At 39.0% G+C, this 144179-nt stretch overlaps 2 protein-coding genes and 1 pseudogene across 5 annotated transcripts; 2 read left to right on the top strand and 1 right to left on the bottom strand.

Moving 5' to 3' along the window:
- Positions 1-27058: 27058 nt before the first annotated feature.
- On the bottom strand, positions 27059-30249 carry LOC113077689 (uncharacterized; annotated as a pseudogene).
- A 12987-nt stretch (positions 30250-43236) lies between these two features.
- Positions 43237-97236, top strand: LOC113077684 (myosin-11-like). 4 transcript variants are annotated; one of them, XM_026250007.1, is made up of 15 exons: positions 43237-43412; positions 43803-43977; positions 44285-44419; positions 48608-48890; positions 54173-54288; positions 54376-54505; positions 60696-60808; positions 61098-61248; positions 73820-73926; positions 77127-77241; positions 79426-79559; positions 89797-89906; positions 90056-90224; positions 94586-94690; positions 94811-97236. In XM_026250007.1, exons 2-15 carry the CDS (start codon positions 43933-43935, stop codon positions 97202-97204), a joined length of 4107 nt encoding a protein of 1368 aa, XP_026105792.1. In that variant the 5' UTR covers positions 43237-43412; positions 43803-43932; the 3' UTR covers positions 97205-97236. The 4 variants fall into 4 exon arrangements, with proteins under 4 accessions (XP_026105792.1, XP_026105793.1, XP_026105794.1 ...); XM_026250008.1 differs by having other exon boundaries at positions 44267-44419; positions 60696-60784; XM_026250006.1 differs by having other exon boundaries at positions 43238-43412; positions 44267-44419.
- Positions 97237-97275: 39 nt separating this feature from the next.
- Positions 97276-122347, top strand: LOC113077685 (golgin subfamily A member 4-like). Its single transcript, XM_026250010.1, has 7 exons — positions 97276-98035; positions 98355-98480; positions 98589-98741; positions 113579-113676; positions 113756-113869; positions 116418-116535; positions 121414-122347. Exons 1-7 carry the CDS (start codon positions 97325-97327, stop codon positions 121573-121575), a joined length of 1482 nt encoding a protein of 493 aa, XP_026105795.1. The 5' UTR covers positions 97276-97324; the 3' UTR covers positions 121576-122347.
- Positions 122348-144179: the final 21832 nt, after the last annotated feature.

The following is a 144179-nucleotide window of genomic DNA, read 5'->3' as shown; positions in this document are numbered from 1 at the left end:
CAGTGTGAGTGGCGCAGTGGGAGCTCGTAGTAGCTGGAACTGTTGGGTGAACTCGGACACCTGCGTCACCAAAGCCTGAACCGCACGACGAGTGTCATTAAAATTCCTCTCCTGGGAGTCCATCTTCCGAACACTGGCGCTGAGAAAATCTTCAAGGGCGGAAGGTTGATTACTCGCTGCCTCCATTGTTGGTCAGATCATTCTGTGACGCTATTAATGGAGGACAGGAGGCAAATGCAAGTAAATGATGTTTATTGAATGGAGTTTGTGATAAATGGATGCTGGAGATTGACGCAGGGACCTCGACGGCAACACAGACAGAGGAGTGGGTGATTTGAGTGCGTTAGTAGAGATGATGGTGGTGGTAGATCCGTGAAAGGTGGTGATATTCCGTGAATGGTGTTGATAATCCAGTATCGACCGAACAGGAAACAGAGCAAGGACAGGAACACTGAAGGACGAACAGACATGAACCACAAGGACCTCAAACAACGATCTGACAAGCAAGAGACGAAAGACAGGGCATTAAGTAGGCTGTTGGAATGAGCTGCACCTGCCTGAAACAACACCTACACGAAACAATTAACATGACGTAACATGAACACAGCAGGAGAGGGTGCATTCATGAACCGTGACAATACCCCTCCTCCTAAGTTTTAATTGGCTAAACCTCTAGGCTCTAAGCCTCTAGTATGCGTCTAAATGTCCCGCCCCTCACATCAGTGGCATGTGGTCTGATTGTATTGTAAACAGCAGCGTTGTTAATATCGCTTATCAGTTTGAGCCCGATCGAGAAGCACAGGATATTATTGAAGTGGATTTTAATGTTAGGCCTATGTTTTTTGTTTGTTGTTGTCTCATACTTTTAGATACGCTGTTACTTGTAAATGCTACTGCTTGATAGCTTTTAATATATGGTTTTATCCTGATTAAAGCTTTAATACAGTATGTCCATGTTTAACACTTCTCATAGCTATGTGAAAATGAGTGTATAATTGTAAATGTTCATTGCTGGAGCTGAGTTGAATGAGATGGAGAGAGAGAGAGAGAGAGAGATGCAGAACGTGTGCAGAGCAGGGAGACGCAAGGAACAGTATTAAGAACTGCTGCTTTAGAAAATTGATTTTGAAACTTGTGAATCCATTAAAATCATTAAAAGACAGAATCGCAATTCACATATGAACAGATTTCTACGTGCACCTCTAGTATTCTACTCCTGTTCTCAAAAGCAGCGCAGCATGGCCCCGCCCCCTTTGTTGCCTTTTCCAGGGTTTGTTACGTCACGAACACACAAAGTAACTTGGTTCACCATTACTGTACTCTTGCTGTAGCTGCTGAAAATACAATGTCAGGGCCAAAGAGCCATTAAAAGCGTTGTGATGCACCAAAAAATATAGGAGTCTCCATAGACCGCTGAGGACACGGTGCTATGGTGGTGACAAGGAAATGTCCCAGAGAAAAACCTGGAAAAGTCCTATACTTTGTGCTAACATTTTACACCATAATCGACTGCTTCACAAACGAGGGTCAGTTCAGCGCTGGAGTTGTGCAAAGATTGCTTCTGAAAAAGGGATGGATACCAAAACTTCTTGCGCAAATGTCCAGACTCCAAACAAATTATGCCTCACGCATCATATTTTGTTTTCCAAAAGAACTTTTTGCCTCTCTGTAAGGCTAATGTTGCTAAAGCTACCATTGTCTCTGCCTGTTTTCACTAATGCTGCCTTCACTGACTACCAGAATGATTGCACATAGGAATCAGCCCAATACCTGACTAATATACCTCACTCTTATGTCATTCCAGATGTGTATGACTATTGAGAAACACCTAGTTGTCTAGAATCTTCCCATTAATTCAGCAGGTGTTCACTAAAAATACGGTTGTGAGTATTAAGAATTTAAAGGGATACTCCACCCGATAATATCTTTTATTGTGTTTTGAAGACAAACAAAGCTTTTGCTGGTTTGGAACGACAAGGGGCAAGTGATTAATTAAAAAAAAAATCATTTTCGGGTGGACTATCCCTTTAAGAGGTATAAAAGTTTAATTATAGATTAATATCTGAAGTGGGTGTGAACACAGTACTAAGTACTCAAATACTGACAACAATGATTTTTTTTTTAATTAATCACTTGCCCCTTGTCGTTCCAAACCAGCAAATTGGAAAGAATTCCAGAAAACCTAAGATTATTTGATCCCTTATGCGTGACTCCTCGCTCCCCTAAAGCTCTTAATAGCACACTGATTCGCTCATATACTGTAATTTCTGAGCTGAACGTAATCTGTAGTGTACTGAATGTAATGCATGGTAGATTTGATTTTAAGATCAACCTTTCAGATTATATTTTCTGTATATTTACAGAACTGAAATTACATTGAAAGTAAATCACAGAAGTACATCCACAAGCCATTCCATTTAAAGAAAACTGAAACCCAGTGTGCCAGATTTGAAACCTTTGCTTTTGCAAGCACATGCAAGATTATTAGTAATTTGATTCAACAACAATTTTTACTGTCACAAAGGAAGACAGCAGAATAGTCCCACAGGATGGAAATGTAATTTCAACTGGAATGACAGGAAGAGGCAGATGCAGTCAAATGGAAACCCTCATATATGCGATTTCACAAAGTATCATACATAATTCTGTCATGCAAGAAAAGACATGATAAGTATCAGTCATGTTTCATGAAGCTAGTATATAGTTTTGCCCAGACATATACCGGTCCAGAAAGACATGCTTATGTACACTTCCTCCACTCGCAGACCTGTAAACTTCTCTCAGAATGGTATTGCAACAAGTATGTGTACTCTGCACATTCTAAAAAACACGAATGGTTCAGTTATTAACCATATTTTTCCATGTCTGATATGCACATTTTATCTAAAAACATAATGTAGTGCACTGTAATACGCTGATGTTGTCCGGTTTTGGGACTGTCAGATTGACAAGCCGAATGTCCAATAAGAGTCTGACTGGGTCACAGCTCGAGTACATGGAAGCAAACACACAGAGACAGCGCTGAGAGAAGCTATTTATCATCAGATCGCGTAAATCAGTGGAAAATAAATAGAAATGATGAATCTGTCTGAAGAAATATTAAGTAAACATCAGTAAATATATCCATATATCTCCGCGGATATAAATCTTTGGTCTTTAAATCCTTATTGACGCTGTTCAGTGAGTCTATGTGAACACAAATAAACCGCTGCAGACGTGACTGAATATGAATGAGTGGTGAATTTCTATTCAAAATGTGGCATTATACGGATTTATTATTTTGCACTCCTGACATAAATTACTAAATAACTGTCACTGCAACAATGTTTTATCAAAATATTGGTCAAATATCGAAGCTAGAGTCTTTAAACTTTCAACTGATGCACAGTGTGTCAAGACCAAGTAAGAGAGTGATGTTTAACGTGCTGTGAAAGTGAAACAATAATAAACTGGGGCCATCGGCAATGCTTGCACGTAAAGGAGTTAATTCAGTGTGTTACTTGGTGTACATTTGTATAATTGTTTTCTGCTCAAATACATGTGTATAATTTAAATGGAAATTTTCAATGGAAATATTAATATATTTTTTTGTGTTTTGTCATGCAAGTGAAATGTGGATGACATTGCCTGGTGTGTGTTCTATTTTGACATTGAAAACAGACATTCGAATTTTCCATTTCATTAAATATATAACTTGAAAATGTTATTTTCAAAAGATGATTAAAGGAGAATTATTCATTTGTGTTGTACTGTATCAGGAGTTCCTTTGTATTGTGCTGAACATGGGCAGAACATAACTGGGTGAGTTATGTTACACTGTGTGCTAAGCGAACAGAACTGCGTGACTGATTCAGCAAAGGTGAGAAAGGCTGGAATGAGCCAGCACACATACAGAACCAGAGGAGCGGAAAAGATGGAAAATCCCTCTCATTTCAGACAAAGAGGAAGAGTAAAAATTAGGGCTGTAGCTATCGAATATTTTAGTAATCGAGTATTCTACCAAAAATTCCATCGATTAATCGAGTAATCGGATAAAATGTGTTTTTGCTTAATTAAAGTGCAATATTAATTATGCAAGAGAAAATAAGACTCCTGGGTCTCTTAAAATGAACAACTAAGTTTCCTTTTTTATAATTTTTTTTTTTTCATTTTAAATGCATAAAATGCAATGCATACATCAAAAATAAACATTTAATTATTACCAATTGTTTCTCTGTCTGTACTTGTACTGTGAACAATGACAATAAAGTTGACAGATGAATTAAGTGCATTTAAGTGCCATTCAGTTGGGGTTTAAAATAAAGCATTTTCTGAGATGCACATTAAACATTAAACACATAAAACATTCATTTAATTTATCTTTTAATTATTAAAAATTAAGCAAACTTAACTTTTTGGTAAACAAAGGGGATTTACTATTAAAAATAAAACATGAAAGAAATGTTGTGTGATTAAACCTTAAAAAACAGACCTTTATTTTGACGGCTTGACTTACCTTTACAGTTCTGTGTGTGATGTGACGCTAGTTTTACTCTCAAATCAAATGGTCAAATGCTCATGAAGTGACTGTCAGAGCAGTTGGCTTATTTAGTGAGACAGCACGCGCGTTTCAGTGTGTGTGATTAAGGAACTCGCGCTTCTGCTCCATTCATTAACAGAGACACGCAGAACATGCAGGATTGATATTTAAATAGACTGTTCCGGCTTAATATTTACAGATATTAGTCCATATCGTGATTTGATGTAACTGCAATGACCTATTTTTGATTAATTCATTCAAAATCTGGCAAATTCCGTGCCATTCCGCGCGTAAACTGTAAAATCCGTTTTTATGACTGGATTCCGCGATTCCCTCCGCGTTTTCTGCATCGCGGTAATCATAGGGCCCTAGTTGTGGAATGTCAGCTCTATCTTGCAATGGACAGTTGGACACACACCACGACATTCTCTTTACGTTTGTCCGTGCCCTCAAATCAAAACACTGCTGACTCCTTGCATTATGCGATTTCAGACTCCGAGCTTGTGTCTCCTTCCGCTTTGTGGGTAACGTAAACTCGCTGTGTCACAAGCATTGCGAAAGAACCTGACGTGAGATTTAAAATAAATTAAAAGAGGCTTCGAGGCAGAGGAATTTGCCTCGATCATTTTTTGTAATCGATTAACTCGAGTTACTCGAGGAATCGTTTCAGCCCTAGTAAAAATAAACAATAACTTCCATCAATGGCATTTCCTTATGAGACCTTACACTCGCCATCACAAAAGGGGGAAAAAATCACATATATCTGTAGGAACTCAATTGTTTCTCCTCGACAGAAATGGAGAGCAGATGAAGACTTGGGTTTAAATCTCCTGCTTTGCATGATTTGCAGATGTTTCTACTAAAAAATATCCTTGTAATCTTATGTCTTCTCTAAAGTTTCAAAAGAGAAATACTTTTAGAAAATGATATGAGCTATGTCCAATTTTACAGCTCTATTCTCTTACTTTATGTCAACAATTTACTGTGTCTATTTGTATTTCTCTCTTAACAGAGACAAAGCTGTTATTTAAATGAGACATCTAAGTTCTCCGTTTGCTGGACAATGAAAGAAACTGTGTTTATCACAGGGTACATCTTTCATTCAGCAAGGATAGGACATAGAATACAGAGATTTTCCGGGCGTGTTGCCACTGGCATGTTCAGTGGGGCTTTCACACAATTAGTGGACCTGGGACAAAAGATCTCAGAGCCTGGGCAGGCAGGGCAGGATCTGTGCTCTGAGGCCAAGAAGAACCAGTCAAGCTCCTAGATCAGGAAAGAATGGCCGGGTGACAGCACATCTGGTGGATTGTAGACTTGGAATTAAATGCATAAACAGTTGTGTATGTTTGACAGCCAACATTATGCTGCTGTGATTTAGGTTAAAAATACAAAAATACTCAGTACAAATCGAACAATCCGTAATAACAAAGTAATAGTGACCGCATAATAACAGTTAGTGTTTAAACAATTTTATCACAATTTTTTGTCATGTTGGTTTTACTATTTGATGTGTTCATTCAGTTATTATACACGAAAGATGAATTAATTATGTGTAAATGCATCGTCTGAAATGCTGCTCTCAGCGCGTTCTTTGAACGAGTGTGCGCAAGCTCCGAAAGTGCGCAAATTGTTTAAAATGCTTGAAATGGCAAGATGGCATAGAAACAAGTGGAAAATATCAACTACGATCCGTTTACCCCTTTCAGTGAACATCACGAATCAAGTTAGGAATGTTACATCACTATTCAAGATAGCCCGTCTGATACATTTTTTTGGAGCCCACCTGGAAAACTCAATAGCCCCGGAACATCTGGCTAGCGATTTTACGAGCCCTGCACCTCAGATCTATCCAGTTTGTGGACCATTGGTTTCCACACTGGTTTTGTTCAACAAAATAAATTATTATTTTAAAAGATTGATTCAAAAGAATCATCTGTTCACGAATAGGATCATAAACTTGTATTACCGAGCCAAAGTTTAGGCTATCTATTATTGAACATTTCGAATGAATAAAGACTTCAAGTTCATCTGTAAAGCACATAAAGCTATCGTTTGAGTTTATAAACTTTTATCTGATGCATGATTTGCATGGATCTGTTAACTGAATGCAAAGTGTGAGTTATAGGAGAATGTTACTAGGTGTCGGGTCTCGGGTCTAATCACCTGCCTTTTTGGTGTGTGTGTTTGTATCACTTGTCAGCTCATCGCGTCTACCTGTTTGAGTTTTCCCCGCCCTCCTTGTTTCTGTGTTGTGAACCTTAATTGCTCGCCACCTGTTTTCTATGTGCTTCTAATTTTTTCCCTTTATCATTCCCTGTGTTTCTCTGTCTATTGTCAGACTGTTGTTACTCGTTTCAATAGCTCGGATCTTCTAGCTGTTCTTGGCACTCACCTTAGTCGTGTCTTGTCCTCAGGCTCCAGTGTGTTTAGCTGATTTCTCTGCCCCCTGTTCTTACAAAGCGCAGAGCTCTTGGAAGCTTCCTGTCCTCATCACTCCGGTCTCAGCGGTCATACGAATTACCGTGGAGCGTTACTCATCGGCTGTGATTCATATGCTTTGACTATTCATCCAGTCACTACGAGTAATCCAGTGAATGTGACTCATCTGCTCTGACTCCTCTGCTTTAAATAAAGCCTTGTGTAAACCCGCATTTGAATCCTGCCCATTTCTCCTGACATAACAGTCTGACCAGATCATGGATTCAGCGGGATCTGATCCACTACGATAGGCTCTCGATCAGTCCCTTACACTTCTTTCGGGTCGTGCCCGCGAATGGGGGATTGCCGTATGGAGATCGCGGGCTTCCTGTTGTGCAACCTTCACGTATTGCAGTCAAGAAATGGCAAAATTATTTGATCGCTCAGTTCAGGGAGACGAGGCGGCGGCCCAGTTATCGCGTCTGACTCAGGGGAGGAGCTCTGTCACTGATTACGCCATCCAGTTCCAGACTTTAGCGGCAGCGTGTGGCTGGAATGAGAGCGCGCTGCGCGCCCGCTTTCTTGAGGGGTTGGATTTCGCCATTTCAGATGAACTCGCAGCCATAGAGCTCCCGCGGGAATTGGATAACCTCATTAGTCTCGCGCTCCGTATTGAGGGCCGTCTCAGCCGCCGCCGCAAAACAACGGCAAACTCCCGCCCCGTGGAGCCACCTAGAGTCCTCTTCAGCCAGTTCAGCCGGCCGACAGCCCTCGGAGAAGGAGCCCATGCAGTTGGGTCGTTTACAGCTTACACCACAACAGAAGCAGGAGTGCCTGTCGTCGGGGGCGTGTCTATACTGCGGCGGGGGAGGTCACTTCGCTCTTCACTGTTCGTTAAAGGGCCAGGGTCCACCAGTGAGGCGGAGCGTCCTGGTGGGCACGGTTCTTAGTTCAAGCTCTCCAGCTGCACGGATTCAGCTGCCGTTCCAACTCTCCGTCCAGAGTCAATCTCATGCTGGACTTGCCCTTGTGGATTCAGGGGCTGAGGGGAACTTCCTCGATGCTGCTTCTGCTCAACGTTGGAGAATACCGCTTATTCCTTTGGTTAGTCCTGTATCAGCATGGTCATTAGCTGGCCGTCCCCTTACCACCATCACTCACATCACCCCCAAGTTAAACCTTCATATTGCTGATAGCCATAGCGAGCTGATTGAGCTGTTTATTATTGATTCCCCTAAGGCCCCTTTAATTCTGGGACACCCATGGCTACAGAAACACAATCCACACATTGACTGGGTCAACAATTCCGTGTTAGCTTGGAGTCAGTCTTGTCACGTGTCATGTTTGGGTGCTGTTTTTCCTCCTGTCTCTGTGTCTTGCCATCTTGTGCCGTGACGATGGACTGGCGACCACCTTGTGCTGTGGCACTGGGCTGACGGCCATCTTGTGCCATTACGCTGGACTGGCGGTCCTTCTGTTACTAGACCCCGGTCTAGAATCGGCCATCCCACTGGGAGAGACAGGAGTGGCTGGGGTATCCCACGGAAGCCGATGTTGTAGGTAGAACACGAAATCCCAGAAATTAAAAGCGTCCAACTGATCCATTTCCATACGAGACACCAGGTCATCCAGACCGGTGTTGAAAATGTCTTTTAGGGCCGCATCATTATATCCCATAGCATCCGCCAGCGTCAAGAACACTTGTGCCATAGCACCCACCTCATTGCCCTCTTGGCGGAGGGTGGTCAATTTGACGTATCTTGCCCTTCATTCCACCATACTGGCTGGGGTATGGGTATGAAGTCCCACACCGCTGGATCTCGAAATTGATGGAGTTCTTCTGTTACGATCGGAACCCAGGGAAACACAGGAGACGAGAGATCCAAATGCAGTGTGGTATTTAATGGGTAATCCAAAACAGAATCCAACAAGCAGGGGTCAAAACCATAAATCCATCCAAACAATAACAAACAGGGAAGGAACAGGAACTGGAACAGGAAACTCGGAAGACGAGGAAACTCGGAAGACGAGCAAACTGGGTGACGGAATGAAAGGACTCCATAAAGACAAACAGAAAAAGACTGGTTAATATAAGCAGGGTAATGACTATAAAGTGAAGACACCTGAGTCTAATTAACAGGAGTGCAATTACTGTAATGAAGAGAGAAGGCTTTGTGGGAATTGTAGTGCCTACGGTGAGGTGCCTATGGGGAAGTGAGACCACTAGTGGAGATTTAGGGAAACAGAGACCAGACAGCGTGACAGTATGTGGCTCTCAGAAAAAGCACAGGTCAGACCAGCACGCAAATGAAATATTTAAAAGCACATGCAAATAATGAGAGTAACTCTACCCCTGAGTTAACACTACTGTGAATGCATGTGGCGTTGTACAGTACAAGACGTAGGCGCCAGAACTGCAGCTGATAGAATTTGCGCTGTAGCACGATACTATGATATTTTTTCAAAAGCATATCTTGGAGAAATTTTAATCATCCACGATCAAGAAATCGACATATCGCACACCCCTACCTACCACTAAGAGTTCTCCTAAATAGCAGTAAAAAAAATTTAGTTAACAGTTTTCTCTTAAAGGGGTCATATGATGTGATTTCAAGTTTTCCTTTCTCTCTGAGATGTTACAAGCTGACTTTGCATAGATAAGATCCCTGAAGTTGCAAAGACTAAATTCTCAAAACCAAAGAGATATTCTTTATCAAAGTTAAGACTCTGCTACTCCCCCCTAAAATGGCTCAGTCCAACCCCAGAAAGTATCGATACTCAAAAAAAGATATAAATACTAAGGTGTTTTTTTACTTAGCAGTGATTTTTTTTATTAAAAAAAAAAAAAACAATGCCTACAATATGCCTTAAATTGGACGAATAACATATGTTAGCAAATAATTGTGTGGAAGGGATTTTCCTGCTCATCTGAATGCACGCAAATGTTGCAAGGCAGAATCAATCAGAGAGCATTCACTCACTTCTGACAGTGCATTTAAATAGAGCTGCGTTTCCCAAGAGTAGCCTATAATAAGAAAGCATTTATGTTTTTGGAAAAGGCAGCCCAGAAAAATGCAGAAAAACATAAGCTATATGTTTTATGTTATTTCACAATAAACCTATGGAAATTGTGTGCATTACATTTATTTAAATTTGAATGTTAAAAGTTCATATTGCTCATGTTCTATTCTGTATTGTTAATATAAATCATACACTCTCCGCATAAAAAGGTTGTATTTTATGCATGCAACAGCCTATTACTGGCAGTCCCTTATGACAATGAACCATGGTAAAGTGAACATACTGTAGTTTAACTATAGTATTTGTAGATTTCCTATTCTCTTATAATGTATTCTAACAGGCATCATCATGCTGTGAATGCTTTTGGACCATCGAGATGTTTTTGTTTGTTTTCTGCAAAGTTGGTGACTCAATATCTTAGCTCTACTATCGTCTCTCAATCTGTCACACATACAGCACAATATAGACGTAATTTAGGGAATTTTATCATTTAATTTGCATGGTAAGTTTTACATAATACACATATTATACAAAAGGGATGTTTAGGTGGCATGGTGGTTTTACCAAGGGAATGCTTTTTGTCATTTCAACCAGGGGGATGCCATCCCCCCGCATCCCCCCTCAGTTCGAGCCCTGAGTGTCACTAATTAAACAAGAAGGCTATATATTCAGCTAATTGTCAGCCACTTACAGGCTATGTATGCTTCTTGTGCTGATAGTGCAGCACGGCAAGGAAATCACTCAATGCTCTTGATTAAAAAGCTTTTGTAACTTTAGTAAAGAATAATCTTTATTTTATACAGTCAAATATGTGATGCGGTTTTACATTTGATTACTTTATTCAGTTTCTGTACCTAAAAACTTACGCTAGACCTCCCTAAAAAAATAAATAAACTGAAACTTACTGTTTATTTTTTGTATCTTTACTCAATTTTATTTATTTGTGCTGTTGCTTGTAGTTGGATAGACTATACTTTTTTCTTAGAAAGTAAAGTTTTTCCATAAACATAGCACATACCGAACTGTACCAAAATCGTGACTCTAAAACCGTGAAAACAAACCGAACTGTGAAAAAGTTGAACCGTGCCACCCCTAATTCACGCACATTACCATTGCTCTACTGACTGTTACTTACTTTAATGGTGGATGTATGTCTACCTTTGAGTGCAGGTGAGGACATGTTGCACCGAATACAACTCAAGCTGGAGGCCATGGAGAAGCAGTTTCTCGACCTGGAGGTGAGGCAGGCCCAGCTGAGAGAGTGGTCAGCCGTGCTGGAAACCTCCCAGGCTGATGCTCACAGATTATCATCTCGATGATCATCACCATCAAATGATCTGTATGAAGAATTTCATGTTCAGAATGTCAGGTTTCAGGCCCCACCTAGGGCTGGGCGATATGGCCTAAATCTTTTTTTTTTTTTTTATTCGATTTCCAATTTTTTTCAGATTTCCCCCCCTACTTAAGGAAAGCAATAAGTACAAACAGCAGACAGCTTAAAGCAAATTTTGCTTTTATTTAATCAAAAGTAGGGCTGCTCCGATCACGATCGGTGATCGTTAATGCGCATTTCGTCAGTAAAGCCGGTTTTCTAATCTGCGGTAAATTCCCTCAGGTGCGTGATTTCACATAGAGCAGCTGTTACCGTTCACATAGAGCCGTTTGTTAATTGAGAAGATGCACAAATAAACGCTGAAAATTAAGTGGATTTGCCCATCTTCTCAGTTAACAATGGCTCCTTGTAGTAACAGCTGCTCGATGTGAAATCACACACCTGGGGGAATTTACCGCTGATTAGAAAACCGGCTTTACTGACGAGATGCGCATAACGATAGGCCGATCGTGATCGGAGCAGCCCTAATCAAAAGCAAGAAAAATGTAACCCCCATTTTCATATTCGGCTGGTGCTGCTGCTTTTGACTGCGATGGGCTTTAGGCAGCGTGGGGTCTCTTGCTCCACGTCTGTCGCAGCAAACCCATACCAGTTCCAAACAACAGATGATTTTATTCCTTTCTTGGGAACAAACTTCCAACTCTCACTGGTAGCCATGTTGTCGCTTGCTGTTTCGTGTGTGCTATGATGTTGTTGTTGTCGCTTGCCATACTGCCATGTTGAAACTAACGCTACAGAAGCTCCGGGGAGCCAAAAATGCGCCATTACACAAAAACTCGATTCACTTATTTTTAAATCACCTGTAACAAAAAATACGAATTAATTCATTCAATCGATTTTTCACCCAGGCCTAGCCCCACCATAGCACAGAAACTGCACTTGTTAAAATTACAAATGACTTGCTTCTTGCGTCAGATCAAGGCTGCATCTCATTGCTAGTTTTACTTGATCTTAGTGCTGTGTTTGACAACATAGATCATGACATACTCATAGATCAATTACAAAACTATACAGGTATTCAAAGACAGGCTTTAAGATAGTTTAGATCCTACCTGTCTCATCGCTACAACTTTGTTTATTTAAATGGGAAGTCATCTCATTTATTACCAGTAAAATATGGATGACCAATAATGTTCTCCTACTAAATTCCGATAAGACAGATATATTAAAAAAACAGTACACAGAATCTCATAGATTACAATTTGCAACCAGACTGATGTACTGTTACTTCATCTACAGTCAAAATTCTGGCTGTTATATTAGACAGCAACTTGTCTTTTAAAAACCATCACACTCCCTAAGGTCACAAAACGCTGGACTTCTGGTAGTACCTAGGATAGAAAAGTCCACTAAAGAAGGTAGAGCTTTTTCGCATTTGGCTCCCAAACTCTGGAATAGCCTTCCTGATATTGTTTGGGGTTCAGGGACATTCTTTCTGTTTAAATCTAGATTAAATACACATCTCTTTTGCCAAGCATTCAAATAATGCATCTTTGGACTGCAGTTATATCTGATAAAATGTGCATTATTATTCTTTAGCTTGAGTTAAACTAATTAATTTTACTTGGTTGGAACAGTAGCTACTCTAATTGTGTCTCTATTTGTTTCTCTGTTTTGCCACACAAGCTTCAGTGTGGATCCAGAACACATGAGAAGAGATGATGCCAAACCCTCAGAGGAACTCAGATGATGCTAACCCTGAAACAACATACAAAACTACCAAATTATAATAATTGCTGTTAATAGTGTTCATCGTCTGTTTGACTATGTATTTAAAAGATTTTTCCGAATATTTCTGTGATATGCACATAAACTGACAATCACCACTGATAAGCTACTACTAAATATTGTAGAAACTTAATTTTCTGTAAAATTGCTTTGCAATGATTTGTATCGTAAAAAACACTATACAAATAAACTTGAATTAATATTAAGTAAAATTAGATTTTAATTAAAACTAGATTTTATTTGTTGCAAACATGCCAAAAGTGTAAATGTTTGCTGTGTTATTTTTTTCCACTTATCATTTAATAAAAACTTAAAAGCTAAAATATTTGAAAGACTTGGTCTGAGTCTGTCCCTATCTCTGTTAAATACAGGATTGATAAAGTGACAAAAGACTGCCAAAGCCAGTTAAACTGGATGTAATGACCACAGTGACAGAGAGGTCTCTGCTCATCTTTATGTGCAGTATGCTGATGGAGTTCGCAGACGCTTTGCTCAGCTGTATGATTATTAAGTGCACCAATATTTACTGCTACAAACAGATGTGCTACATGTTGCATGGTAAAGCACTTGTGTGTTTATTAAAATAAAAACCTGTAATTTCTTCAGTGCAAGACAATCTTAATTAAAAACAAACATCTAGCATATATTCAAGCTTTATAATGAGACCACTAAGTAGCTGAGAGAGTCAAACATCATGCAGTGAAAAGACACACTAAGTGAATTCGCTTTCAAGTGTACAGGCCGGGAAAAATTACACAAGGGCAGTTACAGTAATTTCCACTGCCACTGAAACACACTAGCAGCACTATGTGTGTGTCTTTGTGTATATAGTTTTCCTGTTACATGAATTAACTTAGAGAGGAATTAAAGCCCCAGTTTGCTGATGTTACTGAATACTTATCCAAGGACTCATGGGTCATTAAGCCCTTAATTTCCAAGACTGAGAATTTGGAGTACCTCATCTGAATGAACATGAGCTTGCTGAACTTTAAGCACACTGAATGAAATTTTTTTTCCTGGAGCAAGGGTTTATGTTTTGGATGGTCACAGGGCACTTTGTTGCACATTCAAAACAAACGTCTAAGGTTACGTATGTAACCCTGGTTCCTCGAAGGAATGAGACGCTGCGTCGAGAACGATTGGGGAACACCCCCAGCGTGACGTCTCTGAATCATGTGTGTAATCAGTCCAATGGATGGGCGAGACGTCATAGGCGGGAGACGTCAGAGACCAGGAAGCATAAAAGCCAGAGAAACACAGCCGGCACCAGCCTCAAAGGATGAAGCAAGCGCCGGCCAGAAATGCCGGAAGTGTGGCACTGCGATGCAGCGTCTCGTTCCTTCGAGGAACCAGGGTTACATACGTAACCTTAGACGTTCCTCTTCAGGAACTCGAGCTGCGTTGAGAACGATTGGGGAACGAGAATGCCCACGCAGCCAGACTTACAAATCTCTGCCAGTGTGGGAAACTGCACAACTAGGACGAGAGAACAGAGGGGCCTGGAGCGGCTCGTAAATCTAGACCGTAAAATCTTACAAAGGTCAAGGGCGTGGACCACCCCGCAGCCTCGCAGATATCATGCATAGAGACACCTGCTAGGGAGGCCTTGGAGGCCCCCACACTTCTAGTGGAGTTAGCCTTGACCCCCAGGGGACAGGGGAGGTCAGAGGACTCATATGCAAGAGAAATAGCATCTACTATCCACCGGCTGAGGGTCTGTTTAGTAGCAGGAAGACCTCTCTTAGGGGGACCATAACAAACAAACAACTGGTCCGCCCTTCTCCACAGGGCAGCTCCCTGAAGGGAGGAGGACTGAAGGCCTGGAGTACGACAGGCCGTGGTGTAGAGGAGGGAACCTTAGGGACATACCCCGCACGAGGGTAAAGGAAAGCTTTAGCCAGACCCGGCGCAAAGTCTATAAAAGAAGGGGCCACAGAGAGGGCCTGCAGGTCCCCAACTCTCTTGAGAAGAAATCGCCAACAAGAAGACAGTTTTAATAGAGAGAAGGCGACAGGAGATCTCCTCAATAGGCTCGAAGGGTGGCCTACAGAGAGCTTCTAACACCACGGCCAGGTCCCACGTGGGGACATGAGAACGTACTGGAGGCCTCAGCCTCAGCGCACCGCAGAGGAAAGTGTAACAAGGGGGTGTCTGCCCACTGACTGGCCACCGAGAGGGGCGTGGTAGGCCGCAATGGCCGCCACGTAGACCTTCAGGGTGGAGTGGGTCAACCCTGCAGAGAAACGGGCCTGCAGGAACTCCAGCACTGTACCAATCAGGCAGTTAACTGGGTCGAGCTGGCGGTCTCCGCACCAAGAAGTGAAAAATTTCCACCTCAAGGCATACAGTTACCTCATAGAGGGAGCTCTGGATTGGAGGATGGTCTCAACAACCTCGGTTGAGAGACCGTAAGCTACGAGTTGTGCCCCCTCAGGGGCCACATCCATAACTTCCACAGCTCCTGGCGAGGGTGGACTATGGTGCCCTCCGCCTGTGAGAGGAGATCCCTCCTGACGGGAATCTCCCAGGGAGAGCCGTCTAGGAGGGAAATCAGGTCCGAGAACCATACTCGTCCCGGCCAGAACGGGGCTACTAACAGCAGCCGGACTCCGTCCGCACTCTCTCCAAAACTCCCGGGAGCAGAGCAATTGGGGTCTGTACCATGGCGTCCAGCCCCAGTGGAGCTGGATGAGTCAGAGAGAACCAGAGGGGACAGTGTGATGTCACTCGAGTCGCAAACAGGTCCACCTGAGCCTGGCCAAAAACTCTCCAAATCTCCTTCACCACCTCGGTGTGAAGCCGCCATTACCCGGGCCTCGGCCCCTGCCTCGACAGGATGTCTGCTCCCATATTCATATGCCCAGGAATGTGAACCACTCTGAGCGAGAGGAATTTGTCCTGGGCCCACACAAGGATCTGGTACGCTAGTTTGTTTAGACGGCGTGAGTGCAGACCTCCTTGGTGGTTGATGTAAGAGACCACCGCTGTGTTGTCGGTGCGCACCAACACATGGTGACCTCTCAGGTCTGGGAGGAAATATTTCAATGCTCGATAGACAGCTAGCATCTCTAGGCAATTGATGTGCCATGTCAGATGGGGACCACTCCACAGACCGCGGGCAGGGTGGCCAATCATGACCGCACCCCAGCTGGTGAGGGACGCGTCCGTCGCTAGCATCACGCGGCGACAAGGAGCTCCCAACACCGGGCCCTGAGACAAGAACCAAGGCTTCCTCCACATATCCACGGCACGTAGGCAGTGCCGCGTGACCTTGATCATGTGAAGTGGGTTTCCCCTCGGGGAGAACCGCTTGGTCTTGAGCCACCACTGTAGGGGTCTCATGTACAGCAGGCCAATAGGTATCACGTTGGACGCAGCTGCCATCAGACCCAGCAGTTTTTGAAGCCGCTTGACAGTGAGTGACTGGCCTTCTCTCACTCTCGCAACTGCGGCGAGGATCGACTCGATCTGAGCAGGTGACATGCGTGCCTGCATCGTGGTCGAATCCCACACCACGCCCAGATAAGTGGTTCTCTGTACTGGAGAAAGCACACTTTTCTTGGTGTTCAGTCTTAACCCCAGCTCTCTCATGTGGGCGAGAACGACATCTCGATGCCGAACCGCCATCTGCTCTGATTGAGCTAAGATCAACCAATCGTCGATACAGTTCAGTATGCGGATGCCCTGGAGTCGTAGCGGAGCCAGGGCTGCATCCACACACTCAAAGTGCGGGGTGAGAGTGCAAGGCCAAAGGGAAGTACTCGATATTGGTACGCTTCGCCCCCAAAAGCAAACCTCAGAAACTTCCTGTGTAGGGGAAGGATGGAGATATGGAAATATGCATCTTTTAGATCTATCGTGACAAACCAGTCCTCGGACCTGATCTGAGACACAACCTGTTTGAGTGTGAGCATCCAGAACTTTAGTCGCTTGACTAAGCGGTTCACTAGCCGCAGATCTAAAATGGGACGCAACCCCCCCATCCTTCTTTGGAACAATGAAGTACCGGCTGTAGAACCCTGACTCCCTGTCGTGAGGAGGGACCACCTCGATGGCCTCCTTCCTCAGAAGAGTGTGCACTTCCTGTTCCATAACCAGAGCCTGCTCGGGACCCACCAGCGTGGGTGAAACCCTGTTGAATCGAGGCGGAGGAGAACCAAACTGAATCATGTAGCCTCTTTCTACAGTGTACAGGACCCATTGAGATACATTTGACAGTAGTTTCCACGCTGCTAAATAATCTACTAAGGGAGTCAGTCTCTCGAGACTGACCTCTGGTGTAATCAGAACGGCTAGCTCGGTGCCCTGTAATGGCGGACCAGCAGGATACAACCAAACTAACCGCTCTAGAGACCTCCGCGGAGGCGGCGAGCCACTCAGCACCGCTGCGTTTCTGGGCGGGAGACCGCTGCGCCCTGTAACTCCGGCAGGGTTGGCAGAACGATCTCCTGAGGGCACTGAGGTGAGACGGACACCATGTAATGCGGTGTAACCCGCTGCACCACAGAGAGGACTGCCCTCATAAGCCCCGGGCCAGTGGCGTCAGGGCTTATTGGCCGCAGACTAGGGCTGCACGATTCTGGATAAATTGAGAATCACGATTTTTTGATCTCATATAGAGATCACGATTCTCCTACGATTCTTTATTATTATTATTACTATTAACATTATCATTATCACAAGTATATAAATTAATTATTTTATTTTGCAAGGATTCTTTAAATTGATCAAGTGTGACAAAGACATTTATAACAAAATATTTCTATTACACACAATTATTGTTCTTCTGAACTTTCTATCAAAGAAACCTGAAAAAAATCTACTCATCTGTTTTCAACATAATAATAATAATAATAATAATAATAATAATGTTTTTTTTTTGAACGGCAAAACAGCATATTAGAATGATTTCTGAAGATCATGTGACACTGAAGACTGGAGTAATGATGCTGAAAATACAGCTGCACACCACAGAAATAAATTACATTTTAAAATACATTCAAGTGAAAGCAGTTATTTTAAATGGTAAAAATATTTCAAAACTTTACTGTTTTTGCTGTACTTTGGATCAGATAAATATAGTTTGGTGAGCAGAAGAGACTTTAAAAAAACATTACACATCTTATGGTTCAAAAACTTTTGACTGGTAGTGTATATATAATATATTTAAAACCCCAGTTTTTTAAATATTAGAATGATGAAAAAGTTGTTTAGATCACTGATTCAACGACTCACTCATAAACCTACTACACTTGTTTCATTTCTGGATGAATCAGCGTTTTTGAACGATTCTCTTGAATGAAAAATTTATTCATTGACAAATAAATTAAGACACTTGTCGCCACCAATTGGTGAAACAATGCAATCGACACAAACGTTATTTAAAGCGCAGTACTTTCAAAAGGGGATTTGTAATATTTTGATCGCTGCCATATAGACATCAATGTTTATATTTAAACTATAAACTTTATCCCAGTATTTCTGTGATAATATAAATGACTGTAAGACAGATATAATACTGTGTAGTTGAAAAGACTGTTTGTGAAGATGTTTCTTAACCAAACATGGTAAGAGCTCTCTCTGTGTCAGCGGCAGTGCGCGCACGGATTTGAATGATCCGGTAAGACTTTGTCAAAGGTTTAACAGACTCTGGGAATCATTGTCTTTTAGAAATGAGATCGAGAGGGTGTCTGAATCGAGATTGCGATCTTTTAACGATTAATCGTGCAGCTCTACCGCAGATCTCTTAGCCTTAAGTACAGTCCGCAGATCCGGCTTAGACTTAGAGGCCCCCGACCCAGAGCGTTGTCTGGACCCACGGCTCCGCTTAGCTGGAGGAGCACGTGAGGCGACACTCTGTTTTTGTGCCTACCTGTATGAGAGCGCTTGCTGAAGACAGAAAGGCTGGTGCCGGCTGTGTTTCTCCGGCTTTTATGCTTCCTGGTCTCTGACGTCACCCGCCTATGACGTCTCGCCCATCCATTGGACTGATTACACACATGATTCAGAGACGTCACGCTGGGGGCGTTCCCCAATCGTTCTCGACGCAGCTCGAGTTCCTGAAGAGGAACTGACTATTTCTATTCAAAATGGGCTTTCCTACAGTGTCACCACATTGACCACCACCTGTGTGATCTTTGACCTCTTTTTACCCCTCATCTGTTGCCATTTACTAATCCCTTCATAGCTTGTGGCACAGTGACCCATGCATGAACACATTACTAAGAACTGTATAAATCTGAATGAGTCCACTAGGTTGTACTCGTTCGCAGTGATACTTTGAAATCTGTGTAGGCAGACCACAAAAAAAAAAAAAGTACTTCCGGGCCATAACGACATTGTTCTCTTCTGCTTTGCAGCTGAATTGAATTTGTTTATAATTTATTTATTTATTGAAACTATTATTGAACTCAACTGACTCAAGTTGAAATATCAACACTTTACAGTTATTAAACTTAACTACAAAATTTAACTGACTAAAGCTAAATAATTACGCTATCATCTTGTTACAACTGTTGTACAGAATAATTTAGATTTCTTTCAGTTTTTAAGTTTGTATAATCGATTATAATGAATAAAGAATATACTAATCCTAAATGCCTAGTTTACCTTGCTCAAGGTGCTTGGTTCAGAACTGGACTTTTTGTCTGTTGGATAACAATCTTAGCCCTGCTGGATAAGAGTCTAAAGCTGGGACTCAGTGATGCTATCTTATGTTGGTCTGATGTGTTTCTGATAATATTAGCACAGAGCTCAGGTCTAAACATTGAAAGTCTGTCACTCCAGCAGAAGTTCCTGATACAGCTCCCATTACACCAGCACTATTTTTTACATACCCAAAGACAAACAGCATTTCTGCATTTTATCTCTTCTTAAATACCCACAGTCAGGGCAGGGGAAGAGAAGGGGGTTAGTAATAAAAAAAAAAAAACTTTCACACTATAAGAAACACACCTCATACAACAGTGTTTCTCAATTAGGGGGTCCACAGAATCATAACAAAATGTTTATAATTTTTTTTTTTTTTATTATTACAATCATAAACAAAAACTAACATAATAAACTGACACATAACATACATTTTGTTGTTATAGACACAAAGATAATGATCAAAACCAGTAAATTTAGGATGAGGTTTACTGTAGGTATGTTTTATATTTGCCAACATTTTTAAATATTCACGTGAACAGCTTATAACAGCTCTTTGGAAAAAAGAGCAGCATATGGACAGGTAGACCTGTTGCAAATAATTACTGACTTATCACATGATATATGGACATCATGGCTGTGATAAGTTTTGGTATATTGCCCATTGTAAAAAATGAATTTTAGTCTATCGCGGCCTCTGTCATCTCATTTGCTCTCTGTGTTTGAGGCAGAGGTGAGCTCAGGCAGCTCCACATAAAACAAACATACATCCACAGACACACGGAGAGACAGAGCTGAAAATGACAAGGGACTGAGGATGTGCAATTACCTGTCTTTCTTCGGGTCAAATCATATAATCATGAAAAAAAAAAATCAGTTTGCCATCAGTTGTCAGAAGATGAATTCGATATCTTTGTCAAAGTAGCCTTTCACCGTTTTGAGGGATTGCTATGACTGAAGTCAGCATTGTTCAGTACACTGAATTAATGTCATTGATCTCTATGAACCAACAGTTTCAATTTAACTCTTGGGATACACTGCTCTTCAATTGAGCCTTGTGAAATGGCACACGTTATATTAATTTCAACACATTTTTTCACTCATGAACGAATCAGCATTTTTAAGCATATCCTTTGAAGGAATGTTTTTTAATCAGGACATATTTGTAAAATCAATCCATTGCTGCCACCTGCTGGCGTAGCAATGACTGACAGCCCAGCACTGATACTGCAAAAATATCAGTATAGTAGGGGTGTAATGGTACATTTATCTCTTATTGAATATGTTTGATAAGGGCATTTCGGTTCGGAATGCATGTGTACTAAGCAAATACAGCATTATTTTATCCACTGCTCAAGTGAAACTTCATTGTATTGTTTCTTTCAATAAGAAACAAAGCCTCATCTTTTGAATCATGTCTTTTTTTCAGTAAATTCAAACAATAATTAAACAGTATACAATTAAACAATATATAAACAGCCGTTTTAATGCTCTTTGATGTGGTGTGACAGATTGCTGTATAGTACGACTCAGTTAAAACAGTGATTCCTTCCTTTTTACTATAGTTGTAATCCAAAATAAACATGAATGAACATCTCATGTCTCACTGTCATGTAATCATTCAGTCAGTGTTTCAATTGTGGAAAACGTCAGTAAAACAGCTTGTAAACAAAATATCATGTAGCATTTACCTCAGGCTAGTCCTCAGTGTCCACAGCTCGTTAGTTCGAAATTAAGTGCAGAGAATAGCATTTTATGAAATATTAGACTATATACGCATTTTATTTTACGTCACCTGTTAGTAATATCTTTATTTTCTGTTTATTCAACTATTTCATTTATGTTAAAATGAATCTGTTATGAAACATGTTATGACAGCCATTGTGTAAATGATTATATATGTTTAGATTTTACCCCGACTGCATACGTCATCAGCCCGGAACTGCTTGCATGTACAACAGTGAACACAAGCTACACTAAAGTGATAATTACGTTTTGAGGTTATGTTTTTACAAAAATGCATCGATTCACTACAGGAGGCCTTTGTTCACCTCCTTTAGTGCTAGACAACCAATAAAGACCAACCCCCTTGCGCCTTACCAACCTGCTGTCTCAAGCAAACATTTCATACCCTGAAATTGCTCTTCTAGGTTGTGATAAGTGCTAGTGTGAATCCATATCTGACACAAGGATCTGACAGCATTTAATCTGTCCGATGTGCATGTTCAATTATTAAAAGATCCGAGAACTCTACATAAAAGAGAGAAAGTGGATCTGTCTCCAGTTCTCACTCGTGATTTGGGCTTGAAATGCTGTATACAACAGCTGCTGTCTTTGAAATGGTTCTCTCTATCAAACTTTTACATGTGCACTTTCTCCCTCTCATACACACAGATGTTTGCCCTGACATTATATCCAGCACTCTAACACCTGCTCAACCATAATCACTACCATGCTACCACAACTCAAAGATCTCTCACAGCTCAGATGACCACCAGCTGTCCATCAGTTTTTTCTTGCAAGGCCACATTCTGACCATAGGTGACCTTTGCCATATGAATACTCAGACCTGTACTGACTATCCACTAGGGGTGGGCGATATCTCGATATTTAAAATATATCGATATATTTTTTAAACACTATATGGATTTTGACATATCGTATATATTAATATATTGTTTATATTTAATTCTGATTCCGCCACTTTGCTTGTTTGCCTTCTCTGTGCTGTGCTCGCCCCCCACCTCGCTTTTGTTCCCCCTCCCCTCGCCTGTTTTCTCATTGAACATGGCTGCATCCTCAACCAGCCCGCAAGCTACAGAACTAGTATCAAAAAAGACAACTGGCTCCATTATATGGAGATACTTCGGTTTTAAGGTGTTGGACGAACAGCAGGCAGATGTCTAATGTAGGGCCCTATGATTTCCGTGATGCAGAGATCACGGACAGAATCCAGGAAATCCAGTCATAAAAGAGAGTCACTTCATGAGCATCTGACCATTTGATTTGAGTAAAACTAGCATCATATATCACATCATACTGTAGACTGTAGTATCACATACACAGAACTGTAAAGGTACGGTAAACCCTTCAAAAATAAAAGTCTGGTTTAGTTTAAAGACAATTATTTGCCAGAAATCTATTACTATTGCTCAGCAGAATGTACATAGCCTACTACTACTAAAAATGAAAAGAACATAATTTGTTAAGGAATAATCACACAACATTTCTTCCATGTTTTATTTTTAATAGTAAATCCCCTTTGTTTACCAAAAAATAAAGTTTGCTTAATTTTCAATAATTCAAAGATAAATTAAATGAATGTTTTATGCCTTCATTTAAAAACCAGAAAAAAATTTAAATACACAGAATTTCAGAGGGGGAAAAACATTTCATAAGGCTATTTTAAGATTTTTATTTTTATTTTTACAAATTAAGTTGTTTTTATGCATTTAAATAATGACACATGCTAAAACATAGAATTAGGTAATAATAAAACATATGGTGAAGAAAATATATGACATTTCATAGGGCCCTTAACGTAATTATTTTTTTTTAATTATTTTTTGTAGTGGTTTTTGGGTGGCTATTTTTCCTGTAAAGATATTAAGATATATATCGTATATATCGAGATATAGCAATATATATTGAGATATATTTTTTGCTCCATATCGCCCAGCCCTACTATCCACTATACATAATATTCACACACAAATACAGTGGAGAAAATACATTGGAAAAATTTGCAGGCATTTCCCTTTCAAATTCAAAAATTATGAAAGGAAAGTATTTAAATAATATATGCAATATGACTTACCATGGTTTGCAGTAGTCAATTTACTGGTATTTACATAATTATTTAATGCCTAAAAAGCTCTGTGCTCATCATAGGGACTAAAGCACATAATATTATACCAATATTTACAGGTTATAGTAAAGATTAAATTTAAATGTAAACCAATTAATGCTTTATGCATAAATATGTACAATTGAAATATGTACAGTTGGAGAAGGCCATTCAACTTTTCAATAAACAACTGAAAATACAACAAAGATACTTCTCTCGGACTTACTCTCAGTGGTGAGACTGATCTTATTGCTATTCATTCTAATGCTGACTCTATACACACATATGCACACACAAACAATTTTCCATTGTGATTTCTTGATGTTTTTTATTTGTATGTATTGTTTACACTGTTGTCTTGGGTTTATTGATGGACATTTGTCTTTTGTAATTATTTTTTTTAACTGAGTGTTCCTTTAGAGCCTATAATAATCTGTCCTTCTCAGTCAGAAAAAAAATTGCTAAAAATGAACTTGAACAGAGGTCATCCAATCTCATTTTGTAATTCAAGACAAATAAACATGATTTTGGAAATGAAAGCATTTGTTTTCTGTTGATTTGTTGTAAATTAATCACATAAACAGTGTACTGTTGATATAAATTGCATTAATAGAAAGTTAGTAAATATAAATATTTTTAATATAAAGTATTCCTTAAATTATGATTTAATAGTATTTCTGTGCATTTAATAGTATTTTTGTACATTTATGATGTAGCCATGTGAACTAGAGCATCTCATTCTAGCATTTAATTCTCATCTCATTCTAGCAGGACTCTAGCTTTAAGGCCTATATGGTACGACTGGACTAGGAAAGATGCATTCTCAAGGATGCCGCCTTCTGTTTGAGAAGCACCCAATTTTAAAAGCACAATGTTTCGACTTTTATCTGTGTGCGATTTCAAACATTTATGACATGTTTTATGGCATATTATTCAAAGTGACATGGATTCTGCTTGTCTTTAAAGGGTCTTTAAAAGTCTTATTTCACCTAAAATGAGCCTTTAAAGATGCCTTAAAATAGAGCAGAAAGAAAAGAAAAAAAAAACACTTTAATAGATACTATAACAAATGTATTGTTCATTGTTACAGTAGTTCATGTTAATTAATACATTAATTAGTGTTTACCAATGACACCTTATTGTAAAGTTTTACCTCTTAAATTTACCTTCATGTGACTTCATATGACTTTTTAGGGACACTCTGTTAAAATAGCAGGATTTTCTGCTATATACTGTATACTACTTATTGCAAATAGTGGCAATTATCTGCACATCAGAATTGTGATACATTATAAAACAGTATGCAATAATAACTTATTGAGTGTAAATTATAATTTTTATTCAGATTATTAAATGGATGCCACCTTATTGGGACAATAAAGCCATCCCTCACAACTTTCTGAAAATTTCCTTAATTTTTATTGAAAATACATGCTTTTCTGATGTGATTTGAAATTTGAAAAGATAAAAAAACTTAGTCAAAAGGCAGATTTGAACCCGGGTCGATTGTATAAAATTATGCACAACAAACGGTTTTCCATTTGCACCACAAGAACTGCTGACAGCACTTTATCACTTTATCTGCCTTAACTATCATCTCTGATTAATTAAACAGTGTTTCGCATACATAGTAAAGTTTTCCAAGCTGTGTTGCTGAAATCTAGTAATTCCTCTGAAGAATAAAGACAATATGAAACACAACATAACTACTGAAATGTCATGAGAAATACGGTACATCAAAGTAAAGTTCGTGCCAGGGTGACACAAGGCGCAGTTTGTAGACATGTACTGAAATTAAAACTTTTTACTAAAATGTACATTTTGTCACTGCAATAATGACAACATTGACAGGCCAAAAAACTAATATTCAGAGGTGAATTCATTCAAGTACAAATTTATGAACGTGAAAAGAGTAATGAATTCAGTGTTTTGAAGCCTCTCCATTCATTTCAGTTAAAAAGTGGCTCCCATGGCTCCAAGACAAGACCAGACAAGAGGCACCTGAGACATCTTACAGGTATCATATCGCCCCCCCCCCCCCCAAAAAAAAAATACATGTAAATATGTTGTTGTTGGAGATGTAGTTTTAATGGAAAACTATGAGAATGGCACCTAATCATGTCAACAGCATCTGGACACATATTTGGACATCACCAACATATGCCAAATGGTGTCATCAAACACAGAACATTTACAGATTTAAATTTTAAAGAAATGGGGCATCACATCTAGTGTGCGACCCTGTTTATGCTTTGTTTTGATAATTTTAGAGGCTCCTGGTTGAAGGACAAAATTTATTAGCCAAACGGAATACTGAGTTTTACCTCCTATGGTTGATTTTCACCCACATTTGCCAGGTTTTTTAGGTTTTCATTTCAAACCCTGATTGTATATTAAGAATGATTAATTGATATACAAAACAAAACAATACAACAAACGATAACTAGCTTTAAGTTACTCCTACAATATGATGACCAGTTTACAAACACACACTTCCACACACAAGAGTATATCCTGAGAAACAAGGAGCAGGGTAAACAAAAGCATAACAGGGTCATCTTTCATACAGTAGCAGGGCTTCAGACTTGCTACATTTTGTTGTGACTAAATTTTGTTAGCGGTCACACTGGAGCCTCTATAAGGTTGGTCAACTATATGATTAGACTACGCACTTTCATTCATTTTGCATAGAAAAAAAAAAGTTAAACACTACAAAAAGGTAATTAAAAAGAACTATCCATGTGAGCTGTTCAGTACAGTGTATTTACCTGCTCAGAGCAGGTGCATTTATTCTCAGAGTGATCTTAACTACATGGCATAATTTATAAACAGTGCTGTGGGATCCAGTGAGAGAAGCTTTAATTCATAAATTTAATTCAGAAAATCTAACAAATGTTGTCTTGGTGATTGAAACTAATTGCAAACCAGATGAAACAGCCTCAATATTCTGAACAGCAATGAACATGAGAAAACAGGAGAAATCATTGTGTCATGTGCACACATGTTTTCAATCAACAAATCACTATCCTTGAAAATATTTACCATGGATTTACTGTAGTAAACTGTATTTACCAAGGCATTTTGGCAGTAATGTGGTATAACTATAATGTTATTAATATATAGTGATGTATATTGTGCTAAATATATTAGGAAATTAAATTAAATTAATATTCATTTTTATGATTATATGTCAGTTTATCTTTCTATAACATTTGTTTTTCATAACAAATACAAGTTTTTTTAGAGATCAAATAGTTAGAAAAACAATTACCATTTCACCATGGTAGTGAGGAGCCATGCAAGTTTAACTGTAGTTATCATGGGCTACAACCTGTTAAAAGTATGAATACTGTGGAATAATTATAGTTTAAAATTAGAAAAGAAAAGAAAAAAAAAGAAAAGAAAAGGCCAAACCCAAGGTGCCAAATGTGCATTTAAATAATATGCAATATTATAGGAAACTTTCCTTTGTGTCCTTTAGTATTAGTCTCCCCATCTCCACGAGTGCAAATAAAGTGCTGATGCCACATACTGTAAAACTTGTTGGCACCGCTCTCATATGTAAGTCTGGAGCCCTGCAGTAAACAAAGCCATACATACAAGGAGCTTCATTTAAAGATTGGAGAAGTGGTGATTTTGTGGAAAACACAAAATAAACATCTACCTGGACATTAAGACAGTGTTCCTCAACATCCTCAAAATAAACACAAAAACTACCACACACACACACACCAGGAGCCCAACAAAATCTTTAGTTGGCCACTGTGAAGAATGTTTTTAAACAGAGCTTACAACCACTAGACTGTCTGCAAAATGTTTATTTCTTTAATACAACAGGCTCCATGCTTTATCTACCCCCTGCCTGTTATGGCTACCCCACTCGCTAGAAAGAACAGCAGCTTGCCATAAAACTTCAGTTTCAACACTTGGCTCACTCACTCAGTGCATCAGATGAACTTTTGCATGCTGGCCCAGAATCAGCTCCAGCCAAAGCTGCCTAATAAAGTGGACTAACTGAGACCCCACAAGGCTCTGAAAGACCCTCTAGTGGTTGATTGAAAAGAAGAAATAAGTAAGCTGCAGTTATAATGAGTTTCTAAACATGTAAAATTGTTTGTAACTACCTGGACTGTGAAACAAGAGTATAAAGATTATAATGGAAAGCAGTCTGGCCCGTAACATTCTTACCTTGTTTTTTGTGATTCCACTAACCGGTTTCATGTTCTGCCCAGCCCGGACCATGGACTTACATTCCACACAGGAGCCAATTGTTAACTGCTTGCCATTGTCAATTACCAGGGTCTGACTGACCCTTGGAGCATAGAGGAAAACAGGCAAGCGGTCAACGCGCACTGCCTTCAGTCCAAGAGGTCTCTTCTTCTCTTTCCTGCAGAAGAAGCAGATGAAAGTGTTGCATTTATACTGACGTGCCCAGGGGCTGCTGGAAGGGCCAGATTCTGAGCCCTGAGTCTCATGTTGCGTCCACTGGCCCAGCAGGTCATGATAGCACAGTGCACAGGCAGACACAAGGCCCGTGGCATCAGCAGGGCGGGCACGGGGAGCGGGAGGGTGGACAGTTAGAAAGGGAAAAAAGGGTTCTCTTTCCCCGCAACGCCCTGGAGGGTTAACATGAAGTTGATACTCGGTTCCTCCAGACAGCTCCTCCCCACACAAGTAACAGATGGAGGTGTGGCTTGTGGTTGTTGTGCCAGTCTGAGAAGGGGTCAACAGGGGTCTTCTGTGGGGGGATACCAACACACCTCCCCTTCCCATGGCCAGGTGGTATCTCTCAAGGAACGTGGGGACGGAAGTAATGAGTTCTTCGCTTAGACAGAGGCAGTACTCTGCCCAGATCCCTTCCAAGATGCTGTGACACGCGACACAGCAATGTACCCTTCCATTCCGCATTCTCTGAGCATTTGGAGGGCATGGTAGCAGATTTATGAATGGAAAAATACATTGCACTGTGGGATTTACTTGCACCAACATGGGTGTATGCCATCCTGACCTCTCGACCACAGTCCTCTCCACATAGGTAGCAGGTCTCCCTGCGATTCTGTGGCATGGAGGGGACCGGATGGATTTTTGGGAGTCCATCCCCACATTCATTTATGGCAGGTGGAGAAAGAGGGGTTGCAGCACCTGTGTTGAGGGGCACCACATAGAGTCGCTGGAGAACAGGAACTGCTGCAAACTCGAACCCTTGCCACTGCTGCATGAGGGAGGAGTGGCAAGTGGTACACACCAGAGTGTATCCACCCAGGCTAAGGGGCACTGCATCAGGTGGTGGGGTATGGAGCCACAGAGAAGGGAAAAATGGTTCACTGGATGCTCTCTCCTGCTTTTGTACAAATACCCTGAACCGGCCTCCTTCTTGAAGCCTGCTTCCACAAATATAACAGGCACATTCATCTGAAAGAAAACTAGTGTGACATTTGGCTACTTGGCTCCTCTCTACTTTTAAGTGAGATGATGCTGCGTGCTCTCTCTCGTCATCGCTGGTGATGTTAATATCGCAGCTGTCAGAATCACCGGTGGACGCCTGTATCCACTGCTTATCGCACGAAATGATGCCGTTATCCTGCAGCGGTGTGCGCACTGATGGACTGTCATACTGCTGGAGAGCCTTGGACACGGAAGAATGCGATGTATGGTTGGTGATTTTAGTCGCACGTCGATCTGATTTCGGTACGTCCTGACCTGTGTAAACTCTGGTAGGATATCGCAGTGACTCAGGACTGCTCTTAACACTCACTGTGTTCTTTCTGCTGCTTTCTCTGGATGCTTTATTAGACGCATGGAACCCTGTGGCATTATTGCTATTCATTACACACGCTGAAAAGTCCAATTCCTGTTCGGACAGGTCATTATCAGAGAATGAGGAAATGTCCGAATCATTGGCGTCGTAATTGCTAACGCTCATTCTCCTATCCAGATCGTACGTAATGTTCCGTAAGTCGCACTGGTATGGCCTCTTGAGCCAGTACATGCGCTTCTCGATCGGCGTCCTGTTGCGCTCGAATGAGTTCCACTGTTCGCGCAGGAAGCAGTGGCACACAGCGCATACCAGTGCGTCCCCGTCCGGACCGATCACCGGAGCCCCAGGAGCCGGGTCCTGGCCTTGCAGGAAAGGGAAAAACGGGGCATCCTTTTCTCGTTGGTATTTTACCTGTAGGCTCAGCTCGTTCCCCGGGGTTACCCCGCTCCCACAGACGAAGCAGTGGATGAAGAAGATCCCATTGCGCTCGGGTCTGCACACGCTGACAGACCGAGTGCTCTCCTCCCCGGGTAAAGCCGAAGCCATTCGCTGCTGCACCTTGGAGATCGGCGTAAGCTCCGGATCGTTCATAGTTTCATGCGTAATAGCTTCAGTTCATCACAAACACCGTAATTTCAAACCCAATAACATTCTTTGTGCGTTTTTTCACACATGTAGCGCCACTGATCCCGCGGAAAAACTCGCTCACTCCACAAACTTACTCGCTCCGGGGATTTGAGATTAGTGTGACCGTACGTGTAACAATCACAATCACACTGAGCAAACGTTTGGAGTCACATCCTCATAGGCGGCGGGGTAATCCGTGTGCTGTTAAGAGAGCAGAAAGTCTTACTGAAGTTGCTTGGAGAACTTTCCTCACACTGTGACTGTGAGACCACTGAACACAGAGCCATCTCTCTCTCTCTCTCTCTCTCTCTCTCTCTCTCTCTCTCTCTCTCAAGTATAAGTCAAACCGCCGGACCCTCAAGACACACAACTACACACACACCTGCTCAAGTCTTTATACTTCCACTGTTTTTTATGTCAGGTAAATGATATTTCCTCTCATCCTTACTCCCAAACACAACATGGGCAGAAGCTCTATATATAAATATAAACATGATTTGGTCAATTTATTAAAAATATATGAAAAATATATAATGAATCTAAACACTTGTAATTCACATTTAACTGAATGATTGAAGACACTGAATGGGCCGGAACAGTTGTAACACAACCCTCATTTATTTGTTTTTGTTTTTATTTATTTTTTGCTAAATAAGATATTAGGCCTTCCTTTAAGTGAAAGACTGATATATTTTATTGTTAGGATTCATTCTTTTTTTTTTATTGAATTGTATTATTTTTGTAATTGTTTTATATTATTTTCTAGTTATTTTATTTTATTAATTGTTTTCAGTGCAATAGTCCTGTCGAATTACTTGAAAATGCCTATATCCAGAGTTCCAAGCCCTTCTCCTGGAGATTTACCTACAGTACACCTAGAAAATTCAGTCCCAATCCCGATCAAGCAAACCTCCCTATAATGCTCCACAAGATCTTATTTAGCTGATTTGAGTTGGACTTTGCAGAAAGGTAGATCTCTAGGAATAGGACTGAGAAGCCCTGGCCTGCATGAACACTCTGACAATAATGGCATGTGCATAAAAATTCAATATAATGGGAAATATAATTACACTAAATATTACATGATGCTTTACATGTAAATTAAACTCAAAACAAGAAGACCAAAACTGCATTTTTTTTTTTTTCATTTTATTTTAACTTCACTCAAATACAAATGGAACTAATGTTCCAGTCATCCATATCGGTCTTTTTTTATATTTTCACCTTCCATTGGTTTGAGCACACTCTTCCAAGAGCTGTAGCTTCATTCAAGATGATATAGCTAATTCTGCATTTCTGAAAAATATGATAACACAGACAAATAAATAAATGGATAACTGAAAAATAAAAATAAAAATAACTGGAGATTTAAAGACCTGAAGTTCTGTCAGATAACACTTGATGGCGCTGATATGACTTTAAATATACATGGTGCAAACTGCATTCCCTGTGTATACGTCATTCTTGGGGGGTATTGGACAAAAGCAAGATAAGGGATTAAGCTGGGATCTTCCAGTTATCCTGGCTGAATTTAGCCTTGACTCGGCTGAATGAAGGAAGGTCTACATTAAGTTACTATGGAGATTTACACTTTGCAGCTAGCCTGGTCTGAACAACCAGGTTAAAATTAATCCTAGTGATTTATAGGCTAGTTCCTCCCTAAATCCTACTAGATATTAATGTGTTTTAGTTACTTAGGTCCTGCATTAAAATACTAGATATACTGTCATTCATCTAAGTATGTGTACTGTTATTTTATTTATAATTTAAAACTGCTGTTCATTTCACTGTCACAGTTTTGATGAATATATTCAAGATTTAAAGTGTTTATTGTCATACACCCAGTGAGGAAAGCAGATTTTCCTGAGCAATTATTACTTTGCTGTCCACAATGAATGCCAATACAGTGCAAAAGAACTATACTATACAATATTAGAAATAGAATATAGACTATGTCTATATATCTGTATATGCAAGTATGGAGTAGAAATATACTGTTGAATGTCAGTATGCAGTATATATAGACTAAAGATTTGTGTGTTTCCTATTCACAATGGCTTGCCCTTTGTTGGATGATGTAGTTGATAAGGAAGTTTAGACGAGCATTCAGGCATTAAATGCACAGTTATAGGTAACACTGATGACTCCCCGCAATGTCTCAGCTCCCTGGGTTTAAATAAATGTAAGTATAATTACCTAACAATTTTTTGTTGTTGTTGTAATTTTTATTTATATTTAGATTGTTGCTGCTGACTTGAGCCAACCATTATTTTCTCCTCTCCATGTCAGCGGGGAAGCCATACATTCGCACACCTTTCTCTGACCGAGTGGAGCATCACCATGCAGCACAGCAAACCATGGTGGAGACTATGCAAGGACAACATGAAAGAAAGGACACATACAAAATGCTTGGCATGCTATTAAATTTATTAGAAATGTATTCATGAATTGCTGTAAATAGTTAATTGCATTTATTTCAATAAAAATAAGAGAAATAAAGAAAAAATAATCTCGTAATAATGACATTTAAAATAACTGTTTTCTATTTTAAAATCTAATATACTCATGTGATGCCAAGCTGAATTTTCAGAATCATTACTTTTGAATAGCAGTGTACATGTTTGAAAATGAGTATGCCTGAATATATTGTGTATATGATTAAGTACATAATTATATTACTATATGTAATTGTAAGAATTGTAAACAATAAGCTTCATTTTACATTTACTTAGCATGCTAATTACTGCTGCTAACAGTATAGTGCAGTGCGAGCTGAAAATCAACTGTCACCAGCCTGTGTACTATCTGACATTAGTTAACATGAGATCAGTGAAAAAAAGAACAATATGTAACGTAAAAAGGCAAGGCAAGCCGTGTTTATACAACTAAATGTTAGCCTGAAATAAATTAATAAATTACATGAATCACGTGACGACCAAACATTTCAAACTTCCCTTGTCGCAACTCTCTCTCTCTCTATGGCTCTGCAAGATACTAGAAAAGGTGGTATCCTCACAATTATATTCAATACAGATAAAAAATTGATGATTATCATCACCAATATAAAGTATAACAACCTACACCTAGGTACAGGTTAACACCTGATGGCTTTTCTTCTGGGTGTTTGAATTACAACAAATGTGTTTTAGAAACACATGGTTATAACAGCCAGAGAAAAGACTAAGACAGAAATCAAGGGTCAAGAGCCCAACTAAAGCAAACACTGATCTCTAACATGGTTACTTCAAACAATAAATCAACATCTAAACCTTAGTTCATTCTCAATAAGATCTTCTGTAGACGTCTGACAGAAATAAAGTCAGTCTGGTTATTAATAAGTGGAGCTGGTGATGCTGTTTGTGGGGTTGTTTAATCAGATCTTGAGAGATTTCATGTATTTTATTTCAGTTGATTTAATCTAAGTCTGTGTCTGAAGTCAGTTGTAGTAGTTCTGGTGTTTCTCTTTTCTTCAGTGATTCTGTTTGTTAACAGCAGCTGTTCATCACTAATTCTCAATCAGCACTTAGTTAATCACTTAATTACTTAAATGCAAAGTTTTAAAACTTAAATGGTTTAAATCAAGGCAATCTGTTTACTCAAACGGTTTGAGTAAAGTTTACTTATCGGGTTTTACAGTGCAATTTCTTTTGCCTGTTTTCTTAATTGCAGAATATTTATCATGTGCATCCATTCCTTCATGCTGTCTTTGCTGTAAACTGGTTTAAAGGGACAGAAGTGAGAGACTTATTTACCCTCATCTGATAAAACTGTTTTGAAAAAAAAAAAATTTTACATTTAGAAATTTCTAGAATATCTGTTTCGGTTTTTTTGTTAGAGTAAAAACTTTTCCAAAATAAAAAAGTAAGTGAAATTTTAACTTATTTTTCACAAAATCTTGAAGTGTTCCTGTAGCTCAGTGGTAGAACATTGCATTAGCAAGTGCAAGGTTGTGGGTTCAATTCCCCGGGGCCCGCGCGGGAGCCGAAAATAGTTAAGCTTAACTTCTCTTAACTTTTCCCATTCATTCTCTATGGTAGTGCTTAACACTACGGATGCGATATATTTGTGGCCACACGTAGATTTCCCGGCGCTGTTTCGCCTCTTCCGTGGCGCGGAATTCAAACAGCGGATACTCATCTGTCAATCATTCGCTCTGAAGGAGAGGAGACGCGTTTTACGATCGGAGATTTCTTCACGAAATTGTTTTGTTTGAACAACATACGCTGCAAAACTCCCAACAAGCAGGTAAAGTGAATTCTGTGTTTCTTTTTAAAAAACTAAACTAAAAAAACCCGTATAATTAATTACTTATTATATTATCATATAATCATATTTATGATTAATTATAGCAACTGTTTTGAATTTTATGTGATTTTCAAGACTGGTGCAAAAAAATAAAAATAAATAAATAAATAAATAAATATATATATATATATATATATATATATATATATATATATATTAGTGCTGTCAAAAATAGCGCGTTAACGCATTCGATTAATTTGAAATATTTAACGCGTTAAAAAAAATAACGCAATTAACGCGGTTGCAGTTTTTTTTTTTATTTCCAGTTGTGGCCTATGTGTGTTCAACGTGCAAAGAAATATGGATAAGACCAAGGAAGGACTTTTAGACGGAAAGTTTCAGTATAAAACTCTGCCGGATTACTCTTCAGTCTGCCACAAGAAACATTACTCTTCATTTAGTCTGCCACAAGAAACAGCAACATTAAAATCATGAACTCAAATTTCATTGTTTAAAAAAAAAAACAATGACTGTAACAGTGCGTAAATCAGACCTTTCTGTAACGCTAACGTTAATAAGCTTAAACGAAAATAACGAAATAATTGTGTAGAGGAGTATTTTTTGTACACAGTGCAGCGAACTGTCAATCACTCCTGTACGCGTGCATCACTGTCCTCCTCAGCTGCAGCAACTTGCGCTCTCTCTCTTCATCAAGCTTTAAAACAAAAAGGGGACAAAAAGATAATATTGTCTTTGTGCATAGGCTATAGATTAATTAGATAAATGACTATCTAAATTTGTGCCTTGCCGTCTACGGTATTTTTTTAGAATTTAGAAAAAAGATGCTGCAGCCAATGAACAGCCAGCGGGGGCTGCAGGACGACTCAACCTCCGCAGACAGTTTTTAATGTTTATCAGACAATAAATACTCAAGATTTTGCTTTAGTATAACTCACAACGAGTTTCACACACCTTCTCCGGCCACGTTGAGTTGTTGACACTTACAGTAAGCGACACATGCGCTATTCACTTGTATAACTTAAGGGTGAATGGGTAATGTAGTTTCTGCTCTGGGTGGGATGAATTAGGAAGCTTGCATTGTGAAGGGCGCTCTGAAAATCGGCAGTGCAGGTAAAAGATTAAAACCTCTATTAAAACAGATGTCCAAATGAGCGTACCGGTACGCTACAAGCACGTTTTGGGCGCACGGAGAGGTGGCGCCAGTAAGCTCAAGAGCTATATTTGGAAGTGGCTGTACTGAGTACCTGTGTGTACTGGCCCACTTAAAGCACTGGCAATGACTATACTTTGGAATTTTGGAATTATGAATAATTAATAATTATTATATGATGCAGTCACATGTGTAGCAATATTTGTTAGTCTGTTTGTTGATTCAGGGTTAGCATCATCTGAGGTCCTCTGAGGGTCAGCATCATCTCTTCTCAGGTGTTCTGGATCCAGACTGGAGCTTGTGTAAATCCCCTGGCAAAACATAGAAACAAATAGAGACATCATTAGCATAGCTGCTGATCCATCAAAGTAAAATGAATTACTTTAACCAAAGATAAAGAATAATAATGCACTCACAATTTAAGAGATATATTATTTGAAAGCTTGGCGAAAGAGATGTGTTTTTAATCTAGATTTAAACAGAGACAGTGTGTCTGAACCCCGAACATTATCAGGAAGTCTATATATTTGAATATATACTGTATTTTATATCTCTGATGTGCAGCTGAATGGTCAGCATCATTCCTCCAGTCTTCAGTGTCACATGATCTTCAGAAATCAGAATAATATGATGGTTTACTGCTCAAATCTACTCAAATCTTACTATATTTATGTGTATATATGTATTTTTTTTTTAATTTTCATCATCAACATTTTTCATCTTTATCATCACTTTTAATCAATTTAAATCATCCTTGCTAAAAAAAAAGGCATTAATGTCTGTCATTTCTTTCCACCCAAAAGAATGGTATAATCTATATTGTTAAGAAAGCTTTTTATTTCAAATAAATGCAGATCTTTCTATTTAAAGAATCCCTGGGGGATTGTTTTTCTTGAGCAGTAAATCATATTCTGATTTCTGAAGATTATGTGACACTGAAGACTGGAGTAATGATGTTGAAAATACAGCTGCACATCACAGAAATAAAATACATTTTACTATATATTCAAATAGAAAGCAGTTATTTTAACTAGTAAAAATATTTCAACAATATAATTGCTTTTACTGTATTTTTGGATCAAATAAAGGCAGGCTTGGTGAGAATTAAAAATCTTACTGTTCAAAAACATTTAACTGGTAGTGTTATATTTTTTTTCTGTGTTCTCCACAACTTTAGATTTTATTATTGTTGTTGTTGTTGAATCTATACATTTAAATAGTTTCATGTATTTCAATTTGTTAATTAAAATACCATAAGCATTTGGCCTTGTTTGAACTGTATTGAACTGCGTGTTAAGTTTTTTTTAATTTATTGATTAAAACATGTATACATGTTGTTGATTTTCTTTTTTTATTGATATTACATTTTATTGACTTGCTCAGATATGTAAACACTGAATGTTATAACTGTTACTATTAAACATAAAAAATTATTTAATGTAAAACATATTTTTATTGTTTTTCTGTTCTCCACATCTTTATTTGTATTATATTTGTAGGTGTTGTTTAATAATCTATGATTATTTTATGTATATTTATTATTATATATTTTGGTTAATTTTTATTTTCATTTTTAAGTATATTACTCTATTATAAATAAAATGAAAAACTTACTTTTTGTGAGTTTTTGTTTTATTTTATATATATGGGTTTTCTGTGCACAGTTATACAAATATAAATAGATGTCTCTAAAAATAAAGCCCTGAACCATTATCAAAATGTTATTTTTAATTATTCAAAATTTTCTATATTAAAAATAACTATTCCCTATTATAATGTACATGTTTATTAAGATTGTTGCACATTTTGTACATCGTACAAAAAACAGTTATTACAAGATTTATTTTATCTGTTCACAAAGTTTGTTTATTATATGTTAATCATAATTAAAGTGTATCTAGATGAAAACGAATATGAACTCATTTTATAGTATTTGTGGCCGAGACGGGATTCGAACCTCTAATTCTGTGTATTTTACTCGTCCCGCCTCCCTGCACTTTTCTTCGTTTCTATTGGCTAGTCAGCGCTCTACACCTATCCCGACTGGCCAACACATGATAGGTGAAAATTGTTAGCCTGAATGCACTGTAAGTTGCTTTGGACAAAAGTGTCTGCTAAATAAATTAATTTAATATTATTTAATTAAATTTTACTCAATAAAATGTACTTATTATTATTTTTTATTTTTTTTTTACTTAACTTAGTTAAGTAGATTTACTTAATTTCCAAATGTGTTAAATTTACTTGAAAAATGTTTGTGCAAAAACTTGCCAAATAAAAATTAAGTAAATTTACTTATTACTTTTTTCAGTGTATGGAGTACTTCAAGGCTCAGTACTAGGGCCACTACTCTTCACGCTTTATATGTTACCCTTGGGAGATATCATCAGGCAACATGGTGTTAGCTTTAACTATTATGCTGATGATACTCAGCTCTATATTTCTTCGCGGCCCGGTGAAACACACCAATTTGAAAAACTAATGAAAGGCATAGTCGATATAAAAAACTGGATGACGAGTAATTTCTTACTGCTAAATTCTGAAAAAAAAAAAAACAGAGGTGTTAATTATAGGACTTAAAAACTCTGCTTGTAATAACCTAGAACACTGTCTAAGACTTGATGGTTGCTCTGTCAATTCTTCGTCATCAATTAGGAACCTAGGTGTGCTATTTGATCGCAATCTTTCCTTAGAAAGCCACGTTTCTAGCATTTGTAAAACTGCATTTTTCCATCTCAAAAATATATCTAAATTATGGCCTGCTCTCAATGTCAGATTATTGTAATGCTTTATTAGGTGGTTGTTCTGCACGCTTAGTAAACAAACTACAGCTAGTCCAAAATGCAGCAGCAAGAGTTCTTACTAGAACCAGGGAGTATGACAATATTAGCCCGGTCCTGTCAACACTGCACTGGCTCCCTATCAAACATCGTATAGATTTTAAAGTATTGCTTATTACTTATAAAGCCCTGAATGGTTTAGCACCTCAGTATTTGAGTGAGCTCCTTTTACATTATAATCCTCTACGTCCGCTACGTTCTCAAAACTCAGGCAATTTGATAATACCTAAAATATCAAAATCAACTTCGAGCAGCAGATCCTTTTTCTGTTTGGCGCCTAAACTCTGGAATAACCTACCTAACATTGTTCGGGAGGCAGACAGTTTAAATCTAGATTAAAGACCCATCTCTTTAACCTGGCTTACACATAACATACTAATATGCTTTTAATATCCAAATCCGTTAAAGGAGAACAAGAACGTGGTGGTCTTCTGCTCCACCCTGGGGGACTCTCGCCCTGACTACACGGTTGTGGTGGTCTTCTGCCCCGCCCTGGAGGACTCTGGCCTCGACCACAAGGATGTGGTGGTCTTCTGCTCCGCCCTGGAGGGCTTCATGTTGTTTTTGCTTTTTGTTTTTGTGTTCACTCCTGTCCCTGTTCCTCTCTGTTAGTCTGGCCCTCCGCCCCTCCCCCTGAGCCTCCACCTGTCCGCCTCCCTCCTGGTCTCTGTTTTGTGTCTGTCGTGGAGCGTCTGGGAGCCGCTCCTTAGAGGGGGTGGGGTACTGTCACAGTGTCTGGGTTGTGTTCCCTGGGTTTCCACTAGGTGTCCTCCTTTCCCACGGTGTCTGGCACTTTATTAACTGTATGTTCCTTTATTTGGTCACCTTCTTCCCTGTTTGAGTTAATTGATTATTCCCCACCTGTCTCCAGTTCCCTCATCACCTTCTGTGTATTTATACCCGGTCTGTCTGAGTATGGGTCATGGAGTCCTTGTCTTATATTAATGCTATTCCGTAGTCTTGCTCTCCTAGTGTGTACTTGTCTGTTTTCTTGTTTATTTGGATACTCTGGTTTTGACCCTGCCTGGACTGTTTACCCCTATGGATTTGCCCTTTAATAAAATCTCATACCTGCACTTGGATCTCTCCTCGTTTCCTGTATCACTGAACGTGATAGAAGGACTCTGTCACACACGAGATCCAGCGGTATGTCGATGAATGTTTCCTCCCCAGCCACCGAGCGGTAGAGAAGCAATCGATTTGAGGGATCCCGCCTGGTCGTGTTTCGCGGGACCAGGGGAGGTCGCCGAGGAGGAGGTGGGCGAGAGGAGGCTCAGCATCCCATAGTATGCATACTGGACTCCAGAAGATCAGTGCTGACCCGACACTGCTCATGAAGATTCTTGGTGACTTGTACTTGTACATGAAGATCATTGGTGACTTGTATTTGCTCATGAAGATCAATGGTGACTTGACTTTGTTCATGAAGATCACCAGTGACTTGACTCAGTCCTAGAAGATTACCCGTGACTTGACTCTGTCCTTGAAAATCACCAGTGACTTGACTCAGTCCTTGAAGATCACCAGTGACTTGACTTGACTCTGAAAGGTCAACAGTGACCAGCCTTGTCTCTGGAAAGTCCATGGTACCTAACCCTGGCTCTGGAAGGTCATCAGTGACTAGCCCTGACTCTGGAAGGTCAGCGGTGACTCGGGGCTCATGTGGGAGGGACCAGAGCCGCAGTCTCACCATGGCGGATGGAGAAAGCCAGCGCCACTGCCCATGATGGCTGCAGGTCCAGCGCCACAGCACAAGATGGCCGCCAACCCAGCGCCGCTGCGGTGCATGGCCACCAACCCCGCATCACGAGGCAAGATGGAAGCCAGCCTCACACCACCGTACAAGATTGCCACCAGCTCAGCGCCCCGAGGCAATATGGCTGCCAACCCAGCACCACGAAGCAAGACGGCCGCCAGCCCAGCGCCACAGCACAAGATGGCTGCCAACCCAGCACCACGAGGCAATATGGACGCCAGCACAACGCCACAGCACAAAGTGGTCACCAGTCCAGCACCACGGTGCAAGATGGTTGCCAGCTCAGCGCCAACGCCCAAGATGGCCGCTGACACATTTCTTGTTACTTCGCTATGCTGTAAAAGATCCTAGAGATTCCCAAAACGGTTCACGTCATGGCTGCTGAGCCATCGCCACAGCCCAAGATGGCCGCCAGCCCAGCTCCACAGCACCGGGTGGTCACCAGCCCAGCACCACAGCACAAGATGGTCGCTAACCCAGCGCCAATGCACAAGATGGTTGCCGGCCCAGCACCACAACCCAAGAGGGCCCCCTGTCCAGAGTCATGGCTCAAGATGGCTGCTTGCCCAGCGCCGCTGCACAAGATGACAGTCACAGCTGACCCTCTGGAGTCGAGTCAGGTTCCAGTTGACCCTCCAGAGTCAAGTCAAGTTCCAGTGAACTCTCCAGAGTCGAGTCAGGTTCCAGTTGACCCTCCAGAGTCGAGTCAGGTTCCAGTTGATCCTCCAGAGTCAGGGCTAGTCACCGCTGACCATCCAGAGTCAGGGCTAGTCACCGCTGATCTTCCAGAGTCAGGACTAGTCACCGATGACCTTCCAGAGCCAGGGCTAGTCACTGATGATTTTCCAGAGTCAGGGCTAGTCACCGCTGATCTTCCAGAGTCAGGGCTAGTCACCGCTGACCTTCCAGAGTCAGGGCTAGTCACTGATGACCTTCCAGAGCCAGGGTTAGGTACCATGGACTTTCCAGAGACAAGGCTGGTCACTGTTGACCTTTCAGAGTCAAGTCAAGTCACTGGTGATCTTCAAGGACTGAGTCAAGTCACTGGTGATTTTCAAGGACAGAGTCAAGTCACGGGTAATCTTCTAGGACTGAGTCAAGTCACTGGTGATCTTCATGAACAAAGGCAAGTCACCATTGATCTTCATGAGCAAATACAAGTCACCAATGATCTTCATGTACAAGTACAAATCTTCATGAGCAGTGTCGGGTCAGCACTGATCTTCTGGAGTCCAGTATGCATACTATGGGATTGCCAGATTGTCGTCCTCCCGTTGGTCGGACCACACAGTTGTGGTGGTCTTCCGCTCCGCCCTGGAGGACTCAGGCTTCAACCACAAGAACGTGGTGGTCTTCTGCTCCGCCCTGGGGGACTCTCGCCCTGACTATACGGTTGTGGTGGTTTTCTGCCCCGCCCTGGAGGACTCTGGCCTCGACCACAAGGATGTGGTGGTCTTCTGCTCCGCCCTGGAGGGCTTCATGTTGTTTTTGCTTTTTGTTTTTGTGTCCACTCCTGTCCCTGTTCCCCTCTGTTAGTCTGGCCCTCCGTCCCTCCCCCTGAGCCTCCACCTGTCCGCATCCCTCTGGGGGATTGCAAGACCACAGGAAACAGATGATTCTTCTGCACAATCTGTCTTTGCTGCAGCCTGGAATTGAACTACTGGTTTCGTCTGGTCAGAGGAGAACTGGCCCCCCACCTGAGCCTGGTTTCTCCCAAGGTTTTTTTTCTCCATTCTGTCACCGATGGAGTTTCGGTTCCTTGCCGCTGTCACCTCTGGCTTGCTTAGTTGGGGTCACTTCATCTACAGCGATATTGTTGAACTTGATTGCAAATAAATGCACAGACACTATTTAACTGAACAGAGATGACATCACTGAATTCACTGATGAACTGCCTTTAACTATCATTTTGCATTATTGACACACTGTTTTCCTAATAAATGCTGTTCAGTTGCTTTGACACAATGTATTTTGTTTAAAGCGCTATATAAATAAAGGTGACTTGACTTGACTTTCAGCAAAGGTTCAATGTTGGCCACAGCACTTGAAAGTGAGACTTATTTTTATTTTTTATTTTTTTTTACGTATGAAGTCTATAAAGCTCATCATACAATAGATTTAACAAATTATACTAATGTGAAAACATGGTGCATAATTGCAAAGCAGCAACTCCAGGATCAAAATGGAGGAGTGTCAGCAGAAGATGAATACTAAAAAAATTACTTTATTAACAGCACAAAATACGAAAGATATGTCCAGTATCTTCTATGTAAAATAAAAAATCACATTCAGGGCCTCCACCACCATGTTTTAGAACTCCTTAACTGTGATCAAGAACTTTTTTTTAAAGAAGAACAATGAACAAACTCATCAGCTTGTGCATCTTGTGGAACCTTGTAAAGAAAAATGCAACAAATGGATAGAGTACAGTATGTGGGATGTGGCCAGTGCTGGTCGATATGATTTGTGTAAAACAAGAATGCATTCTACAAACTAAGGTAAAACAGCTGATATACCCAGTCAGGTCTTGAATGATGGTGCATTTAATTGGCATCCAATGATCAGCTAGGCCAGTACTTGCCATTTAACCACACAACATCGCCATAAGAGACATGGCAGGGTGGTAGCCATTAACAGGCTTTTATTAAGACACTTAGACAGATTCAATGAAGTTGGTGGTTATATCCAACCCTTATTATTTATTATTTTGGAATTTAATTTATGTTTTATCTTTGCTGTTTCAATAAACCATATAATTTGAATATTTCAGCAGGGCATCTTGCTTTATTCATTTTTTATTTATTAATTTCTTAAATAACCGAACTTCAACAACATAAGGGCAAATCCCTTTAGCACTGATTACCCTTTGTTGATCAGGATATTCAATAGGATATTAATAGCTGCCTGGAAAAACACTGCATGGGATTGGCAACAAAATTAGGCCTAAATAGGCTATAATTTTGTAGTTGTTGTTGTTATTGTTACCCAAACAATAAAGCCACTTGAATCTTATGTTTACCAGTCCAATATTTTTGAAAAATAACAGTGAAACAAATACAGAGGTGTTTTAAAATATGTAATAAAATAAAACGTCCTCTCCTTGGTTCAACTTGAGCTCATGTCTAACTATATTTTATATTTCACCTGGTTCAAACTGTGTGAAGAACTTTTAAAATAATTTTTTTTAACGAGACCAGAAAAGGCAAAACATGTAATAGGACATAAACGTCATCGTGGCAATATACAGTAGGTGGCAGTAATGCTCTAAAGCAGCAAACGGCCATTTAACAAGAAGAAGAACGTATTAACGAGAGATGTGTTTATCATAATATTGTTAACCGTAATAGACAATACGGTTATAAATTCGCTACCGTTTAATACAACATATATGTATATTTGTTATGTACGAGTGTGAAGCGATATAAGTCAGTGTTGCAGGTAAGATTATGTTAACTGACATTTCATTTTTAAATATTCTTAGTAGCTGCACTGCATGCTTTCAGTTTTAAGGGATTAGGATTAGGTTTCTACCACGGTGTGCGTTCGAATTGTTCCTTCAAGAATGTTTTTTCTTCTTCGTTTTTTGACTGTTGTGATCATTGATGATGGTTTGTTTAGATATTAATTTATAATCATTCTCTGCTGACTGAATACAGAAATCTTCGAATCAGATTATGGTCTATAATTAAATTAAAATACTCATTTTAGATATTATAGATATATTATATTATATTAACATATATTACATTGTATTATAACATTATACATTTGTTTAAAATTTATTTATTTAAAATATAAATATTTACACTTATTGCCATTTTAATACAGGACAGTGGACCTTCAGGACCAGACTTGAAGAACCATCCAGTGGGATGACCGAGTTTGTGTAGTTTTGATTTACTTTATTTAAAACCTCCTGTCTAAGATCTCCAGTCTTAGGCCATAGGTTGTGTAAACAATGTTGAGGTGGTTTTCAGCAGATGAGTCCAGCTCTGCGCATGGAGTAAGTATTACACATGCTTTTTTTTAAATATCTCATAATGAGGATTGTTTTTCTGTGATGCATGATTAGAAGTCAGCCTTATATATGATTAGTGTGGGAATGTCTAGGAGTGAAGAGGGTCTTTTAATTTGAAATAATTGCAAATATGTCAGCATATTTATTTTGTGAGCAACAAGTTACTTGGTTATAGCAAAATAAAACTCTTCAAGATAATACGAGAACCCTCACCCCGTTACGTAGCTCAAATCATAAATGTTTATCAGCATTAATAGATCTTTGCTTTTCTCAGGCTCCTGTCTCCCCGCAGGTGGACATGGGCAGCGAAATGAGAGTTGCTGAGATCACTGAGCAGCTAACACAGATGGAGGAACTTGTGGCCAAACTAAAAGAGTTGATAAGGGAAAAGGATGCAGCACTCAGCAGTAAAGATAACCAAGCTAAGGTATTTTACAGTTTACAAATATGCTCAAATGGTCAATTATGCTTTTTTCTCTCTTTCTTTTTACATTTTGTTTATTATAAAATGCATTAAAATGTTAACATGCATTCAAACATTCTTATTACATCACTATTATATATATCATTATTTATGGCAAACGTTTATTCATGTATTTTCTCTTCCCAAATTCTCAATTACATTTTTATTTTTATACATTCAAATTTTTTGCAAATCAGATATTACTGTTCCTATCCACCTTTTTCTGAACACGGAAGTCTTGCCTGACCGGAACTGTGCTTTATATTTCTGGTGTTTCTAGTCAATTACCATATGCTAAGAGACGATAATATAATGTTGAACTAGGGATGTCAAATTTCGATTATTTCCATGATCGATCGTCGTTTAAATTAACGATCAATTAATCGATTAATCGTTAACCATAATACTGCAAAATGCGTCTATTGCAGGCACGCAGTCAGCGGTATGACAGGATGTGCAAAAGCCACACACACACACAAAACGCTTTCTCACTTGAATTAAAGAGGTTTTAGTCTGAATAAAATGCTAGTAGCAGGATTATAAAATGAATAGATGCGATTATGATCATTTGATAAAATGAAGAGAGCGCGCCATACTTTTGAGGTCATTTTACTTTGTTGACAGTTTCCAATCCCGCACGGAGAACGCTGAACGCGCATCTTTAAATGGTTTTGTGGTGCTCGTTGTTGTATTTTAAAGCACAATTGCAATGTTTTCAACTGACATTCTTGTATAAAATTATCCGAAATGTGGAGCGCGTGTGACTGCGCTGCACATTAAGTGAACTACATCGGCGCTGCTGCACCAAAACACAGTTGCTCACATTAATTTGATCCTGCTGGATTCTTTCCTAGAAAATGTCCGATTTTTAAAAATCCGGCATACAGCGCATTAGATCGTGACAGTGCAGACGAGGATGAGCGAGCGCGGCTTTGGCTAGATTTATTTGGAGGTTATTGCTCATGTCTCATTCGGCACAAATCGAAATGTTTCCATATTCGCAATGTATTTGAATGTTAAACTATTATTTATAATGTAAACTAGGCTTGTACTTAACACGCATTCGCATATAGACGGAAAATATTATCCTCTTCATATGAGCAAAAACGTCCTTGGCATAACAGCAGAGTGGACCGGTATACTACGGTCTATTTAAACTGACCAGTGTAACCTTTTAATGTTTAGTTGACATTTTATTTTGATAATGAACAGACTGCGATGTAAGTTTGAATCGCTAGAATATACGTGTGCAGCAGGCTCTGGCGCGATCAAAACAGCTGAGACATTAAAAAATATATATATTTTCCGCAAAAGTGTTTACTTTCATTTGTGCACACTCACAATAAAAACAGAAGATTTGTGCTCTTGTAAAATAAAGCAAACAAACAGAATGCGTTGTCATCCTTTTTTTTTTTTTTTTGTGAACTTATGGAGCGCCCACACTTCTGTTTTAAATCCGTTAATCTTAATTAGCCTATTTAAATCGGATATATTTCGCATAGCCTATTTAAAAAAAAAAAAAAAAAAAACATGAAAACAAATTGTTATTTTTATGTTGGGCCTATTACTTAGTAGGCTATAAATTTTAGAACTTAAACTTAGAACCTGTGCCCTAGTCAGGTCCATGCAGAAACTTGTGAACGATGCTCGGCGTCACCGTTTAGTGACAGCAGTGAATGCTCCAGGAATGTGTCGGTCACAGCGCCTATTAATCGCTGTTTTGAATCCAGCAATTATTTATTTAGAAATGATAAGATCTGATTATGACAAGTGTGGTATAAAAGCTTTGTTTATTAGAGGAATAATAGGTTAACTGGAAAATGTTAGATCGCGACCATGCTTTTGGACCCCATAGTCTTCATTTACGCGGCTTTGTTCTGGTTTGCCGGTTGGTCACGAATTTCCACAAATTCAGTATATTTAGGCATTGTTTCTTTTCCTAAATCTTCATAGTCTAACCCTCTAATTTTCCAGGTTTATTTTATTATCTTTCGCTTTTAATAACTGTTTTCGCATCTCTTACTGTGGTAATCATGGGAAGGGAAATTAAAGATTTCATGAATTAAGAATTCGTTCGATTTATTAATTTGTTCCCTTATTTCACTTAAATCATGGGTTATTTAGGGAACAAAATTAATGAAACATGGACAATTGGCACATTAATAATTCGTAGGAATGAATTAACAAGTTGTAGGAATACCTGTCCTGTCACTGTGTCCCGCAGCCCTGCAAAGCGCACGATATAAAACAGTTATCTGATGAAATGATTAGTAACTACATTTCTATTGCATTTAATGTTGAAAAACTTTTATGTTGTTTCTATTTTAATGTACTTTAAAGTTTAAATCACATTAAAAGCTTAATTTGTACATTGTGAATGAATTATGATGCTTTTATATATCGTCACCGTCACTCACAGCCGCTCGCACGTGTTGAGTGCGCATGAGCCGCACGCAGCCCAACATTGAATCGGTTAACCGACCATCGATAGCCTTAATCGATTGCATCTCTTATCGACAATTAATCGATCATCGATTAATCGTTGACATCCCTATGTTGAACCTATGAAAATGGTTGTAAAAAGAACATGGCACCATAGTTTCATCACTTTACAGTGTCATTTTACTCTTTTTGAAGTAACTTGTCCGTCATAGTTTAATGAGTGCATAGTAACGTGAAGCGTCCAACGGTTAGCTGTATTGAAAACAGATGAGGGCACATATCATAAATACAGCTTGATTGGGTTGAAGTTTGTGGGATTTTGTCCACAAAATGATAAGAGCACACACAGTAACTTAAGCGCTGCAAGCCATGCAACAGCAGCACAGCTTAACCCTGTGCATATTTTTATATTCAGTTAAATTGAAAAAGTTTCAGTTTAGTCAGTGTTTTTTTACCCCATTTTAACTTGGGTTTCTATGGAGATGAGAAAGTACCCAAGCAGAAGTTGGATGTGGATGTTGAATGTGTGTACACTTTATGGAGATAAATGTTATAGCCTCCCTAATAAAGCCTAGCGACGCCCCTGCTTCTTGTGTACTTTTCGGAGAACCAGGACAAATATTTCTATTGATAGCTCAGGCATTTATGAGGAACTGAAATGAGGCACCGAAATCTGCGTTCTTATTCTGTTTGGTGCATACCGGTTCCATAGGTGCCAGTGCCATATTGGTTCCCGGTTTCAATACCCAACCCTACATGGTACTGCTTATTGGTTACTCAGGAAAAAGTTGGACAGTGTATCCATACATATAGTCTTGTCTTATGTGTTTCTGTCTTTATCTGACCTAGCAATTAAATTGTAAAACTGCACACCATCATAATTTTGTGATTGTGTAGAACATAAAATTAACTTTCCGATATTTTACAACCTTGCTTTGGAATGTGGGGAGAAGACATGAGACTAGAGATAGAGGCTTTGTCCAACCCTCTCAAAGTGCATAGCAGGATATAAAACATTTATCTTTGAAATGCAATTAAACGTGGCTTACTTCCAAACTTTTGTGTAATTTCTATTTCTTTCCATGTTCTTGGAAATGTTCTATTTCTTTCCATGTTCTTATTGCACTTTTACAAGTCTGCCTTATGCATGCTGACAGTATTGCTCATTGTGCTTTGTTTAGGGATCAGATGTCATGTGACACATGATGTGGCACTCCATAAAAATGATGTCCTCTTAACATAAGTAACTTAAATATCAGCCATTTACCCATGCAGTTTTATGCTTGACCACTATTTGCACAGATTGAAAAAGCGTTGTTATTTAAAAGCAAATCATAATCAAAAATTGAATGTAGTTTTGTTTTTGTACTGTCTATTAAAAGCTGTTTAACACAGCATTTTTATGACACTTTTTTAAAATATTTTTTTTACGGGGTGAGAAAATAAAAACAACTTGAACAGAAAGAAACAGGGAAAAAAAGGAGTAATAATGAAAATAACAAAATAAATACTCCTTAATACATGGAATTATAATAAAAAAATCATAACTGAATTCCATTTCCTTGGTTCTTATTATAGTATGTAGCTTCATTTGTGAATGGTGTCTATATGTTTGTGCACACATAAGGGAATAATTACATTATATAGTCAGTCCCTATTGCTTTGAGTTCTCAGAGTTGATTAATAAAGTTGTTTGTGTTTGTTTGGTAGGAGCTGACAGAACAAATGCAGCGCTTGCAGGGTGAGAAAGAAAACTTTCAGGCAAAGCTGGAGGCAGAACGTCACATTACTCGGGCTCGGATCAAGGATCTACTGGAGAAACATGAAGCAGAGTTGCTCAGTGCTGCTAATAAACATGAGACTGAGTTGTCAGAGAAGGAGCAGGCCTTACGCAGACAGCTTGAGACCCTTCAGCGCTCTATATCACAGCCCGCAGATGCATCAGCAAACCAATCTACTTGCATCACAGCTCAGAGAGTCACAGAGCTGCAAGGTAGAAAATCATGTCAATTGTTTAAAGAATTCTGTGTGCAGTTTGACCTTCCTTTCTCAAATTAAATCTGTGTTGTTTAAGCACCTGTTATGGCAACTGAATAAAAAAAAAAAAGGGGACATATGATGTGATATCAAGTTCCTTTCTCTTTGGAGTGTTACAAGCTGTTCATGAATAGATAAGATCCCTAAATGCTAAGACTAAAGTCTCAAACCTAAAGACATATTCTTCAAGAAAGTTAAAACTCATCCACGCCCTCCTAAACCGCCTTGTTCAGACATGTTCCCACATGTCTACGTCACAATGTGGGAAAATTTGCATAACACCGCCCAAATGTTCACACAAAAAAAAAGCTGCCACCGCTGCCCCCATGTTGTGAAGACGCTGTATATTTTATTGCGAAAAAGAAAATACTTTGTTTGGCCTTTCAAAAGAGGACACGCCTAGAAATCAGTGGTTAAGTTGTATGTACAACACTGTTCCAGAACAGTTCAAACCAAATATTCAGATGTGTGCAGCACATTTTATGGAGGACTGTTTCCTGATCCTGGGAGAGTATGTTAGACTACAATGCCGGCTGTTCTGACTCACAGCCTGTAAGTACGTTTACATATTACACATAATAATTTTTCCACTGTTGATTCATACTTGAGTTTTGAGCAGTGTAGAGTAGCACTTGTTGTTTGTCGTTTCTCCAATCACAAATGCAGATATGGTTTTGTTTACGCTGTGAAATGTAATGCAACGAATGAACGGTGTAAGTCATTATAATACGTAATTATGTCGCAACTGGATGCAACAAATGCCTAGTTTATAATGGGTCTTAATGTTTTTGTCTCGTCGAACCTATCATGACATTCTGGTAAGGGGCGTAACATTTCCGTCACACACTAGAGGGATTCAGCTAATCACAACACACTGGATAGCTGGCCAATCAGAGCATATCTCACTTTTCAGATCAATGAGCTTTGTATAAATCAATGTGTTTCAGAAAGGCGGGGCATAGAGAAGAAACAATAATGTACAGTATGTGTTTTTTAACCTTAAACCGCATAAACATACAGTAGGTGGAAAACCTAAATGGACATTACCGCCGCGTGTACCACCGCCGCGGTGTTGCAGCGTTAACTGTATTTCAGTCGCATGTTAAAATCATTCATGAAAATACCGCCAGGTGGTGCAAAGGAATGGATTGCGAAATTAATATTATTGTAAAATGAGATAAAAGGAGGAGGTAAAATAACAATAACATTATGATATAACATTGTAACATCTTTAAAAAATATTAAACCATTTACAGTGAGTTAATTTCAAAACGTAGGATAGTCTTAGGCTACAGGCTACTCATCAAAAATTTAAAGAAGACCTTTACACAAAGGATCATATGCATGCTGTTGTTATTAAACAGTAAATAAATATAAGGGCTACATTTATGTTATGTTTTATATATATATACATACAGTACAGACCAAAAGTCTGGACACACCTTCTCATTCAAAGAGTTTTCTTTATTTTCATGACTATGAAAATTGTAGTCACACTGAAGGCATCAAGGGCTATTTGACCAAGAAGGAGAGTCATGGGGTGCTGTGCCAGATGACCTGGCCTCCACAGTCACTGGACCGGAACCCAACCGAGATGGTTTAGGGGTGAGCTGGACTGCAGACAGAAGGCAAAAGGGCCAACTAGTGCTAAGCATCTCTCGGGGAACTCCTTCAAGACTGTTGGAAGACCATTTCAGGTGACTACCTCTTGAAGCTCATCAAGAGAACGCCAAGAGTGTGCAAAGCAGTAATCAAAGCAAAAGGTGGCTACTTTGAAGTACCTAGAATATGACGTATTTTCAGTTGTTTCACACTTTTTTGTTATATATATATATAATTCCACATGTGTTAATTCATAGTTTTGATGCCTTCAGTGTGAATCTACAATTTTCATTGTGGGTTTTTGGGGGGGTAGTTATGTATGGCTTGTGGGGGTTGAGATAAAGGTGTGAATCTCTTGGTCTTTCATATGGACAGTGTCTTAAACTTGCTGATCAGGTTTATATAGAACGGTTGTTTTGGTTATAGACTAAAAATGTTCTGTCTGTTGACAACTCTCGCGTCTGGTGTAGACACACAGATAGTGTCTGCTCTATTTACAAATAAGTTATACTGTATAAGAAAAAGAAAAAAAAAACTAATCCAGCAGCATAACGTGATGGAAATATAGACTAGAAAATATATTTACTTGCTCTGTCCTCCGTCCATGACACTGACTCACTGCGAAGCTGCAGTTTTAATCTGATCAGCTCTGAACGCAGAGTGGATGGTTAGATGCATGATGGGCTAGTATTAAATAAATAAATAAAAAGAAAGATCTTTCCAGCATTAAGGTAATAACATTACTGTTTTTTTTTACTGCTAAATGAAAGATAAAGAACTATATTAAAACCAGTTGTGTAAAATTTCTATGTCATTTGAATATTGATTAAAAAAAATCAATTTTAAACCATAAATCGAATTTTTTTTCCTGAGAAAAAAAAAAAAAAAAAAAACAGGTTTTTTTTTTTGGCCATATGTTATCACCCAGCCCTAAAAACAAGTAAAGAAGGCTCCCTTTAAAATCACTTAAGTTGTCAATTAATAAAGCTCTTTTTTACATTGTGTGAATTATGTTGATTATAATGAGAGACCTTGAGTTTAATCGTGAGGATGTTTTATTAATCCATCCATTCTTTAGAGTTTCAAAGATTAAACTACATCATGCAAGTTTAATTTATTGTTTCTTGTTTTAGGCTAATTAAGCCTAAATAATAGGAACAAAATTATACAGCGCTTCACGTTTAAACATGCAACAATTTCTTTATCAGTTTACAGACAAATGTCTTTTCCCCAATAAGTTATGTCAAATAAAGGATGCGTAACAAATAAAAAAAATGCATGTTGTTTTATTAAAGGAATTTTAAAATATAAATTAAAATATAGGCATAATATTAGAAAATATTGACATTTTGCATATTAATCCATGTAGTCTAGCTCACTAAAATAGGCTACCACTTTTAGTGCTCCGATGCAAAGTAAACCACAATGTCTTTTGAATGATATAACACATTAATATAATATAAATAATACTGCACACCTTTTAAATGTGTCAAATCTAAAATATGGTTTAATAACATGTAGTTTAGAGAAAATATAAGCTCAAGCACAGGCTTGACATTTATCCTTCTTGAATTTGTTCTAAGAAATGCACATAACTTCATAAATACCAAATTTTCATCTGTGAATATTAAATATTAAATATATTAAACACAGTAATTCCTAAAATAAAAATTGGAAGTCAAATAAACGTCGGGCCTCTTATAGTGGCCGGGGTGTAGTCAACACAGACAAATAAAGGCCGGTCTTAAATAAAGGCCGGGGGAAATTTGTGCAGCAGAGCCAGATAACGAACGTACACGCCCACTGCCGGAGCATTTCTTGTTCTCGAGACAAGAACCCGTTGCATCGGTTTTCGGATCACCAGTACACTGAACCTAGAAGCGTTTCTGTTGGACGCATCTGATTCGAGAACCGAGGAGCTGATGATACTGCGCATGTGTGATTCAGCGTGAAGCAGACTGACACACAGAGCGTCTGAACCAAGCTGATTCTTTTGGTGATTGATTCTGAACTGATTCTGTCCTAATATTATGATCTCTGTCCACTGGAACGCTATCGCTTTTAATTTAAAATGGGTTATTTAAAACAATTACTTATCAAACAGTTGGAATTAAAAATAAAGTCCTGCCTCTAATAAAAGCCTGCTTCAAATAGAAGCCTGTTACCTTCTGCAGTTCAGGTGAATAAAGGCCCCGGCTTTTATTTGAGCAATTACGGTATTTTAACTATAGTGCTTTATTTGAGCAATTACGGTATTTTAACTATATTTGTGCTTTGATACGCTTGTTTGATAACTTGTGGTTAAAGCGCCACTCAGCGGTCAAAAGCTGCAAATGCACTTTACAGACGCAGCGGCGGTGGTACACTAAATTGTGTTGTGGTCTCATAGCCTTGTAGAGCCTAGTGCTTGATGTGAATGAAGTCTTATCTTACCAGTCATAAGGGCCAATTTATTTAAATTAAGATTTACTTGAAAGCTGAATAAACAATTTTTCCATTGATTTATGGTTTGTTATGATAAGACAATATTTGGCCGAGATATAACTCTTTTTGAATATCTGGAATCTGAGGGTGTAAAAAAAAATATTGAGTAAAATCACCTTTAAAGTTGTCCAAATGAAGTCCTTAGCAATGCATATTACTAATCAAAATATTTTTGTATTTACGGTAGGAAATTTACAAAATATCTTCATGGAACATGATCTTTATTTAAAAGGATAGTTCACCCAAAAATGTCTGTTTATCTGCTTACCCCCAGGGCATCCAAGATTAAGGGGTGACTTTGTTTCTTCAGTAGAACACAAACCAAAATTTTTAACTTGAACAGTTGCAGTCTTATAATGTAAGTAGATGGGAATCACCTTTGACACTCTGCCTACAATCAGACAGAATTTATTTTTTTGCTTTTAAAAGACGCTTTTAAAAGCCATAAAGCAAGAAGATGCCTCATGCCTGATGCTGAGAATGCGCATAATAGGACACGCTCAGGAAAACTCTAATAGCTCGTACATTGCATGAATCAGAGGTAAAACTTGGTACTGTTCAGTTTCTTGCACAGACTGTTTTGTGTCTTTACACATCAATGTATCGCCTCGAGCTGCAGGGTTTAATTTAGTTTTGTTTGTTTATTTTTTGTTTTATTGTATGTTTTAACCGTGATTCTTCTCCACTTACATTATGAGACTGATAGACTGCAATGGTTTGAGTTAAAGAATCTTATTTCTTCTACTGAAGAAACAAATTCACCTAAATCTTGGATGGCCTGGGGGTAAGCAGATAAACATAAAATGTTCATTTTGGGGTGAAATTTCTCTTTAATATCCTAATGATTTTTGGCATAAAATATTTATTTTTTTCATCTTTACCCATACAATGTATTTTTGGCTATTGCTACAAATATACCCGTGCTACTTATGACTGGTTTTGTGGTCCAGGGTCACATATGTCATGTTTTACAGATGTAGCAGAAACCTTATAATATGCCTACATGATAGTAAAAGGGTGTTTATTATTTTCAGTTAAAAGATATTCTGTGTCCTGTCATTGCGTTTTTTAACTCTGGGTCCTTCCTTCTCAGTGGCTTTGTTTTATTATTTTTTTATATTGTTAATATCTGTTTTGTTCTGTCCAATTTAGCCCAAGTGAAGCTGAAAGAAGCAGAGGCCAGTAAAGCAGAAGCAAAGTTTTTAAAAATGAAAGCATGGTCCAAATCTAGGATCAGGCAGATCGAGGAGGAACTCAAAAAAGTTAAGGTAAAAAGTATATATTTCTTTGCATTAGATTTGCACAGTTGAATATCCACTTAAATTAATCTAACTGCATTCCATTTTTGACTTCAGTCTGGAGTATTCAGTCTCGACATGTCCCCGAATGTTACGTCCCTACATAGTCGCATTACTGAGTTGCAAGAGGAGAGAGAGGAAATGCTCAGCAAACTGGAGCTGTATGAAGATATGAAGGCAAAAAATGGTATGAAGAATTCGAGCCTGTTAGTTATTTTTTTCTATTCAAGGACTCGACAGATGCAGTAATAGCCCAAATTGATGTCTGGAGATGATATTTCTCAATGTTTGCTTTTAATGAACCTACACAATTAAAATACATTGTAAGAAGTAGGGATGCGTGATATTGGATGTTTGCCTATATCCGATATGCTGATATATTTTTTTTTAGCTAATTTTGGCCTATAGCCGATATATTTCCTTTTGTTTGGGAATGAAACCAAGTCTCACCTGTGTGGCAATTTTGGTTAGTTTTTAACAAGAACTCATTTGTAAGAATTAAACAATAATGAAGTTTTTTTTTGTAATGACAGTATATTGAAGCTTTGAAAATAACTGTAAATAAACTATATATCAATTGCTGCATTTAATGACATCAATCACCGCTATATTTAATCAGAAGCACAGTCTAAATGTTATTTATGTATTTTACTTGATATTGATTTTCTCATCATTTTATTAGAAATAGGCCAACAGCGCCCCCTGCGGAATTAAAACTCCTTACCAAACGGGCATTAAAACCTGGGGTAGGCTGCTGCTGCTGTCACTGCATGTGCTACTGTTTACTCTATCATACACCAAATGCTCATTCTGTGCCTGCTTTCTAAGTTTAAACCTAATCTCTCCGTGAATCTAATCCACCTTTCAGGCAAAACTTTGCTTCAAGAATGAGCAAAACTGTTGACTATCTAATTGCTAGCTCACCATAAGCACATGTGAGTAAGCGTATTCCTCTTATCGGCAAAATAACTGGGATAATATTCCGAGTTATCCCGATATTTGCATTTTAAAGACATTATCAGCCGATTCCGATATCGGTACAATAATATCGTGCATCCCTAGAAGAAAACACTAACTTGGTTAAGGTATTTAACTTTATTATTATTTTTAATTTATTATTAAATAATTTAGGAAAAAAGCGTATAACATTTGAGTTTATTTTACGAATATAATCAGTAATTAATGTATTGTTGGTTGTCCCTTGCTTTCAATTACAGCAGTCTCTTCAGGGCAGTGCTCAATAAGTTATGCACATTACTTTTATTTATTGATTGATTGTATGCCAAAATTTGTCATATTTCATTGCATTACAACAAAAGAAACAATTGAGCACATGCATTACAGGTGCTGGTCATATAATTAGAATATCATCAAAAAGTTGATTTATTTCACTAATTCCATTCAAAAAGTGAAACTTGTATATTATATTAATTCATCACACACATACTGATATATTTCAAATGTTTATTTCTTTTAACTTTGAAGATTATAACTGACAACTAAAGAAAATCCCAAATTCAGTATCCCAATAAAATTTGAATATTGTGAAAAGGTTCAATATTAAAGACATCTGGTGCCACACTCAAAGCACCTGCAAAGGCCTTTAAATGTTCTCTGTCTAGTTCTGTAGGCTACACAATCATGGGGAAGACTGCTGACTTGACAGTTGTCCAAAAGACGACCATTGACACTTTGCACGAGGAGGGCATGACACAAAAGGTCCTTGCAAAAGATGGTGGCTGTTCACAGAGCTCTGTGTCCAAGCACATTAATAGAGAGGCGAAGGGAAGGAAAAGATGTGGTACAAAAAAAGTGTACAAGCAATAGGGATAACCACACCCTGGAGATGATTGTGAAATAAAACCCATTCAAAAATGTGGGGGAGATTCACAAAGAGTGGACTGCAACTGGAGTCAGTTCTTCAAGAACCACTACGCACAGACGTATGCAAGACATGGGTTTCAGCTCTCGCATTTCTTGTGTCAAGCCACTCTTGAACAACAGACAGCGTCAGAAGCGTCTTGCTTCAAAAAGGACTGGAATGCTGAGTGCTCCAAAGTTATGTTCTCTGATGAAAGTAAATGTAGTATTTCCTTTGGAAATCAGGGTCCCACAGTCTGGAGGAAGAGAGGAGAGTCACACAATACACGTTGCTTGAGGTCCAGTGTAAAGTTTCCAGAGTCAGTGATGTTTTGGGGTGCCATGTCATCTGCTGGTGTTGGTCCACTTTGTTTTCTGAGGTCCAAGATCAGTGCAGCCATATACCAGGAAGTTTAAGAACACTTTACGCTTCCTGCTGCTGACCAACTTTATGGAGATGCAGATTGGAGATGCAACTTTGTGGAGATGCAGACACAATGCCAAAGCTACCAGTACCTGGTTTAAGGACCGTGGTATCCCTTTTCTTAATTGGCCAGCAAACTCGCCTGACCTTAAAACCATAGAAAATCTATGGGGTATTATGAAGAGGAAGATGCGATATGCTAGACCCAACAATGCAGAAGAGCTGAAGGCCACTATCAGAGCTGCCTGGGCTCTCATAACACCTGAGCAGTGCCACAGACTGATCGACTCCATGCCATGCCACATTGCTGCAGTAATTCAGGCAAAAGGAGCCCCAACTATGTATTGAGTGCTGTAGATGCTCATACTTTTCATGTTCATACTTTGCAGTTGGCCAAAATGTCTAAAGATCCTTTCTTTGTATTGGTCTTAGGTAATATTCTAGTTTTCCGAGATACTGAATTTTTCCTTAGTTGTCAGTTAATAGCATCAAAATTAAAAGAAATAAACATTTGAAATATATCAGTCTGTGTGTAATGAATGAATATAATATACAAGTTTCCCTTTTTGAATGGAATTAGTGAAATAAATCAACTTTTTGATGATATTCTAAGTATATGACCATCACCTGTAGTTTTATACTCCTTTGGCCATATTTTTGGACACTACTATATTTGATCAGGGGTTTTATAATTGACCAGCAACTGAAAATACCAAGTATAATAGAATACATTTCATCACTTTTTTTTTTTTAAACTGTTGGCCTTATGGACAGTTTTTAAGCATCTCCCATATTCATTCATTATAGATTCTGTTACAAAAAGTAAAAAATCTTAATGACCAACTGAAGGAAATTCTCAGAAAAAAAATGTCTCTCTGTCCTTCTGGCAAATAATTTTCAAAATGTGGCTGGCTTGACCACAGTTGTGTATTATTGTAGCATGGTATGCCAGTTCTACAGTAGTATTGCAATGCCCAAGTCTCAAAACACCAGCAGTGCCACAGTATTTTCCAGGGGTATTACAGTGAAGCACAGTAGCATATTCATACATGCATTACTAATAATAACATTAGATATGGATTTATAGTAGTGGTGGGCATAGATTAATTTTTTAAATCTAGATTAATCTCAGTGTGATCTTGAAATTAATCTAGATTAATCTAGATTAAAATGGCTCATTCGAATTCTGCCGAAGGCATTCAGAATATGTGTGTTACCCAAATAAAATTGACAAACAGTAAGTCTTTGAGAAGGGGTTTATCAAGAAAGGTGGTGCATTAGAAAAGGGGCTCATCTCCTGTTTCCCAAATGCATCACCAAGTGCTTGAAAAAGCTGTAAACTAATTCCACATTGCACAAGGTGTAAACAGCCTTACGCCTGCTTCACACCAATGTTTAAGTTTTTTTAAGTTTGTAGGTGTCATTGTAGGATTAACATTACAGCAGCCAGTAGCTAAATTAGGCGCGGTCACTTTAAGAGACGATGAACGCATCCAATATAATACACATCCTATTTTTCCCCTCAACTGTTTACTTTCACTTAAGAAATAAATGACAGCTTTTTCGAGCATAATTTCCAAGGTGGATATTTTGACATATTTTGTATGTATTTGTCGGCACAAGAGCAAAAATAAGCAAATTTGATGTTCATGTATTTTGAGATGCCTTGCTCGGTTCAGTGTCGCTGTCCGTGATATGCGTCTCTCTCTCTCTCGTGCGCACCGAACACCAGTAACCAGCTACTCCGTTCAGCTTTTCCGCGTCTTGTGTTTGGATGCTTTAATGTTTAAGGCGTAAAAACATGTTAAAAAAATAAGCTTTCGTGACAATGTGCAGCAGTGGCCCGTCAACTGTCCAGAGCATCTTTTTATGCTGGCCTCAGCCGGTCGGTTATATAAATATCAAGGTGAAAGTCATCATAGCTTGCTTAGTATAGACCCAGCTCCCAACCCAACTTTGAGAAAATAGATTAACGGCGATATTTTTTTTATCGCACGATAAGAGTCTTGCGTTAACGCAGCACGTTAACACCGATAACGGCCCACTCTAATTTATAGATAATAAAATGGTGGGAACATAAAAAAATAATAATAATTTGATGGAGTGAAACAAATAAATTTCTAGTTTCAAAATTATTTGTTATTCAGTCTGTTATTTGTCTTTCATTCCTCTTTCAAAGACAAAATGGTTCAGCTACTGTATATGCAGAGTGACATATTTTGACCACTGAAAATTTGTACAATTTAACATTTTATTAATGGAGCCATTCAGAACCCCATACCTCTGATTCTACTATGCAGAGCCTTTAAATAAAAAAAATAAAATAAAATAAAATAAATAATGAAACAACAGTTTATTTAAGAACCAGGGCCCAGTGGCAAGGGATTTCTTTAACAAATGTCTTAACCATCACCTTTCAAAAGACAATTTTGCTAATCGCTATGCTTTCTAGCAAAACACGGCAATGGAGGAGCGGTTGCTATAGTTATGATTTCCACAATAAAAATAATGAACCACTGACCTTTTATACAAGTTTAAAATTAAAAGCACATTTCTATTTAACCTGTTAACTGTCACCCGTCCGCTCTGTGGGACGCCTACATTTACTTCACTATATTACAATTAAATCTAATCTAATCTTGACAAACTATATATCGTTGGAAAGGTCTAAGACTCCCAAATATATATTTTATCAATGTTTTTTGTTAAAAATTATGTAGGAAAAGTAATAGATTAATTTATGACAAGAGTGCACCCTCACAAATCTACATTATAACAGGAATTTTGACCTCTGTTAAAGGGGGGGTGAAATGCTATTTCATGCATACTGAGTTTTTTACACTGTTAAAGAGTTAGATTCCCATGCTAAACATGGACAAAGTTTCAAAAATTAAGTTGTACGTTTGAAGGAGTATTTCTATTCCAAAAATACTCCTTCCGGTTTGTCACAAGTTTCGGAAAGTTTTTTTCGAGTATGGCTCTGTGTGACGTTAGATGGAGCGGAATTTCCTTATATGGGTCCTGAGGGCACGCCTGCCGGAAGAGCGCGCGCTCCCTTATAGCAGAGCACTGAGTGAGAGCACAACAGGCATTCGATGATCAGAGCGAGAGCGTCGCGAAATGTCACAAAAGGAGTGTGTTTTTGGTTGCCAGGGCAAGACAACCCTGCACAGATTACCAAAAGAGAAACAGCATTAAGGGACCAGTGAATGGAGTTTATTTTTTACAGAGCATCAACGGAGTTGTGCAAGTGTTTTTGTTTGTTCCCTGCATTTCTAAAATGCTTGTTTTACAAACAAAGCCCAGTTTGACGACGGATTTGCGTATCATTTATTTCTTAAGGATGTTGCAATCCCAACGAAAAAGGGTCACGATTGTGTGTTGGAACCACAGGCGGTGAGTAAAACTGCTTAAAATATCTCTGCCTCCTTGTTAGTGCGTCCGCCTCCCATCGGAGACCCGGGTCGAGCCCCGCTCGGAGCGAGCCTCCAGGCGCTCGTGTTTTTCCGGGAAAAATCGGTAAAGACTATCTTTCTCTTATGAATATAATATAACTAAATACTTTTTGGAGTTATGAAGGATGCAGTACTACTCTATAGGTACTCAAGATTAACAGGATATTGAGTGAAAACGAGCATTTCACCCCCCCTTTAAAAAAACAAGACGACTTTGTTGCCTTTTTCTCTATCACATTTTAGAAATCATGAGAAATTATATATCAACTGAAAACTTAAAATCTTAAAATTCATCCTTTAAAACTCATTTTAAAATCAGACATTGCATTACCATGTAAATGGTACATCAATATCATGTTACAAAATGTTTTCATTCATGAATAAAACAAATTTAAGTTTGGATCGTGCACTACAAGGTCTATGTTCAAAAATATGAGTGACAGTTAAGGGGTTAAAGTCTAAAATTTGTTTGATTTGACATGAAATGAGCCAAAATTGAAAGTGATGTTTCTGTGTATAGAATTATTAATTCACTTAGAAGTCATGCCATGTGTGGATCAATGATTTGATGATTGATCATTACTTACACTTCCAAGCACGTATGCATATCCCTTAATTGCATGTTGTCTTATGTTAAGATTTTCTTGAGACATCAATAGATGAACTGCAGAAGCAGCTTATGGAATATAAAGAACAGCAGAGGAAGATGCAGGCCGACTTGGAACAGGTGACCAAGAGAGCAGCATCACAGGCAATTATACATTTATTTGTTTAGCATTTTTGATGTAATGCAAAAAGTAATTTACTACACAAGTTTGTGCATTTAAGTGATTACCACAGGGAAGGGGTGTTTATCAGAGTTTAAACTTTGGTTTTAACAAAACGGACAACCATTTGTGTTTTGTTGTTTTTATTTATATAGCAGTAAATAACATTATCTCCTTTTTTAATTTAATCTTCATGTGACTTCAGTGGTCAAATGGCATTTTAAAAGTTTTTATTATTTGTATTAATTAACTAGTTCTGCTGATGTATAACAGGTGAGTGAGACAGGCAGCATGGATGATGTTCAGGTGATGGAGTGGCAAGAAATGATTACCATGGTGACTGAGGCAGAAAGGGTTCGAGATCAGAGTCATGAGAAGAATGTCATGGCCTTCAGATTGAGCCACAACGAGGAGGAGAGAGAGGGTGAGGATGCTTATGCTATACACCTATTCACAAATGTTTAAAATTCATAAATTCTACTGAAAAGTATCAACAGCTGTTTGGTAGACAAACCATGACTATCAGCTGTGACTTAAATAGAAGTGCATGTCTTTACGGATGTGTGTTGCAGGGTATACTGGTGCTAGCTATGTTAATGTTGTGGTACTTAAACCTTAAAGCATCGTCTTAATGTGTTATTTGAGCTGAACACTGCATTAAACGTTGTCTTCACTGGCTTCATGATTCGATTTGGTTTACAGTTCACGTGTTATTTATTCAATTACAATGTGTTTCATAATGATGCGACTTGTCCTTATTTTTTTTTTTTATTTTTTTTTACTAAATACATTCTAGGGGTTAAATATTTGTTTAATATCTTTTTATACAATATAATTAAATTTGAAATGTAAGATTAACTCAATTTTAAGATTTGAATAAAACAAATATTTTAATTCAAGTTTATTTAACCACTCACATGCAGCCATGCACATCTGCATACCATAACCCTGAGTGCTCTTTATAGTGTACGCATACAAAGCATACATGAGCATTTGAAAGCAGCCATCTGTTTGCAATGTTCACAATTACTCCACTCGGTCAGGTTTTAAAAAGATGTGTACAAAGCAGTGGTGGAAAGTAACAAAGTCATTTCACTTTGTTACTGTACTTATGTACATTTTTCATATTTTTATTTTGAGAAACTTTTACTTCACTACATTCCAAAGCATAATATAAAAACACGTCATTCCTTGTTATTTTAAACTGGAGAAATCACCACTGACTCCAAGTCTAGATAGCAGTGTCTGATTTGTGAATGACACGATTCTTTTCGGTGAACCTGTTAAATCAGTTTACAAATACCTAGGGCTGGACCAGAATATTTGATTATTTGAATATTCGTTTGGTGGATTGGCATTCGATTTTCAGTTTTGAGATTCAAGATTCTTTCCTTTTTTTTTTTTTTTTCGAACACCTGGCATCCCAGCAAAATGGTTCTCATTCGCGCTTGAATATAAATTGCCCATGAGTGAACCTCATGATTCAGTTAATCTGGAAGAGAAAAAAGTGCAGAAGACCTCAGCTGTGTGGGAGCACTGTAAATTTAGTGAGCCCTGCACTGACCTCAAATTTAGGCCCTAGCCTGGCCCTTGTCTGACAGCTTATCAAAATAACCGTCCCGACCCACACCCCCCCAAACTGCTTATACTTCACTTCAGCTATTAAAATAATTTAGTTTTGTATGTAATGGCAAAATTGTTTTGTTGTTATTATTATTATTATTATTATTATTATTATTATTATTATTATTATTATTATTATTATTATCAAGTTAATTTAGAAAAAACATTTGGAGTATTTTTTACTCCAAAAAATCCAGTTTAGCCTTATCAAATCACCATGACTTGCCTAAAATAAAATCTAGATATACCTACTAAAAACAGTTCAAGCATATAACAATGTTATAATAAATGTGCACTATATCCAAGTCTGTGCGGAGAGTGAACCTAAAGCTCGCTTTGCATGAAGGCGCAAGCACAATCACTTGTTTTTCAGTTTCAGTTGCTCATTTTTGGTAAGAGTAATGCATCATTCGGAACAGTAAAGGGTCTACTTGTACTTGTGTTCACAATATCAACAAAAGGTTAAAGGGGGGGTGAAATGCTCATTTTCACTCAATATCCTGTTAATCTTGAGTACCTATAGAGTAGTACTGCATCCTTCATAACTCCAAAAGTCTTTAGTTTTATTATATTCATAAGAGAAAGATAGTCTGTACCGATTTTTACCGGAAAAACACGACAGGCTGGAGGCGTGACGTGTGGGCGGAGCTAAAGAATCACGAGCGCGAGTAGGCTTTTGCGTTGAGAGCGTCTGGAAGCTGTGACACAGATCCAGAGGCTGAAATTTAACAAGAGCAGCATCAGCAAACGACGTCTCTATGTGGTATGTACTAAAACTGTATATATTTGCTTAGCAGTTTTGGAAAATGACTAAGTTCCACTTTGTCGTCTTTTTTTTTTTTTTTTTTTTTTAAGCTGTACATGTGGAAAGTGCAGTTTGATGACAACATCGCATGTTGTTTACTAGATGTGCATACGCGCCGATAGCTAAGTGAACAACACAGAGATATTTGAAGCAGTTTTACTCACCACCTGCGGTTCCAACACACGATCGTGACACTTTTTCGTTGGGACTGCATTATCCTTAAGAAATAAATTATGTGCAAATCCAGCGTCAAACTGGGCCTTGTTTGTAAAACAAGCATCTTCGAAATGCAGGGAACAAACAAAAACACTTGCACAACTCCGTTGATGCTCTGTAAAAATAAACTCCATTCCCTGGTCCCTTAATGCTGTTTTTTTTTTTTTTTTGGTAATCTGTGCAGGGTTGTCTTGCCCTGGCAACCAAAAACACACTTCTGTGACATTTCGCAACGCTCTCGCTCTGATCAATGAGTCTGTGCTCAGCCTCTCAGTGCTCTGCTATACGGGAGCGCGCGCTCTTCCGGCAGAAGTGCGTCAGGACCCATATAAGGAAATTCCGCTCCATCTAACGTCACACATAGCCATACTCGAAAAAAAACTTTCCGAAACTTGTGACAAACCGTAAGGAGTATTTTTGGAACAGAAATACTCCTTCAAACGTACAAACTAATTTTTTAAACTTTGTCCATGTTTAGCATGGGAATCCAACTCTTTAACAGTGTAAAAAACTCAGTATTCATGAAATAGCATTTCACCCCCCCCTTTAAGCTTTTATAAAATAAAAAATAAAAAAATGGTGCGCTTTATACTGTCTAATCTTGAGCAGGAGCACTTCACAAAAATGAATCGAAACTCAGGGAATACATGCCTCACAGACATACATAAATCTATAGAAATATTTAAATTACCACTAAACAAAATAAATCAAAAACTAAAACTCTTTCAATGTAACCTTAATCCTTAAAGATGCACTTCACTCTAAAGGCGCGTCTAATGAAGAGATGGTGAGTAAGGATTGTCATCTTCATCTTTGCAACATGGACTCAGAAAACACTAGTTTATTAGTAAATAAATAAATATATCCTTACTATTTCCCCACGTTCATGGTAGGCTAATTGCATTTGCTGGGGTTTTTCTGCAAGCTTAAGCCTATTGCGTGCTTTTGAATGCAAAACTCTTCAGCTGCACTGATGGGCGACACGCTCTTTGCTGCTACTGCTGGCTGGACACTAAACAGAGCCGCTCTTAACAACACAGTCTCGTGTTGTTTCCTCCAGCATAGCAATTTTTTCATCACTAATTGATTGGTCTAAATTAAAAAAATGAGGAGAAGCATAGGTTCCTTTTGCCAGGCTGAAATGCAAGGCATGTGCACATCGCAACAGCACATCAACTTTGAAAAATCACCTGTAAGTAGTACGCCTATAGTATATTGTTGGTATAAAAAAATTACATGCACCAGTTACGTTTGGGATAATTTTATTTTAAACGCCATTATGTCAACTGAAAACATTGCAATTGTGTTTTCAAATACAACAAAGAGCACAACAAAACCATTTCAAGAGGCGGGTTCAGCAGTCTTCATACCGGAAAACAGTTAAAATGATCTCAAACATACAGCGTGCTCTCTTTATTTTATCAAATGATCATAATAACATCTATTAATTTTATAATCCTGCTACTAGCCTTTTATTTAAACTAAACCCCCTGATCAAAATGATCAAAAATTGACATCCCTAGTTACATTTGCCCCATATGTTTTTAAAGTAGTGTAAATTGTAAATTTTATATATAGTAGTGTATATACAAAATTAACATTCATTGATCAGTAGTTTTTAGTTTTAAAATTACTTCAAATCAACTAATTTTGTACCTTTGCTCAAGTAAAATTGAAAAGGAGTACTTGATTTGTGTACTTCATCCAACACTGGTACATAGAACAAGATTTAGAAATGTTGAACATAAAATAGAAGAATACATTTTATCTGGACAGCCCCTTATTGTGTCTTATAAGCGAGCCAAACTTTGTGACCATGATTTCATATACATTTTAATGTTTTCTCTAGTTATCTGTTTTTTGTCACTCTTTTTCAGTTTGGATACGTACAATGCTTATTTATTCGTTATTGTCAGGTTCTGTTATCCTTGTTATGAATTGTAAATGATGTTAATCACTTTTGAAAAAAAAAATGACTGAGATATTTGGGTTTCTTATGCCTGTTTCACACTGGATGTGTAAGCAGAGATGAAGCAGCACAGAAGCTGCATATTTGCAGAGCGGAAGCGATGCGCACTGTCATGCCATTTTAGTGCACATTGTGGATGCTCTAATCTATTCACATGGGTGCTGAAAAAAAGTGCCTCATATGCCTCTAGTGTGAAACGAGCTTTACTTTCAAAATGTTTGGTTTGTTTTTTGATTACATTTTTTTTGTAACACTTCTCTCCCACCTGTTGGCCCTGAGACCCTCCTCCTCTCCATCTCCGCCTCTGCTGCTGCTCTGCATGATGGGTGCAGCCACTGAGAACAGTTTCCCATCAGTTTTGTGCATGCAGGTTTCATCGCCTCCATTGTTTGCTCCCGTCTGTGCTGTCAGTAGTTTTCTGGAACTCTTCATCCTCTCCTAAGGAAATTCTGGCAGCACAGACGAGGCTGGCTCATGGGGTCCTGTCCTTCATCTGTGGCTTTATCCTCCCTTTTCTGCCCTTTTCCTCCCTTTAACAAAATCACTGGCCAAGTCTCTGCTATAAAACAGACCTTTGTCAGCTGTCTACATGGGGATTTAGTTTTTTTTTTTTTTCTTATGTCCAACATTATCACACCTTAGAATTATGAAGTAAAATTCACACCGTAAAATTCTGTATTCAATTACTCATTAATTTTCTCGTTATGAAAAAATTTAACCCTTATTGAACAACAAGGGGGGAACATAAATGATGATAACGTGGAAAATACTTGAAACTTTTTTTGTTGTCTGTACAGTAAAAGTCAGACTCAGTGGTGATCAGTGTGGTTTTCTTTAGGTTTCTTTTGTGTCCTCTTGTTGTCTGTTGGTTTAAAAACCTAAAATCTTTTTACACATAAACTACCAAAAATGACTTATTTTATAATTAAAATATTTTAGGGAAATATATATATATATATATATATATATATATATATATATATATATATTTATTATTATTATTATTAATATTGTTATTAATATTATATTTTTTTCATTCAAGGAAAAAAATAATGCTTAGATTTGAGAGGCCAGTTAAAATTAATATTATGGTTTCATATTTAGAATGATCTTAGAATTTTATAAAAACTTTTTTCTAAGGTAAATTTAGGTGTCTTTCCTAAAAAGATGCTGGGAGACTACAAATGTACATATAATAACCAATGATAGAATGTGGTGATGCCAAAATACCATGAATCCAGCAACCCTCACTTGACTGCCTATAACTATTGTAGGGCTACATTCATAATTACTAAACATAGCAAAATATGCATGAAAAACATAAATCAAACTCAGCAATTATTCAGTCTGATTCTCGTATGTACATAACACCATTAAACATTGTAGACTCCCCCAAAACACACCTCTTTGGCCAGTATCAATAATAAAAAAAACACTCTGCAAAATAATAACAAGACAGCAAAAAAAAAAAAGCACATTTGCTTCTAAAGTCAATTGTTACATCCCTTTTCGTAGAACATAATTTGCCCAGGTTGCTGTTTCAGTGAAAGGGGCAAAATTATAGAATGCTCTGCCAGATTAGCCCCCGACATTAGCCACCTTAAAAAAAAAATCTAATTGTGGTTAATTCAGGAACAATGTTGCTCTCATATTTAGTCTTTTGACTTTGCCCTTTCTGTATACTTTTAGTCCTTTTTTATTATTTTCCATTGTGTTACATTTCTATCCTTTTTTCCCCCCATTCTTTTATTAATGTTGATGTTTATGTTGATGAATATGAGACAAAACTACAGAATGTCACATTTTATTATTAGGTCTTTCGACACCATACATGTTTTACCAAATAAAAAGGACAGCACTTTTAGAGTTCATCCCCATATTTGATGTGGGCATAAGCATTGGAACAGTTGAATTTAAGGCAGATGTAAAAGATTAAAAGCTAATATTTAGTTGCAGATCCCTTGCAGAGTCTGTAACCCATAGTCGTCGTCAGACTCCTGGTCTTATGTTGCTTGTTTGGGGAGTTTCTGTCTTTAGTCACCTCTTCAGATGGTGAAATTTAACGTTCAATCAGATTTAAATCTGGAGATTGATTTGGGCAATAAAGTCCTTGACTGAACTGTCAGGGTGTTTTGGGTCATTTTCCTGATCCATTCTGAAGTGCTTTCTAATTAATTTGGTGGCATTTTTATAAAATATTGGTAGCCAAGATGATTTTGTACCCCCTTCCAAATTCATTCTGCTACTGCCATCATACATTAAGTCATTATTAAAATTAAGAGGTCCTGTTCTAGAGACATCAATGCATCCCCATGCCATGACACCACCTCCACCAATCTTTACAGATGAGGTTGTAACCTTAGGATCATTTGCAGTTCCCTTTTTTCTCCACACTTCTGCTGTCCAATCACTTAGGTAAAGGTTAATCTTTGTCCGTCAACTTCGTTCCAAAACTCAACTGAAGAATCTTGCCTTTCTATTTTTGGTGCTGATCAGAGGTTTGCATTTTGCTGTGTAGATTCTATAATTCTGTGTCATTCTCATGTGGACTGTAGATTGACAGAGCATCACCACAGCTTTCTGGAGGTTGTTGGTGATTTTACAGACATATATTTAAGGGTCATTTTCACAGCTTTTTTGATTTGTCTGTCAACAACTACTGTTATTTTTCTCAGACGATCATGTCGTCATTGGTTGCTGATGTCGCTGGTAGTTTCCGAACTCTTGATTTCTCCATGCCCTTTGTTTTTCTTATAGTTCTAATTGACTTCCTCTTTTCTTTTAGCATCCAAATTGCTTGCTTTTTCTTTTCAGAATCGCTTTCCTCATCTTCATCCTGGTTTGTGTAAGCCATCATTGAATACAAGAATTAGAATGCAGAAGCAATGGATATAACTGATAAGATCCATTTCCTGCTTTTAATATCTGAAGAATTAATGCAACAGAACACAGCTGAACACTTAGAAAGACCTGTGAGGCAACTGTTCCAATACTTTTGCTCACATCAGATTGGGAGATGAAAGTATAAAAGTGCTGATCTTCTTAGCTGGTAAAACATCTTTGTGTTGAATCACCCAATATTAAAACGTGACATTCTGTAGTTTTGTTTCAATTGAATCTTTTAATCATATTTACAGATTTCTTGACTCAACAGCAAACAGAACAATTTTGTCTTTACTGTTCCAATACTTATTGAGGGTACTGTATGTGGTTTATTTGTTTGAATCATTAATAGCAGACTCACATATACTGTACGACTCTTTCGACTCTCCACTGTTTTGAATTGACAGTTTGAATGCATTTTTGTACTGGATTCTTGGACTGATAACTTTTAGCAGCCTGAAATTACCTGATTGCAAACCAGAATGCTAAAACAATCTCTCTTGTGAAAAAGTGAAAGTGACGTGACATTCAGCCAAGTATGGTCACCCATACTCAGAATGTGTGCTCTGCATTTAACCCATCCAAAGTGCACACACACAGCAGTGAACACAAACCCGGAGCAGTGGGCAGCCATTTATGCCCGGGGAGCAGTTCGGGGGTTCAGTGCCTTGCTCAAGGGCACCTCAGTCGTATTGCCGACCCGAGTCTCGAACCTCTAACCACTAGGCCACGACGCCCCCATTGTTCAAATATCACTTTTTGAAGTACTGTTTCCACAATAATTTACTAATCGAAAGTCTTCAGGAGATGAATCTTTAGCTTTTAAGCTCTCAAATGGTATTTAATTTATGAAGATTAATTGAATAATTAATGTTAAAAAAAATCCATTTACAACTGCAATTTAAGTGGCTATACATAGACAACTGACTGTCTCTGCCAGAAAGCTTAAACTAGGCAGTGGTGGTTGTTGGTCTTGCTTGCAGGACAAGCATCAAAAGCAAAATAAACACAAAAATGATTCACAGAATTAACGTTTTGTGGTGCTTATTCCAGTCCCCTGATTTGTTTTCGAATGCACATGCTGGAATTTCACAGAACAGGATGTCTGTAGTCCAGTCTGAAGTAGTCTCATGTTTGCAAAGGGTGGAGGATTGAGCTGGAGTTAGTATTTTCTTAGCCTTGCTGAGATGTCTGACCAGCTGGAAAGGTCTGTGCTGCTGCTGTTGGATTGTCTGGCTGAAATGAGAAGTTAAGCTGTATGTCATCCTTGTAACATATTTTGTTACATAAACCATGTGCCAACCAGTGTTGGGTATAGTTACTTTGGAAAGTAGTTAGTTAGGTTACAACGTTACCATCAATTAAAAGTAATCAGTTATGATACAGCGTTACCTATTCATAAAAGTAACGCGTTAGAGTACTCATGCGTTACCAAAAATTAAAAGCCATTTGCAGCGGCTCACACGACAGACACAGCCCCCGGCCCCTTTAAATGCACCTAAAAGTGGTGACTCCCGACAATGAATAACGTCAGTCATCCGACTAAATTAACACTGCAGGATAACTATAACAGGAAAGACCGTCACCAATCGGCTATTCCACATGGCGTTTTATTTATTTATTATCACAGAACATATTATTAATCAAAATTCGCACCTAACGTTACCCAGCCCGGGTAGCCTAGGCTACTGTATATTATGAGCACCACAAGATAACTCCTGATTTTTCTTTAACTTTAAATAATGCAGTTATCAAAGTACAAGTATGCTTACTTGTAAACACAACCTTAAACAGGCTTGCAGATTTAAATCCATTCAGAAATGATGACCAGCCAACCAGCCAGCCAATGATCTAACAGAAATTAACAGCTGCCTGTCAAACAAAAATGATAACAAACCGAATAAAATCCTTCACTGCCACACAGGCAAATGACAAATCGCTTAATAGCCGAACTAATTATTATTAAAGTGTCACTCACAGTCACAAGCCTAAATTCGCTTTAACACAGTCCTCTTACATTTACTCTTCAAAGTAGTGATTAAAACGTAGCGTTAAATTTGAGGTAGAATTTTTGGCGGTCGACAGAAGCTTTTCACCAAAGCAAAGTGTGCATTTTACCGTTATGTTCTTTTCTTTTTCGTTGACAAATTGAAAATAATGTGCGTACTTCCATAAACCAAACGCTGTCCTCTCTGCTATCTTGCCGGGAGTTTGAAAAAAAAAAAAGCCCCACACACACATAGGGTCAGGCGCAGGGCACAGACGCATCACAGCCATTGACTTTACGATCACAGAGCTTCGGCTCCACTGATACTGTACATCCGCAGGTGGCACAGTAGACCTAGGACTACTGTCTGACAAAAAGCAGGCTGCAGTCGGGATTTTCCTTTCCTTAAAATAACTTACACACGAAACTAACGCGTTAAGTTCCAAATTTCAGGAAAAAAGTAATTAGAGTACTCTAACACGTTACTTTGTAACGCGTTACCCACAACACTGGTGCCAACTGCCTTGAAGTGTGAACAAACCTTTAGGTACCTAGGTGACAATGTCAGCTAACCTCCAAGAAACTGATAAGTCTGCCTGTGAGGAAATTTTCCATTTGGTGCAAAACAAAAAAAAAAGAAGTAAAGCATGGATTCATCCTTTCCTGTATCAATTTGCCTTAAATGGATAGTTTACACCAAAATAAAAATTCTGTCATTAATTACTCTCTTATGTCGTTCCAGACCCATAAGACCTTTGTTAATCTTTGGAACACAAATTAAGAACAAATTAAGAAAGCCAGTACCACAACCCATGCATGTACATTCTTCTTGCAAACAACCGGGATCTCCGTCTGAATGCAGGCTTCTGCATTAGCAACACCACACGCATGCATTGTGGTTAGGGCTGGGATAAACGATTATTTTTTTTGATGCATCGATTAATCTAACGATTAATTTTTTCAGACCGATTCGATTTCGATTATCTCCCCATTAATTGACTACTAACAACTTATACATGTTGATTTACATATCTGAATGAAAAAAAACATGAATTCCTTAACATTGCAATATATGTTTATTGCTCTTAAAATAAAAGACTGACTAAGAATGCATTACTTTGCACTTGTATAGAGATAGCATTCAATAAAACCTTGAAGCCTTGAAAACACATAGCATTCAATAAAACCTTGAAGCCTTGAAAACACATAGCTTATTGAAACAAGCTTACTGAAAACATAGGGCCTAGCTTACTGAAAAAAAGTTATTCTTTCAGATGAAAATAACAACAACTTGATGTCTAGCATTCAATAAAAAAGGTCACTCAAAATACTTGTTTAGAGCAGTTGAAAGAATACAGTAACCAATGTAAACTTGAGGGCTTTAAGCTAATACAGAGAGTGCTTTTCCAAAAAAATAAAAAATAAATTTACAGTGGGAGCCAGCAGCCTGTCATGGAGAAAAGAAAAAAAAAATCCCTGAATGCTCCATGTGAAACTTTGGCGTTCCGCCCTTTCTCTATCGTGTCTAATGATTTTGGTTAATATGCACGAGAGAGGGAGAGAGAGAGAGAGAGACAGACAGAGAGAGAGCGCAAGACAGCGCTTGTGTAGTTTGAAGACTGTGATTGCGCGAGCGCGCGTGAAACTTTGGTGTTTCCCCTTTTTCTATCGTGTTTAATGATTTTGATTAATATGCACAAGGGAGAGAGAGAGCAAGAAGCGCTCGTCTTGTTTGAAGACTGTTAGTGCGTGCGCGCAGCCGGGGCTCTCTCTCGTATGTGCCCTGTCAGGCGCAGGAGTCATTCTATTCTACATCACTCAAAGATCAAATAAGGCTTTGACAGGCGCCAAAAAAAAGATCAATGCAGAAAAACCCCTGGATTGGTCATATAACGTTGGACAGAATGTTGATCCGGCCATCGCGTATATTCAGTGCACATAAGGTAAACGTTTTGCAAATGTTTTTTAGAGAAATAAAAACTGGTCGACGAATCGATGCGCATATTTTGCGTCAACGTATTTTTTGTTGTCCCAGCCCTAATTGTTGTACTTTAGTGAATGTGCATCGAAGTCCGACACAGAAGAGAAGAAATTGTTGAATAAAGTAATTTTTTGTTGTTGTTTTTGTTTTCTTTGCACACAGAAAGTATTCTCGTAGCTTCATAAAATTAAGGTTGAACCACTGATGTCAGATGGACTATTTAAACAATGCCCTTACTACGTTTCTGAGCCTTGAATGTGATAGTTCCGTTTCTGTCCATCCTGGGTCAGATTTTAAAAAAATATATCTTAATTTGTGTTCTGAAGATGAACAGAGGTCTTTGAGGTTGGGAACGACATGAGGGTGAGTAATTAATGACAGAATATAATTTTTTTTGGGTAAGATATCCCTTTAACACTGTCAGTGGGTATTTTCAATTTCTGACCCAAGTATTCTTAGTTTTTGTATACTTTGAACTTCAAACTATACTCCATTTGATGTGTGCGAACGCAGGCAATCTAGAAAGCTTTATCCATATCCAGTGTCTGCTCTTTTTTTTTTTTTTCCCATCAAGTTATGACTGCTAACAAATATTTTTTAACTCTTTTCCAAACCAAAGCAGAGCTGTCTTGCTCATAAAGCTTGTCGGTGTGAGTGTCTGTTGTATTTTGCAGTCTCTGCTGGTTTGGTGTCTTATGTTTCTATGTTTTTCTTCTTTTCTTTTTTGGTACTGTGTAACAATGGCCCAGGATAGTGTTGCCACCTTGTGTAAAAACTGATTATTGCAAAAAAACTTCAGTGCGCATGTGCGAACTGCGTTCACAATGTACAAAGTCCCTTGCATACTCATAACAAGTGAAGTATACTTTGGGCTTAAGAAAAACAGAATGGGGGTCGATTGTGCTAGTAATGATGTTAAAAATGAAATGCATTGTTGCAGTGACTATAATTAAGAGCTCATAATGAAGTCTCACGCTAAATTAAGGATAATGATCAAAATTATCACTTGCCTTACTAACCTTATTGATGTTGTTACATGTACTCACACAATTGTAATGCAGTTGTCTAGACTGATTTCTTACGGAATCATAATTGTAGTCATATACTACTTTGTTCAGGGTGTCCCACTTTCACTTCCATGCTATAGTTGATTGAAAGACTCTTCAGGTGGCATTACCCATTTATTGCTATAACCAAGGTGAATTGTTATAATTTCTGGAAATAATTCTCAAAAAGCTGTTTCTTGCTGTAGTTTGCACTGTAAATATCATTGTGGCTTATATAGGTCTTGCATATTTTAATCTTCTGGTCCACAGTCCACAGAAGCTGAATTTGCAATATGTGCTGCTACCTGATGCTTTCCGGACCTTTTTCACTCTCTAATCTGCACTAGAATTACCTAGCTGTCTCTCCTCAATCCTGATTTTGTATTCGCCCTCCATTGCCCTAAACATATTTGATCCATTGCCTTTGTCTTGTGGCACAAAACTGATTGAGGATGACTGGTTGTTTCCTGGCTGCTCCGATCCAGAATTAGCCAATCGGCAAGAGGAAGTGGAGGAGGAGTTGGCCCAGGCCCGTGGACTCTGCACACAGAAAAGCAGGAAGCCCAAATATTTCACCCCACACAGCCTGCAGGTATGAACTAAAGTCTAAAGTAAATTGCATACAAATGAGTGACAAATTAAAAGAACAATTTCTAAGTAAGGTGTTAGGTCACAGTGTGCTGCCTGATCAGCTTCAGTGCACCTTGGTGTTGATTCTAAAAATTGGATTACTTCTTCCTGGAGCAGTGGAACACCACTCTTCCAAAAGATATGCCCTCATCTAGTGTCTAAATAACGGTGGTGTCTAATGCCTCATTTCCACTGAGTGGTATGGTTTGGTACAGTACGGTAAGCAATTATTTCCGTTTCCAATATCAGAAGTTTTAAATGGTACCAAAAAAGCGAACCCTACCAAACAACTTTCTTGGTACCCTTCTGTTGGGCTCCTAGCACAGCAAAGGCTACCAAAATGGTGGAGCTAAACTCACTGCAGAGCATTGATTGGTTGACTAGAATTGTCACTTTTGTTTGATACAAGGGGATAAAGCGTCCTTCACTTGTTCTGCTTTGCTTTCCATGAATGTTAGGCTTATTCATATCAGAGTGCACAAACACAAAGAATATAACCATGCATTTTATATTTTCATACAGACAAAAGCCATTTCTCAATATTCTTGTCTGTTCTTGTGGACTTGTGAAACATCATTGCCCAAACACCCACAGAATTTTCTAATTAAATATCTATAATTGTGTCATGAAATGTAATTTGAAGAGTTTTTCAGGTGAGAATGTAATTGTTTAAAACTAAAATCTGTGGTTTATTTATAAAGATAGCACCTATTTGAAAATGTGTTATGCTGATTTTGGAGCTCCAGGTGATCACCGGGCGCTCAGTGCTCATGTATCCGCCAAGAGCAACCTAAGCTTGGCTAGTCCTTCTGACATTTGGCTCAGATGTCTCTGTAGTGATTAAACATGAGATTCAATTCTTTTTGGGTTGGCTATATTTAACAGGCATTCATGGTCTCATGAATCTGTTCAAAGTTATGTTTAACTTTATATATTTAATCTTAACTTTACCATGGTAATGTTACAGCGCTGACTTTGTGGTATACGTTTGACTGAACTGTTTGCTTTTGTCTTTATTTCCTCTTATATAAGCCTCTTATACTTTGTACTTTTACTTTTATAATGGCTATTATTGTTCATTAAACTTACATTTAAAGGGTAAGTTCACCCAATAACCAAATTATGTCATTAATAACTTACCTTCATGTCGTTCCAAACCCGTGAGACCTTCTTCAGAACACAGTTTAAGATATTTTAGATTTAGTCCGAGAGCTCTCAGTCCCTCCATTGAAACTGTGTGCACGGTATACTGTCCATGTCCAGAAAGGTAATAAAAACATCTTCAAAGTAGTCCATGTGACATCAGAAGGTCAGTTAGAATTTTTTGAAGAATCGAAAATACATTTTGGTCCAAAAATAGCAAAAACTACAACTTTATTCAGCATTGTCTTCTCTTCTGGGTCTGTTGTGAGATTTCAAAACACAGCAGTTTAGTGATATCCGGTTCGGGAACGAATCATTCGATGTAACCGGATCCTCTTGAACCAGTTCACCAAATCGAACTGAATCGTTTAAAACGGGCCGCGTCTCCTATAAGCATTAATCCACAAAAGACTAAAGCTGTTCACTTTTTTTAATGTGCCTGACACTCCCTCTGAGTTAAAACAAACTAATATCCCAGAGTAATTAATGTACTCAAACAGTACACTGACTGAACTGCTGTGAAGACAGAACTGAAGATGAATGAACCAGATCCAGATAATGAAAAAAAGATTGACTTGTTCTCGAGTCAAGAACCGTTTCTGTCAGACGCGTCCGAATAGAGATTGGAGAAGCTGATGATACTGTGCATGTGTGATTCAGCATGAAGCAGACTGACACACAGAGCGTCTGAACCGAACTGGTTCTTTTGATGACTGATTCTGAACTGGTTCTGTGCTAATGTTATGAGCCCAGGTAAACCGAAGGCTTGAATCAAGGGCAATCATCGCAAATGAAGTCATTACGTTGAGTGCAAAAGAACTGGTGAACCATTTTCCTCAACTGGTTTATTGAATTGAACTGTCCGAAAGAACTACTGGTGATCGAAAACCAATGCAACTGGTTCTTGACTTGAGAACGAGTCAATCTTTTGTTCGTTATCTGGCTCAGCTCTGTGTTAATTTTCAGTTCTCTCTTCACAGCAGTTCAGTCTGTGTTCTGTTAGAGTACATTAATTAATTAATTAATTATTTTAACTCAGAGGGAGTGTCAGCCACATTACAAAAGTTAACAGCTTAAGTCATTTGTGGATTATTGCTTATTGGAGATGCGAACCGTTTCAAACAATTCAGTTCAATTTGGTGAACTTGTTCAAGAAGATCTGGTTACATCGAGTTATTCGCTCGCAAACCGGATATCACTAAACTAATATCATTAAACTGTGTTCCGAAGATGAACGGAGGTCTCACGGGTTTCGAATAGCATGAGGGTAAGTTATTATTGACATAATTTTGATTATTGGGTGAACTAACCCTTTAACAAAAAGAGGCAAAGTTGTGCTTATTGTCGTTGTTCATCATCGATCACTAGTTTCTGACACCATGCCTACCAAGTAAGGGTTTTATTGGCAGTGTAAACGCAAGCCTGATTAAGGATACCCATACTGAATCGTATTGTACTGAACTTTACTGTACCATACCGCTCAGTGGAAACCAGCCATAACATGCAAGTTCAGATTAACATAAAATGAATAAGTCCTATTTATTTATTTTTTGCTCTGTTGCAAAGTTGAATTAAAAGAATTATTTAGTCAGAAATGAGTCAAAATCATTTACTTGCCCTCATATCATTTTATCCTTAAAACACAAAGCAGACCCTTAGCCCTCATTTGCCAGTCTCCAATTACATTAACACAAGCATTAAATTCAAATATGGTGTGTAAAGAAGATGCATTAAAGGCAGTCAGTGTAGTCAATTAGTGTAGTCTATTACTTTTCACATGTTTTGTCACTGATCTTAAATTTGAAGTTTGAAGATGTTGAAAAATGGCAATGCAGGTTTGGAAGGACATGACGGTGAGTAATTTATTATTTATTTATTTATTTGTCCTGATTTGTGGGGTGTTCTTACTAATCATTTGAAGTATTTTTCTTTTCTTTTTTGAGAAGTGTACTGTATTGAAATTGTAGTAATAATGATAATAGTAATAATAATGCATGTTCTTTCTATTTCTTTCTAAAGGAGGACTTGGAATTTCATAGTAGGCAAGACCCAATAAGCCCCACTGATTGCGATGTTCTTGTAAATGGAGAGAACATGGGTGGATGGTGGCCACAGCACAGTGCTGCAGATACAGGTGTGAAGCCCATTAGACTATTTCCATGTTGTAATGATATAACCTTCGTAATCATCGGGAAGAAGGAGGCGGGAACCGGCGCACAATCAAAACACTTTAATAATTCTAAAATAAATACAAAACGGCGCACCAGCCCCTCACGGACGACTGGTGCGCATAAATAAAAAGCAAACACATAAAATAATGTCCCAGGCCTGGTCCTCTCTCGTCCTTCACGGTCGTCGCTCCAGTTTTATATCCTTCCATCTCCTACGTGGGACTCGATACTGGCAGTGGGGCGCAGGTGCAGCTCATCTTCAATCACTACACCTGGCCTCACTCCTTGTTCCCACGCCTCTCGGCCCCACCCCACTCGCCACATACCCCCATCGCCCCTCGCAGGCCGGGGGGTAGTCCCGAGACTGCGCTCTACTCCCTCACAGACGACTGGTGCGCATAAATAAAAAGCAAACACATAAAATAATGTCCCAGGCCTGGTCCTCTCTCGTCCTTCACGGTCGTCGCTCCAGTTTTATATCCTTCCATCTCCTACGTGGGACTCGATACTCAACACAAAGAAGATTTAATTGTTATAATAAAGTAATTGTAATAACAGTACAGCTAATAACAACAACAATTAAATAGTAATAAAATACTAGGGTAAATCCAAGTTTAAAGTGGATAGTAAAATAAAGTGCATAGGATGAAAAGTGCAAGTAACATTATTTTATTACACACAATGTTTGACATTTACACTTGCCAACCCACCAAATGCAGATGGATTTCAGCAATTGTGGGTAATATAGTCAATCCCACTAGCCACTTTGGCAGCTTGAATTTTTTTTAAGCCTGCAGTAACAGAGCTTGATGGGACAAGTGGATTTTTGAAGGTGCAAGTGAAAGAGAATTTTACTTGCCCAACTGATCAACTTGATTCTGATTTTATTAAATTCAGTTTAAATGGCATTTGATAACAGTAAAAACATTGCGCCAGTTGAGGCTCATGTAAATTAAGTGTTTATATTCATAGCATAGCATAGTTAAGCAACATAGTGTTCCGAGAGAGTGTTCACTGAAAACTGTGATACAAAAGTTCAAATGAGAAGTTAATATACATTTTAGTAAAACATTGTTAATGTTGACTGTTTTTGCTCGATTTGGTTAACACAAATATTTCCAAACAAAGATCACGCCCAGAACAGCAGTGCATTTTTGAGCAACACTGGTGTTTTTTTACTGAATGAGTCAATGATTCAGTGATCTATTCATAAGGACAGGCATTTGTTTCATTTTTGAATCAACAAATTGTTTGAATTAAAGCCTGTGACTCAGTGACTTGATGCCACCTACTGGTGGTTTACTATCGTATTTTAAAGTAGCTTATCTTTGCATTTTTCCAACATTTTATATTTGCATATCTAAAAATGCAAATATAATTTTGTAATTTTTTTTTGCTCTTGTAATTTTGCAGTGTAAAAGTATGCATGCTACATTTTAGCTTTATTAAACTCTCTGTGTAAATGCATCTAATGCCCATTCAGCTGCTTCTATTTCTTCTGCAGTGAAAATATTTTTTGTTGGTAACAACAATATTGTCTTGTAATATTAAAGTGAAATTATTAATAAAATAATATGAAATATGCATGCATTTAATACAGTTTAATACAGGAAAAATGGCTTTTCAGAAGGCAAAAAATTTACTGGAAATCGAATAAAATACATTTTAGTATGAAGTACTATGTAATTTCACAACAGCAAAATTTTGGCCGGTGAAAATAATTTTGGAAAACCACTTGCCACAGTGGCTGGTGAGCAAAAACGTTGCCAAGTCTGATTACTTGGCTCTGTGGATTACTCAGTTCTGATTGGTCAGCACATTCAGAGGTATGTTATTCCTTCATAACAACCGGTTAAACAGCTCCTTCGGGTAACTGCAGTTACTGCAGGGCTATTCGCTTACTGGGAACAATTTTGTTATTATTATTATTATTATTTATTTTTTCTTTTTTTTTGTGGAAGCTTTGCATTTGGTTGGCTAATAAAATGTTAAAACTCAAATTTTATATAGTAATATGCTGTTTATTACACATTTAATATTAACACAAAATGACACTAAATAATTGATTGGAGAAAGAGTTGAGAGTTCAAGGAAAATTGATAAATTTAATAAAATAAGATGTATGCCATTTCTTTTCACTTGTTTAGATGGCTTGAGGTCTGTTGTTGTGGAGCTTGAACTCGAGAGAAACCAACTGCAGGAACAGATTTTGGTCCTTGAGAATCAGTGCCAAGATCTAGAGGACCGTCTGCAACTTCAGGCTCGCATTGAATTACTACAGGTACACAGAAACTGTTTGGACTGTACGTATAACAGCGTTATCAATATCAGCTTCTGGAGTTACACTGCTTGCCAACTGACCCTTTGCTAAGCCTGCTCTCTCAATTACTGTAGCTGTCTGTCACTAAATTATTGGATTGGATTGCCCCAGGAATCATTAAATAAAGTGGAAATGCATCAGGCCTAGTCACTTTATTTACCTTCCTATAATCTGCACCGAAGCAATTAATCTCATCCTTTTTTCCCATCAAAAACCATCTATAATCCAACAAATGATTCAATATAAAATTTTTTAAGGGGTGGTTGACCGCGATTTCATTTTTCTGCATTTCTCTCTCTCTCTCTCTCTCTCTCGCTCTCTCTCATCTGATTGTAGGCTCCTATAAACTGTGTTCCAATTATACACTTTAAATGTAAATGTATGACTTACAGTGAACTCAGGATATCAATTTTTACCTATCATGTGTTCCCGGGGAATCAAACCCCCAACTTGCGCTTTGATAATACAGTGGTCTACCAATAGAGCTACAGGAACTAATTATATGTATAGACAGACAGATATTTTTACATAGCTATGGGAAGAATTAAATATGGACTCACATGCAGCTGCCATGGTGTATTAAAGCTTTAATCAGGATAAAACCGTATTTTAAAAGCTAGCAACAACAACAACAAAAAAAAACCCCATGCTGTTAAGAGCCGTATGCTTGCTTGCACAGGTTCTGTGCGATCCTCTTCACTAATATCCTCTGCATCTCTGTCACGCTCCACTTGTAGTCTCACTTCCCCATAGGCACCTCACCGTAGGCACTACAATTCCCACAAAGCCTTGTCCCTTCATCACAGTAATTGCACTCTTGTTAATTGCACTAAGGTGTCTTCACTTGATAGTCATTACCCTTGCCTATCAAGTGAACCGGTCTTTTTCTGTTTGTCTTCATGGAGTCCTTTCATTCAGTCACCCAGTTTCCTCCTCTTCTTCCGAATTTCCTGTTCCAGTTCCTATTCCCGTTCCTGTTCTCTCCCTGTTTGTTTGTTGTTGGGGAGGTGGGTTCTACGTCACATGTGTTCTGGACCCTGGCGGATGGTATGGGATATAATGATGTGGCCCTTAAATACATTTTCAACACCGGTCTGGATGACCCGGTGCCTCGAAGGGAAATGGACCAGTTGGAGGCTTATAATTTCTGGTAGCTTGTGTTCTACCTACAACATCGGTCTCCGTGGAATACCCCAGCCACATTCTCCTGGTGGGATGGCCGATTCTAGACTGGGGTCTACAAACAGGAGGACCGCCAGCCCAGCGCCACTGCACAAGATGGCCGCCAGCCCAGCGCCACAGCACAAGATGGCCGCCAGCACAGCGCCACAGCACAAGGTGGCCGCCAGCCCAGCGTCACAGCGCAAGATGGCCGCCGTCCCAGCGCCACTGCCCAAGATGGCCACCGGTCCAGAGTCATGACACAAGATGGCCGCTTGTCCAGTGCCTCTGCACAAGATGACAGCCACAGTTGACCCTCCAAAGTCGAGTCAGGCTCCTGTTGACCCTCCAGAGTCGAGTCAGGTCAAGTCACTGTTGACACTCCGGAGTCAGGTCAAGTCACCGGTGATCTTCATGGACAAAGGCAAGTCACCATTGATCTTCATGGGCAAGGGCAAGTCACCAATGATCTTCATGGGCAAAGGCAAATCACCATTGATCTTCATGGGCAAAGGCAAGTCACCATTGATCTTCATGAGCAGAGTCAGGTCACCAATGATCTTCATAAGCAGAGTCAAGTCACCAATGATCTTCATTAGCAGAGTCAAGTCATCATTGGTCTTCCTGAATCCAGTCCAAACACCATGGAATCCGCACCTCTGCTGAACTACCAGAGCTTCTCCACGTCTCGGCTGAACTACCAAGGTCTCTCCACGTCTCTGCTGAACTACTAGAGCCTCTCCACATCTCGGCTGAACTACCAGAGCCTCTCCTCGTCTCTGGAGAACTTCCAGAGCCTGGTGGGCTTCTGTCTCGACTGCACGGAAGTGGTGGTCTTCTGTGCCGCCCGGGTGGGCTTCTGTCTCGACCGCACAGAAGTGGGTTCACATTCGAATATTTGAGCTCACAAAAAAACGTATATTTGAATATTTGTTTATTTGAATTAAGTTCAATGAGACAGACGTTATTTTTCAGCAATATTTGTTGTTTCCGTAATTTTGAACAAGCTTACACACAATAAGCTTGAACACATCGTGTTTTGTAGCTGAAAACCTTTAACAATGCGTGCAAACAAACAAAAGTACAGATTAAAAGCAAAAAAAAAGGTGAACAAATATAAAATGTAAAGCAGCCTGCAGCAATAGGCTATTGTAGAACGTAGCCTACACTTTTAAACTTTTAAACTGTCAGCAATCTTTTTTTCTATTGTTTTACATGTTCTTGTTAAGAATTACGGGCATGTAAACATGGTCAGGGGAAAGTCGGCTCTTTAGTCTGTTAACAATAAGGCCGGCCGTGGAGAAAACACGCTCTGACGGCACAGACATTGGCAGGACTTACAAATAATGGTGTGCTAAGCGAATAAGTTTTGTGAAGCGCTTCGTGTTTTTATTTCACCACTGAATGGGATCCTCATCTGGTGGAATACCTGGCACCAGCAAGAACTGTTCCCACTCGTCTCGGCTGGACTCTCTGTAATCATTGCTTAAGAACTGGCTCAACCTTTTCCGACGAGTGGGCATTGCATCCTCTTCATCGTTGGTGACGGCGGCTGCATCCGCACCACTCGCATCAAGGAAAATGTTCTGATCTCAATGTTCAAATTATTTTTTTTACTTCTCATGTTTTCATCGAGAAACCTGAGATGTTTGTGCTGAGGGTCTAGGGCAGATGTGAGAAGAGGAGTTTTCACTGCAAATCAAGTTAACGGTGTTTATTCGTTGCTTGAGAGATGCTGCAACAATGTTCTTGAATTTGATCTCTTTCTGTGATTCTCCACGGCATATTTGAAGGACTGTAGAAGACCACAGTTCTTAGGGGCCATTCAAATATTGCGTCTTTTGGGCGCTCAAGTTCGTTATTTCCAATCTAGGCGCGGTATGCTCGCTCATAATGGAAGCGACGCGGTCACGATTCGCACGATTTGCTGAGTTTAGGTTTGAAGATTATGAAAATTCATATTTACAGTAAAGAAGTAAAAGGAACTGAAATTGTGAATATTAACATTGTTTTCCAGTGTACTATAAAATAATTACAATTTTATTTAATACTCATTTTCTATTTTAAAACATAATGGTATTATATGGTGTTTATTTATTAATATTTATTATTTATCATTTAGTAAAAATAATAATAATAATAATAACTAAATAAAGTGCAACAATGCTATTATTAATTTATTTTTTATAGTAGGTCACACTATGCTCAAGGTGATCGCCAAACCAAATCTTCAGGTGCTCTGATGAGAACCAGACTGAGAAAAATTATTTGCATCTCTGATTATAGCACGATATTGACGTGTACTCCAGTTTTATCAAAGGATTATTGTTGCAGTGCATATATCCCATTTTTATGAGTTTTTGTGAAAGTGCAGAACTGAGTCAGTGAGCTGACACTTTCGGTGGATACAGTTTTCAAAAGTTGAATATGTATTTTTTTTTTTATAGTGCTAAGACAGAGGCACCAAACTCAGTTCCTCTATGGCCACAGCCAAAAGGATTTTAGCTTCTACCTTAATTAAACACACCTGATTCAGCTAAATACGTCTTTCGCAATTTAAAAACCACAGGAATGAGTGTTGGAGCAGGGTCGGAGGTAAACAGCAGCTGGAATAATTCAAGTGAGCATGTCTTTGACTTGAGGTCATGATTTAATTTAGCAATTTCTGTATTGCATTAGTTTTGAATATTTCTCATGGGCATGTAATAATTTTTTACTTTGTGGTGTGTTTTTTACGCATTTTACCTGTAAAAGGAAACCTGCTTAATAATTATGCACACCTGAGTATAAGGCATTTTTCACTTCCAGCCATTGTTAACAATTACACATCACTTTGATTAAATTGGTTATTAAATTTGATGCGGTTTGTAATTGGTAAATTGTACTTGGAAAACAAATATGGCCAGAATATCAACTTGCATAATAATTCCACTGTAGTTGTAATGTTTACAAAAAAATCTGGGTTAGAGTAATACCCTTACAATGGAGGTGAATGGGGTCACATTTTGGAGAATATAAGGTCAGACAAGGTCCAAAATGCAACAGAATATGATAACAAAAAGTTCTAAAAAAATAATTACTTAAAGGGTTACTTCTCCCCAAAATGAACATTTTATCATTAATCACTTACCCCCATGTCATTCCAACACCATAAAAACTTTGATCATCTTCAGAACACAATTTAAAATATTTTGAATGAAAACCGGGATGCTTGTGACTGTCCCATTGACTTCCAAGTAAATGACACTGTCTAGGTCCAGAAAAGTACTGCCAACAGTGGTTCAACCGTAACGTTATGAAGTAACAAAAAGAAAATATTTTTTCAACAATTTGTCTCCTCTGTCTCCCTGCAGCTGTGCTGTGGTAAACATGGAACTTTTCCTTGACATGAAACGGTAAATAATCAAACCAGTGGAAGCAGTGCGTTTATCCTTTATTCATGCAAAATCTATTCAGTCAGTATCGCTTTCTCTGCTGCGGTCGAATTGGGCTCTGCCATCTTCCATGCAAGACACATCAACTTTCAGTAGTGACGCTGTGCCAGACAGTGCAACTCCTGTGACCTGTCCCTGAACCCTCAGACGCGCTAGCGTGCCCACTCGCAAAGCAGACAGCCACTCCTCTACTACCGCGGTTGTTGTTTTTTTACACTTTTTTTTAAATTCAAATATTAATTTTCACCTTCAAAATTCGTTTTTTTTAAACTATTCAAATATATATTTGAATTTAGAATATTCATTGACAGCCCTAATTAGCAGTGTTAGTTTAAGATTTTAACATGAACATCTGCTGTTTATTTCTCTCAATGTGCACACTTTTATGGCATTGTTTAATTTGGTTCAATGGTTGGTGCACAATTTGGTTAAGAGTAAAAAAACTCTTAACTTTTGGGAGGACACTAGCGCACAGAAAGGTTCCTTGTTTACTAGTTCAGAGTTACTGCTAGTTTTAATATAAAAGAATGCAATTACCTTCATAAACTATAACCTAAATAATTAAAAAGGTCTACAACTCAAGTTTCATATGGATCTCAACTTCGTTTTTCATTTACATAAATCCTGGCATAAATAGAAATGAAAATAAATTACTTTCACTGAAAGATTAAAACAAAACAAAAATTAAGCTGGAGACTTTTTGGTTTAAAATTATTAAAATTTCTCGTACATTAAATGTGTAAACAAACAAACCAGTGTGGTGAATTATTAAGGCCTTTTTATAGTCTACTTAGGGTATTTTATAGTCTACTTATTTTAGTTATTTAAATAACATGGGTTATCTTAAAACGTCTTTTATAATATTACACCACCAAAATATGTATTTATTTCCTTGTAGTTCTTGTTGTCATTGCAGGCTGGTTTGTATTCACCATTAAGAAACATGATTAGTATAACCTGCTTAAAAGTAGACCTGAACTAAAAACAAGAAGACAACAAATTGTTGATGAATAAAAATAACCATTTTATAACTTTAGATAATGTTTTTATTTAGCTACATCAAAACAGTAGACGTGCATGGGTAAATTTTACCCGCTGACACTATACAGGTATACAGCGACCTCTGATGGTTTAAGTGTTAACCATAGTCCTAGGCTACCGGACTGTACTGCACGCGATGTAGACAGCATTTGAATAAAGTTTATTATGAACATATGTCACATAAAGTAAATAAAATAAAATAGGCCTACAAGAAAAAATAATTTATCCATCCCACAAACCTGTTAAGTCAATGTATTTTATTGTTATTATTATTGGTAATGTTTTTGTATTCGTTGTTAAGTTTTTTTAATTTATTTTCCCTTCATTTCGATCTCTACTTAACATTCAGGGCTGCACTTCCCAAAAGCATCTTAAGCCTAAATTGATTTTAGAACTATAATCATTTGGTTTACGATGCTTTTGGGAGGTTCAACCCTTAAGAGGTTTGTAAATAATAGCCTATACTGATAATGCCCGACATGCCAATAAAGCTTTGACTATGCTATATGAAAGGAATTTTTACTGGAACTTTAGAGAATGTATGTAACAATAACTCTTTAATACCCTAACCCTAAAATAATAAATATTAATAAATAATTTGCTAGTTTCAGTTGTAAATGGAAACACCACTGATTTATCATCACATACAGGCATAAATGCAATTAAGCCAAAAGTTTAACATTTACAGAATTAGCAAAATAATATACTAGCATCACACAGAACGTTAACTGAATAAGCAATACACCAACTGAAAGGGGAAAGGAGCATAACAATAAATATACAGTCCTAATTAATATAATATTATAATAATATAATAATTATTAGTCTATATAATAATAGCCTATATAACGGTTAGCCTATATAATAATAATAATAATAATAATAATAATAATAATAATAATTAATAATAGCCTAATATAGGCTTACACATATGCAGGTGCTGGTTATATAATTAGAATACCATCAAAAAGCTGATTTATTTCACTAAGTCCATTCAAAAAGCGAAACTTTTATATTATATTCATTCATTACACACAGATTGATATATTTCAAATGTTTATTTCTTTTAATTTTGATCAGTGGTTCTCAACCTTTTTTGCCAGCGGGCCGCACTAAGGTCCAAGTGCTAGTTATATAATTAAATAAATTATAAGCATATAATTTACATATTTACATATTACGTCACCAATACAAACCAACCTGATTTATAATATTATAGCCTAAATATTATGATATTTACATCTATTACATTCATTGAAATAATTGTAATCCCCATAAATAAAACACCTGATGCGGTCGGGAGCTGACCAATTTTGTGAGATTCAGCTCGAAAGGAGTAACAGCACAAAGAAGTTGCGATTGTAAAGTCTGTTATACTTTCCGCATGAGCAATCTGACTTCTTCAATTTATACTTCCGAATGCGCACGCTGATGGTCTGCTCTGCAACAAACATGTTAACAAACAATTACCCAGAATTATTGTACATCTTACTGTCTTTATCAGTAAATCACATCAGTACCCATCAGTAAATCACTGATCACAGATCAGGCATTAATGAATACTGTTACTCTCTGTTTGTGGCAGTGCTGTCAAATCCATATCGTAAAAGTCTGTTTGTAAAGCCTGTCCTGACATTGCAACTGAATTAAATGTTTTCTCCAAATTCTCTGGGCGGGCAAAGCAGAGAAAGGTGATGTAACCTTTCTCCTTATGACGACATATGGGAAAGATTCCAGATCAGTCTGTCTGAGCTCTCGTTTTCTCATTTTCTCAGAGCAGGCTTGGTTTACACCTATCAAAATCTCTAGCCGCTTGGGCACCATTGACAGGCTAGGGGAACTAGTATCAATGTTAAAAAACCTGAGTTGTTCACAGTGTTAAAGAGATGGATTCTCGTGCTAAACATGGCCAAAGTTGTAAAAAATAATTTCTGTGCCTAAAATCTTACTTCTGGGTTGGTACAAGTTTTGGCTGTTTTTTTTTTTTTTTTTCAATCGTGGAACTATAACAATTGCATCAGATCAGGTCTTTTGTTGGAAATCAGCACATAAGTGAATATATGTTAATAGAACAACACGAAACATCAGTATTATAGCTCCGTCCAGAGTACGCCTCCAGGAGCTCAGATTTTTCCGGAGAGAATCAGAAAGCTGTATTTTTCTTTTATAAATATGATAAAACTAAAGACTTTTTGGATATAAGAAGGATGCATTACTAATCTATAGGTACTCAAGATTAACATGATATTAGGTGAAACTGTGTATGTTATGTACCCTTCAAAACAAACGCCGTTATTAATAGACATTTAGTAAACCAAATGAAACAATAGCTACACATTTTAATGCTATAAAAGTGTGCACATTGAGAGAAATAAACAGTAGATGTTCATGTTAACTTGAGCAAATGCTGCTAATACACACAGAAATTTGTTAATAGAGTTAATAAAGCGAAAACTGGTATGTTTTAATGCTAGTGAATAAAAGAAAACTATTCCACTCGCTTGCCTCTGCTCATGACGTTACCTGGATCAGTGAGATGCGTCTCATGTTATGCAGGCATTGTTATACACTCTTCCGTCCTGTAACTCCACCCCCATGTCAAAACAGTTCCAGAAAGTGAGACACACAGAAATGTGAAGCGCAAAGTGAAAAGCGGTATCGCAAGCTCAAACTTTACTGAAACGCAAAATAAAAGCATCATTGCAAATAAATTAGTAGATATGACCATGGAAAATATGTATTGCAAAATCACTGCTTTTGCGCGGTTTCATTTATATTTCACAATTCTTTATTTTTGTTTGCAAAATATATTTACTTCTCGCAATATGTAATTTTCTTTTTCATTAATTTTCAAATTTGCAAAGTACACATTTATTTTTCTGAATACTTTCATTGTCATTTCCAAAACTTTATTCTTTTATATATATATTTCGTATTATATTGGCTCCATATATATATATATATATATATATATATATATATATATATATATATATATATATATATATTTATATATTAGGGCTGTCAAATGATTAAAATTTTTAATAAAATTAATCAGAATTTTCAGTGGATTAATCAGGATTAATCACTATTTGCAATTACACCTGAATCCTAACCATTTTTTTCTGAAATGCATACCAAAAGATAAATAACAGGTCACAGATACATAATTTTCATGTATTGATTCATCAATATGTGGTTCTTTTTTTCTGAATTTCAAAAGTTTAACATTTACTTAGATCAAATTTAGCTGAGCACTATATCAAACCATGCCATTTAACTACAGATAGTGTAAGAGTTTTAGGTGAACCAGTGGTTAAATATAGCCACATATCTATGAAATTACACAGCAAAATCCCCAGTGTTAATTTAACACTCTTGAGTGTGGACTCATATAAACACTAAAGCAGTGTTAAAAGTAACACTGAAGCAGAGTTGAAGTTAATGAGATAATTAAGAAGTTAATTGAGTTATGATTGACCATTATTGAAGACACCTGATGTTAACAAGCAGAATCACCAAACTAGAAAATCACAATTTGTGTATCACCATTATAGTGACGCTATAACAGGAAGAAGCTCCAGCGTATCAACTACCAAAGTCGTCTCTGTTTATCGAGCTTGGCATGAGAGTATTTGAGAGTAACTGGGGTAAAACCTTAAGCTTCTTCGGTGTTTTTGTCGCGGCGCTCGCCGCTGTTTTTTACTATCTTGAGAATTCAGAGATCGACGAGACTTTCCTGGCCTGAATAATTTGTCACACTGCGCATGCGTAAAAAAATGTACGTAATTAACAACAAACATCTAATTAACGTCGTTAACACGCTATTTTTGATAGCCCTAATATATATATATATATATATATATATATATATATATATATATATATATATATATATATATATATATATTTACAATCTAATTATCATAACTGTAATTTGTTGACATGATGCCAGAGCTTGTGCAAACATATACACATTGCTTTGATAAGATGTTTTAGAACTGCTTCTTTCTCACCGCTGCCATTTTTATTGTATTTGTCTTATTGAGAAGAGAGAATACAAATGCGTCCACAAGTTTGAGCCTGAAGAACAAGTTGCTGGCTGAAGTTAATTTAACAGCTGCAGGTACTGTAAAGGTATCGCTAACTCTAAATACAGCCCCTTTAAGTTGACCAAGAGAGGATTTGATTCTATTTTTCAGGGACAGGAACAGTGTGGATGTAAAAAGAACTTGGCCTTTTTTCATTTGGTACAACTCTTGGACCATGTCAAATGTTCTGAGTTTGGTTCTTTTAAAGAGGATTTGAGTGTGAAAACAGCCTTAATGTATGCATAAAATTACAGCAAACTACTTTCCAGCTTGTTTTTGATGTGTATTAAATGGTATTCTTACAGTATTTAAGGGCAATAATCAGCTATTCTGATTTTTGTCATCATAATGCAGCCCTAGGTTAAGTACACACTTATCTATAATCACATGACATGCACTTGGGCCGTGTGGATGGATTTTTGCTATTTTGCTTGAATTGTAGTTATGATCTGTCATCTTCCTATCCATTAGAATGAATCTGAGCGCCTGCAGGCACAGGTCGCCAACCTTCGCAGTCAGCAGATAAAAGACACAGAAAAGCATCAGCTACTCATCGCCAGCTTGAACAAACAACTCAAAGGGTAATTATTTAAAATTAGGTCCTGGGGCCTAATTGCAGCAACATTCCAACTCAGATTCTTGTCTGTTTTGTAGCCATGGTAATCTCATTTATACACTATGCTGTGTTTATAGCAGAAACAAATAATTTTTAACATATTTGTTGAATCAGACTGAGCAGCACACAGGAGTGTCTGGAGTCCTCGCTGATGGAAAAAGAGCATACGCTTGCCAGAACCTCAGAGAAACTGGAGTTTATTGATGGTCTGAGAGAGGCTTTAGAGACGAAAGAAAAACAAAACCAAGAAACAACTGAAAAACTGCTTCAGACTGAACACAATGTGAGTAAATATGAACTGTATTGTAATATTGTGTACATATTTAACAAGATGACACATCTAGATGATTGGGCGTATATTGACTTTTATTTCAGCTGTCTGCCACATGTATTTCAAGTTGAAAATAAATATTTCCAGTAATTGCAATTGTAAACACGTACACATATATATTCCATCCTGATGATCCAATGGTAGCTATTCGCATCTCAACTTGTCTAACAGACATTTCTTGCTGGATGATGCACCATCACCTTCAACTCAACCTTGCCAAGACAGAACAGCTTGTGATTCCCATTGTTTCATCACAATTTCACCATCAAGTTAGGCACATCAACCATAACTCCTTCAAAAAAGGATCATAAAATAATTATTATTAATAATATGAATAATGTTCATATTATTCATCGTCTGGCTGACTACGTCTTGTATTAATTTTTCTAAAAATCCTGTTAACGTGCACAAACTGACAGTCACCACTTATAAGCTACTACTAAATATTGTAGAAACATAATTTTCTGTAAAGTTGCTTTGTAACGATTTGTATTGTAAAAAGCGCTATACAAATAAACTTGAAAAACAGCTATAAACCTTGGAGTTATGATTGATGATCAGCTTACTTTCTCAGACCACATTGCTAAAACTGTCCAATCCTGCATATTTGCTTTATTCAACATCAAGAAGATCAAGCCCTTTCTTTCGGAACATGCTACACAACTCCTTGTTCAAGCTCTTGTTCTGTCCAGGCTGGACTATTGCAATGCCCTCTTGGCAGGTCTTCCATCCAGTTCTATCAAACCTTTACAATTAATCCAGAACGCGGCAGCAAGATTAATTTTTAATGAGCCAAAAAGAATATGTGTCACACCTCTGTTTATCAATTTGCACTGGCTACCAATAGCTGCTCGCATAAAATTCAAGGCATTGATGTTTGCCTACAAAACTACCACTGGCTCTGCACCCATTTACCTAAATTTGTTACTTCAGACTTAAGTGCCCTTTAGAAACTTACATTCTGCAAGTGACCATCGCTTGATTGTGCCATCCCAAAGAAACACAAAGTCACTTTTACGGATTTTTAAATTAAATGTTCCCTCCTGGTGGAATGACCCCCCCAACTCAATCCGAGCAGCTGAGTCCTTAGCCATCTTCAAGAATCGACTTAAAACCCATCTCTTCCATCTTTATTTGACCCTCTAACTTTAACACTCACTATTCTAATTCTGTTCTTAAAAAAAAATCAATTCTTTCTAATCTTTGTATTCTATTTTTTTTCATTTATTATGCAAGTGTGTGTGTGTGTGTGTGTGTGTGTATAGACCTCTAACACTAGCTTGCTCTATTCTTTTTTTATTCTATCTGTTTTCTTTTTATTTATTATATTATTTAAAAGCCCATGCTATGTGTACTGTGTTAACCTAACTGAGACTTGTTATAGCACTTATATATCATTGCTCTTTTTGTTGTTTTTGATTGCTATATATGTAATACGTGTACACACACATGCACGCACACACCCACATGGATGCATACATATATAAAGGGTTTCCGTAGGTACTTAAAAATCTTAAGTTTAGTTTGTATCAAATTTAGGGCCTTAAATAGTCTTAATTCTGCAGAGGTCTAAAATTTGAGGACAGAAAGGCAAGAATTGAGATATGGATTAATGTGAAGAATAAATGTAAAAAGGCTTTGATTTCATTGAATAAATATAATTGTTACACGTTTTAAAGTCGGGTGCATTGCTGCTTTGTGTACTGCTGGTACCGGGCAAACTACTATATTATATATCTGCTTTTATGAAAGAGCCACCTACTGTCAGAGGAATTAGCATTTTCAATAAGCATGACTGCTGTATTTGTGCAGACTAATTAGAAAAAATAACCCTTTTTTTTTTCTTCAAAAATACACTTTGCAGTAGGGTTGTGACGGTGATGATATTTTTCCACCGGTTAATCGATGTGTGACAACACCGGTAGTACCGATGTCACCGTGATGGGGGGGTCATATGAATTTTTTGTTTGTTTTTCCTCTTTCCCTCACTTTCCTTTGCTTAAACAGCTTGTAAAACACCATGCACATTTTACTTTAACTTTTAGCGGCAATTTGGCATCAACTGCTTTAATTCAATTCAAACAACAACAAAATACAACGTAGAACATAGAATTTTTATTAACAAAACAAATAAAATACACCATGCTAGATCCCTAATATAAAAGTACAAATAACTTACACAGTTTAAATAGGTATAGGTACAAAACTAAAAATCAATAAAAAATGAAGAATATTTAATTATGAAACGTAGAACATTAATTATCAAAACGAATAAGAATGTTTGGAGTCACAGACGGCATAAACAATCATGTAAAATAATAAAGAAGAAAAAGTTCAAATAAAATAAAAATCAGCAATAACCGTGGAACCAAATAAATGAGAAACGAATGTTTAAAAAAGTTCCAGGATCACTTAGATTAATGGCATAAGTAAACAGGCTTTTCAAAATCCAAACTATTTTTAAAACAGGCGCTTGTACATTTTCATTTTGAAACTCTTCCACTATAGTCTTATCTGTTTTTTTTTTTTTTTACCTCACTCTTCTGTCAGTCAGCTCGACTCACTCAGCTCACGTGATAAATGAAATCTGATCTGTGATGCGTGACTGTCTTTTGAGTGCTGCACTGAGCAGTTGCATTCAGTTTTAATTGTAGTATCCTCTAACTTAACTAAATGAGTTTCATCATAAAAAAAAAAAAAAAACAATGGTGGGGGACGGAGCCGCGGTGGGCAAGTGACGTCACCAATTTTGCGGTTTAACACCGGTGTCATCACCAACACTGTCTATCGCAGCAAGCCTACTCAACAAGAAGATAATGCATTACAAAAATCTAAACCATTAAGAGAGTAATATATTTTAATATTATATTTTTTTAATGTAATAGTTCAAACTGTTTCTTAACAAAATGGTTTAAAGGCTGAAATGTAAAGATTATCATTCTATAATAATATATACTATATATATGAGCATGTATACAGTGTATGCTTACTTTTTGCTCAGGGCTTTTTGCATATTACGACTTGTCCACAAGCTTCCCCTTTAACTGTGTTTCATGCTGTTGTGTGAAGCTTGTGATTCTTTGTTGTAATTGGTGCATTATTACTTTTCCTGCTTAATTATTGGTTTTTAAAATAAATTAAATGAACAAAACATATAAGGAGAAGTGCCATAACTGAAAAAAAGCACACCCAATGTGGCAGTGCAGCCATGACATGAAACAACTACTGTCGCATCATACTAACAACCGAGCCTCTGATACTAAATACAAAGCATCATTTTAGATCAAGTAATTGCACCATTGCTATGCAGTTAATGTGAATTACTGCGTATGTGCAGCTTTCCTAACCTATTTTATTGATAGTCCGTTGCCCCTTAAATGTCTTGTGTGTGAGAGAGAAGCACTGACCACACTGACCACTTTGGATGTAAAACTAATGTCAAGTGTAATATTAATAATCCATTTCTGGCCCAGTTCTACAGTGGTGAAGGAAAGCAATAGTACCCTGAGGTGAAGCAGTAATAATAGCATAATAGCATAATCTGACAAGCTACAGTATCAAGTCCATATTTGTGTTCTGTGGAGTGAAAAATGTTCCTTAGGCCTTTATATTTACACTGTACTAAAGCAAAAAGCAAATATAAGAAAATATTATCTGAAAATATGTTTCAAAATTTTTCTTACCTAATTACATAAAATTAATTGTTACATTATTTTATATATATATATATATATATATATATATATATATATATATATATATATATATATATATATATATATATATATTAGGGGTGGAGCGATACATGTATTTGTTAGACATAATTGCTAGATTTTTTAGACATGATTAGACGGATAAATTAATAGATTTTATTTAATGTGATAGTTCATACTTATAATTAAGTGCTGTCAATCGATAAAAAAAATGAACCAGTTAATCTCACATTTTTTCTGAAATGAATCACGATTAAACCCACGTAACATTAAAGTTTTTAAATATACATTTATATTGCAATAATTTCACATTCAATTTTCAAATTGTGCCTGTGCCTAAAATTTGTGCCTGTGTTGTAATGTAACACCTCTTCACCACTCAAGCGAATGTAAATAATGTAATAAATATTGTGGTTATGTTATTTTTCATTTTTCAAAAGCATTTTAGAGCTTTTTGCATTTAGTGTCCACTTTAGTTTTTTAAACTGTTTAGTCCAGACCCAGGAATCAAGAACAGTGTCGCACATTTAAGAAAATGGCAGACAGTATATGTGATTTATTCAATCACATATGAGTAATTGATACTACCTTCCCATGCAGCTGGCTGAAGTTATAAAGACATGCAGCACCTTTGAGAAGGAAAACTCAGACATGAAAGCAACCGTTGCAGAACTGACACTTAGACTCAGTGTGCTGAAAGATAAGGTAACATCTTATAGACCTGATTGTTCACTGGCTCCCATGTCACATTTTTTATCCCAATTGCATTTCAACAAAATGTATTATTTATTTAAGATGTCTTTACATTCCATTTTCTTGTTTCAGATGCAGAAGCAAGAGACAACTATAGAATCATTGCAGAATGATCTGGTTCAAACAAATGATGATCTCGATAGACTGAACGCTGCTCATCTAGAAGAAAGAGCACAACTGGTTCATGACTTGCAGAGCTGTGAGCGTGAAATCGATAGACTTCAAGATGTCATCACTGATAAGGACAAAGATATATTGGCACTAACATCCAGTGCAGCAGAATATTCAGAGCAAATTCATGAACTAAAACAGGAAATGAAGATCAAAGAGAATGTGCTGAGTAAAATTGAACAGGATGTTCAAATCTTTAGAGACCCACAGCTTTCTGACCAACAGTTCTTTAATGCCCTAATACCTCAGCTGATTGAACAGTTGAAGAGAACTGAAACTGATCTAAAAGTATCTAAAAAAATTTTTGAATTAAAGACTAATGACATTAAAGACTTAACCAAGCAAACAGAAGAGGACAAGAAAACAATTCAGGATCTCCGCATGGAAATACAGAAGCTGAATATGAATCTCAAAGAACAGCTATTGGATAGAGAACAAGTGCATGAAAAAGACTCTTTCCTGCATGAACATAATAAGTTGCTTGATGAAGTAAGCAAATATAAAAGTGAGCTTTTAATGTTCACTAGAAAACTTGAGGACAAGGTTGAATGTCAAGAACAGCTTAAGAAAGATGTCCAAGATAAGTCAAAGATAATATCTGTATTGGAACATAAGCTGAAGATTGTTCAAGAGGAGACAGTAGCTGAGAGAGATAGACTTAACAAAGAACTTAAGATTCTAAATGAAGCCAAAGAAAACCTTGAGAAAGACTTGTCTGATAAAATTGAGAGTATTCAATCTGTGAATAATAACAATCAGAAACTGAAGGAATCGCTCGTGCAGACTTTGGAAGAGCTTGCAAGACAAAGGCAGCACCTGGATAATGCTAAGGAGCAAATGCAAGCTATGCAAGATCAGAATTGCAACTTGATTTTAAAAGATGAAAGTCTCACTAATGATAATTGTCAATTGAAGAGGGAAATTGAGGCTAGCATCCAGTCCCTGTCTGATGTTTCAGAAGAAAAGAAAAGACTGGCAAGCAAGATATCTGAAGTTGAACAGCAGCTTTCAGAAAGTGTTAAAACAATAGAAAACTTGCAAATAGATAATGAAGAGCTAACACTCAAAGGAAATGAACTGAATAAAGAACTTGAGCAAAACAAACAGTCATTGGCTAATATTATTTTAGAAAAAGATGGCATTGTTAGACTCCATGAGACACTGAGCAGGCAACATCAACAATTACAAGAAATGTTTGAAGAGAAACAAAAAGAAGTGCTTACACTAGCCCAAGTTGTTTCTGAAATGAATAACAAGGTTGCAAAAACATTTAAAGAAAATGAAACACATGCTTCTAAAATTGCTAGTCTTGATGAACAGAATAAGTACCTCCAGAAACAAACAAATGAACAGATGAAGTCACTCACAGAAACAACCAAGGAGAGGGAGATTCTACAAAACAAAATCTTGACTTTTGAAACACAAGTTGTGGAAAACTGTAAAATCATAGAATGCTTGCTTAAACAAAAGGAAGATTTGATTTTGCAAGTAGAGGAGCACAAAAATATAGAAAAGAAACTGCAGTCTGGAGCTGAGACCTTGCTAGAAAAGTCTTTAGAATGTGCAGCCCTCTCTAAATGCCTCAAGGAGTCCAAAGAGGAAGTAGATCATCTTAGGAGAGAACTTGAATCCACCACTTCTCAAGTCCTTCAGTACAAACATATTGTTTTTGAAAAAGAAAAGACCTTAACAGATCAAAGTACTCAAATGGAAGCTTATCAGCACCAACTCAAGCAATTACAAGATAGTCTTTCTATTCTTCGAGAACAAGGTAATAATTATAAATCAGGTCTGACAGAGAAAGACACACTGATGCAGAAAGAATCAAATTCATGTTGTTTGCTACAAAACGAACTTAGTCATGAACAAGAACTTGTTTTTATCCTTCAACAAGAGATGAGTTCTCTGAAAATGGAGTATTCCAGACTGAACCAGACTTCAGAAATGAAAGAAAGTGCTTTAAGAGAGAAAAATCTTGAATGTCAGAATCACTCAGATGAATTGTACAGAAGAAATGAGTCTGTGCTGTCACTAACTAGTCAGCTTGGTATTATGAATGAAAATATTGTGAAGCTTGAATCTGACAATGCACATTTAAAAGGTAATTTGGAGGAGCATTTAGCAGAAAATGTAAGATTAAAAGAGGTGCTCAGACAGAAACAAATAGAGGTTGTGGAATATCAAGATAATGCCCAGGCAATAAATGGACAAAACACTATAATTAAATCTGAATTGAGGAATTCAATGGCAGAAATATTTAGACAACAAGAGATGACCACATCCCTACGAAAGTAATTGGAAAATAAAAGTGTCGAACTGGCATCTTTGGCAGAACAGTTAGAATCCAAACACTCTCAACTTGAAGCTTTACAACTTACTCTGCAAGGGAAAGAGGTAGTTTTCCGGGCACAGGAGATGTCTGTAAATAAGATGCAAGTCAAACTGTTGGAAAGTGAAAGCCAAATCACCCAGAAAATAACAGTGATCTCTGAGCTACATGAAGAAGTTCAGAATTTGCAGACTGCTTTGCAAGAAAAAGATAGGTTACTGTTAAATAAAGATAAAGAGTTTTCTCTGGTTAAAAAGACGTTAATGGCACAATCAGAATCATGTGAAGCAAGACTGAAATTAGAAGTGAATGAAATTGATACATTTCAAGGAGAGTTCAAAAGCTTACAAGAAAACAATAACCATCTCATCAACATCATTAATGAAAAGGATTATTTATTGATGCAGGAGAAAGAAAAGTGTCTGCACTTGCAAGGTAGTGCATCAGAACTTGAAAACACAGTTTCACAATTAACCTGTCAAATAGAGCGATTAACCTCAGAGATCACACAACTCCAGGAAACACAAACTGAGAAGGAACAAGTCATGCTTGCTGCTCGGTCACAAGTGCAGAAACTGGATGAACTATACAAGAAACTTCAAGAGGATTACGATTTGACCAAACAAGAGTTGCTTAAAGTTATCAATGAAAAATCATTAAAGGAAGAAGAGATCTGTAAATTGGTCCTGGAAAAAGAAGAGATCTGCAGAAATTCCAGTTATCAGATTCAGAGAATTCAGGACCAGCTACAACATCACAAGTGGCAATCCAGCAAAGTGGTAGAAAAAAAGACAATGGTGAGAGAGAAATACCATATCCTGGTTAGTGCTAAATACCTACAGTAGATATATACAATTAACTTAAGTGATCCATTGAATATGCAGTTATTATGTGGGTATTACGTCCCAAAACTTGCTTACAATTCTGCTACACATTCAAACGTATGTACTTTTTTCTTTACAAAAAGGGTATATAATTTAGGGCATAGTTTAAGTAGGTGAATGATGATGCAGAAACATTTTCATTTTCAGGGAGATTTTGGGTAATTTGGTCCCTGCACTCAAAAACACTTTTCCTGTTTTACAAAAATATTGTTACATTTATCTGTATCTTCAGGAATTCATGGCTTTACAGGGTAAAGATATGTCTCCAGAACACTGGGTCCAGTTGCATAGCCATCTGCAGGACTGCCAGCGAGAGATTCAGCAACGGGATTTTAGCCTCCAACAAATAAACATCAAGGTATGCATCCAAATGTTCCCTCTGTAAAGCAAAAAAGTAATATTTATTGTTGTGAATTTGTTTTCCTTTATATTTGTTCAAGTATTATTATCCTTGTATATCTACTAGTTGCAACAGGCAATTGAGGAAAAGGAAGGGGTGTCCTCCCAGTTAAGCACTGTTTCCAAGATGCTCAGAGACACACAGCAGACTGTTAGTGAGCTCCAGAATCATTGCTATTGGCAGGAGAGCCAATTTCAAAACCAGTATTCACACACACAGGTGAGTTTGTGTTTCTATAAAAGTTTCGAATCATTACACATTGTCCAGTCAAATTTTGGTGCTTTTATTTGAACTTACATATTTTTTTTTGTCACTGGGTTGTTGGCTAAAAGATAACATGAATGACAGATCCTTATAGTGTTAAGCCTGGCTCACACTACAGGAGTTTTAAAAACATAACCGTTTTTGAAATGTGGTTGCATCACACATAAGGAAAATCTTTGCAGATTATCTTCCCTCATATATTAAACATTCACACACTACAAGCTTTGAACATCGTGGCACTTCACTCACTTATGGGATGAAATTAGACTCAAAATGATTAATAGATGCACGCAAAAATATCAATGTACTACATCAATTGTATACATGTCAAGTCAAGTCACCTTTATTTATATAGCACTTTAAACAAAATACATTGTGTCAAAGCAACTGAATAACATTCATTAGGAAAACAGTGTGTCAATAATGCAAAATGATAGTTAAAGAGCCAGTAAGATGAAAATTCTAAGCTTCCTATCACTGTTTATAAGTCCTGTACAATAGGTTTAAATCCATCCAAGGTTAAAAAACATTGTCATTTTGTCAAAATATCATTTTAAAATTACCTCAATTCTCAGAGATCCCCAAACGGTTCGCGCGAAGCTGTTCAAAAGATTCAGTTTCCTTAAACCCCACCTTTCGGTAGCATACTGTGTTCTGATTGGTCAACTAACATAGTCAGTTTTGATTGGTTGTTCCACACAAAACTTCAATCAATCAATCACCTTTATTTATATAGTGCTTTAAACAAAATACATTGCGTCAAAGCACTGAACAACATTCATTTGGAAAACAGTGTCTCAATAATGCAAAATGATAGTTAAAGGCAGTTCATCATTGAATTCAGTTATGTCATCTCTGTTCAGTTTAAATAGTGTCTGTGCATTTATTTGCAATCAAGTCAATGATATCGCTGTAGATGAAGTGACCCCAACTAAGCAAGCCAGAGGCGACAGCGGCAAGGAACCGAAACTCCATCGGTGACAGAATGGAGAAAAAAAAAAACCTTGGGAGAAACCAGGCTCAGTTGGGGGGCCAGTTCTCCTCTGACCAGACGAAACCAGTAGTTCAATTCCAGGCTGCAGCAAAGTCAGATTGTGCAGAAGCATCATCTGTTTCCTGTGGTCTTGTCCTGGTGCTCCTCTGAGACAAGGTCTTTACAGGGGATCTGTATCTGGGGCTCTAGTTGTCCTGGTCTCCGCTGTCTTTCAGGGCTGTAGAGGTCCTTTCTAGGTGCTGATCCACCATCTGGTCTGGATACGTACTGGATCCGGGTGACTGTAGTGACCCTCTGATCTGGATACAGACTGGATTTGGTGGCCACGGTGACCTCGAACAAGAGAGAAACAGACAAATATTAGCGTAGATGCCATTCTTCTAATGATGTAGAGAGTACGGTGTTATGTGAAGTGTTTCCGGTTCCAGTTTACCTAATTAATGCAGCCTAAAAATCCTTTAACGGATTTGGATATTAAAAGCATATTAGTATGTTATGTGTATGCCAGGTTAAAGAGATGGGTTTTTAATCTAGATTTAAACTGCAAGAGTGTGTCTGCCTCCCGGACAATGTTAGGTAGGTTATTCCAGAGTTTAGGCGCCAAATAGGAAAAGGATCTGCCGCCCGCAGTTGATTTTGATATTCTAGGTATTATCAAATTGCCTGAGTTTTGAGAACGTAGCGAACGTAGAGGAGTATAATGTAAAAGGAGCTCATTCAAATGCTGAGGTGCTAAACCATTGAGGGCTTTATAAGTAATAAGCAATATTTTACAATCTATACGATGTTTGATAGGGAGCCAGTGCGGTGTGGACAGGACCGGGCTAATATGGTCATACTTCCTGGTTCTAGTAAGAACTCTTGCTGCTGCATTTTGGACTAGCTGTAGTTTGTTTACCAAGCGAGCAGAACAACCACCCAATAAAGCATTACAATAGTCTAACCTTGAAGTCATAAATGCATGGATTAACATTTCTGCATTTGACATTGAGAGCATAGGCCGTAACTTAGATATATTTTTGAGATGGAAAAATGCACAAATGCTAGAAACGTGGCTTTCTAAGGAAAGATTGCGATCAAGTAGCACACCTAGGTTCCTAACTGATGACGAAGAATTGACAGAGCAACCATCAAGTCTTAAACAATGTTCTAGGTTATTACAAGCAGAGTTTTTAGGCCCTATGATTAACACCTCTGTTTTTTCTGAATTTAGCAGTAAGAAATTACTCGTCATCCAATTTTTTATATCGACTATGCATTCCATTAGTTTTTCAAATTGGTGTGTTTCACCGGGCGGGATTCCTCAAAACTTCATGGTAAACAATGCGTTAGCATCTTTTTGGGGTGAATTATGTCTTCCTCTCATCGCGAAGCAAACAGTAAAATAAAAAACTTGAAAAACGCTTCTTTTTCTTCTTTGTGGGTGTATTCAAGCCGCGCGCTTCAGTTTGAATCTGAATCGAGCGTTCATCGCAGGGGCGTGGTCACATTAGATATAATGAAGGGAGACGTGAAAGATTGGACATCACATTGTTTTCATATGGATTATTTTATCACAGAATATCTGTTTTCGGCAGCACTTGTTTAGTTTTAAAGTAGACATGTCAAGCTTTCTATAGATATCTCTCTCATGTCTCTTCGTTGAGTATTCACGGAGTTACACTTCATTTTAATGACGTGTTTGTACATGACGATCAGCGCAGATAAAGGCTGCAGACAGCACACATACTGATAAGACGCTCGGGAGAAAACAAACGCATAACTTCATAATCATACTTCGCGCTGTGATTCAGAGATGCTTGTTGGTCCAAATAAAGTTGGTAATGAACCCTCTTTTATGGCCAAACGCTTTGAAAATCCCGCCTTGTAATCACAGAGATTAGAAAAGCAGTCATCAGTGAAATGTTGTGAACACAACAAGGATTTGTTGTACTGCTCTGGTATTGTGGTAAAAATGAATTTTAGCCATTGGTTCTTCTGATCTTCGTTCTTTGGCAGTGAAAATAAAACAAACTTTACAATTAAAAACACACTGTCTCCTCGACATGATGCTATCACACCAACCAGAGCGTCTGTGTGGGGGGTGGGGCAGGTCAGAGTTCCGTTTCTCCCAAGACGGTAGGCGGAGATTATTATGCAAAGTGTTCTAGTGACGTACATAGAGATGGGCAAAAGATTTGAAATCTATAACGACTCGTTTCAGCGATTCAGAGTCGACTCCTTACTTTAGAAGCCAATAACTTTATAAATCGTGTACTTTTTGGTTTAATTACTTTGCACATTGTTTACACTGACGTATAGCTACATCATACACTGTAATACAGGTAATTTTTGATTTCCCATCTGTGTGGCTCTTTAAAGGCAGTTCATCATTGAATTAAGTGATGTCATCTCTGTTCAGTTAAATTGTGTCTGTGCATTTATTTGCAATCAAGTTAACGATATCACTGTAGATGAAGTGACCACAACTAAGCAAGCCAGAGGCGACAGCGGCAAGGAACCGAAACTCCATCGGTGACAGAATGGAGAAAAATACCTTGGGAGAAACCAGGTTCAGTTGGGGGGCCAGTTCTCCTTTGACCAGACGAAACCAGTAGTTTAATTCCAGGCTGCAGCAAAGTCAGATTGTGCAGAAGAATCATCTGTTTCCTGTGGTCTTGTCCTGGTACTCCTCTGAGACAAGGTCTTTACAGGGGATCTGTATCTGGGGCTCTAGTTTTCCTGGTCTCCGCTGTCATTCAGGGCAGTAGAGGTCCTTTCTAGGTGCTGATCCACCATCTGGTCTGGATACGTACTGGATCCGGGTGACTGCAGTGACCCTCTGATCTGGATACAGACTGGATCTGGTGGCTACGGTGACCTCGGAATAAGGGAGAAACAGACAAATATTAGCGTAGATGCCATTCTTCTAATGATGTAGCAAGTATATAGGGTGTTATGGGAAGTGTTTCCGTTTCCGGTTTACCTAATTAATGCAGCCTAAAAATCCTTTAAAGGATTTGGATATTAAAAGCATATTAGTATGTGTAAGCCAGGTAAAAGAGATGGGTCTTTAATCTAGATTTAAACTGCAAGAGTGTGTCTACCTCCCGAACAATGTTAGGTAGGTTATTCCAGAGTTTAGGCGCCAAATAGGAAAAGGATCTGCCGCCCGCTGTTGATTTTGATATTCTAGGTATTATCAAATTGCCTGAGTTTTGAGAACGTAGTGGATGTAGAGGATGTACATGTATCTTACAAACCACAAACAAATGCCTTTCAATTTGATTCAGGATTAAATGATTGTGCAGCGGTGTGGACATGTACGTGTACATTTTGCAAATAAAAATGTTCTGTTCTGCATTAATATATCATAAATTGCTCATGCAAAAAGGAATCCATGCATATGTGGAACGGGAGACATGCATGCATTAATTGACGTCTAGTTTGAGTCAATCTTGTTTGGTTCATTTGGATTTTGAGACTTCATTTTCGCAGTTTTCAGCATTTCACGTCCCACACATACACACACACAACTACTAAAGAACAAGGCCCAGTGCAATTCATTAAAGTACATGATTTGAAAAATTTGCGAATGTGCGTCACTACAGTGAAACAAATGCTTTTCAACCGGTGTCTGCAGAGTTAAGAATTACATTAATGTGCAGCATTTTGTTCAAATAGAGACATATTTGTGAATACAAATGTTGTATAGTTTGTATTTAAAAAAATATCATAATTTGTAGGGATTAAAATGTTCATTTGTGGATCATCGATTCTATTTGATACATTTGAATTTTGAGACTTTCATTCCGCCCTTTAAGCCTTGCCCAATCCACACACACAGCTCACAGTCCACGCGCAGCTGAGCCAAAGAAAAACGTACTCGGTTACGAACGTAACCTCGGTTCCCTGAGATACGGAACGAGTACTGCGTATGGGGAAAAGCTCCTTTTTTCCTCGATACTGAAGCCTTTTTTCAATAACGCAGTGCAACTGCACTGCCATTGGTTTAATCTGTAAACTTTTTTAAACCAATGACAGCGCTGCGTAGCTGCGCGAGCCTGTGGCGATGCAGCGCGCCAAAGCCCGCCAGAATGGGCGGGGCGAATGGCTATATAAGCAGGCAATCGCCAGAGGAAATCAGGTCATACGACTGAAGCGACGACACTGAACCTGCAGCCTCGTGGCACGGCATATAACGCAGTACTCGTTCCGTATCTCAGGGAACCGAGGTTACGTTCGTAACCGAGTACGTTCCCTTTCGATACTTCACTCATACTGCGTATGGGGAACGAATTCAACCGGAAATTCAACCATTGCCACGGTAGGGAACGACAAGTCTTAACTTGAACACCCTGGGGTCCAGAGGATAAGTGAGAGGGCCGGAGCCATCGAACCCTTGACGCTATACTGCTGAGAGGGAGCTAGCTCCCTGGAGGTGGTATGATGACAGAGTCTGCTAGAGGCCGTCGTATCAAACCGAAAGAACCCGAGCATGCAAGGTCGGGATATCCAAGTTATAGAACCTGACAAAAGTGGACGGCGAGGACCAGCCGGCCGCCTCACAGATGTCCTTGATAGAGACACCACTAGACCAGGCCCATGAAGAGGCCATCCCTCTAGTAGAGTGGGCTCTAACTCCTAAGGGGCACTCAAGGCCCATAGAGTAGTAACATAGAGCGATAGCTTCAACTATCCAACGCGAGAGGCGTTGCTTTAAGACCGAAGACCCTTTGGTGCGGTCACCAAAGCAGACAAAAAGCTGGTCAGATTGCCTGAACGGCTGAGACCGCTCAATGTAAATTCTCAAAGCCCTCACTGGGCAGAGTAAATCCAGCTCTCGCTCACCTGACAACGGAGGCAGAGCTGAGAGGGAAATTACCTGTGCTCTGAATGGCGTCGAGAGCACTTTAGGTACGTAGCCATGCCTGGGTTTTAAAATGACCTTAGAGTCATTGGGCCCAAACTCAAGGCATGCAGGGCTCACCGAGAGGGCCTGCAAATCGCCAACACGCTTGACCGATGCTAGAGCAAGTAGCAGAGCGGTTTTGAGCGTTAGGGGCCGAAGGTCAGCTGACCGCAGCGGTTCAAAGGGAGGTCCTTTGAGTGCTCCAAGGACCGTGTGAAGGTCCCAAGTGGGAACGGTAAGAGGGCGTGGGGGCTTCAACCGCCTAGCACCTCTCAGGAAACGCACAATGAGGCTGTGTCGACCCACTGATTGGCCAGCAATAGGAGCATGAAATGCTGCAATGGCTGCTACGTACACTTTGAGTGTGGAAGGGGTGAGACCCTTTTCTAGACGCTCCTGGAGAAATGACAGTATCGGAGATACATCACACTCAACAGGGTCTTTGTTTTGTGCTAAGCACCAGTCAACAAAGACTGACCATTTTTGGGCATAGAGGCGTCTTGTAGACGGGGCTCTTGCCAGAGCAATGGTGTGTAGTACGTCCCCGGGGAGGCTCAGAGGCTCCCATCGAGGGACCATACATGCAGAGCCCAGAGTTCTGGCTGTGGATGCCAGATTGTCCTGTTCGCCTGAGAGAGGAGGTCCCGCCTCAGGGGGATCGGCCATGGGGCTTTCATGGAAAGCCTGAAAAGCTCCGAGGACCAAACTTGGGTCCTCCAGAGTGGGGCCACTAGGAGGACTCTGTGTCTGTCTTCCCTGACTCGTCTGATGACCTGAGGGATCAGAGCGATCGGGGGAAAAGCATAAAGAAGGAGGCTGGGCCAGTTGTGGGCCAGTGCATCTGTTTCCTTTGAAAAATAAGTTGGGCAATGAGAGTTGCTTTCTGAGGCGAAGAGGTCGACCTCTGCCTTCCCGAAAATCTCCCAGATTTTGAGAACTGTCTGGGGATGGAGCATCCACTCGTCCGAGGGGACATTGCTCCGTGAAAGCATGTCTGCTCCCAGGTTCGTCTTGCCAGGTATGTGTGTCGCCTTGAGCGATCGCAACCTGGGTAATGCCCATTCCAAGAGGCGCTTTGCCAGTGCGCAGAGGCGGCTGGACGAAAGGCCGCCTTGGTGATTTATGTAGGACACCACTGTCATGCTGTCCGACTGGACTAGGATGTGGCGCCCTTCCAAGATTGCCTGAAAGGATTGAAGGGCTCGTTCTACTGCCAGCATCTCGAGGCAGTTGATATGAAGATGGCTTTCTTCGTGCGACCACGAGCCGAAGGCTGGTCTGCCCTCGCACAGAGCACCCCAACCCAGGTTGGACGCATCTGTTGAGAGTACCGTCCTTCTGGAAACCGCCTGTAGGGGTACTCCACGACTGAACCAAACAGGGTTCATCCAAGGCTCCAGGGCTGCTAGACAGGCCTGGTTGACCCTGATGCGAAAGCGGCCGTGCCGCCAAGCATGAGGTGGGACCCGGAGTTTCAGCCAGTACTGCAAGGGCCGCATTCGTAGGAGGCCGAGCTGTAAAACTGGGGAGGCGGAAGCCATCAGCCCTAGCATCCTCTGAAAGAACTTCAGAGGGAAACAGGCTTTGTTCTTGACAGAGGCCGCGAGCTGCTGAAGTACAAGAGCGCGCTCTGGTGATATGACCGCCCTCATATTGATGGAGTCGAAAACTGCTCCCAGGAACGTAATACGTTGGCTGGGGAGCAGTGAGCTCTTGGCGAAATTGACCCTGAGTCCTAGGCACTGTAAGTGGCTAAGAGGTGAGCAGCCACGGCCTCATCCAGGGGCGGCAATTGCTCATAGCCCTTCTCCTGAGAGCCATCTACTGAGCTGAGAGCTGCAGAGGAAGTGCGTAGGCGGGCCGAGTAGGGGGCGCGCCACGACTTTGTCAGCTCGTCATGAACCTCAGGGAAGAATGGGGCAGGTCGCTGGCGGGGGGCCTGGCGGCGTCCTGGCAGGTACCACTCGTCCAGCCTGCTGCGTGTCGGCTCTTCAGGGGGGGCCCACTCCAAATGGAGTTCCTCAACGGCCTTGGAGAGGATGCGGAGAAGCTCGGCATCCATCCCAGCTCTGGCGTCGATGGGCTCCAGTGACGGCAGGTGGGCGGGGTCAGAATCGCCGGCCCAGTCCTCCGTTTCAGAAGCCGCGAGTGACATAGAGTCGTCAAGCGGCTCGTCCTCCGATCCGCCAAAAGAGACGAGGTCGCTCGCTTCAGCCGAGGGACGCTGCTCTGGGCATGAGAAGAGGACAGGGGACGGCTCTCTCATTGGAGAGGGTGAGGCACGCGGGCGCTGAGCCGGCGTGAGCTCACCCAAATCCGGGCGCTGGGCCCCTCTTCCCCGCTGTCTTTTCCTGGCCGGCCTGCGGGAGGAAAAAGACGGGAGGGCGCGAGGGGCGGGATTACTTTCATTAAAGAAAGCAATCCGCGAGCGCAGAGAGGCGAGACTCATGCTTTCACAAAAGCAGCATGAAGTCTCAGTGAGTGCAGCCTCAGCATGGGGTTTACCCAGGCAGAAAACACACTCACCATGGCCGTCGTCCTCATGCAGAGGGGCTCTGCATGTGCCACAGCTGTGGCGCGGCATGGCCGTCGCCGTTAAAACGGCGTTAGAAACGCTCTTTTAGAGCGGTGAAAACCGCTGGAAAAAGCTCTTTTAGGATCGCCGGATGGCGGCAGGAGATCGCTGAGAAGCGGCCGGAAGCGGGAAGCGGGCGGCCCGAGATCGGCGCTGAGAGCGGCTGTCTGCGAGTACGCCGGCGCTGCAGGCGGTCGGCGGTCTCAGCTGGTCCGCTGCGGTGCCTCTTCGACGGCGAGAGCTCGTTCCAGGCGAAGGCGTTCAGCAGAGATCCAACGAAGTGAAGTCGTCGCTGAAGGAGTAAGATCTGATTTCCTCTGGCGATTGCCTGCTTATATAGCCATTCGCCCCGCCCATTCTGGCGGGCTTTGGCGCGCTGCATCGCCACAGGCTCGCGCAGCTACGCAGCGCTGTCATTGGTTTAAAAAAGTTTACAGATTAAACCAATGGCAGTGCAGTTGCACTGCGTTATTGAAAAAAGGCTTCAGTATCGAGGAAAAAAGGAGCTTTTCCCCATACGCAGTATGAGTGAAGTATCGAAAGGGAACAACGACCACTAGATGGCACTACAGCCCCACTCACCTGCGCATTCCATTGTGTACAGTTTTATGAATGTTACATTGTGTTTTCTTTGTATCTTTTTGATCTGGCTATTCTCCTCTGCCCATAGAAATACAATAAAACTGTTTACTTGAACTTGTTCTTAATTAAGACACAGAATAACTTATATTAATTTGTCCAAACAAGAACTTCATAACAATAGCCTACCATGTTTTTTTTTTCTTTTCCGTAATTTAACAGCACATTGTCAGTTATTCCTTCCTTGTAGGCTATTATTATTATTACTATTATTATTATTATTATTATTATTATATATAGGCTTACAACATTAAACCAAACATATAGATACACTATAGAGTCTAGATACATTGGTTAACTAAAACAGCCCATAGTACAATCCGTGCCGTTCAGTCTGAGCTGGGGTCAAACATGAAGAGGACAATTTTTTCATGTGAAGAAGACCATGAATTTTTTTTTTTTTTTTTTTTTGAAAACAGGTTAAGTACAAAGCCTGGTTTACATAGGCCTAATAAATAATAATCTGAAGCATTCAAATTCAAGTAGCCAACATTGTGAAATAGTGAATTTGTGGTTCGTAAGATACATGTATAAAATTGATGTAGTAAGAAACGGAAACAGTTTCCTCCACTATCAAACTAAGCCGTATGTCACAGGTCGGAGCGGACCACAGATGTCGTGAGTCTCGCCCCTCCCTAGTTTCCACCTCGAGGAGGTCCCAAGAACACCCCAATGACCAGACACACGAGAGAGAGAGTATAATTAAATCAACTTTATTTAAATTATTTAAAAAGGTGTGAAGGGAAGGGAAAAGGGAATCTAAAATCCACTCTCGGGGCCAGAGAGTATAGGTCCGAGTCGCATCTGACTCTGTCACGGGGACTCTCAGGTAAGCCTGTCCGTAATTTGTGTCCTTTCCTTCACGTGACTCAACAGGGTTTTTCTCAGTAGTGCCTTTGTGTTTCTCCTGCAGGAGAAACGTCGGTGGGGCCCTTTCAGTCCCTGCACGCAGAGCAAAGGAGGTAAGTAATTCTGATGAATTGGGTGGGGTGCGTACCTGACGCCGTTCACCACGAGATTCTGGGTCCGCGGTTGGAAATGCCTGAAAGGTCCACAGGTAAGTATGCAGATGAATATATTGAGGTCTTGGCCTTCGGTGTATAGGCAAGTATGCAAGAAAGATACACGATCATTAACTTCGATTTTCGTCCAGGTAAACCCTACGGATGGAGTTTGCAGGTGACTATGCAAGGGCGATGCACTGGTATTTCACTCGGGGCGTACAGGTAAGTATGCAGAAGGACAACTTTGTCTTTACTTTGGACGTACAGGTGAGTATACAAGGGCAACTAGAGCTTGACTCTGGGCATATAAGTAAGTATACAAGGACAATATGCTGGCTCTTAGCTTTAGACGTACAGAGAGGTATACAGGGGCAACTGGAGCTTGACTTTGGGCATACAGGTAAGTATACAAGGGCAATACGCTGGCTCTTAGCTTTAGGCGTACAGAGGGGTATACAGGGACAACTGGAGCTTTGCTCTGGGCATGCGGGTGGGTATACAGTGACAATACTGAATGGATACAACTCACAGACCCTCGAAGAGGTGGACGTCAGGCTTAAAGGGGGGGTGAAATGCTATTTCATGCATACTGAGTTTTTTACACTGTTAAAGAGTTGGATTCCCATGCTAAACACGGACAAAGTTTCAAAAATTAAGTTGTACATTTGAAGGAGTATTTTTGTTCCCAAAATACTCCTTCCGGTTTGTCACAAGTTTCGGAAAGTTTTTTTCGAGTATGGCTCTGTGTGACGTTAGATGGAGCGGAATTACCTGATATGGGTCCTGACGCACTTCTGCCGGAAGAGCGCGCGCTCCCGTATAGCGAGGCTGAGCACAGACATTTCACTGATCAGAGCGATTCACTGATCAGAGCGAGAGCATCGCGAAAAGTCACAAAAGAAGTGTGTTTTTGGTTGCCAGGGCAAGACAACCCTGCACAGATTACCAAGAAAAAAAAAAAAAAAAACAGCATTAAGGGACCAGTGGATGGAGTTTATTTTTTACAGAGCATCAACGGAGTTGTGCAAGTGTTTTTGTTTGTTCCCTGCATTTCGAAGATGCTTGTTCACAAGGCCCAGTTTGACGACGGATTTGCGTATCGTTTATTTCTTAAGGATGATGCAATCCCAATGAAAAAGGGTCACGATCGTGTGTTGGAACCGCAGGCGGTGAGTAAAACTGCTTCAAATATCTCTGCCTCCTTGTTAGTGCGTCCCCTCCCATGCCAGAGACCCGGGTTCGAGCCCTGCTCGGAGCGAGTCGTTGCTGCTGCTGCTTTCGTTCAGTTTCAGCCTCTGGATCTGATTCTGGATCATAAATAAACGGCTGAATCTGACTGTAAGCCATGGTTTGTTTTGGATGAAGGGTTTTACCTCACGGTAATGTCTAGGCCCGTCGTCAAGGGGGGGCATCGGGGGGCAGTGCCCCCCCAAATGACTTTTTGTGCCCCCCTAAACGTAACGCACAGAACAATTAACCAAACTTGCATTACTGTGTATTCACACCGCCGGGGTCGAGAGCGTCAAAGTGGCATTTTCAATGTAAACCAGCGGGGCGGCACGACTTGGCCTTTGAGAGCGTCGAACAGAGTTGAAATCAAGGCAACTTTATGGTAATGAGCTATGACGCGGTTGGGCAGCAACCAATCGGAACGTAGAAGTCAACCGCTTGAGAGGATTCCAGAGGACGCAGCTCCGATCACATTAGTTCCCAAGTAAAATAGAGGACAGGTTGATTATTGCTGTTTAGCGTTTGCAGTAATCTATGATGTGTCCCTGTTTGCGTAAAAAAATTATTAAAAGTGATACTTGGACCAAGGTGTCTGAGATCGTTCATTTTAAGTAAAGGATCTTAATATTTCGTCCACATCAACATTTAATGAGATTAACTTATAACGTTAACCTCCTTTAGAAATGCATAACACATTACCTTCAGAAATGATTCAGACGATTAATTATTCAAAGCATTATTACACAGAACATAATTTTAAATATAATTATATTCATAAATGTCTGTTAAAACATCCCAAAACAGCACCCAAACCTTGCAAAGACCTAACTCATTAATTATTCAAATACAACAACCAATGGCAAGTCTCCAGCAGCAGACCTTTCAATATGTTATTTTTGTGTTAGTAGTTTTATTAATTCAAATTACAATATGCAGTTTGTGTGTAAGTATATGTATATGTATATATAAATCATGCAATTCATTTAGTTAAGCATACAGTATTGTATTGTTTATACGCAATTCCTTTGCGCAGCTGTGCTGCGCGTTGCATGCGATCTCAGAATAAAATTTTGGCGGTTTTGGAAATGTTAAGAGACAATAAACAGAGACGTTGAGATCAAACGGTGAAGTATTTTATTTGAATAATTGAACAAAACAAGACTATTGTGGTCTATTTTAGCTATAGCCTAATATGGGTTTATGTTATGGTCTGTCTCAGATCATTAAAAAAAGTGTGCCCCCCTATGAAAATTAAATGCCCCCCCATTTGGTTTGTTCTGGCGACGGCCCTGGTAATGTCACAGCTTCCACATGCTCTCAACGCAAAAGCCTATTCGCGCTCGTGATTCTTTAGCTCCGCCCACACGTCACGCCTCCAGTCGGTCGTGTTTTTCCGGCAAAAATCGGTACAGACTATCTTTCTCTTATGAATATAATAAAACTAAAGACTTTTTGGATTTATGAAGGATGCAGTACTACTCTATATGTACTCAAGATTAACAGGATATTGAGTGAAAACGAGCATTTCACCCCCCCCTTTAAGCTCTTTTCTGCTCGGGAGTCTAGAGAAGGTGTATATGTCACGACAACTGTGGTCTTCACCGGGGCAGACTTCCCAGACCAACACTCAACACGGTCAGCTCCAACCGTGGAAACTCTCCCAGGACGACTCAGAGCCTCAAGCTCAGACCTGTAGGACTAGTAACAGACAGACAGAGTTCCTTCACAAATTTACTTAGCTTCAGTGAATATATGGAGAAAGACACACCACCTCTCGAATTTTGAACAAGAGTGGATAGAAGTACAGATTGAAGTTGCTGCACGTTGGGCCTTCCATGGCCTCAGCTGGTGCCACCACGCTGGGTGACTTCAGGTAGGTTTGTGCCACCGGGTATGTACCTCAGGAATGACTCGAACGCTTCCCTCTCCTCTCTTCCAGACAACGGACCAGAGATCTAGACAGGGGCGAACCTCTGAAAGCACTCCACAAACAGGTATTTATACACAAGGGCTACACAACTGGATGTTCATATAGCAGCCAACACTTCTCTCAGTCGTCGTCCCCCACAATATGCACACTGTTCCTTACTTGCTATTGTTGACACGTCACCACTCGGCGGAGTAGGAGTCCAAAGCCACGAGTGGGCATGTATATAAAAAACGGTCGTCTCACAACACCGGTGCACGTTCTTCTCCACAGGGTTTTCTCTCCCAGCCTAGAGGGTGATTACTGACGACATGACACAGCACGACACTGCAGACTTCAAGTGTACACACAGCAAAGAAAAGGACTCACCCACTGCACTCCACACACTCACAGTGAATTAGGGTCAAAACCACATAGGACCGGGGATTAGTTCCTGGACGTTGGGGGCACCGATGCAACAGACGGCCAGAGGAAACGTCACAGCCACGACAAGGCACCAGACTCCTTTTTTGCTGCTCCCGGCTCACCCACCAATCCTATTACGGTGGGGCTGCTCACACTGGCCACAACTCACAAGAGGTATATGGATATTCCACACTTGCAAAGTAACTGTTGACACGACAAATATTTCAGTGTACTCACACTTTCATTAACACTGGATCTTTCCACTTCTCTTCCAGATAACCGACATCCGACACAACTGGCAGCACGATCTCCTTCCTGCAATCCTAGCAGATCTTCAATGGGTGTTAACTTCACATCACACAATGCATCTGAACTCAATGCTCCAATAAAGAAATTCGTATACTCAGCCCTGTGTGTGTATCTCTCTTTGCCCAAGCTCCACAGTACACCATACACTCTCTTTCCCACTCTCTCCTCCGCTCCGTTGCACCCACAATAACTACTGGGAATCACCAACCACTTCCTGTGTATCTGATGCCCTATTTATGTGTCTCCTCTTCACCAAATTGCCCAATCAGTGATCGCCACGCTCAACAAGACACCTGTTCCCAATAACACGCCGATTTGGGTTCGCCGGCGTTCCCGGAAGCGGCGGTGTTTGCGATGTATGGTCCGGGCGGAACTAATCTTCCTCATTTTTGGTTCCGCCCCATCACAGTCACTCCGTGACACGTACATCAGCGGTTTTGTGCATTGGCTGTGAAAGTACTGATATAGCCATCATCATGACAATTTTAATTCTAAATATCAAACATGTTTGACAATAATGTGTGCGAGCAGATCGGGAGGTGCAAGATTTGATCGGTGAACGCCTCACAAATAATAACAAATAATCTGTGCCGAACATCAGGACAGATCAAGGTGCTTGACAAGATGTTAGCTCCGATTCTTAGTGGGGGGAATCGGGGGTAAAGCCAGATGAATCATAATGAAAAGAAATCTAACAGAAAGAACTGGTGCGACGACACCTAGCTCTTGGATCTGAAAAAGTAACTGATATGATGAGGCCTTGAAATGAAATTATTATAAAGTATTGCATATGTTTAAGTCTGTTCATTTTTCAACAGGGTTCAGTCTATGCAGAAGTTCCACCAGGAGCCCCTCAGGAACCAATCAGTGCCGATTTGAACCCAAGTGGATCAGACAGTGGAGATCTCAGGATGAGGTTTGTCAGACAGACAATGTTTGAAGATGACTCGTGTTGTAAGCTTTTAGTGTGATTCTCTCTTAAATGTTTTGTCCAGGCTGGCTGAGGCAGAGTTTCATCTGTCTCAGTTAAACTCCAGATTAGAGGAGGAAAGATCAAGGAGAGAGGCTGCAGAAGAAGCCATGCGGTTGACTGAACAGAAAGTTAAGAGGTATAAGAGAAAAGTTCCTTTGTTAAATCACTTTTTTAAAAGCTCATAATATAAATAACATAACAGTGGTGTGACTAAAGTCCACTGAAGCTGGAGAATGAGCAAATGATATTTGTAAAATGTTAGTGCAATATACTTATGATCTTCTTAGGGAGCACGGCCTTGGAACATCCAACCCAGTCTTGCATGAATCTGCATGAGTGACTTAACATTCTGGAACAGCTCAATAGGGAAGCCTACCTACTCTGTAAACTGGAAATGAAATCGAAGGGATTTTACCAGACACTATCAAATAAAAAGCTAATCACAATGCTTCTCCTAGCATGTTAGATTGGAAAGGATGAAACCCTCTATCGCTTTAGCATTTGGACGTCCTCTTGTACTTTGTAGAGAATCGAATCAAAGCCAGCTTTCCCCTGTAACCCATGCTGTTCTGCAGATTTTGAAAGGATCATAGTATTTCAAGAGCATCCCTTGGCATAGGTCTTCTGAGATCACATAGGTCTTCTGTGCTGCTTGGTAGGACTGTCACACTTCAGGCATATCTTATTCACCCTTTCTGTCACTCTTCTGTGTTTCCTTTTCTCATTTTACCTTCTTTTTTGACTGTTGGGCTGAAAAAAAGTCATCTTCTATCTTAAATAGTCCTCTAGACTTTGGTGTCAGATAAGAAATCATAACCTTTGCACCACTACCCAAACTGGTTATAGTCTGCCAAGTAAGGTAAAGTATGGGCCTAGGTCAAGGCAATCTTTGACAATTAGTTCACCCTCAATATGTGAACAGCATCTTAGCTGAACTTCATCATCAGGGTCCAAAGTCTTTAATATGTTCATGAACACTTAATTGCTGCTGTCTTTGCACTTAATTACTGGGAAGTCTGGTTTTGTTTAAGGCAGTGTGATGGGGCCTAGTCTTGTGTAGCCAGACCTTCATACTTATGGTAGAAGGTCAGGGAACCTTGGCCACTTTGAATGACCAAGGACCGCCCAACAGGCCATATGACTGACAGGAAAAACAACCAATCTCCAATTTAGTGTTGTGCTGTGTCATTTTTAGGGGAATCACAATAACAGACCGGTGTGTAAAACACCTGGACATATTATAGTCTCTGCCACAAACTTTACTTATTTCATATACTTTTGGAAATCCATTGTCACAGTTGTAAACATTATGGCTTTATTATTTCATGAGGGGGTTTGGCATAACATCATCTTTGTTTCCAGGTGGAAAAAGCACGATGCGCATCTCTCAGAAATCCTGTATAATTCAAACAATATGCTGATGACTTCATGACGTCTGAGGCTGAGACTAGGGCTGCCCAAACTTTTCATGTAGTGTGGCCATTTTTTTTTTATAGGTGAAGTATAGGTGACTTCTGCATGTTCTCTTCAGATCTGAATAACATCATAATGATCAAAGATGGTTCATGGCCCAGAAAAGTTCAAGATGATGTAAGGTCCCATGATGTAAGGCATTACCTTTAATGGAGACCTATTATCCCATATTATGCCCCTTTGTACAAGATGTAATATGAGTAGCATGTGTCCCCATAATGTGTTTGTGAAGTTTCATGCATGTCTCTTTAAATGCAAATGAATGTCTGCTCACCACCACCTTTGCCAGAATAGGGTGTCTTTACAGCTCATTCCTCAAATACTCGGTTTGGTTAAATATCATGTCTATCGTGCTAAAACATTATGTGTTTTAAACCATAGTAGTTCATATTAAACTTCTGCACACACACTGAAAACGGCTTTCACACTGCATGTGAGTACTAAACGAAGTTATTTTTCATGTCTTAAAGGGACCTATTATGCTTTTTCAACTTTAGTCTGTAATGTTGCTGTCTGAGCATAAAAAAGATCAGCAAAGTTAAAAAGTTCAAAGTCAAAAGGAGATCAGAAATCACTTTTCTACAAAATAAGACCCCTTTAAAACACATGAGTTACAGAAACAGTTATGTCTGTGAAGGTAAACAGCCGGGAAAGAAATTGCATGTTAATATTAGATCTGTGTGGCAGCAATGTAATGTATAGTAAGTAAATCAAAATTTCCACTGCTTTCTTGTCTCCTCTGAGGCTGTGATACAAAAATAGTGTTCTGTGCTCCTCAGTGCAGCCAAAGACAGAACTGTAACAATTTCTAGAACTTTCGCCATGGATTTTGAACAGGCAGACCACTGACACTTGCAAAACACAATGGTTGGCCATGGTTGGAAAGGGGCGGTAACATTTTCTACTTCAAAGTGGGGGTGAAATCTGATGTGCTAATTTTTTCACAAGATTGTAGAGAAAGAGTTACCAAAAAAATGTACTGGGTTAATCTTTTCATGTTTCCTGGGTTGGTTAAATCAGGGTTGTGATTCTGTTAAACACAGAAGTCGTCAGACTTTCATAATATGTCACATTTAAAAGAAAAATATTACAACACAAATGCATATGTTTTTTTTATTCATTTATTAATAACTGATACACTTTGCTAGTGTTTTGTGCACCATTTGATATTCTGTGTGTGTGTGTGTGTGTGTGTGTGTGTGTCAAACCAGCATGGAGTCAAACCAATTACGGCATTCTCAAAGGGACTTTAGCGTTCAGCTAGAAAGAGACGAGGAACAGTGTGAAGATCTTGTTCTTCGCCCAAGCCGGCACCTGTTCATACACAAGGTACTTCATGTAAAAATGTATGTATAAATGAAGCTTCCAGTCACTCCCCTCAGCTACTGAAACCATTAAAACCCATTCAAAGTACTATCAGCTTGTTAATTCTTAAAATAATTGCAGTTGCAATTTATAAAGAGAGAGAGAAACAAGAGATTGACTAACTTTTGAACCTGATCTGTCAGTTATCATTCTTTATATTTTCATTGAAAGTTTCAGCTGTTTATATGTCCATTAGACAGAACGTATTTGTTTTTAATTTAGATTTTAGATGAAAGTGAGGCTTCATGATGAGTAGGGCTGTTAAGCAATACATTTTTTTTTTTCTAATTAATTACATAATGTCATGAATCAAATTATTTGCAATTGAATCTCTCACTGAATCTCTCATAAAAAATTGCTTTAGAATGAAATATTTTATTTAGTTTAACTCAAAAATTGTTATGCATAAACATTTAGGCTCCAATGGCCATCCCTATTTAAATATATTTATTTTTACGTACAGGCTGCGTACTGCAAAGGATAATTGCAACAGTGCAATGATAATCACATAGATAATGCCATGAGATGAATGGTTTTTAAATGGGTTATAAAGAGTTAGTTCACCCAAGAATGAAAATGTATCCATCTTCTACTCACCATCAAAGCATCCTAGGTGTATGTGACTTTCTTCTTGCTGAATAATCCAATCCGAGTTATATTAAATATTGTCCTTCCTTGCTCTTCCAAGCCTTTCAATGGGGGTACGTTTGTTGTCAATGGATCAGAAGACGTGAAATAAAGTAAAGTAGTATGTTGTCAAAAATAACCATTCCATTAAATTCCTGGGGTCAGAATTGTATGGAAAAATATGTTCATTTGTCTCTGTATGTTGTTTACTTCAAATGTTATGCCACTTTCTATATAATTTTTTGATGTTTTGGGTTCCGGTTGGGTGCAGCAAAGGGTTAAAAAAGAACCCTTTGGGACATTATTTCAGCTTGGTACCTGCCAGATTATGAAAATAGACACTTTAAGGATTTTAAAAAAATCAGGTGGCATAAAAAAGCCGGCGGGTGCGCGTGGACCCCTATTTCCATCTAAACTAAACACAGCACTTCTGTGATGTTCTGATTTGCAATGATCTGTAAAGCCACCATTTCTGCACAGTGATTTTTTCCAATAAGAGAACCCTGATTTCGACATGAATATAGACATTGGGGAATTTGGGAGCGAAAAGTGGCGACAAGGGTAGCAAAAAACAGTCTTTAAAGACAGAATACTCCAGCCACATAAAGAATGAACCTCCTTATTGTTTCCATGGCGACGCGTCATGCTTGTCATGTGACACAATACAGCCAAAATAGTTCTGTATTACACATGGATCGCTTTTATTTAGTTTTTCCTGTTTTATTCAATACATTTGCAAACATACTCACTATATTATGAAATATCTGATTTTCCGATTCTGAAATATGTGCAAGTAAATATATTTGGTAGCTCAAACACTTTTATATCGACCGTGTTAGTTGATCTATACCAGGTGAGGAGCGCGGCCATGTTAGTTCAAGCTGAATCCGAGCTGTGGGATTTACAACATGCACATTCGTCCTCTCCTCCTGAAGCACGTTGAAGTAAGTCTCCTGTGAACTCGAAGAAGGGCAGAGTTAACTTATGTTACCTACACAATCTGTATATGATATCAATAAAAACATGAAGTCAGATTATATTTTTAAGGATCATTATTGCGTTTTCCATAGACATCAGCGTGTATTTTACAAACTGTAAATGTATGTTTTTGCTTGTACTTATGTGTATTTAAATGTCTTAAACCTAAAATAAGCATTATATGTTTGAAAACACTTAATATGTGTGATGTGACCAGTGCTCAGCACGTCTGATCTGGCTCAGCGCCAGTCAAAGCGTGAAAGCGGATTTAAATTCAGCAGTTAATGACGTGACGCACTGAAAGTTCTAATCACACCTGTGTGATCGTATGTGTCAAAGGGTTAACAAGTTTATTGGTTTACTTCGACAGTCCTTCCACAATTTAGTTAACAAACCTAAAATAAGTGAGAGCAGCAGCTAAATATCCTTTCATATTTTAATGACAACCATCAAAAAGATTTGTGACTCACCATGAATTGTCTTCAAGTTGGATAGATAGATGGATTCTTTCTCCCGCCTACTGGCATAACGTCAGAGAATGTTCTGGTATTGCTCAAGCCAAAGCCATTCACAGTCAAAATTTCAAGCAAAGATAATATAAAGCCAAGACCTCTGCTTCTTTTCCCAAGTTGCATCGACACATTACTGCCCCGAGTGCCACCAATTGTTTGGGGGTGGAATTGCATCTGTGCATCATTGTGAAGAATTCTCCGGTTGCTCTTCTCGTCGACGATTGATGGAACGGGGGCCAATCAGGGGCCAATCAGATTTCAGCAGGGGCCATGGCCCTGCCTCTAGAACCAACCCCTGGTCTGAGGGGCGTTTTTTTTTTTTTTTTTTTTTTACAGATGTGCACACTTTATTTCACGTCTTCTGAACTGTTGACAACAAACACCCGCTTTCACCTTTGAAAGGCTTGGAAGAGCAAGGACAATTTTTAATATAACTCTGATTGGATTATTCTGAAAGAAGAAAGTCACGTACACCTAGGATTGCTTCGAGGGAAGATGGACTAATTTTCATTCTCGGGTGAACTTACCCCTCAAAGTGACAGTTCACCCTAAAATTTTTAATTATGCCGTCACTGAAAGAAAGAAAGTCATACAGGTTTTAGATTACATGAGGTTGTGTAAATGAAGCTCTTCAGAGTTTCAACACACACACACACCATGTTGCATGAAATCAGTTAACAGCAGTCTTATGATAATGTACTAATTTCTGGTGTGATATTACTGCTATGATACGAGAATCATATTTTTTGCCACTGTATCTTGGATTTTAGGGCCATACAGTGGGGAAAGTATTTATTCCATCCCCTGCCAATTTTGTAAGTTTGCCCACTTACAAAGAAATGAAGGGTTTGTAATTTTTATGGTAGCTTTATTTTAACGTTTAGAGAACAAATACCTACCAAAATACCCACACTATATAAAGGTTAGAAACTGACATTTCAGTCAGTGAAATAAGTATTTGATCCCCAAGAGAAAAATGACTTGGTACTTGGTCCAGAAACCCTTTTTGGCAAGCACAGAGGTAAGATGATTTTTGTAGTTGGTCACCAGGTTTGCACACATCACAGGAGGGATTTTGGTCCACTCATCTTTAAAGATCCACTCTAAATCCATAAGGTATCTTGGCTGTTGTTTTTCAACTCAAAGTTTCAGCTACCTCCACCGGTTTTCTATAGGATTGAGGTCTGGAGACTGACTAGGCCACTCCATGACCTTAATGTGTTTCTTCTTGAGCCACTTCTTTGTTGCCTTGGCTGTATGTCATTGTCATGCTGGAAGACCCATCCACGACCCATCTTTAGTGTTCTGGCTGAGGGAAAGAGGTTCTGGTGACTTTGGTCCCAACTGCCTTAAGATCATTAACAAGCTCCTCCCATGTAGTTCGGGGCTGATCGTGATTATCCTTAACCCATGAGGCAAGATTTTGCACAGAGCTCTACACCCAGGCGGATTTATGGTTGTTTTGTGTTTCTTCCATTTGTCTCTGACATCTTTTGACAGTTCTTTGGTCTTGACTATTGAGGTTGGAATGGAAGATACAGATTATGTGGACAGGTGTCTTATACACCTAATGAGCTGACATTAGGAGTAAGTTCTTAAAGTGGAAGGATTAATCTGTTTTCCACATGGGTACAAAACCAGTCTGTGGGAGCCAGAATTCTTGCTGGTTGGTAGTGGATCAATACTCATTTTACTCACTGAAATGCAAATATACTACCTACTATAAAAATTACAGAGACTTAATTTCTTTGTAAGTGGGCAAACTTACAAAATCAGCATGGGATCAAATATATATTTTCCCCACTGTATAACTGCATTCTATAGGCTACACATTCTAAACGAGTTGTTTTCCTGCATATTTTTTACCACTCATGAAATGTAAAATGACATACTGTATGTAGGTCTGATGAGGGTATGTTAAATGTGTCAATAATTTTAATGCATCACTTTTTCCATAATTTATTAATTAAATGCGTTAAAGAAACACTCCACTATTTCGGAAAATAGGCTAATTTTCCAACTCCCCTAGAGTTAAACATTTGAGTTTTACTGTTTTCGAATCCATTCAGCCGATCCCCGGGTCTGGCGGTAGTACTTTTAGCTTAGCATAGATCATTGAATCTGATTAGACCATAAGCATCTCACTCTCTGTAGTTACATTGTGTACGAAGACTGATGGAAAATGAAAAGTTGCTGGGGTATATTTTAAGGCGCTGCATAATTAATAATATAATTATAAATAAATATCGGGCCAGAAAATTGCAACTTTATATTTTCATCCTATAACAGAAGAGTCAAGTTTTAAATATTTTCATATCTTCAGAAGTTTTAAAAATATCGAAACTCTTTGTTTATTTTTGAGCGAGATGCTAATGATCTAATCAGATTCAATGATCTATGCTAAGCTAAGCTAAAAGTGCAACCACCAGACCCGAGAAACTCAACAGTTTAACTCTACGGAAGTTGGAATATGAGCCTATTTTCAAAAATAGTGGAGTGTTCTTTTAAATTTACAGCCCTAATTATAAGTAATCATTGCAGAAATCCAGGTAATTACAAAGGGTTCACAAACTTTTTCTTGCAACTGAAATTCCTGAATCTAAAGCTACAGTAACTGTCATGTTTTTGCTTACAAGTGAACTGTAGTAATGCCCAGTATCATTTTTAAAGGTGCCTAATTTTGGTATGGTATTATTTCATTTATGTATTTATTTATTTATTTTAGATGAAGCGTGGGGTTCACTTGTGCCAGCGTTGGCTCAAAGGAAGGAGCGTATACTGCTGTTCCAAACTACTGCCATCCAGGGGGAAGTCTCGCTACATATTCATGGGATACCTTCTTATGCTTCATCTGCTGGTTTTTGTGTGCCTCAGCTGGTCCCTTTAGAAAACAATTGTCACCGAAATAAAATTTGCACCAATAGAAGATCTGCAAAAAAAAAAAAAAAAATGGTGTGGGCAGAGAAATGCTCATAGTCCAGGCGCTTTGATGCATCACATAGTCAGTGTAGGAGCTTCTCTTTAGCTGCTCACTCAAATTTAGAACTTACTTTGTTTCCATATAGACTTCACCACCAGCATTTATGATGCAGAGACCTCATGCGTATTGGAACGTGTACAGATGACCATTAGAGTTTGGGTTATCTTATGTAATTACTATGCACTGAAATCTTAAATTTAGTTAAGCAATTGGTTTTTATTTTTTTATTATTATTTTTTTTACATTCTACCATCAAATAAACCGAAGATGAATGTCTTGTTTTGTCTGCACTGGAAATGAACCTGAGATCAAAACATAATTTTATTGTTGTATGTTTACAGAGAGATTATTGAGTTAATGTGCAAACTTTTAGAAGTTGTTACACTGTAAGCTAGTAAACTAAAACCGTTAGAAGCTTTACTATGTATCTGATTACAATTTAGAAACACTGGAATTAAAATTGTGGTTTTGGAATTTAAACTAAATTATGGTTACTTTGAAGGTTGATTGTTTCTGTGGAATTTATTTATAGCATGAACCTTTCAGATGTTTGCTTGCAGAGCCATACATTTATATTATTGTATAAAGTACTACCTGTTTTGCAACACTAAATATGTGGAGTAGAGTATGATATGAGAAAAAGAGTGAATCTTTGTTGAATTAAACTACTGAGACCTTCCATGTGTCTGCACAATAATTATATATGCACTATATATATATATATATATATATATATATATAATAAGCACAAAGATTTTTGCTATTAAATCATAATATAACTTTGTGATATACATTTAGTGGCCTTCAATTAAATCATGTGTATGGCATTTGATTTCAAAGTCCTATCAATAATGGCATTTTCAAATACTGAAGATGTTATTCATCATTACAGTAATTACAGTGCTAATGCATGTCTGGTGTAAAGCATCCATCAATATCAGGGAATATTGAAGAACAATTCAAGCTCAGATAATTGAATCAGCCCTATTTATTGACTAATTGCAAAAGTGTAAATGTAACTCCTGTCCATTTCCTTGAGATCAGTATAGCACAGATTAATGTGTAACTTTAATCTGTTGTAACTGATATCATACAGAAAAAAAGTGCAGCATGTTCAATCACTGTCATAAAACCATTGGCATAGTGTAGATCAGGAAAGTACACCACTATATTGACAAACACATATTGTTTGTATGTTCACTGGCATACATATATATAATTTAATTAAATTCCGTATTGCATTGCACTGGGGGGAAAATGTCTGCATAAACTTAGCCTCTATGTTTTAAAAAAATTATATATATTACTGATTTTATGCAACCAGCAACTAGCATTTTTCCATCATAGGGCAATATGTCGGCTTGCAGCAGAGTGAAGTCCACTAATGTTCTTTCTTTACTAGATAAAGAACAACTGTCTTCATAAATACTCAGTACACAGAATACAGGGCATAACGGAATTAAAGAAAAAGTAAATTGAGAAACTTACTGAACCACCCCACCCCAAAAATTTTGCATTTCTTCACATTCCCACATTTCCACATAAATTATGAAAAAAATTACCGTGTAGTTTATTACATTTAAAGCATAGGTCAGGGATATTTGGGTTATATTTATTTAATCTTATGGGGTAATATAAGTTCACGTTATACAATTGTATTATAAGAGAATAAGAACATTGGGGGGAGTTGAGCAGAATTCTTTAGGCCTGAAAAAATAAAACTTCTAACTTGCCGATAATTAAAAGCTTCAAATTATATTAGAATATTGTCTTCATATAAATCCATCACCCTAGTAAATCTGTATTTTGTAATGATTTTATTTTTTATTCTCAGTGTAACAGACAGTTCTGAAAATGCAGAATGCAATTAATTCAAGGGCAAGCTTCAGTTATGTCTATGACATTGCAGTTATAATAGCATGGAAGGTTTTTGTTCCACAGAGAAAAACCAAAAGAAACCTTACAAATTTGTCACATTTTTTAAATAATAAAATTAGAAGACGGAGCCCCATTAGTACAAGTAAGTGACTGTAGGTTTTATAAGTGACTATCAATAACTTAGAAGTAGAAGTTTATGGAACTTCAAATTACTTCACTATTATACTATAACAGCAGAAATTGCATAGGTCAAAACAAACACAATACATATTTTTGCCAACTATTTTAAACAATAATTACAACAAAACCTAAAATAGCAAGTCTTTTCCTTAAAATTACCTTTAAACTGTCCCAAACCCCTGCTTTAAAAGAGAAAATGACTATAGAAGAAACCCAGTGATGAAGAAAACATTACAAAGAATGGCATATAAGAGGTTTAGCTTGTGGATGTTCATGAAAAGCAGGATGTTCATTTGTGCAGGAGTCATCCAGAAAGTATTCAGACTCTTTTCTCCCCCCTTTTGCTAAAATACTTTCATTATTTTTTCACATCTATATTCAATGCCCCAAACCATAAAACACATTTGCGAGTTTATTTAAAAGGACAAAAACTGAACTATCACTATTAATATAAGTATTCAGACTCTTCAGGCTCTGACACCTGAAATTTAGTTTAGGTGCCTTCCATTTCGCTGGATCATCTTTTAGATTTTACCATAAGGATGCAACATATTAAAATGTGAGAACAAAATATATAATTATAAATATATAACTATAATAATGTATAAGGTATCTGAGTTCTTTTTGAATGCTGTATGATTTTACAAAGGGTAATGCTCTACTCATACTTTGTGAAAGGTTCAGCTTTACAATCATTTGTCATTCAGTAATAAACTACTCAAAGTGCAGATAAAGACCAAAAAAAAAGGCTTAAATAAAAGTGCTGAACACTTTTTGACTGATGTCAAATGTTTTAAAATCTTCCCAGCTAACATTTGCTGTGACGTCTGCTTCAAACATTTCATGCTTTCTAAAGAAAAGGTGAATACTTGACTATCGAAGTCTTGCACATAATTCTTTCAGTGTGCTTTTGTCATTGAAATTAATTGGGATGTCCAAGCTTCAAATAAGGTATTTCAGGTAATGAAAGTCTTGAAATATGTCACTGACCTTCATCTAAGTTAGGTAATTAAAAATAACATTTATAAAAACACCAAATTACAAGATTTACTAGCTTGCACAATGTGAGGTATATAAAACCCAGACTCCGAACACATTCTATTGTTATGGTTTTAGCATGAAAGCCGATAACTTCACTTGTTTTATTAAAGTCTGGGTGTTAATCATGATGTTGTTAATCATCCCTGGAAAAAAAAAAAAAAAAAAAAAAAAAATATATATATATATATATATATATATATATATATATATATATATATATATATATATATATATTATAAATAAATAACATCAATGTTATCATCTGATTAAAAAGAGAATAAAACTGGAATTGTTGGAAGAGTCTGAGATTCTTCACAGTGGATATGTTTTTGGTCTTAGGTTAGTATGAGATTATATAGTCATTATATCATTGTAAAATAACCCCTCTACAGTTTGACCAGGTCCCAATGCACCTGATCAGGGCCCCTTGAAGGGGTTTATTTTGTGACAGTGCCTGACTGGCTGTATATGATTCTACTTATTAAACAGTTACCAAATAAATACATCGACAGAAATTAAATATATTTAACGATAAAATTAAGATAAAATACCACAGTGATATACAGTAGACATAAAACTATGTAGCAGCTGTACAGCTGTATGTATATATATATATATATATATATATATGTGTAACATGTGTACATAGTAAATATGTGTGTGTGTGTGTGTGTGTGTGTGTGTGTGTGTCTGTGTGTTTGTGTGCATAGCCTAATCGTTATTCTAATCATATCATTTTTCCAAGCACACTTCCAATTCCAAACCACATCAATCTTAATCATTCTTATTAAACTATAGGTGATATTTCATTGCTGATGGGGGAAGGTATGAAAAAAAGTTGATTTAAATTAAAAAAATAAAATGAAATGGCTATGAAATGATGCAACACTTTGCAACACATGACCATCGTACTCAGTTGGGTCAGTACGGTTGCAGAAAAAATAAACACACACACAGAGAAAAGTCGTAGGCTATATAAACTGCAACACATGCCACACCTTCCTTTTTCATAAATAACATATCTATGAGCTGTTATGTACAAGCTTAGTAATGAAAACTGATGTGGTTTGGATTTTAACAGGACTTATGTAATCAGGGCCTTAAATAAAAAAGCATTTTCTGAAACAGAAGTTGCGACTGACTCTACTAATTGTATTGTGCCAAATTTCTGAGTGAAAATGGGAAGAAAAAATGTTAGACAGGACTTGGTTTTATCAATCAGTTGTCTGGATTGTGTAAAGTAAGTGTTTCCAACTGGAATGGTCACTGAATGTAACTGCATTTAGATGACAAGTGAGCATATCACAAGAAAAGCAAACATGTAAGGATGAATTGTTCACAATTAAGCCAGTAACCAGCATTAAAGGGATAGTTCACCCTTTTGTTAACGTGTTAATGTTAATGTTTAAAAGATAGAATATTTTTCTAAAAATCTTTGTACAACTAAAGAAAGTCATGTACAACTGGGATGACATGAGGGTGAGCAAATGAGTGGACTATACCAACTTCTATTTATTTAAAAAAATATATAAACAGGGTACATATTTGACGACTTGAAAAGTAAAAGAAAACACAGACTGTTGCCTATTTTATGGGGAAGAGAAATTGTATGCAATATTTAATTGCTGCACATGGATGGATTGCTAAAGCAAAACACCTCAGCTCTGTAAATTAATTTTTATATATCTATGCAGGTAATTCCCCTGGCCTCTAGAGGCACTTGTCCAAGGCCTGCAAAACAGATTTCAATTTTTACATGGACCCAGGGGCGTAGCCATCATTTCAGAAGCGAGGGGGACAGGAATGATATATATATATGAAGACAGTGGAAGCAATCAAAAACAACAAAAAGAGCAATGATATATAAGTGCTATAACAAGTCTCAGTAAGGGTTAACACAGTACACGTAGCATGGGATTTTAAATAATATAATAAATAAAAAGAGAATAGAATAAAAAAAGAATAGAGCAAGCTAGTTGGAGGTCTTTACAAACACACACACACACACACACACATATAAAATTGCATAATAAATGGAAAGAAAATAGAATACAAAAAGATTAGAAAGGTAGTTAGAAAGTTTTTTTTAAGAACAGAATTAGAATAGTGAGTGTTAAAGTTAGAGGGTCAAATAAAGATGGAAGAGATGTGTTTTAAGCCGATTCTTGAAGATGGCTAAGGACTCAGCTGCTCGGATTGAGTTGGGGAAGTCATTCCACCAGGAGGGAACATTTAATTTAAAAGTCCATAAAAGTGACTTTGTGCTTCTTTGGGATGGCACAATCAAGCGACGTTCACTTGCAAAACGCAAGCTTCTAGAGGGCACATACAGTAAGTCTGAAGTAACAAATTTAGGTAAATGGGTGCCAGTGGTAGTTTTGTAGGCAAACATCAATGCCTTGAATTTTATGCGAGCAGCTATTGGAAGCCAGTGCAAATTGATAAACAGAGGTGTGACGTGTATTCTTTTTGGCTCATTAAAAATGAATCTTGCTGCCGCGTTCTGAATTCATTGTAAAGGTTTGATAGAATTGGCTGGAAGACCTGCAAAGAGGGTAATTGCAATAGTCCAGCCTGGACAGAACAAGAGCTTGAACAAGGAGTTGTGCAGCATGTTCCGAAAGAAAGGGCTTGATCTTCTTGATGTTGAATAAAGAAAATCGTACTCGGTTACTAACGTAACCTCGGTTCCCTGAAATACGGGAACGAGTACTGCGTCAAAGACGCATATGGGAAAAACCCCTTTTATCTCCTGAACTGAAGCCTTATTCAATCACGCAGTGAAACTGCACAGCCATTGGATCGTGCAGTGCTATTAAAACAAACCAATGGCTTGGCAGCGGTGCTGCACGAACCTATGGCAGAGAAGCCCACCAAAGCCCGCCAATATGGGCGGGGCATCTGGCTATATATTGGCCGCTTCGCCACAGGAATTCAGGTTACTTCGACTGAAGCGACGACTGAGTTGTGCAGCCTTTTTAGCATGGCAAGGAACGCAGTACTCGTTCCCGTATTTCAGGGAACCGAGGTTACGTTAGTAACCGAGTACGTTCCCTTTCAATACTTCACTCGTACTGCGTCGAAGACGCATATGGGAACCCAGTTCAATCACGCCATGCTAAGAAGGGAGGACGACCAACGCAATCAAACTTGATTTGTTAAACCAAGATATGATAATAGCAACTAGGGGCAGAATAAGCTCAATGAGGTTACGTCTGGCCTAGCCTGATCATCCCGTGTTCGTATCGCCTCAGTAGCCAAGGGACCGAGTGCATACGAGTAGAGTTTGAGCCTTGGGCAAGAATGGCCAAGAGCATGCAAATGAGGAACAAGAAGGTGACCTTCACACAGAAAGTACCCTAGCATGAAGCGCCGGGACGTCTAGATTGTAAAATCTAGCAAATGTGGACGGCGAGCTCCAGCCAGCCGCCTCACAAATTTCTGCGATAGTCACACCATTAGACCATGCCCAAGACGAGGATACTGCTCTCGTCGAATGGGCTCTTACTCCAATTGGGCTCTGCAGGCCCAAAGAAGAGTAGGCTAGCTGGATTGCATCAACAATCCACCTTGAAAGTCTTTGCTTAGAGACCGGTAACCCTCTGGTGCAGTTTCCAAAGCATATGAAGAGCTGTTCTGATCGTCTTATTGGCGCAGAACGCTCTATGTAGACTTTTAGAGCCCTCACTGGGCAAAGTAGATTCAGCCCTGGATCCTCCTCTGTGTTTTGTAATGCAGAGAGGGTGACCACTTGTGCTCTAAAAGGTGTGGAGAGCACCTTTGGCACATAGCCATGCCTCGGTTTCAGGACGACCCTCGAGTCGTTAGGCCCGAATTCTAGGCAATTAGGGCTTATCGAAAGTGCTTGCAAATCACCCACACGCTTAACAGACGCTAGTGCCAATAGCAGAGCGGTCTTTAGCGACAGGGCTTTAAGGCCTATGGACTGTAGCGGTTCAAAGGGGGCCCCCTTCAGGGCTCTCAGCACCGTGGGCAGGTCCCAAGAAGGGACGGAGGGAGGGCAAGGCGGATGAAGCCGTCTGGCACCTCTCATAAATCGGATGACTAAGTCGTTTCTGCCCACCGACTGGCCTGCTATAAGGGCGTGTGACGCCGCTATAGTTGCTACATAGACCTTGAGCGTGGAGGGGGATCATCCCTTCTCCAAGAGCTCTTGCAAAAATGACAGTATCACTGATACGTCACAAGAGGTCGGGCTTTCACCATGGTCTGAACACCATGTGGAGAACACAGACCATTTGGAGGCATAGAGGCGTCGTGTAGACGGAGCTCTAGCCTGTGAAATTGTGTCTAGCACACGCTCAGGGAGTCCCGCGGACTCCCGTCGAGCGACCAAAGGTGCAGAGACCACTTCTCTGGGTATGGATGCCAAATCGTCCCGTCCGCCTGAGAAAGGAAGTCCCGTCTTCAGGGGAACGGGCCATGGGGCTGCAGTCAGCATCTGCGACAGGTCGGCTATCCAGTGCTGATTTTCCCAGAATGGGGCTACAAGCAGAACCCTGCATCTCTGGTCCCTGACCCGCCTGATTACTTGGGGAATCAGAGGGACCGGAGGAAAAGCATAAAGAAGACGGTTGGGCCAGTCCTGGGACAACGCGTCCTTGATCTTGGAAAAATATATTGGGCAATGAGAGTTGTCTTTTGAGGCAAAGAGGTCTATTTCCGCTCTGCCAAAGACCTCCCATATCTTCTGAACCGTCTGCGGGTGGAGTCTCCACTCTTCTGAGGAGACTCCGCTTCTTGACAGCATATCCGCGCCCTTGTTCAGCTTGCCCGGAAGATGCACTGCTCTCAGGGACCCCAAATTGCTTTGGGTCCATTCCAGCAGTCGCGACGTCAGTCTGAAGAGACGCGTCGATGACAGCCCACCTTGGTGATTTATATAAGAGACCACCGTCATGCTGTCCGATCTGACCAGCACGTGGTGACTCTTTAGGTCTGACAGGAAGCTCTGGCAGGCTCGGTGAACTGCAATCATCTCGAGGCAGTTGATGTGAAGCCTGCTCTCCTCTTTCGACCATTGGCCGAAAGCGGGTTTCCCTTCGCACAGCGCGCCCCAACCCTTGTTGGACGCGTCTGTGGAGATCACTTTCCTTCTGCAAACCATACCAAGTGGAGCACCCCGTTCCATCCATTGCATGTCCCTCCAAGGGGTCAGGGCCGAAATACAGTCCTGACTCACCTTGATATTCAAGCGTCTGTGACGCCATGCATGAGGTGGAACACGTGGTTTCAGCCAATATTGGAGGGGGCGCATACGAAGCAGCCCGAGCTCCAGCACCGGCGATGCCGCCGCCATAAGACCCAGCAGCTTCTGGAATGTCTTTAGGGGTCGAGAAGCACCTATTTTGAAAGAGGCCGCAAGTCGCTGTAGAGCCGCAGCGCGCTCCTTCACCATTGTTGCCCTCATCGTCACTGAGTCTAACACTGTTCCCAGAAACGATATCTGTCGGCTGGGGGACAGTGAGCTCTTGACAAAGTTCACCCTGAGCCCCAGGCATTCCAGATGGCTGAGGAGCACAGTTCTGTAACCCAATGCCTCCCCCTCTGACTGAGCTAGAACTAGCCAGTCGTCGAGGTAATTGAGAATGCGGATGCCCTTCTGCCTGAGAGGGGAGAGAGCCGCATCCATGCACTTTGTGAACGTGCGAGGCGCCAGAGACAGCCCAAAGGGGAGGACCTTGTATTGGTAAGCCACGCCCTCGAAGGCAAATCTGAAAAACGGCCTGTGACGGGGGGCTATCTGGATGTGAAAGTAAGCGTCTTTCAGATCCAGCGAAAAGAACCAATCCCCTGAGCGTATTTGCGAGAGGATTTGTTTCAATGTGATCATTCTGAAGCGCCGTCTCATGAGGGCACGGTTCAGATGTCTTAAATCGAGGATGGGGCGCAGCCCACCATCCTTCTTGGGAACCAGGAAGTAACGGCTGTAAAACCCTGAGTCGCGGTGTGCTGGGGGAACGATTTCTATAGCTCCCTTCACCAGCAGATTTTTCACTACGGCACGAAGAACGTGAGCGTTCTCGTTGTGCACTGAAGTGGTGACCGCCCCGTGAAAGCGTGGTGGCCGTCGTGCGAACTGAAGGGAATAGCCGTGTTTTATTACTCCCATGACCCAATCTGATACCCCGGGAATGGCTTGCCATTGTGAGGCCCGGATGGACAGAGGTTGTATTAACTCGAGTGATTGACCGCCGTGGGGGGACATAGCACTCGTGAGTGTTGTGTGAGGAAAACTGCTCTTTTTGTGAAGGAGTGTGTTTTTTATTTTTTGCACTATAACAGCGCTATGCTGTCTGGGCGCTAACAAGGGCCCATTGTTTGCAGCAGGAACAACTTCGTCGACATCTGGAGATGGACGGCAGAACACACGGGGCAGTTTGGGGGGTGGTCCGGCTGTGGCGAGACTTAGCCCCCTCCTCTTTCTTTCCTGTTGATCAGGATGACGGCGGCGGCGCAGGGTCCAGCACTATCTTGGGCCGGGGTCCCATGCGCTTGGGATACTGATACCGTCTGGTGGCCGAGCGAGAACGGTGTCGAGGCTCGGGTTTCACCGGCTGGGCTGCGGTGGTAGCAGCTGGCGCTTGCTTAGGAGGCTGACGAATCGGCACCTGTTTGGGGCGACTGGCAGCAGATGAAGCGCGCTTCGGCAGGAAGTGTCGCATTGCCTGGGACGACTTCTGCGCCTCTGTGAAACGCTCGGCGAATCCCTCTATCGCCGGGCCAAAGAGGCCGCTGGGGGAGATCGGTGCGTCTAGGAACTGGGCTCTGTCAGCATCCTTGATCTCCGTAAGGTTGAGCCATAAGTGGCGCTCCAAGACGACCAGGTTAGCCATCGAGCGCCCAATGGCCTGGGCGGTGCTCTTGGTAGCCCGCAGCGCCAAGTCTGTTGCACTTCTCAGCTCCCTGAGCGTGGCGACATCTGGGCCAGACTCGTCGGTGGCGGCGAGAAGTTTGGCCTTTAAGACTTGAAGCACCGCCATAGAGTGGAGCGCCGCGGCTGCTTGCCCTGCCGATGAGTAGGCACGCCCGGCGAGCGCCGACGTCGTACGGCAGGGTTTGGATGGATGGTTGGCCTTGGCTTTCCATCCAATAGCTGCTGGCGGGCAGAGATGCACGGCCACAGACTCGTCCAGCGGCGGCAGCCGTTCGTATCCTCTTTCATCAGCGCCGTCAATTGAGGTGAGGGCGGATAAAGATGAAGTACGCAGGCGCGCTGAGTAGGGGGCGCGCCACGATTTAGTGAGCTCGTCGTGGACCTCCGGGAAGAACGGAGCAGTTCGCTGACGAGGGGCTTGCTGGCGCCCCGGCAGAAACCATTCATCCAGACGGCTACGGGCTGGTTCCTCTGGAGGAGACCAATCCAGACCCAGCTCATCCACTGCCCTGGAGAGAACGCGGATAAGCTCGGCGTCCATCCCGAGTTTCGAGCGGTTTGGTTCAGATGACATCGAGGGGGCGGGGTCCGGGGAGCCCGACAGCTCCTCAGCATCTGAAGCGGCTAGAGACATGCTGTCCTCTAGCAGTTCCTCCTCAGTCCCTCCAAACAAAACCAGATCACTCGCGGCAGCAGAGGGACACTGGTCTGGCTGTACAAAGAGGACTGGGGAATCCCCTCTGGGCGGAGAAAACGAGGCACGCGGGGGCTGAGCCGGCGTGAGCTCGCTTTCATCCTGCTGCTTTAATCCTCTGCCCCGCCTTTTCTTCCTCGCCGGCTCGCGGGATGAAGAAAAAGGGAGGGCGCGAGGAGCGAGATCGCTCTCTGAAAAGAAAGCGATTCGCGAGCGCAGAGAGGCGATATTCATGTTCTCGCAATGAGAACATGAATTCCCCGCGAGTGCTGTGTCAGCGTGGGGTTTCCCCAAGCACGCGACACACTCGCTGTGCCCGTCATCAGCGTGCAGAGGGGCTCTGCACGAGCTGCAATGACGAGACGGCATTTGCAACAACGCCGTAGAAAAAGGCTCTTTTAGAGAAATTTGCTCTTTCAATATATCTCACCGGATGGCCGCAGGGAAGCGATGAATCTGCGGTGGGGACCGGCAGTCGCGTTCCAGTGCGAGGCGTGTCAACGGCGAGCAGTTCAGCGGAGATCAGGGAAGCGATGTGACGTCGTCGCTGAAGGAGAAATAATCTGAATTCCTGTGGCGAAGCGGCCAATATATAGCCAGATGCCCCGCCCATATTGGCGGGCTTTGGCGGGCTTCTCTGCCATAGGTTCGTGCAGCACCGCTGCCAAGCCATTGGTTTGTTTTAATAGCACTGCACGATCCAATGGCTGTGCAGTTTCACTGCGTGATTGAATAAGGCTTCAGTTCAGGAGAAAAAAGGGTTTTTTCCCATATGCGTCTTCGACGCAGTACGAGTGAAGTATTGAAAGGGAACTGCAGGATCGGACAGTTTTAGCAATGTGGTCTGAGAAAGTCAGCTGATCATCAATGATAACTCCAAGGCTTCTAGCTGTTTTTGAAGGAGTTATGGTTGATGTGCCTAACTTGATGGTGAAATTGTGATGAAACGATGGGTTTGCTGGTTGAGTTGAAGGTGATGGTCCATCATCCAGGAAGAAATGTCTGTTAGACAAGCTGAGATGCGAATAGCTATCGTCGGATCATCAGGATGGAATGAGAGGAGTTGAGTGTCATCAGCATAGCAGTGGTATGAAAAGCCATGTTTCTGAATGACAGAACCTAATGATTCCATGTAGACAGAGAAGAGAAGTGGTCCAAGAACTGAGCCCTGAGGCACCCCAGTAGTTAGATGTTGAGACTTGGACACCTCACCTCTCCAAGATATTTTTAAGGACCTATCTGATAGGTAAGACTCAAACCATTGAAGTGTGGTTCCTGAGATGATATTTGCCAGTAGGGTTGATAGGAGGATCTGGTGGTTAACCGTGTCAAAAGCAGCGGACAGATCAAGCAGGATAAGTACTGAAGATTTGGATTCTGCTCTTGCCAGTCTTAGGGTGTACTCACACTAGGCACGGTTGCCATGAACCGGGCCCGAGTACGATTGTCCCCCCTCCCCACTCCCCCTCTGGCCTGCACTCACATATAGGGTTTCAGCATTCGTGCCAGAGCACGTTTACGTCATTATGGTGCGACGGTTTCGGGATAAACAGTAAGAGCGGCGCTCACTGAACACAATGGAGTGCATCGCTCTGTTTTCTTTGTGGATAATTTTGTGTCGTTTGGTCCACAGCCTGTTGTTAAACAGATGTGTCGCCTTAGTGGCGCGAAAATTTTCACGTAATCGTGCTGCTCGTATGAGGATATTTGCAAGGTACCAGCTGAAGTGCAGCAAGGACTTTGCAGTTTTTAGTTTTTATGCGTTTTGCACCTCTGCCGTAGACCAAAGCGACCCTTTCCCTGCCATGTTATTTTTGGAGCGTCGCAAAACCGTGACGCAACGCGTCCTCTTCCGTGCTCCGGCACGGTTAGCGCTCACACTGCATGCGAACCGCGCCCGAGTCCAACTGAACCGTGCCCTGGCCCACCTCTTCCAAGCGGGCCAGGGCCGGCCAATCGAGCCGCGCCCGGGCACGGCTCGGAGCACTCACACTAGTCAAACGAACCGCGCTTTGGTGGTCAAACGCACTCGGGCACTGTTCAAACTGGCTAGTGTTAGTACACCCTTAGAGCTTCAAAAACTGAGAGCAAGGCCATCTCAGTTGAATGTCCACTTCTGAAGCCAGATTGGTTGCTGTCAACCAATCTCCAATCAAGGAGATTGTTGTGTGTGAGAAATGTAGGGACTTGTTTGAACACCAATATATATATACAGTTTTTGAACAGCAAGATTTTTCATGTTTTATAAATTCTCTTCTGCTCACCAGACCTGCATTTATTTGATCCAAAGTACAGCATAAGCAGTAATGTTGTGAAATAGGTTTATAACTGTATATGACTATATCTATATAACTGCTTTCTATTTGAATGTCTTTTAAAATGTTATTTATGATGTATTATATGATGATTTACTGCTGAAGAAACCTTTTTAAATTATTATTATCAATATTTAAAACAGTTGAGTAAAATTTTCAGGATTCTCTGATGAAAAGAAAGATCCAAAGATCAGAATTTATATGAAATTAAAAGCTTTTATAACATTATATACTATACTTTTTTTTTTTTTTAAAGATCTCATAGAAATTAATACTTTTATTTAGAAAGGATGCTTTAAATTGATCAAAAGTGATGATAAAGACATTAACAATGTTACAAAATATTTATATTTCAGATAAATGCTATTCTTCTGAACTTTCTATTTATCACAGCAACCAGAAAAAAATATACTTGGCTGTTTTCAACTCCATCATAATAAATGTTTTTTGAGCAGCAAATCAGAATATCAGAATTATTTCGAAGGACTGTGTGACTGGAGTAATGATGCTAAAAATGTAACTTTGAAATCACAATAAATTATATTTTAAAATATATTCAAATGGAAAACCGTTAATTTAAATGGCCTAGTGAAAATATTTCAAAATGTTAAAGTTTTGCTGTACTTTGGATGAAATAAATGCAGGCTTGGCGGATAGGACCCCAGACAGCAACATAGTGTTGGCCCAGATCCGGCCCACATCTGGGCCACAACTGCTTGCTGTCTGGGACAGAATTCTTTAAAAAAACTAACAATCATACCGTTTAAAAACTGTTCACTAGTAGTGGATACTATAGGCAACTTTCATTTTTTCTCTAACTTCTAGCTTTTAATTTTAGAAATATATAACTGCTGGACAATAACCAATAATAGGCTAATGATTTGTTTACTGTATATACTACAAACACTTTTTTTTTTCTAAAATCACATAAAGCAGAATATTTTCTATACTGTAATAAATGCTAGGCCTATGTCAATTAGCACTGCATTGTTCATATAGGCTACTTTATTTATTAGGCTACCTGGGTTTTACTTGAAAAACAAATAAACCATATCTGGTCACAATCGAATGTCTTCGTGTTTCCAAATGTTTCTGGTGTCTGTGAAAATCAGCGATAGCCGTACGCTGTTGTCCATATTAGGAATTTCCTGGTTATGACTTTCTGCGTGAGAGCGCCCTCCAGCTTCGAGTCTGTATGAAACACACACTGCATGAGTGTTTAGCGCTCCGTGATGTTCATCGCCTTCTGGTTCCGAAAAAAAAAAAAAAAAACATCAGATGAGCAGACTATCCTGTATCTTTGAATTTAAACCTATATTTATTCATACCAGCTCTTTAAAACCTTTATGCAAACACACTTTCCCGAAAAAGTGTGGGGGATGAATATTAAAAGTGTGTGTGTGTAGTGGAGAATTAGCTCATGATTATTACCAATTCGTTGATGGAAGTATTACCAATTTAATAACGCTATAGCGGTAAGGTTGAAGTGTGTACTAAATAAAATGGATCCAGCCGTTTTCCCATTCCCTCGGAGGAGAAATTTTTAATCTGTGCCTTCTTACTCCTTCTTAATTATTCCCATAGTTGTTATATATATAATGTTTTTTTTTTTTTTTTTTTTCTCAAGGAAGTTTACTCTGAATTGTTATTGCGTGTTTTATGTACTGTGAGACGTGATATAGAGCACGAACTTGCGGCTAATGGAGTGTGTCTAAACTGTTCAGTAGGAAGACGTAACGTTATGTAATGGATGCAGGTGGCAAGGAAGTCGACCGGAAGTTGAAGTCGGCCACGTGCCGCCCTCTTGTAGCAGAACTTCACTTGGGTTAGCATCCCATTGACCTCCCATTCATTTTGGCTTCACTTTAACAGCAAATAACTTTACATCTGAGGCGTTTAAAGACTCCATTTGTCCATTATTTATTTCTAAAGATACACGACAATGTATAAAGGGCTCCATTACCTTCTATGTTACATTATGGCCCCGTAGAAACAGTTTTTGTAAAAATAGGCTAATGATTGCGTCATAACCACTCGACTTTCTGTCGCACAGTAGAGAAATTACAGTACAGACAGGAGGAGAAGCTCGCAGGCAATTAACTTAATATGGCGTTCTGGCGTTACATTTTAAAATACTATACAAAATAATTAATCAGGTCTTTACTCCTGCTCACTCACGCCCAGGGCCGTTTGAAGGAACTTGGGGGCCCCAAGCAAAATGGACATAGAGGCCCAACCCCCCACCCCCCGCACGCACGCATCTGAAATTACTTGTGAAGAACGTTTTATCATTTTCACTGTTAGTATATTGAAAGAGATCACTATTAACAGCTCAGGGGTGTGTTTCCCAAAACCATAGTTGCTAAGTTAGATGGTAGACACTTTATAATAACAAATAAATAAATTGATAGTTAATTAATCTTTAGTTAATTGTCATTTAACTGTTAGCAAACAGTATTTTTACTAATTATAAAGTTTACCGAAAACTTAAAGATATGTTAGCATTTCCATATTTTGATATTAGAAGGGAAGGGATACAGGCACCTGCTTTCACTACCAATGCTTAAAAACATCCCAAGCTAATGTTTGATGCACAGAATTTATTGTGTGGTTTTCATAACCCCCATTTGGTAAATAGATTATCACGATGGAATATTATAGCATGCTATTTGCTATGCCACTTTCATCTAGGGCTGTAGCTATTGAATATTTTAGTAATCGAGTATTCTACCAAAAATTCGGATAAAATGCGTTTTTGCTTAATATTGCAATATTAATTATGCAAGAGAAAATAAGACTCCTGGGTCTCTTAAAACGAACAACTAAGTTTCCTTTTTTAGAAAAAATTGTTTTTTTAAATGCATAGAATGCAATGCACATCATAAATAAACATTTAATTATTACCCATTGTTTCTCTGTCTGTACTTGTACTGTGAACAAAGACAATAAAGTTGACAGATGAATCAAGTGCATTTAAGTGCCTTTCAGTAGGTGTTTAAAATAAAGCATTTTCTGAGATGCACATTAAACATTTAACACAAAACATTAATTTAATTTATATTTTAATTATTGAAAATTAAGCAAACTTAACTTTTTGGTAAACAAAGGGGATTTACTATTAAAAATAAAACATGGAAGAAATTTTGTGTGATTAAACCTTGAAATTATTTTTTTTTAAAATAATAATGTTAGATTTTTTTTTGTAGTAGGATATGTACATTCTGCTGAACAATAGTAATACATCTATGGCAAATACTTGTCTAAAAAAGAACTTTTATTTTGACAGGTTGACGTACCTTTACAGTTCTGTGTATGTGATGTGACGCTAGTTTTACTCAAATCAAATGGTCAAATGCTTAGTGAAATTGACTGAAGTTAGTGAAGTGACTGTCAGAGCAATTCTGGAGATGTTGTTCATGTCCAAGTGAGACAGCAGATGCTGAAAACACCACGAGTGTCACGCACGCTTCAGTGTGTGTTAATAAAGGAAGTCGCGCTTCTGCTCCATTCATTAACAGAGACACGCAGAACATTCAGGACTCATATTTAAATAGACTGTTCCGGCTTAATATTTACAGATATTAGTCCATATCGTGATTTGATGTAAGTGCAATGACCTAATTTTAATTAATTAATTCAAAATTTGGCAAATTATGTGTCATTCTGCTTTAAACTGTAAATTCCATTTTTATGACTGGATTCCGTGATTCCCTCCATGTTTTCTGCATTGCGGAAATCATAGGGCCCTAGTTTTATCTTGCAATCGACACACGGCAAAACGTTTGCCCACACCCTCAAATCAAAACACTGCTGACTCCTTGCAGTATGCGATTTCTGTTCTGTCTTCCTTATCCCGTTAAAAAAACATATTACAGTAACCATATTCCTTCCGTTCGGAAAAAAAAAGGTTGCACTAACTGTTCGTTACAAGCAGCATTTGCCGTCAGGCAGGAAGCTAACATAAACATATTTTTGCTAGCCTACCTGCTGCAAAATTACACCATTTGTACAAGACTGACAAGTAGAGCTATTTTATCCAGTGTAATTTATCACTTACCACTATCTTTTTTTCTTATCCTCCACTTCCTTTCTCTTCTGGCTTCCTGAAGCATAATTCAGCTTCATGACTGCCGAGGAGGTTTTGTATTTTGCCGGCAGCAGAGATCACGTGGTTGGCTGGCTGCTGTCATTGACTACTGAGAGGGGCCCCCTTGAGGGGGATCCCGATAACAGTGTCATTACACTTTACTGCATTGACGATGAAAGGGGCACTCACACAGTGTTGTTGAATTTTATTCTTAACCAGTCGTTGTCTTGGGGCCCCAGGTCAGCTCGGGGCCCCAAGCAATTGCTTGGTTTGCCTGCCTTGTCGCGACGGGCCTGCTCACGCCAAATAACTCCCCACTCAAGATCACCGTCTCTGCAAGATTAACGATGGCAGTTTTCACGCACAGCTACTAGAAGATTTACATCTGTCAGACAGGTTGCTGAAGTCATCAAGCTTAGTTTGAGTCTGCGCGTCAGAAACGGAAGTGCTAATAATAGATAAAAATGGGCTTCACTTGTCTCAAATGAGTTCCAATGGGGTCACTGTGTCCATTTATTTTACTGTCTATGAATGGATGTCAGTCAGTTGACGAATAAGCTTATTGTCTTATAAATATTAATTATGTTTCTTGCGATATTTCATATGACAGTTCCTTTACTTGTTTACTAATATTAATATTAATATTTATTACGAGTAGGTCATAAACACAAGAAGCTTTTTTAGTACCCGAGTACAGTTGAGACACCCATCCTTAATGCTGTAAAGCTGCCTAACCAAGTCATTGCAAAGGTAAAATACCTTTAAAAAAATAGAATTCAAGATGTTTTTATTTCCATTCAGTATTTTAATTAATTGTGTTTAGTTAAAAGTAGTTCATTTGTAAAACATTGTACAGTAATAACAAACAGCAATAAAATATTTAATTTCAGTTCATCATTATATAGTAACAGTTGAAAAGTTGAGTATCCAAAAAAATAATAAATATATATATATATTGACCAATTGCAAACAGCAATAATAAAACAGATCTAATGCAAACAAAAAAAAACTAATAAACATAATAACACAATAACGATGTGCAACTAAACTTCATGTTCCGCAATAGGAATATAGTGCGGACATGATACCTTTCTTTTACTGTCTATGTTTGATACATCGTGTCTCAACTGTTCCCCACTGACCTCCTCGAACATTTCTGTAGATTTTACGATGACCACATGAGACATTCATGAAATATGTCAGTTTTTAGAGCACAGATTAAGGTTTACGAAAATGTAAATTAGGCTACCTTTAACAGAAATGTAAAGGATGACAACCGACAAGCTATTCAATGACGAAGGGATGTGGTGATGAGAAAAACGTACTTTGAAAGAATAAAAAAAAAAAAAAATGAAACTTTAGCCGAAATCTTCGGACTTGAGAAGCGCACGTAACGTTACTTCAAATTTCCCACGATCGAAGAGGGCGCTAATATGTGCGAAGCAAATATCACAGATCAGACTTATTGTGCACGCAAGTTATTTAAGGTGTTCCAAATTTGCCCCTGTACCAACTGTACCTGGTCTATACACACAGACCTATTATCAATGTGCCTGTATGTCCCCTATAGATACAGTCGGCATCTAGTCATAGCTGGGGGCGTGGCCGGCGTGGGGGAAAACACTGCGAGCACCGTGTGTATCTGAATGGCAAAATGCACATATTGAGCACTCATTCCCAGAGACACGTAGTACAATTGTAGTCTCTTTAATTTTAATATTCATATACACTAGTCCATATCGATATTTGATTCATTTTACAGCCCTAATATAGATATATTCATTCAAAAATAGTCAAATTCCGTGACGTTCTGCCTTATACAGCAAACTCTATTTTTGACTGGATTCCGCGATTCAGTCGTTTCGCAAACACAGACGGGGTCAATTTATGAATGAAAGTGTAAAAGTTCTGACACAAAACTAAGTTGTTACGTGTCCACATGCTTTTTTAAGTGGGTTTATGTTCGACACTAGGCTAACGTTACATCGTTTTGCTTAAGGTAAAATGATAAGGCTAATTATATATGCATTCCACTTTCTGAAACAACCTTACACAGTTTGATAGCGTTAATAATGAACACGATGTTAATATAGCCTGCCTGTGATGAATGCCGACTGCACACACACACACGTGCTTAGTCTTGGGATTCCACAACTTCCCTTGATCACAGCAGGGGTTCAGATAAAAAATCGGCAGCTGGCAGCAGGAAGTGGCTGCCATTGACAGCCGGAAGGCAGTAACTGGCAGCCGGATGGTAGGCGGGACCTGCCATTCGGTGGGAGCCAATCAGTATCGACCAACGTGGGCGCAACCAATCAGATATAACTGCACCCAAACGCTTCAGTAATGGTTGCGATTGATCAAACGGTAAGTTCAGAAATTGGTCATCGGAGTAATTAATGTTTTTTTGCGTTGTAAGTTTGATTTTAATTGTTATCTTGGTGAACGACTTGGTAGACTTGGTGCCTACTTTGGTTTAATTGTTCAATGAAATCTAATTAGTGGTAGCAACGTTGTTTGTGTACCTTGTTAGGGGCCTACCATTAACTTCAAATTACGTTTGACGTACCATGAAATATTAACGTTTGTTAGCGTTTTAACAGTCTATTGAATAATATAAAAGAATGTTGTTTGACTGGAATGATAGAAGATAAATTTGCAACACTAACCATATATTTTTGCATGTTAAGTCTTTCAGGAGATTGTGTGATATACATTAACTTAAGAGTTCTTAAAAGAGTTCTTTTTTTTTTGCACTATTGAGGTGTGTTTTCTCTAATACTATGCATGTGCAGAACTGTTCTGTGTACCAGTTGAAGTTGTAAGCATGTGAATGCAAAACAATTTTTTTATTTTATTTTTTTTTTATTATCTATACAAAATATAATGGACCGGTTCATAATTCCTTATAACTTTTAGGTCTAGTTTCACAGACAGGGCTTGGATTAAGCCAGGATTAGGCTGTAGTTAAATTTAGAACATTGAAGTAGCTTTTGTAAACATGCATTTAGAAAAAAAAAAAAAAACATTACTGATGTGCATCTTGAGACAAAACCATGGCACTGACACCTTTTTTTTTTTTTTTTTTTTTTTGTAATACCCAATAGTTGCCAGATGCTGTCCTGTTGGAAATTCTTCTTTACGTGATCCTGGAGGAGGGGTGATGCTACATTACTAAGTCTGTCTTTGGTTTGTTCCAAATTCAGAAGTCTGCTGTACTGTATACCGACTCCTTTCGAAAGAGGGCACAATCCAGCTGGCTTGACGGAGTATCTTCTTTTACATATTTGATTAGAGGTTTAAAAAGGTGCCATAACATTACATTTCTCAGTTGCCATGTCTGAATGTTTATCTTTGTAATAATGCTGTTTTCATGCTCCTCATCTCAATATACAGGTGGAACAAAATGGAGAACAAGTCTAAGCCATGTCAGGAATTCAACAAAATGTACACCCTGCAGACACTGCGACGAGGTTTACAACAACTGCTTACCAGGTGTGCAAATTATGCATGATAATGTAATCACTGCTCTGTACATGATGACAAGATGCAATGGGAATAATCATTAATATGGCTGTGCATGCATGTCTACTGTTAATAAAGCAATTTAGGTATTAAAGTCACCATTTTCTTATGAATAATAAAATGCAGCAGCTAGAGTTCTTCCTAGAATCAGGAAGTATGACCGGATTAGCCCAGTTCTGTAAACCCTGTACTGGCTCCCTATCAAACATCGTATAGATATTAACATCTTCAATTATATTAATCTGTTTCTTTCTTATTCGAAGGTCACTGCAGTCACCCGGATCGAGTACGTATCCAGACCAGATGGTGGATCGCACCTAGAAAGGACCTCTACAGCCCTGAAAGACAGCGGAGACCAGGACAACTAGAGCCCCAGATACAGATCCCCTGTAAAGACCTTGTTTTTTCTCCATTTTGTCACCGGTGGAGTTTTGGTTCTTTGTCGCCTCTGGCTTGCTTCGTTGTGGTCACTTCATTTACAGTGATATCATTGACATGATTGCAAATGATTCCACAGATACTATTTAAACTGAACCGAGCTGAAGGATGACATCACTGAATTGAATGATAAACTGCCTTTTAAACTGACTACGAACTGAGTTTACTAATGTCCTTCTGCATTATTGACTGACACACTATTTTCCTATTTAATACTGTAAAGTTGCTTTGCTTTGATCTGTATTATTAAAAGCACTATATAAATAAACGATGCTTGACTTGACCATTTTGCAAGAGGAAAATGAGGGGAAATGCACATCCACCATGGGTTTTACAGTGATTGGTGCAAGATGCTGGAGAAGTAACTCCGTATACCTCATCAGTTCTGATCTAGGAGTCTTGAAAATACCTCCGGATTGTTAGTGATTCTGATTGATATTTTAATCTGCTTGCTTACTGGATATATTTTATACGGTTTACATTGTAAAGCACTGACTTTGACAACTTACTAACCCAGTTACAAATTTAACAGCTACTTTATACTATATATATATATATATATATATATATATATATATATATATATATATATATATATATATATATATATATATATATATATATATATATATATAGTTGTTTCTTGAAATACTACAAATATAACCGCAAATTATGATTTTAAATAAAGGTCTCTGAGACTTCTCTCTTTTCAGTCATTTGTGTATATAGCCTATAATAAATATACAACATACACCCAGTAAGTGCCACTCTCGTATATAAATATAAATTGTTTTATTTCACACAAACAATGATACATGCATGCATAAACATTCAGCTGGAAATTAACGTTTAACAAAATGATCTCATTTCTTTGTTTATATTTGATCAATATTTTAAATCAAATAATATACAATACTGACCTTTTATACTTATTTAAAAAAGTATTAAACATAATCATAAGTGTATATAATTATTTATTTGTCTTGTTGCCGCCGGCAGCCTCCTCCAATTTCCGGGTATTAGCGACAGCTGCCATCCGGTTTTATTGGCAGCCACTTTCTGCTGACAGCTGCCGATTTTTCGAGACTTAGGTCTCTGCAGAGCAAAAGTGGGCGTTTATCACCATGTGGGTGGTTTAAAACTGCTGGGTGTTTCTGAATCATGCAATCTAAATGACCCCCCTTACCCAACCCCACCCCTAAACCTAACGTCACTATTACATCAACCAATCAGGTATCATGGTGTAAAAGAATCCTTGATCTTGTAACTCCCATTACTTTCTTGCAGAGACCTATACTTGGATTTTTCGCTGAACCCCCTCTCCTTGATCATCCTCACAATTTATTGCTTGTAGCCATTTTGTAATCCTTTCCGGCTCTGTATGTTTATTGGGAAGGTTGTAGAACTTAAATTCATAATTTGTTAGTTTATTGGAGGTACAGAAAACGACACAGC

The sequence above is a fragment of the Carassius auratus genome, unplaced genomic scaffold, assembly GCF_003368295.1.
Source record: "Carassius auratus strain Wakin unplaced genomic scaffold, ASM336829v1 scaf_tig00023173, whole genome shotgun sequence".
Classification (NCBI taxonomy): domain Eukaryota; kingdom Metazoa; phylum Chordata; class Actinopteri; order Cypriniformes; family Cyprinidae; genus Carassius; species Carassius auratus.
This window is presented reverse-complemented; position numbering and strand designations above follow the sequence as displayed.

Excerpts from the sequence above, each read along its gene's own strand:
- LOC113077684 (XM_026250006.1), top strand. The coding sequence starts at position 43,933 with ATGTTGAGGTGGTTTTCAGCAGATGAGTCCAGCTCTGCGCATGGA. Across the intron at positions 43,978-44,266 it reads AGTCCAGCTCTGCGCATGGA|GCTCCTGTCTCCCCGCAGGT; the intron begins GTAAGTATTACA and ends TGCTTTTCTCAG. Across the intron at positions 89,907-90,055 it reads TTGAACAAACAACTCAAAGG|ACTGAGCAGCACACAGGAGT; the intron begins GTAATTATTTAA and ends TTGTTGAATCAG.
- LOC113077685 (XM_026250010.1), top strand. The coding sequence starts at position 97,325 with ATGTCTGTAAATAAGATGCAAGTCAAACTGTTGGAAAGTGAAAGCCAA. Across the intron at positions 113,677-113,755 it reads AGTGGAGATCTCAGGATGAG|GCTGGCTGAGGCAGAGTTTC; the intron begins GTTTGTCAGACA and ends TGTTTTGTCCAG. Across the intron at positions 113,870-116,417 it reads ACTGAACAGAAAGTTAAGAG|CATGGAGTCAAACCAATTAC; the intron begins GTATAAGAGAAA and ends GTGTCAAACCAG.